The sequence below is a fragment of the Schistocerca serialis genome, chromosome 6, assembly GCF_023864345.2.
Source record: "Schistocerca serialis cubense isolate TAMUIC-IGC-003099 chromosome 6, iqSchSeri2.2, whole genome shotgun sequence".
Taxonomy (NCBI): Eukaryota; Metazoa; Arthropoda; class Insecta; order Orthoptera; family Acrididae; genus Schistocerca; species Schistocerca serialis.
Genome location: NC_064643.1, coordinates 424,088,804 through 424,232,982, shown reverse-complemented (window position 1 = coordinate 424,232,982; position 144,179 = coordinate 424,088,804).

Sequence of the window (144,179 nt, the reverse complement as noted above, 5' to 3'; positions counted from 1 at the left end):
CCCTGACTTGTAAATTCTCTCGCAGGGAGGAAAAGATGTCACATTGCCGACTGTTTTTTCCCATGACAACTGTAGGCAGCTTGGTTTAAGTTTTCAGTTAGGTATAAAGTGAACAGGATCATTATCTGGATGGGCTGATCGTTACAGCGTGTCTGACCGGGGACCTCGGCTAACTAACAGACCATTTCCGAACCACCATAGATGTTGCATTGAAGCCTACAATTCTTCCAGAGGCTTGAGGCTTCCCAAAAAACCGGAGGGATGAGGTATCACACCACCTGACGGCCCCCTCGATAGCGTTTGGTACAATATGAACATGGAAACGAGAGAATTTTTATGACCCCATCCCTTTATATGTTGTTCATTTACGATGCTGTCGAAATTTCTTTGCTAGGTAACCTATTTCTCTCCTGCGTCGCTGCCCCTGCCGTAGCCAGAAGTGCCTAACAGGTAGAGCGAGGTTGGCAGTTTTCCCACCTCTTTGGCAGAAAGCATTGTCTGCACTCTGGTGTGAGAATTTCTTGGGCCCAGCTTTCTGTCCCTAGTAAGTGCTTTGACGAGTTCATTTCGCTACTAGCTACATGCAGCTTCCAAGCCCCAAATGTCCACTGCAAGATTTAGTGTTAATTAGCCCAATTGCCTGCTTGCTCTCAACTCCAGTAAGTACTGTTAAGCATGTACATGCTCCCATCAGTGTCTCTCCATGTTGATAACTTAATGTTGTCTCACAAAAATGATGTCTATTGACTATGAAAATAAGTGAGAGAGTGACTCGACCTCTCTCACTGACCCCCACTTACAGTTGATTTCCGCACGCCTATCGTGTCAGTTCAAAATGCTATAGTGCAATGTCGAACAGAAGATATTATCAAACATAACTAACTCGCAGTGATAACATATGCGTTACGATAAACTTTGTCATTTGAGACTGCACGTGAAAATACCATCTTATGTTGACCTCATACAGCACAGTGGTCACTCAAAACTGCGTGCCTGCAAGAAGAACTACTGAACATTGCTTAGTGCAGTATGATTTGCTGTGGATCCTAGGGTTATTATTACATCACAGCCTCCAGACAAACAATTACCAGCTGGTAAAAAGGTCTTGCATCAGTATTTTTACTCACTCACACAATTTATAAGGTCAGAGATGACTACTGCCCCTAATCATATTACACTTTCATTGCCTTCGATCCGTTCTCTGCCTCAGTGATTTACCCCTGCTCAGTCATCCAACAGGTTTGAGTTATCCATAATATATAAACGCACGATCATTATACTTTAAGAAGCACACTTATTCTCAAAAACCAAAGAAACAAGGAAGAAGTGTCATATGTTGTGCTTATTTCCTGGGGGTGTGTAATATTGTTTCTAATGCCTGCAAGCGACTTTCATATCATAATTTTCAAATACAATTTATATAAATGCTTGACAAATTTATCTTCAGTTGAGTAGATGTATCAAAATTTTAATCAGTTTCACAAGAAAAATACGGAATTACATGAGAATAAGGGATCATGAAACATCCTATTGCTCCCTCCACAAGGGTCCCAGAGGGGACAATTTACATTTACAAAGTCACACAGCTAGAACATGGCAATAAACACACCCACAAATTGTCTCTGGACTGGCATTAGCATCAGCATGCAGCGAGGTAGCGCTAGAGTCAGGGTGGCCCTGCACTCAGCCCTTAATGCAGGAGTAGCAGCGGATGGCTTCTGATCCCCCATCATGTCCACGGCAGCATCACAAGGGCAGATGAGCTCTTCGTTTCATAGCGACTTGGCAGCAATTGACAGTCTGAAGCGCTGTTGGGTGTGATGGACCTTAAATCTAGTGAGAGGAAATGAGACACCGATGTTCATGGCTGGCACCCAACATCTCCAACTCAGGAAGTGATGTCTCTGTCTCTGTACCGTCTCTCGACTTGGTAGATGAAGGAGTACAGTCTTGTCTGATATTATGTGGAGTGGATTTGGTGCGCAACCCGTCTCCCAGTGACCATTTCTTGTCTTACAGGTTGCCAATCGGTAGGGGGTGTTGTCTCAACAGTCGCAATGCCTGTCTGCATCATGATGCATGACTTCAGAAGCAACTCATCTTGATTGAGTCTGTAGAGAGTTGTGTCCACCTGTGGGATTCCAGCAGGTCTTGTTGGGGTGCTGGCTGTCTGCAGGTCCTTTGAGGTCATGGCGTGATGTCAGAGGTAAGCCTCCTGTCCAGCGGGTCCCGTTCACAATCGTTCTGTGGATGGTTTCTGTCGGCGACAGCCATCTGCCAGGTTGTCAACAGAGTGACGTGATATTAATGGCGGGCCACCCTTGTCTGTCGGGCCGCCTCGATTTATAGTCAGCTGTGGTATGCGGGTTTATGTCAGACATGGTACGTGGCACATTTCCCCTCTAGCTACGTGGCTACCTGAACCCCCAGCTGTCCCAACAGTCATTCAGCGTTGCTGACCGTCCCTCCACTCAGCTGGTTTCTGGGCAGTCCAAGCTGTAGGTGTTCTCCTTCAAGCTGCCACGTGGTCCTCGTCACCAGCCAATTGGTGTTGCCTTGGACTTCCAATAGTTTGAATCGATAGTGGGTTTGATAGCTTTCACGGTCTGCTCAGTGATAGTAGTGTGCTTCAGTGCCAAGATTTTACATCGATTTTTAAAAATAGTTTCTTATGAACAGAACAAAAACACAGAAAAGAACTCTTCAAATAAATACAGTATGAACGCATGTATGATTATAGGAATAATCATAATAAAAATTAAAACTAGAAATAAGTAGTGTCACACTGACTAAGCATGACATACTCACAGTTAGAGATGTCTTGAGAATGTAGTGTGGAGTGCCTCTGTGTGTGAGAGCTGTGTTAGTACCATTTCCCACATGTATACCCCTATGACAGGCTGGCACTGCATCCACTCATCACTCAGAAGGATCGTTTCACACAATAAATAGTATTGGTTTGTTTTCTTTATCCAACACTTGTCGACTTTACTTCTAAGCGCTTACTACTCTTAAACTACGACTGTGCTACATATACTCCTCCAGTTCTTAGTACTTCCAGCGGCGTTGTCACCCAATGCCGAAATGGTCTGAAACGACTTTCCCGTTCGTCGTATGCATATGTGCTCTGTCTAATGAGAACTGCTCCTGCATTTGCACATCTGAAACTTAGAAATGTTATTAGCTCATGCTTATGTGTTGCTTTACATTTTACAAAAATGCCTCCTGTCTTTCTCTTGATGGATCGTCGCCGTAAAGAAAATACAAAAAGGTAAATTACTTCTCAGACGCAGGCCGATCCTCATTCTCACCAGTGATCTTACTACTGTCTTCATTTTTCTGAGCCTGATGTACGCCACACCACTGTGACTCGCACTGTAAGTGCACATGCCTCTTGACACATTTTGCTGATAGCGCCAGCAAGATACAAAGATTTCAAGAAAGACTTCATCGCACGACTGCCAATGGCCCGGAATCCTAGCAGAATTGGAGAATTGGCATCTGGACGCACCTGTTGTGTGTGCAGCTGCTACCACTTACAACACGCTCAAAAATCAAGACAAATGTATATAAAAGATACTACCACGAGAATTATGCAGCTGAATTAGATGTTCATAATGCGATCGTTCCTTGACTAACAATCTTCGTATCCTTGGAGAGTGATAATGGACAGCGACATTGCGGTCCCAAGACATAATGACCAATTGTCACGTAAGTAAAATGCTGATAGGATCCTGAGCTTAGTTCAGTCAACGTGCAGGGATTATAATGGCACAAAAAGGTTTCCGTATATACTAGGAGTTGCACTTATGACGAATATCTCTTCAATCCTGACTTTGAATTTCAAGCAGGCAGTGAACATGTCATAATGATGATGATGTAACCACCACGAAACTCATTCGTCCACGTTCTTGAAGTAATTTTCCCGTAAGCTAACAAATGCAATTTGTAAGTACGTCAATTACAGATATTCAATAAACGGATAATGTAGACTACGCTACTTAATATTACCTAGAATTTGCTCGTCCATTGAAGTTTTGTGTACAAGTTCGTTCTAACCTAAATGCAATACTATAAACATCTATTCTACATATGTTGTGTCTTTATATTCTAACATGTCGACATTGCTCATTCCAACAGCTCCTGCTGCCTTGTTTGGAGCTGTGTCCGCAGCAGTCGACCGTCAGTTACTATTTAGACTTCTGTGACGGGTTGGGAGGCCTAATCCAAATATTACGATCTTGTTGGTTTTCTTGCTGACATAAATTACTGTTCTCCCACTCTTCTTTTTTTTTATATATATTGTGGTTCTCCAGTATCCCACTGGAACTTGTTTTGATTTCGTTGTTCTCTCAAGTTTCCGTTTTGCCGTTCCCCCATTTCGTCTGTTGTTGTTCCTTTCTGACAAGCTTTGCCAACTCTGGTCATTGTTTCTGTTCCTATCTCTTACGTTTTGTAATTCGTTGATATAGTGTAACTCGCGCAGTGGGCTCTTGAGCGACTCAGGGGAATCCTCGCACTATCCGATAAGGAGTTGTTGGTAGCGAATAGGTAATTTGGCGAAACAGTGCCTCCTTGGGACTGTACGGGTGGTCCAAAAACAGAATCTTCTTAACTAGCGACTCAAACAACTTCACCGGACTACGAAATCTGACGCTTCTAGGTCTCTGCCCAGCATCGTCTCCTGCTTTTTTGCGTGTCCCCCGACCAATAAAGAAGGCATCCTCGAACTCTTTGTATGAGCGACAGCACTCAGCAACACTATGCACATGTCCCGCGCTGGACCCTTCTAAAAACTAGCAGATGAATTCCAGCTTGTATTTCACTGGCCACGGTTCCGGTAGCGCCTTATCGTACTGAGCTATCCTAGATTTTTGATGTAGTGTATTGTTAATCTTTTTGGACACTTGGAAATTTTGAATGGATAAGAAATGTTTGCGTCGAAGGATTTCACATTTCCTGAAAACGAATTTACTCTCGTTTCTGCAGCCCATGTCTCCGTAAACCGGTGTCGAAACTATCCTTGTGCGCTGATAAGGCCTCCTCTTGTGTCGCCAAACTCACAGACTAATGTTTCCGTCCGCAGAAGACCTATACAGTTTTGTTCAGTTTCTGTTTCTGACATACTTTGCGTCACCGAGAGCGCGCGCTCTGTCGTACGCCCTATAGCGGCTGGGGTGTTCTCCCTCCGCCTTTGTGTTGGTGATGTAGCCCCCTAATGCATAACGAAATGTCGTAATACATGCTCTTCTCTCCCTACATGATCACGAAGGAATGCTGCCCCACCATACCGTGACTCCAAGTGCGTAACCGCTGACGTGCTTGCTGAACGTCTTTGCTTGCTCGTTTTGTTGTGAGGTGATCCGAGTCTGCTCTTCTTTAATCTCTGATATTTCTGCATGTTTCTTCTGAATCTGCTCCATGTTCTTTCAGTTGTCGCTAATTTCTTCTTGCATTTCCAGGACGATCATTCTTCCCCGTTTTGGGAGTGTGGCAAGAACCTTTTTGGTTTTGTGCATTTCGGTTTCGGCATGTTTTACATGTTCCTTAATCAACAAAGCGTTCTTGCGTGAACCGTGGGCTACTAATACTGTCACCCTGGCATCGCGTTTGGCCTATTTCTCAACTTCTCGCGTCTATGTCAAAGTTTTCTCGGTTTTTTCCTCTTAACACCCGCGCCTTCCTTCTTAACCTGCTCTATACTTTCAACATGTTGTTCAGCTACCATCCGTATGTCCTTCGTCTCCTTTGTGACTAATTAGTTCATCTCCTTTGAAGTTAATTCCTTCATCTCCATCGTGGTCATCTTCTTTCTCTCTTGCCTCCTCTTCTCCACTACATGCATGAATTGCATGAGGGCCTAAAACTGATATCCTCCGCTAATACCTGCAGGACTGGGCGATGGGGATTCCACAAGTGTGGTGAAATTTTCTTCGTGCCTGCTCCACACTCTCGCTAATGGTACGTCTTGCCACGGTTGCATACTCAACATCGAGCTCTGCGGCGGCTTCACCTACGCGCTCGTTGTCTGACTGAATTTTCATAATCACAGAATTACGGTCTGACATATGTGCAAGGTCAGATACTACTTTCGACTGAGAATTCACCGCAATTTCCCCTTGATCAAAGCTAATGGTCTGACGGTGAACTATCTGTGAAGAGATTCGAATATTCCCACTACGTGTCTTCCTGTTAGTGGGCATTCATTCAGGTTCCTAGTCCCAAGAGGTTTCAATTGCTCCTCATCCAAATGTAAAGCAATTCTACCCTAAAATTTCCTCTAGTAAGCTACCAATTCTAAAATCCTGATGAAGCATATGAAATAAAAACAACTCTAATCTACAAGAACATACATGAGGCTCAAATAATCTACCATCCCGTGAGTTAACACAACGCTTTTATCTGTCAGAAATAATCAACAAGTGCCAGAAATCACAACACATGCATGAAAATACAAACAAACAAAAGACATCATTTTACAAATCATGTATCTATCTAGCCACAGAAATTCCTATGGTTACGCCAAACTAATTTACCTCAGTGCACCAAATGACTTTCAACATGGAAAAACAGAAACCTCGTAGCGTAAATCTCATCTGAGTGTCACAGGATCCCAGGCAGCGGTCGCCTAATTGCAAGACTACAGTTGTCCCACGGTTGGATTTGAATGGCTGCAGGCGACTGTAAGTTTCCTCCCTGACAGCTGTCACTATAACGTGTGAGCCTTCCACATATCTACCTGGTCATGCATCTGCTAAATTGATTCAGCCCTCTGACAATGGTTCCTATGGCTATTCTGCATTGGAAGTTATCACTTTTATCGATATCTTAAATAAAACTTGAATGCAGAAGTAATTTAATGAAGTGATGGCCCTGTTATTATTCTGTTCAATCATTGCAGTGTGATTAATATATCAACATGGGATTAATCTTCCGTCAAATATAATGGTGAAGGTTTATTGATCATAAAATAGGACAAACAACACAAGTTACTTGAGATGGCAAATAAACCATAAAATGTTTACAACATAAATAGACGCAACAAATTATTAGATTTCCACTGGATGGCTATTCGTTGGTAAACACTAGGATTATCGATTTAATTTATTTACCCTGACTCAGAACATGGATATTGCAATCTGACATTATCTAACGTTGAATGGACTTTGATGGATTCATTCTACACAGAAGTTTTACTACTTCGGTGCAGCTTGGAACAAGTGGTGAGACTGTGATTCTGCTTGCCCTAACAAGCCAGAGCAGCAATACTATACACCTATCTCGATTCGTGACGGTGTCTGAGGTGACGGTCATGGTGTAAGCGTCTGCAGAGTAGTGAAGTGCGGCGCACTCACAAAATACGCAAAGTCGCGGGCTGGCGATCTGTTAGACGGATCGCAAATACTCTGAAATCTCAGCAGATTCCAGCGAATTACATCCCCGTTCACCAGTCATACCATGGACCAATTTGACTCACTCATTCAGCAGTGTGCACAAAGAGATCAAACGTCAACAGTACATCTGTTTTGAATAATATTGTCCTCAGTACAGCGAGTTGTCTCAGATGACTGAGATGTAACCCGTCAGTACAGCTAAGACTTGACCAGAGGCTTCCCAGTGAAGAGCAACGCCAGTGCTAAGCTACACTCAAGACATGTGTCCCAAGATCAACCCACTCATAACATGAGTCAAAACCAGAAACTGGTCTCCAGATCGGAATCAGAATCGGAAGATCGCATTTTCCCACTCCCCCCTTCCATTAAACCTCGGTAAACTCGAAAAAACCGCTCACGCAACTGCCTCCGCTATTGCTTCTTACCAATGACAACACTTCACAAGTTCCATGTTTCCCCTCTAAGTCGTCTGCTCTACCCTGTGGCCAATCCTTACCAAAGTTAGTAACATTCTTCACCTCGCTGGAGAAGCAGCCAATCTCTGAATTGTAAATTACCGGCCAGGGAAGACGATACGCTCCAGACTTGTTTTCCCAAGGACGCCTTAGGCAGCACGTTTTGAGTTCTCTTTTAGGCCTAAAGTGAGCAGAAATCATCTGGAAGGGCCGAACGTTACAGCATGTCCGACCAGGGACATCGGCTAAACCAATAAAACTGCTTTTGTGTCCCAACATAGATAATTTCTGAGCCACCATAAATGCTACATTCCATCCTAAAAATCTTCCTAAGGTCTGACGCTTCCCAAAACTCTCAGCAGGCAAAGGGTTGACACCACATTACGGCTCTTACTATAGCTTATGGTTAAATGTTAAGATGGAAACTCACGAAATTTTATGGCTACCATCCACTTAAACAATGTATGTTTACAACACTGTCTTATCTTCTTTGCTGGATAACCTACTTCTCTCCTGCATCACTGCCCCTCCTGTTGTCAGAAGCGCCTAACAGATAATCCAGGTAAGCAGTTTCTCCGCCACTTCGGCGAAAAGCATTATCTGCACAATGGTGTGAGATTTTTTGGGACCAGCGTTCTGTTCATGGTAAGTGCTTCGATATGTTCCTCTCCCTTCCAAGCCCCAAATATACACTGCAAGATATACTGTTAAATATCCAAACAGCCTGCCTGTTCTCACGAAAAACCTATTCGAAAGAGAGCCACCATAGAGATTCCGTGGGCATTAACAATGTATAATCTCCCATCAGTGTCTACGTACGTTGATTACTTCCTGTCATCCCACAAATACTATTTCTAGACTGTACTAACAACGATAAAGAGTTGCCTCGAATATGAAAATTGTGAGAGAGTGACTCGTCTTCTCTCAGTCTACAGTAGTGACCCCAAGGCAGCAGAGACTTATAACTCTGGATTAACAGCGTAATGTACAACACTGAATATTTGCCCACAGCAGCAACGTTACATTACCAGCAAGAAGTAGTGTTTTTCAATCAGAACGAAGACACAAATGGCGAACTGTACACCATCATTACTCCGTCATCAAGCAAAGTGGAGGAGGCAAGAGGTTGCAACTACAGACAGCACGGATATTAGAGGTGGCTGCGGACCAAGCCGCAACATAACAGCCTACAGCAGTTCTTGTATGATGTGCCGCAGAACATCAGGTTTTGCTGAGGAGCAAAATCGCGCCTGATTCTACGTCGCTCTAATACAACCAAATGTTTCCGCTCGTCTCGCACTACACATCTCGACCACTGAAAAGCGTGATGGGCGCTTCGATTTTACTTCTACGCCAATAATAGGCGCACCTCCGCTTGAAATGTGCAGTGGGTGTACTACCGCGTCGCGAGTGACCTGGAACTTTCGCCGTTCGAATCTGTCCTTTCAGCAAGTGAATAGCGAGAAGCTAGTAAGATCAGAAAGCATTCCAAAATTATCAGCATTCAAGTTCAGCCAACCTTACACTTGGTTTCAAATAGTCGAATTAATTCTACGAATTTACGGAGCAACAGACGATACACAAAAATTAGTAGCAGCACTGAATAACTTAGCAGAACATTCAAATCTCATTATGATGTTGTTGACTCTGTACGTACATCAAAAAAGTATGATACGACAAAAGAGGCATTACTTTTGCGTTTGTCGAAGTCAACAGAACGAGAAACAGGCTACGTCTTGCACGAAGAAAAAATTGTAAACAAAATACCTTTTCAACTGTGGCGGCACCTTAGGAAAGCTGTAGAATTCGACAACTTTTCGGATGGCACTTTCTCGAGAATATGGACAAAAAAAAATTTAACTTTTGTACAAGCCACACTTATTTTAAGGGAACAGAAACCTATAGAAGTGAAACTGCACATAGCCGACCGAATCAATTAAGTATTTCAGTTACATAACGATCCAGATTCAAGCATCAAATATATTCGTCAAGCTACGTTGTCAGCCTTATTTGTATCCTGAGAAGGGTGCGGCCACGATGAAATACGAGCGCTTACCAACTCTCCCGAGGTCGGTTGTGCAGGACGCGAAGAATCATGGGAGTCACAGCGACGACGCGGAACGGTAGTTAACCGAGCTACCGCGAAATCAGCCGACCCCTCACGATTGAAGGACGTTGCCCCGAGAAGGGATCACATTAACACATTGCGAACTAGTGACTGACCTTACCTCTTCGACAAATGACTTCGTATCCCGAGAAGCTCGGCACTACGGCGCACATGTTTATTTCGCGTTGTAATTTCAAATACCAGCAACAGCAGCCCACTAAAGGAGCCCACGACGCTGTAAGGCAAGATATGAGCAGTTTACGAGGTGAAGATCGCCAAAACAAGCTTACGCTCTATCAGCCGATGGACCCCAGAGTTCAATGTGGTATCAGGTGCCAGGCTACCGGTTGCTGGCAGACTCAGGACCAGTAGTTTGCACCATACCGTGTGAGGCAGCAAATCAACGAGTCCTTTTCTAGGTGCTACTAATGATGCACTTATTCTTCATTGTGGAATAAGATACTTTAATGTGGATTTCGGACTTCGGTGAAACTTCAGTCGGGATTTTGTGGTAGCAGATGTGTCAGCACCAGTACTGGGAATGGATATTTTCCGCCAACTTTCCATAAACTTAGCTACAGGAGAGAACTAAGATCCTAATAAATAACATAAGGAACACGATATCGCAACAGTCTAACAACAAATTGCAGGAGGTGGTACAACATAAATTGTTATTAAGTCAAGAAAATGCTAAACTATAGAATATAAAAGGCCTCCTCAACAACAGTTGTACAATTTACGTAAAAGGATAGTCATCTAGCAGCAGGAGGGGCAGCAGCCTCAACCACAGGTGGCACCGAAAACAGATACACCAAGTCAAAACACGCTGAACACACAGGTTAAGGGACTAAAGGTCAATTGTAGTACACCAAGACACGCCGTCAGAACGCGATATACAGTTAAAAAAAGTCACATACAGCGTTCAGGAGAGTCCGACAAAGGATACGGCGGTACGTCCAGACGTCGCAAGGTCCCTCAGTCTGTGGAAAAGCAGGGAGATTTGCAAGTGATTATTGTCGAACACCTAAACGAATTGTAGACGAACATTTGCAGACAGGAGTAATACGGCCTTCAGCCAGCCAATGGGCATCGCCGATTCGCTTAGTGCTTAAGGACATGTAACTCCGTTACGTTATCGGAGAAATACACTTTTCACAACTTAAAAGATTTTTGACGTGCCTTGGAAGGCGCAAACATAATTGATGTGATAAATTGCGACAACGCTTACTACCGAATACAAAGGCCTCATAATAGATACCAAAATAGGCGGTCGGCAACAGATTAGGGCTTTTTGAATTTGTAAGCATACCTTACGGGCCAAGAAACGCTCCCTAGGAATGGCAGCATTTTATTGACTTAATATAAAAGTATTTTCGTCCTGTCTCTGCGAATTGGGTGATACATGGGTTTTATGAAAAACTGATTGACAACACGAAACACACTTAGTCATAATTTTTGATAATTTGCAGATAGATGGCGTAGTCGTCACCGAAGAGAAGTCCTAATTTAAGAAAAAATGAAATAACCTTCCCCGGTCATTCCGTAAGCAGTACTGGAACTAAACCCACATCTGAACAGTATGAAACAATCCATTGCATAATTAGACGTACAATCTTTCAGAAATCACTAGCGGCGCACTTACATTCACCTTCGCTGGCTGCACTGGATACTCATGCTTAAATGAACACACCAGGTGAAACAAGCATTTGAAATGATCAAATTCAGCTTGGTTGAGCTAAGCTATCTTTACTTTTCGCGTGTCTTATCTTCCGGGTTGGCAGGCGAAGCGAATTGGTTGTTAGCCTTCGACGGGTAACCCTCGAGATCTCGTGACATTCGCTGGGAGACGAGTGCCAACGGCTGCCGAACGAGCGTGTCACCGTTAGATGTTTTGGTATGAAGTTGGTCGGGCGTTTTGGTGACATGGGCAGCTTGGAGATACAAGTTCTGTGACTTCGATGGGAACAAATTTTGAAGTGAAGTGGTGAAGCTGTGGAACCTGCTCCTTCGTATTGTGTACGTGATATTAGTCAGTGGTCGTAATTTGTTGACCGACACACTCAGAGGCCCTTAAATTTTATTATTATGGTGAGCCTGCGGTAGCGTTCTCGCTTCCCGCGCCCGGGTTCCCGGGTTCGATTCCCAGCGTGGTCAGGGATTTTCTTTGCCTCGTGATGACTGGGTGTTGAGTGATGTCATTAGGTTTGTATGGTTTAAGTAGTTCTAAGTTCTAGGGAACTGATGACCATAGATGTTAAGTCCCATAGTGCTCAGAGCCATTTGAACCATTTTTTTTTTATGGTGAGCCTTTCATAGTCGAACATTAAGATGCTGTGAAAGAGTTCAATTGCCCTAGTTAAATGGTAGCCGTTATTTGAAAGCTTTCTCAGAAGTTTTACTGGTGCTCTGTGTTTCTTGTAATCAAATGAATTTGTGTTGGAGTTTCCAAAGCCTGCACTCTATTAGTACAGCTGTCCATTTAAAAATGCTTAAGGTCAAAGTTGCGAATTTGTCAGTGGTGTAACGTGTTCCTTTACATGCTTACCCATATATCGAGTCAACGGTTCTGCCGAGTATTTCTATGTTTCAGGGTTGTTATTGGAATGTCTTTGTGATTCGCGGAAAAACCTTTGATTGTGCCATCGACTTGGCGGGGAGTGAAATGTTATCCGAGGTCCAGAAGTGGCAGAGCTTCAAATCCTGGCCACTACCGGGAGTTGTTCATATATCGCCTCCCAAAGTTTAGTATTTATCTTCCTTCCGCCAAGGCGGGTTAAGCTGGTATATATATATATATATATATATATATATATATATATATATATATATATATATATATATATATAATACTAACCATACAAAAATGCACGGAAGTATGTTTTTTAACACAAACCTGCGTTTTTTTAAATGGAACCACGTTAGTTTTGTTAGCACATCCGAACATATAAACAAATACGTAATCAGTGCCGATTGTTGCATTGTAAAATGTTAATTACATCCGGAGATATTGTAACCTAAAGTTGACGCTTGAAACGTCCGACGTTCGGTTGCGTGTTGAAACAAACACGGGCCACGATCGGCGAGCAGCATCTGCTGGGACATGTTTACGATGACGACCGTGTTTACGTGTGAGGCTATAGTGCACTGTTGTGGTGTGGTCTAGTTGTCGTAGTGTCCGCATGTAGCGCTTGCTGCTATTGTTATTCTGTATTCGTCTCCGCACGCAGACCAACTGTAGTACACCGTGTTACCAGACGTCTGTGATAGTGTAGTGTTGTAGGAATTGTGACCATGGTGTATTCGAACTCTGAAAAGGCTGAGATGATACTCATCTATGGCGAGTGTCGACGAAATGCAGCTGAAGCCTGCAGGGTGTATGCAGAACGGTACCCGGACAGAGAGCATCCAACGTGCCGCACATTGCAAAACATCGACCGCCAACTGTATGCAACAGGTATGGTCGTAGCACGCAAACGGGTCCGTAACAGGCCCGTCACCGGAGAAGCGGGTGCAGTTGGTGTGTTAGCTGCTGTTGCCATGAACCCACACATGAGTACACGGGACATTGCGAGAGCCGGTGAACTGAGTCAAAGTAGTGTCATGCGCATACTGCATCGTCACCGCTTTCACCCGTTTCATGTGTCGCTACATCAGCAATTACATGGTGATAACTTTAATCATCGAGTGCAATTCTGTGAATGGGCATTAACAGAGACTGCGTTGCAGTTCTACCTGTTTACCGATGAAGCGGGTTTCACAAACCACGGGGCAGTGAACCTACGGAACATGCATTACTGGTCCGTGGACAACCCTCGCTGGCTCAGACAGTTAGAGCAACAGCGACCGTGGACTGTAAATGTATGGTGCGGAATCATTGGCGACCACCTCATTGGTCCTCACTTCATTGCAGGGGCCCAAACAGCTGCAACATACATCGCGTTTCTACAGAATGATCTGCCAACGTTGCTAGACAATTTCCCACTGGAAACGTGTCGACGTATGTGGTATCAGCATGATGGTGCAACTGCATATTCCGCAATTAACACTAGGCTGACCCTTGACAGGATGTTCGACGGGCGTTTCATAGGACGTGGAGGACGCATAAATTGGCCAGCCTGTTCTCCTGATCTTACACCTCTTTCGTTCTTTCTGTGGGGTACGTTAAAGGAGAATGTGTACCGTGATGTGCCTACAACCCCAAAAGATATGAAACAATGTATTTGGCAGCCTGCGGCGACATTACACCATATGTACCGCGGCGTGTACGACATTCGTTACGCCAGAGATTGCAATTGTGTGCAGCAAATGATGGCCACCACATTGAACTTCTATTGGCCTGACATGTCGGGACACACTCTATTCCACTCCGTAATTGAAAACGGAAACCACATGTGTACGTGTACCTTAACCCTCATGGTAATGTACATGTGCGTCAGTGAAAAAGACCAATAAAAAGGTGTTAGCATGTGGACGTAATGTGCTGTTCCAGTCTCTTTTGTACCTAAGGCCTGTCACCGTTCCCTTTGGATCCCTACGTAATTCGTTGCTCTCCGATACACACGATCGAACAGCGGAGGAGTGGTACTCAAGCGTCAACTTTAGGTTACAATATCTCCGGATGTAATTAACATTTTACAATGCAACAAACGGCACTTATTACGTATTTGTTTATATGTTCAGATGTGCTAACAAAACTAACGTGGTTCCATTTAAAAAACGTAGGTTTGTGTTAAAAATCATACTTACGTGCATTTTTTTATGGTTTGTATTAACCAATTACACAGCCCCTCTCCTCACGTTCGGTCTGTGGAATCGATTCGTCAGTATTTGATGTGGTTTACGAAATATATCTAGCGGTAATGTTAGGTGACTCATCCTGCATATATATATATATATATATATATATATATATATATATATATATATATATATATATATAGGGTGTTACAAAAAGGTTCGGCCAAACTTTCAGGAAACATTCCTCACACACAAATAAAGAAAAGATGTTATGTGAACATGTGTCCGGAAACGCTTAATTTCCATGTTAGAGCTCATTTTAGTTACGTCAGTATCTACTGTACTTCCTCGATTCACCGCCGGTTGGCCCAATTGAAGGAAGGTAATGTTGACTTCGGTGCTTGTGTTGACATGCGACTCATTGCTCTACAGTACTAGCATCAAGCACATCAGTACGTAGCATCAACACGTTAGTCTTCACCACGAACGTGGTTTTGCAGTGAGTGCAATGTTTACAAATGCGGAGTTGGGAGATGCCCATTTGATGCATGGATTCGCACGGGGCAATAGCCGTGGCGCGGTACGTTTGTATCGAGACAGATTTCCAGAACGAAGGTGTCCCGACAGGAAGACGTTCGAAGCAATTGATTGGCGTCTTAGGGAGCATGGAACATTCCAGCCTACGACTCACGACTGGGGAAGACCCAGAACGACGAGGACATCTGCAATGGACGAGGCAATTCTTCCTGCAGTTGACGATAACCCTAATGTCAGCGCCAGAGAAGTTGCTGCTGTACAAGGTAACGTTGACCACGTCACTGTATGGAGAGTGCTACGAGAGAACCAGTTGTTTCCGTACCATGAACAGCGTGTGCAGGAACTATCAGCAGCTGATTGGCCTCCACGGGTACACTTCTGCGAATGGTTCATCCAACAATGTGTCAATCCTCATTTCAGTGCAAATGTTCTCTTTACGGATGAGGCTTCATTTCAACGTGATCAAACTGTAAATTTTCACGATCAACATGTGTGGGCTGACGAGAATCCGCACGAAATTGTGGAATCACATCATCAACACAGATTTTCTGTGAACGTTTGGGCAGGCATTGTTGGTGATGTCTTGATTTGGTCCCATGTGCTTCCACCTACGCTCAATGGAGCACGTTATCATGATTTCATACGGGATACTCTACCTGTGCTGCTAGAACATGTACCTTTACAAGTACGACACAACATGTGGTTCATGCACGATGGAGCTCCTGCACATTTCAGTCGAAGTGTTCGTACGCTTCTCAACAACAGATTCGGTGACCGATGGATAGGTAGAGGCGGACCAGTTCCACGGCCTCCACGCTCTCCTGACCCCAACCCTCTTGACTTGCATTTATGGGGGCATTTGAAAGCTCTTGTCTACGAAACCCCGGTATCAAATGTAGAGACTCTTCGTGCTCGTACTGTGGACGGCTTTGATACAATACGCCATTCTCCAGGGCTGCATTAGCGCATCAGCGATTCCATGCGACGGAGGATGGATGCATGTATCCTCGCTAACGTTGGACACTTTGAACATTTCCTGTAACAAAGTGTTTGAAGCCACGCTGGTACGTTCTGTTGCTGTGTGTTTCCATTCCATGATTAATGTGATTTGAAGAGAAGTAATAAAATGAGCTCTAACATGTAAAATAAGCGTTTCCGGACGCATGTCCACATAACATATTTTCTTTCTTTGTGTGTGAGGAATGCTTCCTGAAAGTTTGGCCGTACCTTTTTGTAAGACCCTTAACCTGTTCTTATACGAATCTGTTTCCTTAAATATTAGCGATTGACAACTGGCTAAACTATAGATTGCAAAGCATCTGCTGAGTTTCTTTCGCAGCTCTTTCTAGTAGTCTTTCATTAACACGTCTGAGCACGTGGACATTCATTTTAAAGATCAGTGTTTCTTTTTTAGTTTTTTATGTAATTGGTTCTATCATGTTCTGTACTTAGATCTTAGCTTGACACTAAGTGTCATTAAGTAACCCTTTATTGGTAGCAGTTTTCATTATATGTATTTTGAGGGAAATCCTATATGGGAGTTTGAATTTCTGAAGTTTGTCAGTATTTATGCTTTCTTATTAAGGGAAAATAAAGCGAGGGGTATTAGTGCCCGGCAACGTCAAGTTTGTAATTGACCTTTTAACAAGTGCTTCTTTAACGGTTTGAAAAGTAAGTTTATAAGGCTATTTTAGTGAAGAATGTTTTTAGTGTGGCCATTTTAATGTAATAACTGGTTTTAAGGAATTTGATGATGTGGCTATGTGATGTAATTGATAACTGCTGTGCTTAAGGTTTCTATAAGTGCCCAGCACATTAAGTCTTTTATAACGTTCTCTTAAGGGACTGTTGATTTTAGTACTGAGTACGTTGGGTTTCTAACTGTATTTGCAATGCTTTATCTAGTGGCTCGTCCACAATTTGTAGTTGTCAAATTCCTCAAAAGGCGTAATGTCAATAAACTGTCTTAATTATAAATTGTTTCCATGCAGCTTTCTCTTTTATGGTATCTAAGATATGGTGGTTAAGTGTGGTACGAATAAGCGAACCCACGTACCACAAGGCGTGTGAGGAACGTAAAAGGAGGCAAATAGGATGGCACTTGAGCCCAACTATAGGTTCGTTTGACATTCCAGCTGCCCGCGTACAGCATGTAGACAGTATGTTAAGATGGGTGGCGGCCACCTCTGTTGCACTAAAATGCAGCATAATCAACAGCAAATGCATTTGTAGACATGTGGATTGCACACTTCGGTTGCCACACAGCTATCACAATGGCACAACGCCAACAGTTTGTTTGGTCATATTCTCAAACCTTTGTAAAATTTGCCGAGTGAAACATTTTAGAGCTATCACCTACCACTCTCAAAGCAACGGGTTGGTAGAGCGGTGCCATCACATATCAAAAGCCGCGTTAAAGTGTCATGGGGTGGCAGAGTAGTATGAATCTCTTTGTTGGGTCTTATTAGGCTTGAGATCCGCATACAAGGAGGACTTACAAGGCGCGTTATCGGATATTCTGTGAGCACTGAATCTGCATTCAGAATTTATTGAACGAGTGGCTATATTGTATTTCACCGATGTGCCAGAACTGGTACAACGTGTGAAACTGCAAATTGCCAATATTCACAGTCCTGCCCTGCAACCTCACAGTTCTCCAAGAGTGTTTGTACATAAAAACTAATACACTATAATTTTGTAGTATCGCGTGATGATAGAGTACAGCCATCCGTCAAACAGCCATATTCAGGTCCACACAAAATGCTACGCCAAGGAGATAACACATTCGAAATTATCCTACACGGAAGATCGTCAACAATTTCAGCATATAGCTGAAACCAGAATGGACACTGCAAGACGGAGACACAGCACAAGATTCAGCTACTATAGGTGACGCGACGCAGTCCAACTATAAACGCTGGTACAGACCACAAGCCCACCTGGAGGACTGTTTCGTCTAATAGGTCGAAGAACCAATGTTGCAAACAACAAATAAAAGAAAGCAGTCGCTTGCTATATTTCCAGTGCTTCAGTATTTGTCCCATCGAATCTTAAGAATTTCACCATGAGTTACTCGACTCCTCAAGTGTCACTGTTAAGCGCTGTCGCGCCCCTGAAATGCGAGATGTACCCCGGGTGTCAGAAAGTAAATTCCACTCGACTGCGAAGTGGAAACCACAGTGAAAATTCGATGAAGCTTTGCCCAGCTGTGTTTGCCAGTGTGCCTAGTATTCCAGGCGATCGCGTCGCGTCACACTTTGCGATCCTGAGAACTCAGTGAGCACGTAAATGCGCGTAGAAAATAATCTCTTCTGCTGGGTAAGGGTGCCTACCAAGAGTTGTCGCTTGATCGATTTCAGGTGACCACACATAACGTAACTGTGATGCATTTCCTTCTTCATGACAGTTCTTGGCCGCACGTTTCACGATCTATGAAGATGCTCCTGCACCGTTTTCTGTGGAAAGTGTTTGAGCACCCATCATATAGCATAGTCGTGGCTCCCTCGGGTTTTCGTCTCTGGTTGCATGAGCCGCTGGCTATAAAGAAAAAAATTTGGCACCGACAACAAGCTGCAAACCAGCGTAGAGAACTGGAGTTAATTAAAGGCGGCTTTCTTCTATGACGGGATATTTGAAAGCTGGTGCAGTGCTACGACAGATGTCGAAGGCAGAGCGGCGACTATAGAAAAAAATTCTGATTTTCTCCGTGCTTCCTATTTCGATGCCTATTAGAACTTACTTTCTCGACAACCCTCGTATGTAAGTGATATACAACTGGTGCACAAAAATAAGGAAACCCCAAAGAACACAACACATTGTGCTTAAAACGGTTTAGGAAACCATCGGCATTCAAACCAGCTTCAGTTGCTCTAACGAGCAAGTTCTGTGGCTTCGGTACCACGTTTCCCTGTTACCGACATTTGAATCGTTGATGTGTGAAGTTCCTGCTCACCACGCTATTCCCAGCTTATGGAGCTCCCATCTTGCTGTTTTGGTGCGTCACGATCACTCAACTCACACTTCCGTCCTGGTTGTGACTTAGTGTATGATGTTACTTCGGTTTTCCTTTATCCGTCAAAATCGTCGATATCATGCCTTTGAAACAGAAGCACTTACCATACGATCAGAATTGATCAACGTTCGAATTCACTTAGTTGCGACGTAATACACTCACAACCACGCAGAACACAGCAATGATCATGACTGATACAACGTAGTGAGGGCACTGCGTAGATGTATCCACCTATATTACGTCTACTGGTACGCTGGCAAAACAAACCATACTAAATAGAGCAAATAGAGCGAGGGAAAGCGAGTGTGCCACGCGGTCTTGAGCGCCTTGTCATGGATCGAGCGGCTCCCCCCGTCGGAGGTTTGAGTCCTCCCTCGGGAACGGATGTGTGTCGTGTCCTTAGTGTAACTTAGTTTAAGTTAGATTAAGTAGTTAGTAAGCTTAGGAACCACAGCGAGTGTCTTGATGCCTCCGTATGAGCACTAATTTATCATATCTTCGTGGTCCTTACACGTAATGTAAGCAGGCGGCAGTAGAATCGTTCGGCAGTCAGCTTCAATTGCCGGTTTTCTAAATTTTCTCATTAGTGTTTCTGGAAAAGGAAGTCCCCATCCCTCCAAGGATTCCCATTTCAGTTCCTGAAGCATTTCGGTAACACGTGTTGTTCAAATCTACTGAAATCAAACATAGCAGCACGTCTCTGAATTGCTTGGATGTCTTCCTTGAAACGCGTACGTTTCATATGTATTCATTACCAGCGATGGCGAGGCATGACAGAATCTCTGACCAGAGAGTTATTTAACGTTGCTAGTCTGCGCTTGACCGCGCGAGAGGGCTGTTCGAGAGTAGTAGCGCGCGCGACACGACAGTAGTAGCGTGTTGCGAGTCGGCAAGAGCAGTTGCGAGTTGCTCTCTGTCGGCAGTAGTTGTAGCGAGTGGACGGTTGTACTGAGCGGGCGTCGCCATGCGTCGGTGGCGTGCTCTCCCTCCATCTCTGGTCACGGTTCGGGACGAGGTATTTTGTTATAGAAGGTAATGAAGCAACATTGCGCTCAGCTAATAACATATGTTAATTGTAATTAATTTGTTCAAGAATTGCCCCAATAATAATTTTTTATAAAGTAAATCTTTTAAAGAAAAGTAATCATTTCAATTGAAAGAATTTTTGCACCCTTTTCCTATGCATTTCCTCCAAGAATCAGAATTAAATATACGCCAGCATTGCACGAAGCTGTGCCAAATATAAGAGTAGATAGACATACAGATTTTCTGAAGTAAGAATTTATCAGGTTTAATTATTTCACAGGGCCGTAGGTCTGCGCTGCTGCGCCTATAAAATTTATCAGGTTTAATTATTGCTGTTCAGATGTTACATTCAGTTCATGCTTCATTATCTAATTGATATTACTGTGTGGGTTTGTGATCAATCTTCATTTCTTAACGTTAATTTTGTGATGAGTTTACATAAGGGCCATTATTATTCTTTAATTTTGCAACGAGGTTACGCTCGGCACATTTTATTATTCAGTTAATATTGACCAACTTTATTGCGGGGAGGTTACACTTGGCAACATCCGCACCAGGATCGTATTTCTTTGTGAATCCTCTGATAAGTAGTCAGATATCTGCTCTTATTTACTTAAATATAATTAGGATTTGGCGCAACGCATTTACTAATTTTGTCACTTTCTTTCACAGATCATCGGCAATTCGTTGCTCTTTGTTGTATTTGTGTTTGTTGCTTTTTGCATTGTGCTGATTTCATTCGTGATTAATTTGCTTAGAGAAAAATGCCGCGAAAAACTGTTAATAGTACATCGCGAGCTATAATGAGTGAAATAACTGACTTAAATAACTTCACCGATAGTACTTGCGACACGCAATGTAATGATGACAATCCTCCATGTTCAGACAATCAGTGCCTATCGACCACTAATAATGTTTTTTATCTTAACGATGTACAAACGAATTCAATTGTGTCCTCTGTTAATTTGACGACAATTGATGACGCGGGACGTTCTGTTGCAATGGGCGCTGCCCAGCTCAACACAACCGGTTTGCAAAATTCGCCTGACGAACAGACAAATTTTTCTAATGAAAATGAACACTATGATCAGAGTACGACAGATTTGTTTAATTCCGAGGTAGTGACTAACAGTGCATATCCGACTGGGAAACATTTTCAAGAATCACAGAATAACCAAATGGTTACACAAAACGTGCCAATTGCAGGTACGTCATCAAACAGCACAGAGAATAGAGTAGGTAATACTGGCTCGGTTCAAATTATGGCACTATTGCTACAACGAGTTTACGAAATTAATGAAAATTCCAAACAACAGAATGAAAGACAAGACAATAATCTCAAACAACTTAGTGAAAACCTCAAACAACAACTTAATGAAAATAGTGAAAATCTCAAACAACAACCTAGTGAAGATTTCAAACAACAACTTAAAGAAAATAACGAAAATCTCAAACAACAGCTTAATGAAAAATTAGACAACAATTCCAGACAGCTTAGTGAACAGATTAGAGCCGTTGCCACGCAGTGTCATGATACTAAGGAACAATTACGTGTGGAAATTGAGACTTGTGCTAGGAAAAGTAGTGAGGAAATTAGATCAGTTACTCAAGAATTAAGGGATATGCAAACCGATGCAACAGAATCACTTAGAGACGAAATTAGTGCAGTCGGCAACCAACGCTCTGAAAAATCAATACAGTTACGCGACGAGTTTAAAGTAATGACAGCAGAACTTTCGCGCACACTGGATGCAAAAGTAGACGAGAAATTCGAACAACAGAACAGTCAAATTGACGAGCGTTTTAATCATTACCTACAGAACAGTGATACGCGTTTCCGTAAATTGATACAGGATCAGAATAAAGTAAAACGTCAAGTCATGGAAACAATCACCGCACAGAGACAGGAAGACAAACATAAATTGTTTGCGAAATCAAAAAACATACGTAGACAACAATATTGCTACAGTATCGGACAAAATTAATACCATCGAACAGTTGAACACCGAATTGCGTGATGAAATTTCCGATCTTAAATCAAAAACAGATACACACACAGTAGATTTTCAAACAGTGATCGACAGACTCGAACAATTAGAACTAACACAGGATTCCGATGTCATCAAAGCTGACGTTAAAAAATTGAGCGAAACCATGTGTAAAATGCAAAAACAAATTAATGCTTCTGACACTAAAAACGATGATCAGGTAAAAATACTGACTGAAAAATGAGATGAATTGGCCAGTCGTTTTGACGTTATTGAAAGTAATAATGACAGCAAATCAGACGATACCTCACCGATTTCGTTTAACCAAACACCTGAATTCCAAAACCTACAGCAGACAATCAGTGAGATAGATTCGTCTAATAATGCATTACGTAGAAAACTGTCAAGTTTACAGCAAGAGGTAAAAGAGATAAAAAATGTTTCAGTTAATAACACATCACAGCATACGGCGAATTCCGAACATTTCTCACACCCACACAGCCAGTATAATTTAGGTAATCTACAAAGAGTACGTGAGTTAGATACCGAACAGTCACAGTCAAACAGATTCTCATACAATCCGGAACCTGTTCCGTCATACAGAGACGATAATTTCGATTACAAACATTTTCTATCAGTAAGAAAATTTAAATTATTTAAAAATGACAGAACACAGATTCACCCACTGCATTGGATACAACAATTTAGCTTTGCTTTTCCACCGACTTGGCGTGTAACACACAAACTTGAATTTATTTGTAGTTTTTTGGAAGCCAAACCGGCGACTCGTATGAGACCGATCGCGAGGCAATGCTATTCGGTAGAAGAATTTCAGAATGCTTTTCTGTCAGGTATTGGTCGAAAACGACACAGCGCGGAATTAAAGATCAACTAATTAGTTTACCAAATTATGAGAACTCAAATTTTCCCAGTGTCACGCAATTTTTTGAGCATATGGTCCAACAAAACCAGTACCTAAGTGAGCCATATAGTGAAACTGCACTCATTCAATTATGTATTTCTAAATTGCCACGATCATTAAGAGTGTCACTTTTAACGGGCCAACAGAAGGAAAGTATTTCGGCATTCAGAGATCTGTTACAGCTTTTGGAAGTACAGCAATCGCATTATTCCTTTATAACCAAAAATTTTTCTTATAATAACCAAGGTCAACAAACGTACAGCATTTACGATCAGCCACGTAATTTCAATAGTAAAGGTAATAGACGCTTCTGGAACGACAACCAACAGAACTATAATAACAGGCAAAATTTTAATTATCAGTATCGTCAAAATTATCAACAACAGCGAACACAATTTGGTAACAATGCAGGTTCTTCACCGCAACAGCATGAAAGTCAGCCAGTTAGCATACCTAACCAACAATGCAGTCTACAAGGTCAACCAAGCTTTAATGTTTCTCCGCGTGCACGTATAGTCTCAGCTCCAACAAATAGTAACGCACGGCAGCAAGGAAATAACTACGTACAGAAAACACAGTATTTCAATTCCTATCGGAATGCACCGTATAGAAATGACTATCATGACAGACGTAAAAATAATGAGCACAATTTTCAACGTACATTTAATAACAGTCGATCTTACGAACAACAAAATCATCCGTAGGAGCATATTCTCATGAATCAACCAGACAGTAGATATCATCCAGAGCGTAATACGTCTGGAATAAATAACAGAACAGTTCAAATAATCGAAATGCCACAGAATCCTCCTGATAATAATAACTCGTCAGATAGAATTTGACTAGATACAGTACAGGTCGCATCTTCCAATAACACAAGCACTACTTTAGACACGCAGAATGTTGTTCACGAAAATGTAATTACTTTTGACGACATCAGAGACACTCTTTTGCTGGAAATATCAGTTGTTCAAAAAACCATTTCACACCCTGTCATTGAAATTAAAATTGGATCATCGAAATTTTCAGCAGTAATCGATTCTGGATCACCTATGTCAGTTATAAATGAAGAAACTTTCAACGAGTAAAGAGAATACCTGTCCTACGTTACCATTAGGCAAAACTAAAGTGAAGGGAGCAGTATCGAGTAAAGGAGTAGACGTTAAAAATCAGACACATTTATCATTTTGTATTGCCGGTCACACATTTCACTCAAATTTTTGGATTGTTCCTTTATTGACAACAGACGTTATTTTAGGTACTAATTTTCTGGTACAACACGACGCAGTTATTGATTTTCGAAATTCCTATTTAATGTTGAAGGATGAAAATGTGCAGTTGGCTTTAGAATTTCAGCACTCATTATCTGCAGAAGAACAAACAATTAATCGCACAGAGGACATTTCCGTATCACGTAACATAGACTGTAATTCCACATTGTTCACAGATACATACGTACATAACTATAATACTCCAGACGAAGCCGACTACGACGTAATACAGACGATTTCTAATAAAGTAAAGCAAAGCAGTGCAAATACAGACGACGAACGCACCAACTACACAAAATTCTTTTACAGCAAGCTCCAGTTTTCGACGACATTCCTAGTACTATGTCCGGTTTTATGTATGAATTTCAAGTTAAACAGCATGACACATTTAAAGCTAGACATTATCCCATTCCGTATATCCATAGAGAACAAGTTAAGAAGGAATTGCAAGATATGCTCGACCAAGGAATTATTGAACCAGCAGTTAGTCCGCATATAAACCCGCTACATATTGTTAAGAAAAAGGATGGCTCACTTCGCCTCGTGCTTGATTCACGTCACATCAATGACATAATTATTGATGAAACAGATCGACCACAGACACTAGAGGAACTACTACAGAAATTTCACGGTACTGCTATTTATTCTACATTAGATCTGAAATCGGGATTTTGGCAAATTCAGCTCCAACCGAACTGTAGAAAGTACACAGCATTTCTCTGTTTTGGTGACTGTTATCAATTTTGTAAATTACCGTTTGGCTTAACAATTTCCTCAGCAGCATTTATTCGCGGTTTGAACACAATACTTCCGACGGAACTTAAAGACAGAATCACAACGTACGTAGACGACATTCTCATTGCAGAAGCTAACTGGTCTGAACACAATCTGATTCTTGAACAACTGTTGCAAACTTTTCGTTCACAAGGACTCACAGTTAATCTCAGTAAATCGCATTTTGGCAAAACTTCTATAAAATTTCTTGGACACGTAATTTCAGCAGAAGGCATTGGGCCTGACCCGGAAAAACTTCAAGCTTTACGTGACATTACTGTTCCTACGACGAAGAAACAACTACGCAGCTTTTTGGGTCTAATTAACTTTTTCGTAAAGTTATTCATTACTCTGCTTTAGACACCCCCAGATTATGTCAATTGACAGGTAAAAACGCTATTTGGTCCTGGGATAGTCAAGGACATTCTGAATTTATGAACCTGAAACATGCTTTGTTGAATGCACCACTTTTATCACACCCAGATCTTACTAAAAAATTTTCCATTGCCACCGACAGTTCTAACACAGCTTTAGGCGTACATATTTTCCAGGAAATTGAAGAAGATGGCTCTACAGTAATTAAAAACATCGCATTTGAAAGTCGCATTCTGTCACCTGCTGAACGAAATTATTCCGTTACAGAACTGGAAACATTATGTGTTGTATGGGCTTTTACGAGATTTAGGCATTTTCTTTATGGAAGACATACCACCGTTTACACAGACCACAGAGCGATACAATTTTTACTTTCGGCTAAATTTACACACGACAGATTAAGCAGATGGAAACTTTATCTACAGGAATTTAATTTTACAATAGTTCACATTCCCGGTACACAAAATATTGTAGCAGACGCACTATCCCGTTCTCTCAGCAATAATCAGCAAGACATCGCAACCAACTTCTGCAAAGCAAATTTCAGCGTCATGTACATTCAACAAGTTGCATTTGAAAATTTCATTTCGTCGTCATTACAGGACATAGCACAAGAGCAAAGTAAAGACAACGTGTGGAAAGAAATTAAACAGCTTTGGCAAGATAGGAATAATGTTACGATTAGAAACCATTACACTGTACGCAATGACATTCTGTTTCGCCGCTCTCATCCTGACAGCAACAATTGGTTGTTATGCATTCCTGACGAACTGGTTAATAAATTAATCTGGTATACTCATTTAAGTTACACACATTACGGAGCTAGGAAATGTTTTCTTATACTGAAACAGAACTGTTATTTTACGAACATGGAGAAACGTATACGACGAGTTTTAGCGTAATGTAAAATTTACCAGAAAGCTAAGTCAGACACGACTTCACATATTCCTCCATTACATCCCATTGTACCTTTTAAATTAAGACATATGGCCGCTGTAGACATTTTTGGTCCGATTCCTAGAACTAATAGAGGTTTTTGTTACATCTTTGTCGCTGTTGAACTCACTTCGAAATTTGTAACCTTCACTCCGTTACGCAAACCTACTGCTAAAACTGTTTCGAAAGCGTTTGTAAAAAAATTTTTATTTCATGTAGGGCATGTGTTGAAAGTAATTTCCGACAATGGATCACAATTTCGATCTGCTATATGGACACGTATGTTACGAGCTAGAAACATTTCTCCGATATATATATCCAGGTACCATGCTTCTTCGAACCCGTGTGAATGATTGATGAAAGAAATTGGTAAACTGTGTAGAATATACGGCCATAAAAGACATATTGATTGGGACACACACATACTCTCATTCCAAGATGTAATTAAGTCCATACCAAACGAATCCACTATGCTATCTCCGTCTCTTATACTGAAAAATGTTGAACCACCTAACAAAATTAAAGAATTGGTAAACTTTCCTACATCTCGTCGACTACGACACCATGAAATAATTGACATTGCGCTGAACAACATCAAACGTGCCGCAGATCGCCGGAGAAGACAACAAAAACAGGTTTGTATACGCCGTGACTTTCACGTTGGACAGAAGATATTAGTACGTACACACTATTTATCCAACAAAATAAAGGGTAGGTGCAGTAAATTTGAACTTCTATACGTAGGTCCATATCGGATTCGCAGCATTCCTCACCCCAATGTTGTACACGTCGAAACTTGGAGAACCAAAAAATCCAAAGGAAACCACCACGTCTCCAACATCAAACCCATTATTGAATGAACATACTTTATGATTTATCACACTGTAATGCCATTTCCGAATTTTTTTTATGAACACTTACTGATGATTATCGTATTTTTTCTTGGCAAGTGCCCGGCAAGGTAAGGTTAGCAGGTCGCTCTTCTTGTCGTTACACATCAGACCGTGCATATTTTTCCAGACGAACTTACACATTTTTATGACCACTTATGCAATTATATTTACGTGACTACTTACTGATGATTATCGTATTTTTTCTTGGCAAGTGCCCGGCAAGGTAAGGTTAGCAGGCCTCTTTTCTTGTCATTACACATCAGACCGTGCACATTTTCCACTTTTTTAATGTTTGTACGATTGTTTCATGTTTTGTTTGTATGCATTATGAAATAGTTAAGATATAGCAAACATCAGTTGACTTTGCCATTTTTGCCCTATGATATCTCAACATCGTGACTGTTTTACATTTCTTTTTTTTTTTTTTTTTTTTTGCTGCTGCATTATAATATTCTGTGTACATTTTTGCCTCTGAATACTGTCTATGTTTTTGACATATTACGTTTTCTGTCATGCTATGCTGTATGCTCAATTATGTTACTATAAACCAGTTTTTATCAAATGGGTACATGAATTAAATGCAAGACATTAATCTTTGTTCATCATTTTCAGAAAGAAATAACGTGTAAAGGAAATAAATTAAACAGAAATGAGAATTTCACCTACGGAATAAACGAAAGAAGATGCAAAAACCTTATGAGGAAGAGTAAATGGATCATAATTAACAAGCATTAACAAGAATATACTATACACATCATAGAATAGCAGTATTAAATAATTTTTTCTTTCAGAATACGAGGCGATTGATGCAGGCTTTCAGACAGAAATACACATCTTAGTTTTAGTGATGAAATATGCTAGAAATAAGGAATAGTTATATAATGAGTAATGAAGTGACTTTTTTTTGCAGATGATGATGAATGGTGATGAATAATGATGAAGAATATGATAGTATGGATAATGAAGTTTTTCTTTGCAGATGAGGATATGGATAATGAAGTTTTTCTTTACAGGTGATGATAATGATGGAGTTATGATAATGAAGTGATGGATAATGAAGTATTTTCTTTACAGATGAGGGTAATGTTGAAGTTATGTATTTATGCTATGTAGTTATTTAAGTATTTGTTGCAGTTCGTTTTGACAGTATGTGTTATATTGCGTTGTAGGATGACTGAAAGTTTTGGAAAAGACAGCTAGGGAACACATTTTATACACATTTCACTACCTGTTAATTCGAAGTTCACTACTTTTCAGCATAATATGCGTTTCTTCTTTCAGTTTCACAATCCATTTTTGTATATTTTTGCAGGAGAGATTATTTATGAAATTAATGTGCTATAAGCAGTTGTCCATTAAGTCTATGTCATTTATGAATGTGATTACGTATACACTACTTATTTCATAATCTTGCTACAGCTAACTCATGACGAATCACGTTACAAATTTTCATTTACAGCAACAACCCAAAAGCAATTTTTTTTCTATCCCCTGGAATTACCCAACGCAATGCGTTGCTAGCACAAAAAGAAAAAAATGCTACCAATTTACAAGAGTTATGAGTAATACTGAATGATGTTTTGCCATCACAGACCTTGAGTAATACTTACAGTATAATAATAATGCTATGTAACTGGGAAATGAATGCTACTGATTACTATATTGAGATGACCAATGATTAACTATGAACATTATTCTGTAATACTATGTTATTGACTACCTCCTGTTTTATGCTTTGTAACTGGAAAATGAATGCTACTGATTACTGTATTGAGATGACCAATGTTAAATTATGAACATTATTCTGTACTACTATGTTATTGACTACCTCCTGTTTTATGCTTTGTAATTGGAAATGAATGCTACTGAATACTGTATTGAGTTGACCAATGATTAATTATGAACATCATTCTGTAATCTATGTTATTGACTACCGCCTGTTTTATGTAATGACTTCTGATGATTTGTAATTAGGGAATGAGTGCCAATGTTCTCTGTAAAACACCACATGAATATAATTATGTAATCACTTCTGATGATTTATAAGTAGGTAATGAGTGCCAATGTTCTCTGTAAAACACCACATGAATATAATTATGTAATGACTTCTGATGATTTATAATTAGGGAATGAGTGCCAATGTTCTCTATAATACGCCACATGAATATTATTATGTAATATAATTCGCAATGAGTGCCAATGTTCTCTGTAAAGCGCCAATCTATGAACATTATTCTGTAATACTACATACATGGTACAGAGACGTTCAATAACAGGGCAATGAATGTCGCAAACTACTAATGTAATTCTCAGTGAAGACTAGTATGTGACTTAATGTCGTTCACCTTCCGGCCTAAGTACCCTGAATTACTGCAATATCCGTTTGTCCTGTATATCCTCTTGATCATGGAGCACTATATTTGATTTTTGCACTAATTGTACGTTGATGTACCTTACAAGGACGTGGTGTTGACACGACATGCTGTCCACCACCTTGAGAGATGGAGATGTTATTATGGTCCCACTGTTTGGTGTACCTAATGTACTGCCAAAATGATAACGTGGAATATTACTACGGCATTTCAGTGTTTTGGCTAGACTGATTAATACTTCAAGGAAAAGAACTTCAGATTGTCTCACTTGGTGTTGTGCTTCTGTAGAAAGATATGGACTTTCAGTGCAGCTGCGTGCAACCTAAAGAGCTACAACCATGATACAATCCTTCCCTTTCCTATCCCAATTCTAAAGAAAAGTATATACAGTACATGTACATTTGTGTCATTTGTTAGTATGATTTGTATTCATTGCCTTTACATTTTGTGATTTCCTGATATGTTCTAAACTTCAGTGCATGTGCACTTGTGTCATTTTGTTAATATGATTTGTATCCATTGTTTATACATTTTTTGATTTACTGATATGTTCTGAACTACAGTACATGTGCAATTTTGTCATTTGTCAAGATGATTTGTACTCATTAGGTTTATCTGTTGTAAAAATATTAGAGAGTTTTACAGTGCGTGTGCACTTTATGCCATTTGTACTCATTACGTATACATTTTTTTTGTGATTCCCAAATACGTTCTGTATTACAGTGCGTGTGCACTTTCGTCATTTTGTTAACATGATTTGACTTCATTGTATATACATTTTGTGATTTGCCGATATATTCTGTACTATTGTGCGTGTGCACTTTTGCCATTTGTGAATGTTTTGTACTCATATTTTGTCTTTGTCTCATATGTTCTGTACTTGGCGCATGTGCACCATATTTACTTCATGTTCTATATCTGTATATATGCTGTAATTGTAAAGTTAATTAATTATGAAAAAATTTGTTGCTCATGGCAAGTCCAAATGACTCAACATCGCTGCCAAATTTTTGCCCCCCAGTGGAGGGTTATGAAACGCGTACGTATTCATTACCAGCGATGGCGAGGCATGACAGAATCTCTGACCAGAGAGTTATTTATCTTGCTAGTCTGCGCTTGACCGCGCGAGAGTTCAGTTCGAGAGTAGGAGTAGCGCTCGCGAGACGGTAGTAGTAGCATGTTGCGAGTCGGCAAGAGCTGTTGCGAGTTGCACTCTGTCGGTAGTAATCGTAGCGAATGGACATTTGTACTGAGCGGCTGTCGCCATGCGTCGGCGGCGTGCTCTCCATCCATCTCTGGTCAGGGTTCAGGTCGAGGTATATTGTTATCGAAGGTAACATATGTTGATTGTAATTAATTTGTTCAAGAATTGCCCCAATAATAATTTTTTATAAAGTAAATCTTTCAAAGAAAAGTAATCATTTCAATTGAAAGAATTTTTCCACCCTTTTGAAGAAAAAGATTTATTTCAATTCAAAGAATATTTCCTATGCATTTCCTCCAAGAATCAGAATTAAATATACGCCAGCATTTCACGAAGCTGTGCCAAAAATAAGAGCAGATAGACATACAATTTTATTGAGGTAAGAATTTATCTGGTTTGATTATTTCACAGGGCCGTAGGTCAGCGCTGCTGTGCCTATAAAATTTGTCAGGTTTAATTATTTGTGTTCAGATGTTACACATAGTTTACGCTTCACTATTTAATTAATTTTATTGTGGGTTTATGAGCAATCTTCGTTAGTTAATGTTTGTGGGGAGTTTACATTTGGGTCATTATTATTCTTTAATTTTGCAAGGAGGTTACGCTTGGGTCATTTTTAATATTCACTTTTGTGGGAAGACAACATTTGGCACTTTTTTTTTAGAATCATTGACTTTTTAATTTCATGTGGGGAAGTTACACTGGAGGGTTATGAAACGCGTACATTTCATATGTATTCATTACCAGCGATGGCGAGGCATGACAGAATCTCTGACCAGAGAGTTATTTATCGTTGCTAGTCTGCGCTTGACCGCGCGAGAGGGCAGTTCGAGAGTAGTAGCGCGCGCGACACGACAGTAGTAGCGTGTTGCGAGTCGGCAAGAGCAGTTGCGAGTTGCTCTCTGTCGGCAGTAGTTGTAGCGAGTGGACGGTTGTACTGAGTGGGCGTCGCCATGCGTCGGTGGCGTGCTCTCCCTCCATCTCTGGTCACGGTTCGGGACGAGGTATTTTGTTATAGAAGGTAATGAAGCAGCATTGCGCTCAGCTAATAACATATGTTAATTGTAATTAATTTGTTCAAAAATTGCCCCAATAATAATTTTTTTATAAAGTAAATCTTTTAAAGAAAAGTAATCATTTCAATTGAAAGAATTTTTCCACCCTTTTGAAGAAAAAGATTTATTTCAATTCAAAGAATATTTCCTATGCATTTCCTCCAAGAATCAGAATTAAATATACGCCAGCATTTCACGAAGCTGTGCCAAATATAAGAGTAGATAGACATACAGTTTTTCTGAAGTAAGAATTTATCAGGTTTAATTATTTCACAGGGCCGTAGGTCTGCGCTGCTGTGCCTATAAAATTTATCAGGTTTAATTATTGCTGTTCAGATGTTACATTCAGTTCATACTTCATTATCTAATTGATATTATTGTGAGGGTTTGTCACCAATCTTCATTCGTTAACGTTAATTTTGTGGGGAGTTAACATACTGGCTCATTTGTTATTCAGTTAATAATATTAAGAAATTTTCACAGGGAGGTTACATCCTTCATGGTAGGGATCCCAGACATTCGAGCAATACTCAAGAATAGGTTGCACTAGTGTCCTATATACGCTCCTTTACAGGTGAACCACAGATTCCTAAAAGTCTCCCAGTAAACCGAAGTCGACCATTCGCTTTCACTACCACAGTTCTCAAATGCTTGTCCCATCTCTTATCGATTTGCAGTGTTACGCCTAGATATTTCAACGACATTCTGTGTCAAGCAGGACACTAGCATTAACACATTTTTCCTCATTTATCAAGCCAACTGAAAATTTTGCCTAAGTCGTCTTGTGTCTTCCCACAGTCACTCACCTTACCGTACACCAAGGTATCATCAGCAAACAAAGATAAGTGGCTGCCCACTCCATCTGCAAATTCATTTATGTATACAGGGAATAACAGCAGTCCAATCACATTTCGCTGCTCCTGACGATAACCTTGTCGCTGATGAACACTCGCCATCGAGGACAACACACTGAGTTCTATCATTTAAGAAGTCTTACATCCGCTCACGTACCTGTGAATTTATTCCACATGCTCGTACCTTCGTTAAAATCCTGCAATGCGACACCGTGTCAAAAGCTTTCCTGAAATTTAGAAATAGGGAATCTGCCTGTTGCCCATCATACATAGTTCGCACCGAGTCATGTGAGACAAGGGCAAGCTGGGTTTAGCACTAGCGATGCTTTCTAGTCATGCTGATTCTTGGACATAAGCGTCTCAGGCTCAAGAAAGTTTATTATACTCAGACTGCGAATATTTTCAAGAATTCTGTAGCAAACAGAAGTTAGAGATATTGACCTGTAATTCCGCGAGTTCGTTATTTTACCCTTCTTATAAATTGGAGCCACCTGCGTCTTTTTACAGTCGCTTGGAAGTTTATGCTTTGCGAGAGATTTACGACAAATGCAAGCTAGGTAAGGAGTCGATTCCGCACCTTTGGAAAATCGAACTGGGTTTCCAGCAGAAAATGGTGATATATTTACTTTCAAATCTTTCAGGTTTCTCTACGCCAATGTCACCCATACGGGAGTCCATCTGATGGTCAAGTGACTGTATGTTTGTACGATTCTGCTGTGTGAACGATATCTTGAATTGTAATTTAAAACTTCGGCTTTCATTTAGCTTTAAAGATTCGTAATATTTCAGTTGCACAGCCTGGCATAAATTCATCATGAGGAAATAATGAAATGTAAACACAACATAATGCGGACAAAGACAATGATGGCCAAGGTTCCACACCGAAAAGACAGTTCAGGATCTGGAAAATACTATCTTAGCACCAAAGTAAACTGATTTATAATAGTAATTCAGGATGTTGAGTCCTGAACATCGTGAACTGCTTATCGTAATACAGAGCAACAATTGCAGATCTACGATCATGATTAAAAATTATTTGCTTTATAACAAAATTGTCCGTATAATTTATCAAAATACTTAAAAACTTTGAGTACGAAACAAATGTGGCATTCCTGTCGCAACTTGATTGTTCTATACTACTGATGAAAGAGACTCAGGGCGTGAATGTAGGCACTGCTGAAACAATACACAGATTAAAGTGCGCTGGCCTGGCAGTTGCTGAAGCTCTATTATTATACCACGCATATCGATTCGTAACAGATCGTCATCTTAAAAATTTCCTCATCTAAATTATCTGTATCATATATGGAAATATACATAGTTCACATATTCGCGCTGCTCATGTATCTTTCAGATTAGGCAGCACTTTTCGACAAGCTTATTTCAATGCTGCTTTCCTCTCGTGTGCTAACTTCGTCTCAGAGAATCACTGGCACCATATTTCCTCAATTATTGTTTTATGCTTTACCGCATCTGTCTTTCTCCACCGTTTGTACCTACTAGAGCTGCCCCTAGTGCCATGGAAGTTAGTTTTTGCTGTATTAAGTCTTCCCTATCACCCAATCCCTTCTTCTTCTTACCGATTCCCATATGTTTCTTTCTTCGCCGAATTTCTGGAGAGCCTTCCCATCCATTATTTCACCAATCTGCCAAATTTCCTACATTCCGCAAAAGTATCTGATCTCAGAAGCTTCTAGTCTCTTTTTCTCGAGTGCACCCACAGTCCACAGTACTGAAGATGCTCAGCGGATACAGTGCTGACCAAATAAATGTATTCATTCTACTTTAATTACACATTTCGTCAGTGACTCAGCGAGGCAAATATGCCTTTCTCCATGGACGCCGGCCGGTATCGCTTGTGAATGGCTGCGATGCTGACAAGAGGCCAGACAACGGCCGGCAATTCAAGTAGGCCACAGACGTGACGTCAGTCTAGCTGCGTGCTGTACAGCGATGACGCTTTTCTGTGAAAAGGCTCCGCCTTGAGAATAGGCTTTAAACGCGGTGGCACGCTGTGACTGCTATGTGTGTGGAACACGAGACACAGGCAGGACTCGGACGGCGACTGGCTCGGACTGTAATTTAGCGGTGTCGTGCACCAAATTACGCAAGGAACTCACTGCCGACAGCAGCTGGTCCAACCTTGAGTTTGACCCATGGCTGCAGTTGACAATTTGCAGTCGTCTCGTCGTACAACATGGCCCTGACATCGTAGTTGTGCTGCCAGACTCACAAGTGTCTAACTCAAAATTCAGACCTATTTATACAGCTCTGAGGTGCATTGTTGTACCAAAACTAGGCATCCAGTCGCATAGCTATAACTCGACTCTTCTTCTGGTGTCTTGACATCGAGGGACCCGCTAAAGCTATTACCGCTGGGGACCCACTAAAGCTATTACCGCTGCGCAGTGCAGTTTCCCGATGTGTGCACCTCACAATCTTTCTGTGTTCATGATAATCTGATTCACATGTTAACGACTGTGGCTAGCAGCACTTGTCTGCTATTGCCAGTTCTTTTTCATTTTACTGAAAGCTAGGTAGTGACACTGCAATACAATGCTGCGCTCCAGATACAATTTTCAGAAATTTCCCTCAGAATTATTGCCAATATTGGGTTCTAGTAGAGTTATTTTGGCCCGGAATGCCGCCTGTGCTTGTGCTAGCCTGCTTTTTAGTTCCTTCTTCCCTTGTGAGTTATCTACTATTTTGCTTCGAAAGTGGCAGAATTCCTTAACTTCGTCTACTTCGTGATCATCAACTTCCATGTTACGTTTATGGCTATTTTCGTTTCCGCTACTTCTTGTTACTTTCGTATTTCTGTCGTTCACTTTCAGTCCTTACTTTACACTCGTTAGTCTTTCAACCCCTCTTCATACTGACTAAGGATAGCAATGTCATCAGATAATCTTATCGATATCCCTTCACCCTTAACATTAACGCTCCTCCCCTGTTAACCTTTCCTTTATTTTCTACATTTCCTCTTAGATGTATAGACCGAATAGCACAGTTGGAAAACTCAAAACACTTGTTACTTCCTATCCTATCAACCTCTCTTGCAGTATTACGTCCTAAGTAACATGTCTTCTTTTTTTCGGAGTCACTCGACGAAATATCTTCTCACTCATCGTCATCTGCATCATTCTCTTCGGTCTCTGACGCCTTCTCTTCCCTCACTAATCCTGGGATTGTATCCGTCCTCGAAACATCCAACGAGCTAATTTCATGCTCTCCTCATCTTCTTGTTTTATCTCCTCCTCACGTGTGTCCGTTAACGTCTTTCCGGAGTTCATTTTTCCTTCACCACAGAGAGCAGTTCATAACATGTTAACATTACCATCAGAAAACCTGTCTCAGTTGTTTCTGGACATCATTTTAATTTCAGTTCCAGTTAGATGCACCAACACAAATCCTTGTTTCTGGTGCAAGAATTCAAGATCCCATAGAAGACTATAAGTTTCTGGCGCAGTTGCTACATCGGATACTGCTGCTACATTGGCAGTTATCAAGATTTAAGTGAGTTTGAACGTGGTGTTATAGTCGGCGCAAGATCGATGGAGACACAGCATCTCCGAGGTAGCGATGAACTAATGATTTTCTCGTATGACCATTTCACGAGTTTACTGTGAATATCAGGAATCCGGTAAAACATCAAACTCCGAAATCGCTGTGGCCGCAAAAAAGATCCTGCAAGAACGAAACCAACGAGGGCGGAAGCGAATCATTCAACGTGACAGAAGCGCAACCCCCCCGCAAATTGTGCAGATTTCAGTGCTGTTCCATCAACAAGTCACATCATGCAAAACATTCAACGAAACGTCGTTGATATGGGCTTTCGGAGCCGAAGACCCGCTCGTGTACCCTTGATTACTGCATGACGCAAAGCTTTATGCCTCGCCTGGACCCTCCAACATCGACATTGGACAGTCGATGACTGGAAATATTTTGCCTGGTCGGATGAGTCTCGTTTCAGATTGCTTCGAGGGGATGGATGTGTAACAGTATGGAGGCAACCTTTAGAACCCATGGCAGGGGACTGTTCAGGCCGGTGGAGGCTCTATAATGGGATGGTGCGTGTTTAGTTGGACCGATGTGCGACCCCTGATATGTCTAGACACGACTCTGACAGGTGACACGTACGTAACCATCCTGTCTGATCACATGCATCTATTCATGTCCATTGTGCATTCGGAAAGATTTGCGAATTCCAGTAGGACAATGCGACACCCCAAAGATCGATAATTGCTACAGAGTGGTTCCATGGACACTAAGCACTTCAGACGCCCGTGACACTCCCCAGAAATGAACATTATTGAACCTGTGTGGGATACCTTGCATCGTGCTTTTCAGAAGAGGTCTCCGTCCGCTCGTACTCTTTCGGATTTATGGACATCCCTGAAGTATTCATTGTGTCAGTTCCCTCCAGCACTACTTCAGACATCAGTCTTATCCATGCCACGTTGTGCTTCGGCACTTCTGCGTGCTCGGGGAAGGGGGGGGGGGATCCCACACGATATTAGGCAGGTGTACCAGTTTCTTTCAAATGTTCAAATATGTGTGAAATCTTACGGTACTTAACTGCTGAGGTCATCAGTCCCTAAGCTTACATACTAATTAACCTAAATTATTCTAAGGACAAACACACACACCTATGCCTGAAATCGCTCGGCTAATCCCGCGCGTCCCTGTTTCTTTGGCTCCTCCGGTAGAATAGCCTTTACTCTCAGTTTGTATATGATCAAGAAGTTTGAACTGAGTATCTACATTTCATATTCTAATTCGGCTATGATTTGTTCTTTGAGTTCAGCACTCTTCCCATGTACTGCGCCATACACTGTCATTCCGCTCATTTTGAATGTAAGCCATTGCTTATTTATGTCACCCATCTCGTACATATCCTTATCTATGACCGAAACTTGAAAGCCTGAGTATAGAATTCACTATCACTTGGCCAAACTTTATGTCAATAACAGGGTGAGCAGTTCCTCCATCCGATCGTCATATACCACGATCCCTCCGCATAAATGTCGTTTTAACTCGTCGCAATAAGTTAGTAAGGTGCCGGATAATTGGATACCATGTTAGGGTGAAATCAGAGTAGAGCTGCTAGTCAATCACATTGTTTATTTCTATCCCCACCATTGTTTCGTTGATTTCTTCGTGGATCATGATTTTGGACTTCAGCAATTTGGATGCCATTCCTAACCTGATCATTTAGTTCTCTGCTATCGCGCCTTTCTTGTGGTCCCCATGAGACACAATGATTATTGTTATTCCACGTATACCCTCTCTTACGGGGTGGGTGCCTCACTTGTCGATAAGGGTTATGCAGTTGGTATTGTCCCTTCTCAAAGCGAGTTTCCACAGAGCGTAGAGGCAGTCTTCTCTGGCTCTGCTATCTTACGCAAGTCCTTGTAAAAAGCACAAAAACATATAATATTTTTCATTCAGTGGTCTACGGCAGGGGTCGCTAAACTACGGCCCGAGGGCCAAAACCGGCCCTAGTTAGCTGGCGGCATATCCCCGGTATCCGGCCGGCCAAATATTTGAGTTGGTACCTATACTGCCAACAATTGAGTTACGAGGCCTATCGCGACCGATACACCGTGACATTGTCGGAGCTCTATCTTTACAAAGCGGAAGCTCATGGTTAAACTTGTGGCTATCCACAATAAACAGACAGACCATTCTCCGTGCGATAGTGACAAAGAACGGTTAACAGACTAGTTTGGCGAAAACATTTTAAGTAAAAAAATTCTTTGCATTTTATTCTACTCACAAGTCTGGTGCAAGTCTTCCAAATGGACGCCACTTCGGCGACTAGCCTTAGTAATCAATCATTACGGAAGATGCATCTTTCTTTTGATTACGTTGCAACAATACACATAGCAAGTAAATCGTATAAAATATTTTTATTTAAAGACAATTTAGAGAAAATACAATACCTGGTGTACATAATGATATTGGATATTTTAGTTGTAACGGATGTATAAAAGTAATTGTAATTAATTTATATCTTGAAAACACAGTGTTGGAGTAATCACGTATATAAGTTTAACATCTTAGTGATAATTAGTGACTTTTATCCAGCTTTAACTTTCCTTTCATAATTACCTCAGTTGTGGATCAAGTTTACTGGTAGAAATAATCATCAACGACTTCAAATGCTAATCACTTAATTTTGATATGTAAATACTCTTTGCATGTTTCATTATGGAGAAAGTTTTTTCACACAAATAAGTAGTGCTGAAAGCGGAAAAAAAGCCACGGGCAAATTTATGTAAATCTGGAAACTGTGTGGACGGAAGACACTTATAAAATCCAGTAATGTTGGCTTTGAATGTTTTTCTTTAAAAAAATCGCTACATTGCAAATCAATAATTTCAAACTGAAGTTCTGCGAGTAACGCTTCTCCATCGACGTCAATCTTGATATCGTTTGAGTTTGTATCGATATCTGAGAAATGGGATTCAATATTAATTTTTAAAGCGCTCAAAGCTTCAATTGAGAAAGTTACAGGAAACGGATTCTGAATTTGCTGATTGAATGTTTGGCATATATTAAAATGCGTAAGCATACTTTGTTCAACTGAGATTGAAACAAAGCAATCTTTTGTCGAAAGGACTTAACATGAGTCTATAAATCAGGCAGAAGCTGGTTTTCACCTCGCAATTTTAAATTAAGGTCATTCATATGTTTAGTTAAATCTGTATAAAATGCTTCCATAGCCACTCACCGTTCCGTAACTCAGCCAGCGGGCGTTTCCTTTCGTTCAGAAAAATTTCTGTTACTGTTCGGAGTTCAAAAAAACGGGTCAGAACTTTACCGCAGCTAAGCCAGCACACTGCAGTATAATATGGCTAGTTGCTTTCCTCAATATCTTCAAGAAACTCGCGGAACTGGAGATGACTGAGTGCATAGGATCTGATCTAACTAACAACTGAAATAACTGGCTTCAAAACTTCTGACATATCTAAACGTTTTCCACACAAAGGCTGTTGGTGAAAAATACAATGCACTACTAATGGTTTTGAGCCACCGTAGAGAGGAGAGCCTTCATTTTTCCCACACATGTTTTTGTCACCATCAGTTGTAATACATTTTAATTTCTTCCACTGAAGATTGTTTTTCTGAATTGCCCTTTCCACTCCTTTACAGATATCTTCGCCAGTGGTGGTCGTCCCGTGAATACTGTAAAAATCTAGGAGCGCTTCACGCACTTCATAATTTTTGTCAGTCCCTCGAATAAAAAGTAGTACTTGAGCAGTGTCTGACACATCTGTTGACTCATCCAAGGCCAAAGAGAACCAGTCTAAGTCTTGATTTTTGTCACGCTGTTGTGCCGATACATTTTGTGCAGTGTCATCTATTCTTCGAGCCACAGTGTTTGCCAACAAACCTATGTTTTAAATTAATTAACATTTCTTCTGCTGTTGCAATAATACAGTTCTTAATTAATTCATCGTCGGTAAATGAATTACACTGTTTCGCTACTAAATGAGCCACACGAAAACTAGCACGAGTTGCTGCATGTTGTTCACCATTTACTTTCTTAAACAGCGACTGCTGGGTTTTTAGCTGCGTTTCAGAGACTCATACCTTTCTAATAGTTCGCACCCTGTAAACTTTGAGTAATTCTGAGAGTGCTTAGTCTCATAATAACGATTTATTTTGTATTCTTCGAAGACTGATATTGCTTCATTGCAAATAATACAAATTGGTTTGTTGCTTGACTCAACCACGAAATATTGACATCCCCACTGCTCTTAAAAAATTTTACATTCTGTGTCAACCTTCGGTTTTTTTTCCATTTTTGTACATAATTTCGCAAAAGATTGTAACCTGAAGATAAAATTGTGCTTTTTAATACTAATAAAACTAGGGAGCAGTCTGCCTAAACACAATGCAATTAATTTATTTTAAGGTACTTTAATTACTAAATTAAATACTCACAATTACATTGTAGTTCCACTAAAAACTACAGTGAGAAAATACTCATGTCATGCTATATGTAGTTCGATTTTCAGATTTTCCTTGTCTTTTCGAATTCAAACTTTGAATTGTTCCACACTTCGTCGTCTCACCTACTAGTACAGCGCATAAAACACTAAAAAACTCGTGAGACACTCGCGAACATAGACACAATCACGCAACAGAACTATCAAATGTATGCTCTCGCTCTGCTACTCGCTACAAGACTACATAACTAAACTTAATGTTGCGCTGCTTGAAATAACAATGCCTTGATATACACTACCTCTGTTACGTCTTGCAGTAATAGTGTTGCTAACAATGATTTTGAGATTTCGTTAAATTTGCAGGACACTTTCGTGAAGAATGTGCTATGACATACTTTTTTGTCGGTGAAATTCGCCAGAATAAAATACGCCAGAATTTCGGTCAGGTACGCCCACGAATCAAGATTACCTAATTAAATAAAAATCGTAGTTCGTTTAAGTGCTAGCTATTCGCACAACCTAAGATTTTTGCGTTTTCATCTTTCCTTTAGCCTTACATTACGGTGATCATGGAGTGCTAGGGTGCTTTAATCTCACTAGGTTGATCTTGGCCCTTACGACTTCGTGGAGGAGACAATGTGACCCGCAGACTAAAAAGTTTGCAGACCCCTGACGGTCATGCTGTGTCTCTAAATCGGATACGGTAATTTGGTTCACCAAATTTTAATTACTTTTTTCTCCTCGTAATGCACGTCCAGGAGCTGCCTATATTTCACCATCTCTTTCAAATGCCATATCGGATCTTGGTATTGGTATTCAGCGTATAGTTCCTTTGTTAAGAAAAGCTCTTGCTATATGTTGCTTGTATGCATTTCAAAATGTTCGCTTAAATTTCTCATACGTTTTGTACACAACTACAAATACTCACACTTTTGCTGACGGTTCTTCAATGAGGCGATCACACAAATGTAGTTTATTTTATGTACTGCAGATAATGACATTTGCAGTCCGTCTTGAAATTGTTCACTCAAAATTTTCGGATGAAGACTATTCAAACGATCAGGAAATAATGTGTGTGTTTGTACAGAGGCAAAGTTCTTTCGTATCTCGCCTTCCTCAGTTTACTGATACCTCGTGCCTATTGGTACTGCAAGTTGTACACGAGTAGACGAGTTATTTGGCACCTCACATAATAATTCGGCAATGAGTGTCAGTGAACTGATGCGACTCTTTCTCTTCCTTACTCTTGGCCGGCAGTTGTGGCCGAGCGGTTCTAGGCGCTACAGTCTGGAACCGCGCGACCCCTACGGTCGCAGGTTCGAATCCTGCCTCGGGCAGGGATGTGTGTGATGTTCTTAGGTTAGTTAGGTTTAAGTAGTTCTAAGATCTAGGGGACTGATGACCTCAGAAGTTAAGTCCCATAGTGCTCATAGCCATTTGAACCTTACTCTTGTTCCGGTTCGCTAATGGTTTGGTCGCTATCCATTCTGTTATTCCCTGAGCTGGTGTAACGCACCTTCTCATTAGACAGTTCGACCAATGCTTCACAACTTCTGCAATTTACATCTGCCTGAATCCCTTTAAACTGGAATAGAACTTTGGCTCCTTTCAGATCTTTTAAATTAACTGGCATGTTCCTGTCTGATACTGCATCACTTCGCAACGACAGCTTTTCGACTGGTCTTTGGCTTTATTTACTTCGACTGTGACTTCGTCTTTTCATTCTTTGAATACGTCATCTTCTTTACTTAGTTCATCCATTGTGTCTTTCATTCATTGTAACAGTGGACCTATTTAACTGTCGCAACCATGCACCTGCTCATCGATTATTAGAGTTAACCTATCTTCAGAGTGTTTTGTCTCCTCCTCGTATTTTTGTCTAGTTTAATAAACAACTCATCACTCCTCTTCGACTGTCCTAACTTCGTGAAATTTTCTTGACGTTTTGTACTGCTGTTTATTTTCCAACGCTCTTGTAGCTAAATTTTCTTTCATCTGCTTGAATTACTGTTTACTTTATAACATTATTACTGCGACATTGGCTTTCTTTTTGTAACGCTCACACTCTTTCTTGCATTGTTTATCGTGTTCTAAGGCCAGCTCAATCAGAAATTTACTGATAATGTGGCGTCGTTACTGGAGCATGTAGCACACGGTCCATAAAACTCTGGGTTGCTTCCTTATGGCCAGCTGCTTCGGTATATTCTCTCGCCTGTGGCATTGTGACATTTTCCTCACTTACAGATTCATTCTCTAACTGTATTTCCCTTAGCTCGATTCCTACTCAACGGTTCTCAGCAAATTATTATTCCAAATTTCCCTACCCTTGCTGTGGTGCGTGCTAACTTGCTGCATATCCGTGGTTAAGACACTAACTCTAGTTTCTGAATGACTGGATTCTTCTTTCTCAAATTTGTTCACAAAAGTTAAACTGCATGCTTTGGTTAAATTCGACACTCCCTGATCCTGACACAAACAAAATACTTCTCGCTGTCCACGAAAGTATCTGCATCCATGGTATAAGAAAATGTAACAAAATCTTTCCAAAGCCACATACATACACAAGAAAATGAAACTATCAAAATTTCATCGTTGAGACTCAGTACAACGACTGACTTCCGTTAACTCCTTCTTCTTGCTGAAAGAAGAATTAGTACAGCGCCTGAAACTTACAACTATTTAAGCGTGTGAAGTTTAATGCTATTATGACGATCTTATGTCCTTTTCTGTTCTTGGATTGTAAAAGCAAAACTGTTAAAAAATTTGAAATGCGAACGACTGGGGAGTAAAAGATCGCAGTGAACAAAAAATTCTAAAAATGTAGTTGTTAAATGCTCAATTTGGCTTCCTGCCAATCTTCTGCATATCGCGAGAGACGACCAGTGTTCAAAAAATCCTGGCCATAAGTTACTAAAACTTTGTGTGAGACTACAGCTGAGTTTTAAACACAGTCCTGCTTTGCTGTCAAGGTCAAACTGTCGATCTAAACAGTGCAGAGTGGATATATTAAAAATTAGGACCAAGTCGCAGAGTGGATGTTATTGAGCATCTGACACCCAACCGAGGTGGCTCAATTAAACATCAAATATGGGTATCATACCTCGCTTGGAAATAAAATATTGAATGATACTGTAGGCCAGAAGAAAGTCTTGTTTGCTGTTAAATGCATGGACATGGACATGACTTCAAACCTGATGAAGTGCGCAATGGTTAAAATGGATAACTGAACATACACGATAATAACTCGGAATGGGGGTGGAGCTGTAAAGAAAATACTAATTATGCATAACTTTAAAATATAGATAGGTCTTGATCGCACAATTCATTATTAAGTTTTACGTGTTTGAAAATTTCATCATTACATTAAAGCTTTACAATAAAATACAAGAAAAAGAGCGACAGTAAATATGTACGTAACAACGCAGTCAGCATTCCATTAACAGAAATTTCAGTTACTATCATACCTATAATTGAATCAAACTTTAGCAAAACCTTACGAGAGTGAGCTCATTGACTGAAAATAATATAGATCTCATGTCATATAGTGCTGTCGTGTGTTTGAAAAGAATCAGTGCCGAACTGACTATGGCGATTACGCTGTCAAAGTAGTAAACGACGAATGGTAGGTGTCAATAGCATTAACCATAGAAATGAAGTAAAAAATTAACCTCACAAAAAACTATAAAGCGCAATTGACTGCTTGTCAGAACATTGTGAACTACTTGACAAAGATACATTTAAGCTACTTTTAAGGAAAAGAAACGCATATATTGACAGCGTAGGTAACATCGTGAAAACGTTTGAGAGATAGTCGTTAGTTAATAATCAGAACAGAAGACATATTTACAGCCTGTAACTGGAGTGGTACAATATAAACATAAAACTGATGTACATCGGAAATAGAATATAAGTTGTGAAATAATACGTTTAAAACCATCTCTAAATGAAATGTTACATATCACCAAATGCAGTCATATTACAATAGTCGAACATACCACACATAACAGAACCATTTATGTGAAGCTAGATTAGTGGCAACAACTTGAAATAAAAAGGGAGCTGTATTAGCAAAAAAGTGATTTTTGTAATTTTTTTTTAAAAAAGAATTATAGGTACAGTGTTAGATCGTATAACATTCCCGCTATTATCAGTTTACAACCATCACAAAATGGAATGCTGCAAGAGTATGACCAGCTATACTCATATTACAGTAGTCGAACAGATGACAAGCAGTACAACCCTTTAGGTAAGCCTCAATGAGTGGCAACAATTTGAAATAAAATACAAGTTAATATAATTTCTTTTCCCTCTTGCTTTTTTCGTTTTCTTTCTCTTTCTCTTTATTTTATATTAAAAAACGTATAGGTATAATAAAGGCTGTACAACAAGATACATTGAAGCAGATGCGTGAGGACACCGTAAAAACATCACACCATATTTTGGTTGAGGATGAATATTTAATACCATTAGTTGGCAAGAACTGATGCGTAGGCAATCGTAGTGCTAAAATAGTGGGCACACTATTTCGGAATTTGTGGATTGCCTTGGACATGTAGTTATACCAAATGTAAAGCTACGTGTATAACAATATGGAAATGTAGAACTTCTCGTCTTCAGTCTAGTTACATTACATGTACATTACATTGTGGCTAACCTTACTATAATTGAATGTTGGCGTTTCGCTAACATTTGAAAGAATTATTATGTCAGAAGTGGTTCTGGGCATAAAAATTACATGTGTCTTCCACCAACACACAGAAATAAGATGAAGACGTACTAATCATATTCAGAAACATTAATACTTGTATCAGTTACTAGAATACTTTTACGCTTTGCGTGTAATTTGAATTGGTTTTGTGGTCTAATCTTAGTAATGGTTTATTAATCAGGTGACGGAGTTGTTTTGTAGTAACTGTCCAGTGACAGTCCACTTATCTCTTTTTGTATCGGAGGCAAAACCGAAAAGAAAGTTTCACAACAACAAAATATTGTATAGAATTTGCTATGACGCAGTGGATCAAACGTTTTCAATCTTACATGTAAATTTTTATTTACATTAAAAATAAAATTTTACGTAAGGAATTTCCAGGTAATGCTATAGAATTTATTTTACTGTAACACCGATCTAAATTGGCTTAAGGACAAAATATAGGCATCAGCCTCTAAACTTTTCTTTCTCTGTGTAATTCGTTTCAAAACCACTAATCGTCTCCATTCTTCTTTCTATAAACTAATTTCGAGTAATTCGTAAGGTTACGTGATTTATGTGTGCACAAAGGACTGAATGATTACGGTGAGGTTCTTGAGGGGTTCATATGGATTGCTACCATTTAACTAACCAGAAAACAGAGGCTTGTTTACGTTTCACGGCACTGGCCAATGCTACACCGTCAGTATGAACGGTACATGTATCTTGTTCTGACCAGTGCCATATAACAGGTGCTTACTCGGTTCGGCTTATGAGTAACAGGTTCGCATAGTTACGTGATCCTTCCTGCGGAACATATCAACGTGAGACGGAGTTAACCATCTCTGTAAACTATTTGCTGCTAGTAATGTCCAAATCGTGAGCCAATAATAAGCAGCCGTGTGGTATAAGCGGTCGTGGCATGGTATCTGACGTTGATATAGTCTAATAAGAATTGCTAAATGCAAATCTTGCTAGGTTGGTATACAAAATACTTATTATGTATGCCAGTATTTGATGGGATGTGTTTCTGCTGAAGGAAAGCACATATCAGAGAGTATCTGCACTACACTATATAACTCATCCGACAGTTAATCGGCTAAGATTTACATAGGTATAAGATATATATGCTGTTGGAATTTAGAAACAAAAAGTGTGAAGTCAGCGTCACATTGGAAGAGGTCAGGAGTCAGGAATTACCTACTACTGGCATTACAGTACCTCTCTTGTGTCTCCTTTTACAGTTACACAATTCCTAAAAATCCTTTGTCCTACTTTTTTTTAATACACTGGTTTCCTGACAGCAAGGTGAAATTTTAAACATACCAGTAATTCAATGAAACACCAAGTAATTGCACATTCAGTGGCATCTGGTGATATCTCAAGTTGGTTGTTGCACAGAAGTTACAGTGCTACATCTTTTCTTACAGGGCGCCTGGTTTTTTCGACATTCGTTATGACGTAAGCCCCACTATAATTTGTGTTGTTTGAAGGTTACAAAATTAAGTTATTTAAACCCGGTTTACTATCCCACCTTAAGTTACATGTATATCTATCACAGGAAAATTTCTGTAGCAGAGAGCGTGTTGTGATTTATCAACTATATAGAAAAACTCTCATCATTACGTAATGGGCTACATTCCTAGAGAACTGAAATAAATTCGTCATTTACAATACTTGGAATAAGAGACGAAACATACATTACAAGCACACTTATTTTTATCTCACTTTCATTGAAAATTTGCGCTCCTTTTTCGGTACTGATGCAAACCTGTCAGTCACATGCTGAGTGAAGTCTGCGATCTTCATCAAGAAATTTCTTTTAATGGAATGTACTGCCAAGGCTGACAGTCATTCCTGGATCATACAGATTCATAACAACGATTTTATTCTTTCAAAAGTAGAAATGTACCTTCCTGCTTCAGCCGATTTCATGGGAATTTTGGAAATTAATTTCAATAGTTTACAGCACTTAGTGAACGTTTTCCCTATGTTGTTGGATGTTATAAACTCTGCTACACTAACAGCACCAAACAATAATCCAGATTGTTCTGCTAGACACAGAAGATAGTTCGTGTCATAATTTCAGGTTACCCAAAAACCTACACACTGAACACATTTCCTTTAAGATGCCTTCGGGGAAGACAGAACAGCACAACGGGAACTTCTCTGAAAACAAAATACAATTATGACGCTACAAGACGATCTAACAAACTAAAACGATTTTTAAACTCATAAATTATCACATAGAAGATCTCCTTTGCTTCTCTTTTTCACTCACTCTTGACCAATTCCTTTTCTTCATTGAGCAACCAGTAGATTCGTTAGCGCTGGTGATGTCAATTTCTCCTTGGATCTGATAATATTTATTTCAAATGCTAAAATGACCTTATGAGAAGAGCATGCATTAGTGTCTCCAAGCTGTAGCTGACCGAAGAGAACTTCGCTTAATGGCGCGACTTTACCGAAGAATACCAGTCGATAATTAAAGCTACGGATGGAAACAACTTTCTGACCGAGAGTCTGAGAAACTGAGGCTACAGTCAGTATAGAGTCAACTTCCAGTATGTGATTGTTACACTCCATAACGTCTTTTTTGCACTCATGAGATGTGTTTATCGATCGAGGTTCAAAATTCCATAATCGACGCCAGCGCTTTCTCACCACCTCGTAATGGATAGCGGTACGCTCTGCGCTGTTTGAGAAGAATGCACACATTTCCTGTAAACCCAAGAAGAAAAACCCATTTTTGTTGACTCAAGCCGCCTTGCTCGCTGCAAGATTAACTAGATGGGACTACTAATGTACATATTCTGTGTTACGACAGAACTTTTTCACAGTTGGTTTTCCCCCACCATAGCGGAAGCCCCATCACAGATCAGTGTGGTTAACTTTTGGGGAGTCTGAACTACTTTTTCCGTGTCTAATTATTCAAGTTACGTCGCAGCTAACACCTGTGTGTCATGTTTGGAAGGAAACAGGAAACTCCATAAGATTTCTAATGGTTTTCCTTTTAATTCATAACGGCGTAGAACAGCCATCTGAAATACATTTGGTTTATCACTAGTTTCATCTGTTACAGCACCTAGAAATCATAAGTCCCTTATTTGCTTTGAAAGTGCTTTTAGTCATACTTCTAAAAAAAATTTCAATAGTTCACTTTTGGTTATTAAGAACGTTACTTTGAAAGTAGTTGCCTTTTCCAAATGATCTTCTAGTGCTGCATCCAGTTCAGCGCTAAAATTAATCGGTGGTCCAGAAACATCAAGATTTGATAACTATTCCGTTTCATCATTACTCCTTAGGTAAATGCAAAGGAACCACAGAAACGAACACAGTGTATGAACGTTTTCCTTCTGTATGCACTATCCAGTTCTTCAGTTACTTTGATCGTTCCAATAATTGTCAATCCTATACAAATTGTCAGTCCTGTGAACAGCTGAAAATTCAAGCTTATTCACTTTGGTACTCAGATGATTTATCTTCGTAACCCCCACTTTCGTCCTCGAGGGTTCCCCACCAAACAACAGGCATGTGAGGTAGAAAAATACATTTTTTTCTTCACAGCCACCAGTGACTGTTTTTATAAATATTCATTTTAAATGCTATCCTAAACTATTTCCAGTACAGTATTAAAAACTGGTAGCGGTCGCCCTAGGATCTTTACAGCAGGTTTCTCATCATCTGGAAAGTGCGAAAAGTCTGTATCCTGTAAACTATTTACGTTATTCATTATCACTCGCTCTCCACATCCTAGTATCTATGTGATGAGGTAGTTCTCACTGTCTATAATGTATCAGATACAGCAATGCTTAGAAAACAGCAGTGTCAAGAATCAAAACCTCGGTCATCCTGTATCACCACTAATACCATGCACGTGGTATCTAGAAATAACATTCATGTACCCGACAAACCAGAATATTACGGCTGCAGTAACACCAACAATCGCAATATTCTAGGCACTTTCCTAATGTCAGAATGTTAACAATAAATGTGAGCTCTAGTTAAGATTGACAAAAGTATGAAATACAGTTATACTGATGAAGAAACATGTACTCCGAATATTTACCGTGAAAACACTTTTGCTAATGAAACTAAATAAGTATGATTGCTATTGAAATATCAAAACTGATAACACTGGGAATGGTGGAATGGGGTATCCTGGCGGTGGTGCTGCCTAAGGATGCATTTAGAGCCGTTTCTAGTCAGGGAGTTTGCACTTCGACTACAACATCCTGTGACGTCACCGACGAACCTGCTACCTAGTGTTGCCAACAGACCTCGATCTTGCCTGCTCGAAGTACAGTGGGCCACCAGTCCGCCAAAGAGCTGCCGTAGGACTGCAAACCCCTGAGTTTGCCTCGAGTCCGGGAGCATTTTCAGATCCGTTAGGGCCCGCATCTCGTGGTCGTGCGGTAGCGTTCTCGCTTCCCACGCCCGGGTTCCCGGGTTCGATTCCCGGCGGGGTCAGGGATTTTCTCTGCCTCGTGATGGCTGGGTGTTGTGTGCTGTCCTTAGGTTAGTTAGGTTTAAGTAGTTCTAAGTTCTAGGGGACTGATGACCATAGATGTTAAGTCCCATAGTGTTCAGAGCCATTTTTAGATCCGTTAGGAGGAGGCAACACGACGATGGTAGATCGAAGGTAGTTGATCGTAACATATTTCATTGTATATATATTTGTCTTCCTAAAACAAAACATATAAGAGGACAAATGATGTGTAAAATTATTGGGAGTTGTGCACCAATGCAACAATACTACACGGCTTCACTGATTATTATCACATCAGTATGGAACAAAACTGCGACAGCAAACCAGTGACGTCGACTTTGGCTTACCTCATCTGACCATAACAATAACCAACAGATTTGAAACACACCAATGACAACTGATACAGATCTATCATCAGCAGGATTAATGATCTTCCTTTCTTCTATGACAGACCTTAACTTCCTCTTGTGATGCTTTGCCTTCTGGTTCTCTGTCTTTCGTCAAAGTGTAACCCGGTTTGTCCCAAATAGCAATTTTTAAAACAAGATGGCATTTTAAAGGTAACAGCTATATTTATGTTCATCATATAAACATGAAAAACATAATTCATCGATTTAGTACTTCCGTATTTCTTGACAGGTAACGTTCCTCTTCAAAACACTGCCACAAGAAGCGCCAACAAGGAAGCAAATTTCGGCAAGTCCAGATGGAAAAGGAATAGACATCTGCTAATGACTATTATCGGCAACACTCCGAAATGGATACTGCTATTAGTCCGAGCACTATCGGTATGATAGTGCTCGGACTAATAGCAGTATCCATTTCGGAGTGTTGCCGATAATAGTCATTAGCAGATGTCAGTAGTAGTCACAGAGATCTGGAGATACACGTTTTCACGTGTATACTCGGTTTTACCCAATTTTCCCATTTCTGTTACATTTGTCCCTAGTATTTAGTGCCTAAGCAAATAAGCGACGTAACAGATTTCTTGGCGAAGGCACAGTTTGCATATGTTCAAGAGAAAATTACAAACTAGGGCAAGGCATTGGAGCTAAAGAAAGTGTGTCGCTATTTTCTTGAGAAATTATGGTTGTGGATAATCGGAAAAAAGACATTCATGCCTTTTTCCGTCCATATAGTGTGGAGGAAATCTGGAGATTTTTACTTCCGTGTGGGTCAAGGAATCTTCTAGAACAGTTATGATGAGAAAAAAGACATGCATGCCTTTTTCCGTCCATATAGTGTGGAGGAAATCTGGAGATTTTTACTTCCGTGTGGGTCAAGGAATCTTCTAGAACAGTTATGATGATGTATTCAACCCTAAACACAACTGTCCTTCACCCAGTTCTACAGTACTCTTAGAGCGAACTTAACGATCAGGTACGATATCTGAACGTGATGAAGGACTCTGCAGAAATGATTCGCTCATGGAAAGTGTGCTATTTCCCGTGGTACAGACACAGAGAAAAAGACCTTTCGTTTTCTACAATGACAGCAAGAATCCAGCAAGTATAGAGTACTAGGAACACATAAATCTGTGGTTTCAAATTTACAGAAATTTTATTAGAACAGCAAGCTGGATACAAGAAATTGCCATACTTTTTATATAAGTGCGCTATCCGGGGAAAACAAAAACGTTGAAATGTTTTACCCAAAAGGATACATCTTGTTCTTGAAACCAAATCTGTCTTACACGAACTGCTTCTAGAGAGCAAAAAGATATTGCTTGCAACACAACCTGGGGACTGGGTTTTCTGAACCTATTTTCGAGGTTCTTCTACAAGGTGAATCCTGATTCAAGTGCCTTTCCTTATGACTCAGTATTTCAGTAAGGTGCTCGTGAGCATGTTGTGCAAGTCGTTTGGCCAATTGAGCACTGAATTTTTTGTTTCTTTAAAAAAATTAAAGGTTTGATTGTCATTATCGTTTTAATTGTGTTTAAGGGGCCTTCGCAGTTTATTTCAGTATTTAACGTGATTTATGTGGAACAGGCTTGTGGCCAATCAGTGAAGTTCAACTGCTGCTATGGTCTTACATGTGGGTAGCCTTTGCGCAGCTTGTCCGTATTGTATCTATATTAGAGCAGAATAGCCAGTGGAGATGAATGCATTCCAATTTCTTTTATTTAATGTTGTTGAACTTATATTAAAGCTCTGTTGTGGGATTAGCTCACAGTTGTACTCTAGCTTGTGGGACAGAATGCCGCCGCAGGTTGTTTTTTATTAATTAACTGCTTGTAGTCGGGGAACTGTTGTGTTCCACAGCTGACGTTTTAGAGTCATTTTTGTAATTTTATGTATACTGCAAGTGTCCTTATACATTGTGTATTTAATTTAAACGTCTTAATTACTTTTATGTATTTGGAAACTGTCAGTTGGGTCATGACATAACTGTTATTCAATAAAAATATTTGTTTGGGAATGATAATGACTCATCAAGTTGGGCCACCCTTCCATGTGTTTTGCTTAAACTGATCCTGATCCTTGTTCTTGACCTCAACATTTTGAAGAATACCCAGACGTTGATCCTGCCTCGGGCATGGATGTGTGTGATGTCTTTAGGTTAGTTAGGTTTAAGTAGTTCTTAGTTCTAGGGGACTGATGACCTCAGATGTTAAGTCCCATAGTACTCAGAGCCATTTGAACCCAGACGTTGAACTGTAACACTTCCTGCAGTCGCATATTAACTGCTTCTCTGACAATCATGGACATTATAGTAATGAGCAAAGAGAACGCGTCCATGGGGACGTTCAGAATGAGTGGACTTACAAAGGAAGATGGAATGAGAGTACGATGGCTAACCATTAGTGGAGGTTATTTCAGCATCAGTAAAGGTGAACGTTCTGGGAGGAAAAAAAAAAGAACCTGAAAATTAAATGTTTCCAAGAAAACTGCTGTAGTATTCTTAGTACATGGTTAAAAATTAAACCAATAATTGTAAAAATAATAAGCTTCATTAAATTTTGTAATACTTGTGCATTAATTAATTAAATCTTTAATCTATGTGATCCAATTTTGAGAAAAATCATGGCATGACAGAACAAAATAGAACTATTTTCAGAGTCAGCATTAAAATTGATTCTAGGACACATATTGTAGAAAACTTTCTCAGAATTTTTTTGGTGTAATCTCGTAATGACATTTATCAGACATACGAAAAAGTAACACCAGCGTATACGACATTGTATTTCCGGGGGCTATTGTAATAGAAGGAGACCAAACAGCTGTTAATGGTGTTTCTAGAGAAACAATGACTGCTTAATTATAAAGAAATGACAGTCTCCATAATCGTGTGAATCTTTACACAGGACCAATAGTTGATCATTAAATCAACAGGTCACAGAGACATACCTGAGGTCGTTTACTTAACAACAAAATAGAGGTCATAGAGTCGCCTGCGCAGTCTCACAATAGAATCTCACAGAATCTGTGCAAGATGCTGTTGGAATGCATGTAACTTCTCGATGTACGTCTTAAGACAATTATGGCATCAGGGAGATTTCCTGAAAAACAAAATGTAAGAAAAATTCATAGTCCCACACAAATAGATTTAGAGATAGTCCGTATTTGAAATTCACAAAGTAGATCTCATTTCGGTACGGCAGACGTGTGGCTAATCCCACGATAATAATGCAGAAAGACTCATTGCTGCTATTGACAGTTATGCATTTGATTTATTTTTCATGATTTAAGGATTTAATTCTAAAGTGATATGGGTTCTTGTCTCTGGTTAAGTTGAAGAGCTTTAAACAATTAATATTGCATTATTCTACTTTATAAATTCTATAACTGTAACTTACATGAAAGATATTTTGCTCAGTCTTCCTCCATTTCTTGCTACTTTTGTTGTCCATACAGTCCTTATGTTGCAGCCACAGTTTTGCAGTCTGCCAAAGACAAAGGAATATCATTCATATTTTAAAAAATCATGTCATTACTGAGATGCCGACACTACATTCGTAAACCGGTTGAAAAAACCATAAGCATAAAAATAATTCCCTGTGATAGATCACTTCTACTCACAATATCATGATGACCGCGAACTGTGCCTAAGAGAGACGGTTCGTGAACCACCACCTACCTGTGATTCTGGAAGTTTTCCCGGCGTACTGAAGGTCGATGAAGTTTCGGTATTGTAGCCGGATCATGTTAGTTTCTTGCCACAGTATTTCGGATGCAAGATGGCTGGACGATTGCCAGCCGTAATACTGTGACAAGAAGTCAACATGATCCGGCTGCACACCGGAAACCTCATCGAAAACCACTTACCTAACGCTAAGGACAAATATAATTTCAGTGGATGTACAAGAAGTGCTGCCACTTTAAATACTGGAGATAATTCTAGCAATGTGGGGCATAATCACAATATCAGTAACTTCGCGGCCGGAAAAAGATCCTGAAAGAAAGGGACTAACGACGTCTGAAGAGAATCGTTCAACTTTACCTTTCCGCCAATTGCTGCAGATTTCAATGTTGACAGCGTGCGAACCATTCAACGAAAAAATTATCGATATAGGGTCTCGGAGCCGAAGGCCGATTCGTGTACCCGTGATGACTGCACGACACGAAGTTATGCGTCTCGCCTGGGCCCGTCGACGCCGACATTACACTGTTGATGACTGGATACATGTTGCATAGTCGTACGAGACGTGTTTCAAATTGTATCGAGGGGGTGGACGCGTACGTGCATGGCGACAGTCTCATCAATCCATGGAGGGGCCCCTGTTATGTCGAGATATGACTCTGAGAGTTGACACATACGTAGGTATTCTGTCCATTGTACATTTCGACGGACTTGGGCGATTCCAGCAGGACAATGCGACACCCCACACTTCCAGAATTGCTACAGGGTGACGCCCAGGAACCCACTTCCACTGGGCACCAGACTCCTCAGGCATGAACATTACTGATCATATCTGGGATGGCTAGCAACGTGCTATTCAGAAGAGATCTTCACCCCCTCGTACTCTTACAGATTTATGGACAGCCCCGCAGGATGCATGTTGTCAGTTCCTTCCAGCACTACTTTAGCCACAAGTCGAGTCCATGCAACGTCGTGTTGCGACACTTCTGCGTTCTCGCGGAGGCCCTACACGAAAATGGCCCGGTCCACAAGTTTCTTTGGCTCTTCAGAGTACATCTACATCTACATTTATACTCCGCAAGCCACCCAACGGTGTGTGGCGGAGGGCTCTTTACGTGCCACTGTCATTAGCTTCCTTTCCTGTTCCAGTCGCGTATGGTTCGCGGGAAGCCTCCGTGCGCGCTCGAGGCTCTCTGATTTTACATTCGTGATCTCCTCGCGAGGTATAAGTAGGGGGAAGCAATATATTCGATACCTCATCCACAAACGCACCCTCTCGAAACCAGGACAGCAAGCTACACCGCGATGCAGAGCGCCTCTCTTGCAGAATCTGCCACTTGAGTTTGCTAAACATCTCCGTAACGCTATTACGCTTACCAAATAACCCTGTGATGAAACGCGCCGCTCTTCTTTGGATCTTCTCTATCTCCTCTGTCAACCTGACCTGGCACGGATCCCACACTGATGAGTAATACTCAAGTATAGGTCGAACGAGTGTTTTGTAATCCACCTCCTTTATTGATGGAATACATTTTCTAACGACTCTCACAATGTATCTCAACCTGACACACGTCTTACCAACAATTAATTTTATATGATCATTCCACTTCAAATCGTTCCGCATGCATACTCCCACATATTTTACAGAAGTAACTGCTACCAGTGTTTGTTCTGCTATCATATTATCATACAATAAAGGATCCTTCTTTCTATGTATTCGCAATATATTACATTTGTCTATGTTAAGGGTCAGTTGCCACTCCCTGCACCAAGTGCCTATCCGCTGCAGATCTTCCTGCATTTCGCTGCAATTTTCTAATGCTGCAATTTCTCTGTATACTACAGCGTCATCCGCGAAAAGCCGCATGGAACTTCCGACACTATCTACTAGGTCATTTATATATATTGTGAAAAGCAATGTTTCTATAACACTGTCCTGTGGCACGACAGAGGTTACTTTAACGTCTGTAGATGTCTCTCCATTGAGAACAACCTGCTGTGTTCTGTTTTCTAAAAACTCTCCAATCCAGCCACACAGCTGGTCTGAAATTCCGTAGGCTCTTACTTTGTTTACCAGGCGACATTTCGGAACTGTATCGAACGCCTTCCGGAAGTCAAGGAAAATGGCATCTACCTGGGAGCCTGTATCCAATATTTTCTGGGCCTCATGAACAAATAAAGCGAGTAGGGTCTCACACGAATGCTGTTCCCGGAATCCTTGTTGATTCCTACAGAGTAAAATGGTTCAAACGGCTCTGAGCACTATGGGACTTAACTTCTAAGGTCATCAGTCCGCTAGAACTTAGAACTACTTAAACCTAAGTAACCTAAGGACATCACACACATCCATGCCCGAGGCAGGATTCGAACCTGCGACCGTAGCAGTGCGCGGATCCAGACTGTAGCGCCTTTACCTACAGAGTAGATTCTGGGTTTCCTGATATGACATGATACGCGAGCAAAAAACATATTCTAAAATTCTACAACAGATCGATGTCAGAGATATAGGTCTATAGTTTTGCGCATCTGCTCGATGACCCTTTTCCCAGACACTTACTGATTTAACGAAAGACAGAACTTTCTAGGATTCACTGAACGCTTCACGCATGTGTGTTCCTTACGCTAACTTTGACATCGTTTAGCTTCTGTTTGTCTGAGAGGTTTCGGCTGCGTTTAAACTTGCAGCGAAACTCTCTTTGCTTTCGCAGTAGTTTCCTACGTTTGTTGTTAGTGGCTTAACAGAAGGACTTTACCAATTTAACGCGCGCTTCACGATTACAACTACCACAGATTGCGTTACAGTTGCTTTATAACTGGTTTTCACCATGAACCGACGTAATTAAATTTACGGTGTACTTATATGGAGTAAGCTTTTCGAGGCTCGTTAAAGTGAAATGTGGCAGACATGAAGGAAAATAAAAGGAAAAAAACCGGTTTCATGGAACCCATTTAGTGAGGTATAAGATGTGTATTTTAGATGGAAAACTTAGGAACTACCGGTAGCCGGTGCAGACGATTAAAGTATATCATTCCTTAAAAATCTATTCAAATAAACACTAAAGAAGAGCAGAGTACAGTGTTCCCTCAACAATTAGAACACTAAATTTTTAACTCAGCCTCGGACAAAAGGGCCGAATCCTTTAAATATGAGTTATCTAGCTACCACCTTACTCGATTTTGGGAACACAGGAAAGTCTGTAACTTAAATATGAGGTGGAAACTTGAAACCTGCTGCAGCCAAACGCGCGTTCTTTGAATGAACTACCGTATCAACGTGCTCAGTGGTGATCCTCAACCCAAAAGAAGAAGGCTAACATTACTGTAATTATCCCTTGCCGCAGTTCTGCATTCCACAGTGGTCTCGCGAATACATACCGATTGTAATGTCTGAGGCGAATCTGCTTGTGTGAATTTTTGCAACCAGAGACTAGCTGGGTACCTGGTATTGTCTGGGTTTATTACTTTTTTCGGTTAGTCGATCTACTCCTTTCCCCTCTCTCTGTCCATTCCTCCTTCCCCTCTCTCTGTCTACCTCTTCCAACCCTGATGTCCACCTACTCCTACCCCTTTCTTTCTCTGTATCTGTTTCGCCAGGCTGGCTGTCCATCTGTTCCTCCCTCTCTGCCCATTTGATCCTTTCCCATCTGTCTGCCTCCTCCTCCTCCTCCTCCACCAAATAATCTCATCTCCTTCTCACCCTCTCTTTGTTCATACTCCCCCTCCCTATGCCCATCTCCGCCTCACCCTCTGTCGGTCCCTCTCCATATCCAACCTTCCCCCTGCCCATCAGCACCTCCACTTTGTCACTGTTCATCTTCTCCTGCCTTCTCCCTCTGTGCAGTTCCTCCACTTCCCTTTCTCTCTTCCCTTCTCTTTCAGTTCATCTGATTCCCTTCTCTGTCCATTTCCTCCTTTCCCTCTCTATGTTCATCTCCTCCTCCCTCTTCACCAGCTCATCTATTCTTATCCCTCTCTCCCTCCAACTCGTCCTCTTTCCTTTCTGTGCCTCTCTCATCCTCTGTCATCTCTCTGCCCATTTCCCTTGAACTTTTCTCTCTCTATGTCCTAGTCCCCACTATCGGTGTCTATCTCCTCCTTCCACTCTCTGCCTGTCGATCACCTCCTACCACCTTATCTGTCCACGTTATCACCCTCATGTCAATAGGAGGCTAGTGGTTGCTATGCACAAAGTTTTCATTTCCTGATCGTAAATAATATGTATACTAAATCCGGTAGAAATCGATCCTGGGATTTGGGAAGGACTTCTTATCTGTGGCTGAGCCCACATACGCACATGTCAAATATATCTTTTACGTATAGGGGAACGGCGGGTAGTATGGGCCAGCTGGCGGTATGGGACAGTTCATATTTCAACTAATCTCTACTAGGTAGCAGCACAGTACACAGCGTGATCTTTGGCTTGTGTGCCATTTCGCCATATGCAAAGAGTTTGTTTGATTCACAGTGTCATATCGTCTGTGAGTGATTATTGTTTGTTTGTGCTTCTGTCAGTTGTTGCCTCGAATACTTTATAACATCACCCTGAAGCATTACAGGTAAGAATATAATTTAGAGCTGTTATTTAATTTACTCTATTAATATAAGACACTGACAATTGCATTTCGCTGGCTCTAACAATGTTTCGCTTACTACCATGTTTTCATATCAGTGTGAGTCGGATAGTATGGGCCATGCGACATACGGGTGGTATGGGCCACGGAACTCATTTCCAATTTTTTAAGATACTATGCCAATATTTAAGAAAAAACCAGAAGGTGAAGGTCGGGGAGAATGGTCAGAGAATGATATGAAAAATGCTGTTGAATGTGTACTGGAAAGAGCCGCGTCTGACAGATACCATGTACCTAGAAGCACTCTACAAAGAAAGTTAAAAGCTATAGCAAATAATGGGGCAACTGATATGATATGGGGTCTTTTAGGGCAACCATTGATGAAAGATGTGAAAAACTGTTAGTAGCTCATTTGATGGATTTCGATTCGAGACTAATGCCTCTGTCCAAAACAGAGTTTTTGAAACCGGCCTATGATCTGGCGGAAAAATTAGAGTCACAGATTTAACAAAAGTACAATGGAAAAGATTTTTATGCCAGTCTTATGAAGAAGCACCCAAATTTGACCTACAGAAAACCACAATCACCTGGTGTGAAGCAGTGTGTAGGGTTAAATAAACCACAGGTCGAAAGGTTCTTCAGCCTATTTGAAATTCTCTTGAAAAAGCATTCCTTTCGTCCATCCGGAATTTTTTATGCGGAGGAGATTGACGTATCATGTGTGCATGAAAATGACAGGGTCATTACAGTGAAAGGCAAACGTCAAGTGGGAAAAATTACTTCTGGAGAGAGGGGATGTAATGTTCCACTTCCATTTTGCTTGAGTACAACCAGTCAATTTAGTCACCCGCTTTTTAGTTTCCCAAGGAAATGAATGAATGACCACCTCATGACTGGTGCTCCAACCGAAAGCATTACTCTTCCAACTTCTAGCGATTGGATGAGACCTGAGGCTTTCCTTCGACCCTTTGTTTCCTTCAAAAAGCCCACAGCAGGAGAACTTGCCTTGCTGATTGTAGACGGGCAGGCCAATCACAAGGACTTAGATGTCATTATGATTGCTCGGGAAAGCCATGTCCATATGTTAAGTTTTCCCCCATACACTTATCATAATTAGCAGCCTGTGGATAGGAGGTTCATGAAACCATTCGAAAGCTGCTACAACACTGCTTGCAATCTGTGGATGTTCGTTAATCAAGGGTCAAGAAATAATGACTTTGATGTTGCAAAATTGGTAGCTGATGCCTACAAGCAAGTGTGTCGACTAGATTTTGCTAAAAATGGATGCACTGGCATTTACCCGACAAACCCAAGAGACATATACTGATTTGGACTTTATGGGCAATGATGTTACCAACATTGCACAGGAACCTCTTCCAGAGATGACGCCTGATGGAGCTGTTGTTGCTACATCTAGGACACCAACATCGATCTCGCCATCAGCTCTGATAGCCCCCCCCCCCCTTCTTAAGCTTGCTTCCCAGGCAGAATCTACAATCACTTCTGGAGAGACCACCACTTCCTCCAATGCACTACACTCAAGTGAAGAGTCTGATTTTGCATTTGTTTTAAAAAGTGTGTGACCTTTACCCTCCTTCAGAGAGGTTGACATGGCGGAAAAGAAAGGCAGAGAGAAGCGAAATATTCACATCAACTTCAATAAAAAATATACTGACAGACAAAAAATATTCAGAGGAGCAAACGGAAAAATTACAACAGAAAAAGAGACAAATGAAATTTTCAAAACAAGAACAAACGATTATCAATAAGAAGAAGAGAAATGAACCAATCAAAATTTTTCATAATGACAGTCATAAGCGAAGCACTTCTCAAGACGTTGTAGATGTAAAATGTATTGTGTGTGGAGAAAGCTATGACGAAAACTGGATTCAGTGCAACAAGTGTGAAGGCTAGGCACTTACCTCTGTGCGTACATTGACGACTTACTTTTGTACATTTGTGATGTCAGTAAGCTAAATAAATCATAGGAAAAATCAGCTATAATATGTTATACATTGCGTATGGTATTAACAATAAAACTTTTATTCAAAACATTTTTTAAAAATTTATAATCACATTGGTGTGGCTCATATTACCTGCCAATTTTTAAAATGTCCAAAATGCAAGGTTAATTCTAATTACATTCTGTGTCATGTTCCCTTCATATGTTGCTAAATATATTATTATTAGTTAGAGGAAAGAAGTTGAAAATATGATTTTTTTGCTGATAACTGAGTTCAACTACAAATATATTTTCTAACTTACATTTTCCCTTAACTGGCTCATAATACGCGCCGTTCCCCCATACATATTTCACACTTATTTGTACACATATTTAGCCCTCCAGTTTCATTTTCACGCACCTCAATATTTATGACGTCGTATCTCCTGAACCATGAGCCTTATACTATTATAATTATGCATCTCCATCCAGCGGTATATGTGGTTAATATCTGTTAAATGAGCTGTGAATAGAATTAGTAGCAAAAATCTAGTAAGTTGAAACTTTGTGCTTGGTGCGGCAGGTTTTCACGCTTGTTAGTATTTGACCTCATAACTATAGGTCGTACAATGAAATTTGTAAGTTCGTCGAATAGTGTAAGTACATACTATCAGCTAAATATGTTGTGAATAGTGATTGTAGCAAGGAAGTAATAACTTTAAACACCATGTAAGCTGAGGCAGATTTTCACGCGTCGCAGTGTTTATGACGCCATGTCTTCTGCAATATGTCTCTTAAAATTCTATTACTCTTCTATATTAAGTGATACATTTTATACTGTTTGCAAAATGTATACTAAATACAGTGAGTAGTAAAGAAGTAATAAATAGAAATTTTACTGCGTGATCAGCGAAAGTCTATGAAGCGATAAATTATTTCCCTTTCATCGTTTTGTATGGGTTATCAGAAAAAAAATCGGTAAGGCTTGAGGTTATGCGTAAAGTTTGTTGCGTGTGACTAAGTGTTGTATTTCTCCAATACTAAGTGACTAAAGTAAGGGAATTCGCACCTAGTGGAAACACTGCTTTTCCACACTAGTCCTCACCCCTTTGAGAGGTATGTGGTTATTACCCCTAGCGATTCTTTCCAGACAGTTAGCGGTACGTGAACCAAGTTTGGTTCAAATCAGTCTAGTTGTTTAGCAGTAGATGTATAAGATGCGTACATAGATATATTTTTATAATATGTATTGATAATTATTTAACCCTTCCTTGTTCATCCATTCCTTATTTGCTTGATATCTGTGGTTTTATCCTTTCATCAGAGAAATTATTTCATTTTACTTAACAAACCTCTCGTTTCCATCCGGTCTGCAGGGGCATACAATGCCAATTACCTATGGAAAAATGGGCTAAATGCTCCATGAAGTCACTAAGAAATTTAATACGCACCCTTCTAATGGGACTTACACGACTTCTCACCGATCAGTATGATTAATTTAAGGTGTTACGACTGTATGCTTACAAACTGATTCTCATATATTTACGTTACAGAACTGATTTAATCTGCACTCCCTTCAATTTTGGCCTTTAGCAAATTTGTTAAGTGGTAATCACTGTTTCTGTGACAATAAATATAAACTGGTAATTATCTGCACTGACAAGTTTCAACTATCCGTATTGTACATGTTTATGTATTACGAAATGCCCCAGCCGCGCCCTTCATTCTTTTTATTAGGTGTAACAGTAAATCATACTCGCGCCTGCCTAACTTATACTTTGTCGTCATTAGCGAGTCGTGATTACCAACCGTGGATGTCAAGATGTAATAACCAGCAGATGCCAGCTCGAGCCGGTTCTGAAATTGGGCTTTCCTGACGGGCAATTGCTACTGTGGTAAGTCCTGTAGCAGGTGCCAAGTCCGTCATCCTCACTTCTTAATAGACAAGCAATTATCTTCTTTCAGTAAAAGCTTTGTTAATTTAATTACATATGTTGCCAACGCAGCGATTATGAAATTTTCCTGCGCTGATGTTTATCTCCTAAGCTCAATTATGTTTCGCGTGTGAACGTACGTTTGTTTGAAGACTGTTTTGAAGGGTATTACGGGGCCAATTCTGAATGACTTGATACTAGAACATAACTAGATACAACACGGGAAAACGGTTTCTCTTATCTGAATTGAATGATTTCTTGGAGAAGCCAATATTGATTTTATTGCATCACAGAATATTATACACCAATATATTCACAAGTTCTCACAGCGTCCTCTTAATAATCATGTGAGTTTTAACTTTTACTACTGCTCGCTTCTCTTGCGTCATTACATTTTTCGCTCTACCATCGAGGTGGCGTATTTGGCAGATGTGTAGTGTAAATCACTTTCCGACTATTCAGGTTTAGATGTTCTGTGATTTTACCAAAAATCGTCAGGAATGTATACCGTCGCGTCCTTACAAGGCACACGGCTACAGCCAAGTTTAACTACAGTTCTTTGTCCCTTCTTCATGAGATTATGCCTTATTAGCGACGTTGAAATTTTGTCCAACAGCAACTGATCTCATTAACACGTCTTCAGTTCTGCGGTTGAGGAGATGGACCAGTGTCCGATCGGTCATAGGATTTAGGTCCTCCATGGTTTCCTTACATTGCTTAAGGTAATAACCGGAGTGGTATCTGCGAAAAGGACACTGCGATCTCTTTTCCCATCCTTGTGCTGTCTGAGATTACGTTCCGTCTCAGACAACCCCGTCGTTGACGAAACATTACACTTTTAACTTCATCCCTTGTTTCATTTTGATGTTCCTTCATGGGAATACATTTCAATAACTATCAGTCACCTCTTCTCTGACATCTTACGTCTCACATTTACGGCAGACAAGCTGCATCAGTAGCTGATAGTCCGTAATTGTACATCAATGTTTGACAGCAACAGATTTATTACATTTAGATATCATTCTCGTTGGTAGCAATTTGCTCTTTATCTTATGTTTGCTTTACCTAATAGAACAATGTGAAAAAAATTCAGTCACTATTTCTGATTTTCTATCTCTCGAATTATAGCTTACTAGTTACTTTTGTTTCTGGTATTAGTACCGCAGTTCGAAAGGTTATGTAATTACCGTCGATTAGACGTGTGTTTCTTTGTGAAACTTGTCTTTTTAGGAGCATTCCATTCATATCTCTCATTGCGTATTTAATATCCAGATTAGCAGTAGTAGTTTTAATGAGGACCAAATTTACTTAATTTTTCCCTTTATTAATTGCTAAATAATTTTTAATAAATTTTATATATTCAATGTTCCCATATGAACTGCCAACCAAACTATTTTACAGCAATTATCAAAGGCCTTCGGTTTGTGAACAAACAATGAACTCGCATTTTCTACTTACCCACAGCTTCCAGGCGCCTATTGAGGTTCCAGATTCACAAGTGTTGCTTCTCTACACTTGCCAACACCGTTTTACACTAATTCATAATTGATCTTTCTGTTCTACAGTTAATTATTCTAGCAACACTTTAGAAAAGAATAAAGGAAAATCTGTGTTTGCTGTCCTGTCGACGTCGAGTTCATTAAATGTGAAAGACACGTTAGCGGTGGACAGTGAGCGAGAACAACACCGGTCACTCGTCCGCAGAGGAAATGTCCAGGCAGTCACTTTAAGTAATTAAGGGAACTCACAGAATATTTTAATTGGTTGGGTGGAGGGAGACTTGAATGTTCCTGCTGTGTACGAGAGCTGTGACTTATCAATTTTAATACCTTACCCGATACCATAGCTGTAAAACGTAGGAAGTAGTATAGATATTTCAGTGTCTTACATTTTTCTAATTTTGATATTTTCCACAAAAACGTTCATACTTTTTACTGGCCATACTGAATAAGTGTCTAATTGTGAAATATTTCGGTGAATACGGTACCAGAGTTGGTAAGACATTAACGTTTTCTGTCTATGTATATGTTAGTCCACTGACAAACCTGTTTATCTTCTTACTGAAAAAAGTTTACCTATTTTTAGTTTCCCCAGCCTCATACAGCTTTTGAGTAGGTTAGCCTGCCACATATTTCTTTTCGTTGACGAGATTAGCTGTCCATCTGTGTCACCGAGCCACACAAAGACCGCAATTTCAGCAAAATGAGAACTCTGAATAAATATTCAAACCTAATAGTAGTTAGTATATCTGGCAGTAAAGATCAAGTGAACCACACATCTTTTAGTTATATATTAATTTGTAAGATTAAGTGTTCCACGGATACAGTGCTTTTGTTGTCGTGTGTACCTTAGGGAGCGGAGCTCTCCAGAGAAATTCATCGTGGGTCACGATACAAGATTCTAATACCTAATGTGCCCTACAGTTACAGTCAACCTGATTAAAAATATCTGGACACCCCTACGTAATGAAAAGAAATCACTGTTGAGTCCAACTAGCACAATGCTGTGCGTGTGGACTTAAAAAGGGTGGAGTGCAATGGTGGAGAAACTCTACACGACCCACATGTAGTACTGTGTACTGCGTAAAGTAGAGGAGAAGACGGTTTTTTGTATCAGGATGACAATGCACCCTGCCATTAAGTAGCATCTCTGAACAAAACCATCCCGGAAATTGACTTCCCTGCCCCGGGTCCCGACGTGAAACCAGTGGATTAATCTTGGGATGAGCTACAATGGGGACTGCCCTCCAGATCCCATTGCCCAAATGCACTACCTTTTTTGGTCTTGGCTATGGGCTGCCATTTCTTTATCAACATTCAGATGCCTCATTCAAAGTATCCCCAACATGGTTCGAGCCGTCGTAAAGAAGATGGTTGGACACAGCCCATATTAATGTCCACTAACAGTTGTCTGGATAATTTTGATCACGTAAAGTAGTTACACGCTTTTACCTCTTGAAGAGCCTGATAGTGACAGAAAAATCGATAAAAATTAACATAATATGTGCTGCAACATGCCCAACATGCAAAATCCAAAGACGTGAAGTAAGGAAGAAAACAACGCTGGTCTCGCATCTCTGAGGGTGATTTGCGATACCAAAGTTCCATGAGGCTTCGATAAAAGTAACCCTGCTATTCTGTTACCTGAGGAAATCTATAAGAAGACATATGGTATGCTCAGTTCCGGTCTGTACTAAAAGATTAACAAATGTCCTACCAACAAGGTGACAATGAGGACTACTGAAAGCTTCATTGCAACCAAATAAACTTATAAGAGATGCAGTACAATCGCGATTTTATAGGCATCCTAATGTTCACAAAATATGTAACGATGAGCATCTAGAGGATTTGTCTATGCGGCCAATAATGAGTGCTGTTGGTTCACCAACCTTTCTTTCTGCAATATATTTAGCTTCATTATTAAAGCCATTGGCAGAAAAATGTAGTCACCACATACGTAATTCTACGCATTGTATTCAGAGACTTAGCAACCTCTTGCTAAATAGTACGAATGTGCAGCTTAATTTTGACGTGGATCATTATATGCCAAAGTACCTTTGTGTCTTACCTGCCAGCATTTTGGCAAAAACATCACAACCTTATTTAAGCAGGTATTCCTGTCATCTTATTTTCAGTTCCATTTTACGAGCAGGTTAGTGGAGTTGCTATAGCAACCCCACTCTCCCCTCTAGTATCTAATTTATTCGTGGAAGACTTTGAGGACAAGGCACTGGACTCACTAAGTCTTCAAGCAGCGGTCATGGGTAGTGCGTGAACGAAACTTTTGTAGCATGGCCTCACGTGCAGGATGAAATACATCGATTTCTTGAACAACTGAATTTCATTCATGCTAGTATTAGATTATTATGGAAATAGAAAAAGATGTCTCCCTCAATTTTTTTCATGTTTTCGTTCATTGTAAATTTTATTGTACATTAGGACTTCCTGTAAATCGTAAACCAAAGACACGGATCTACACTTAAAAGCCAAAGAAACTGTTACACCTACCTAATATAGTGTACGGCCCGTGCAGGCACGGGGAATTGCAGCAACACGACGTGGCGTGGACTCGAAGAATGTATGGAGTAGTGCTGGAGGGAAATGACAGCATGAATCCTGCAGGGCTGTCCTTAAATCCGTAAGAGTGCGATGGGGTGGAGATCTCTTCTGAACAGCACGTTGCAGGGCGTCCGAGATATGTTCAATAATCTTTGTGTCTGGGGAGTTTTAAAGTTTTTAAACTCAAAAGAGTATTCATGGAGCCGCTCTGTAGCAGTTCTGGACATGTAGGGTGTCGCATTGTCCTGCTACAGTTGCCCAAGTCTGTCAGAATGCACAGTGGACATGAATGGATGCAGGTGATCAGACAGGATGCTTACGTACGTGTCACCTGTCAGAGTAGTATCTTGACGTGTTTTGGGTCCCATATCAATCCAACTGTACACGCCCCACACCATTACAGAGCCTCCACCAGCTTGAAGAGTCCCATGCTGACATGCAAGGTCCATGGAGCCATGAGGTTGTCTCCATAGCTGTACACGTACATCCACTCGTTACAATATGAAACGAGACTCGCCCGACAAAACAACATGTTCCCAGCCATCAGCCATACACTGTCGGCGTTGACTGACCCAGGCAATGCGTAAAGCTTTGTACAGTGCAGTCATCGAGGGTACACGAGTGGTCCTTTCTCTCCGAAAGCCCATATCAATAATATTTCGTTGAATGGTTCGCACGCTGACACTTTTTGCTGGCCCAGCGTTGAAACCTGCAGCAATTTGCCGAAGGGTTGCACATCTGTGTCTTTAGTCGTCGTTGGACCCGTTCCTGTAGGATATTTTCTGGCCTCAGCGATGTCGGAGATTTGATGTTTCTCCGGATTCCTGATATTCACAGTAAAACTCGTTAAATGGTCGTACGGGAAATGCGGAGATTCTGTGTCCCGTCGCTCGTGCGCCGACGCGTTCAAACTCACTTAAATCTTGATAACCTGCCATCATAGCCGCAGTAACCGATCTAGCAACTGCGCCAGACAGTTGTTGTCTTATAGAGTCGTTGCTTACAACAGTGCCGTTTTCTGCTTGTTTACATACCTCTGTATTTGAATAAGCGTGCCTATAGCAGTTTCTTTGACTCTTACAGGGTGCGGCGCTTTAATCCGGATAAATGAAACATTTTTAACGGCACATTTATTGCAACAAGACTAACATAAAAATGAAAATCCTTTTACATATGTATAGTGGTGTCGTTGAAGTGTAATATTACCCGACGTAACCATCTTCAGCCTCAATGATCGCCTCCAGTCTTGTACTGAATCGATCGCAAACACTCTTTAAAACAACGCTGTCCATATTCGCTAATTCTACTTCGATAGTGGCCGAAGAGATGTTACATTAGGGTGCCTCGTCTTATTCATAACTCTTTAGACTACTCTCCTAACATACACTATGTGATCAAAGTATCCGGACAGCCCCAAAAACATACGTTTTTCTTCTTAGGTGCATTGTGATGCCACCTACAGCCAGGTACTCCATATCACCGAACTCTGTAATCATTAGACATCGTGAGAGAGCAGAATAGAGCGCTCCGCGAAACTCGTGGACTTTGAACGTAGTCAGGTGATTGGATGTCACTTGTGTCATACGTCTATACTCGAGATTTCCACCTACAGCCAGGTACTCCATATCACCGAACTCTGTAATCATTAGACATCGTGAGAGAGCAGAATAGAGCGCTCCGCGAAACTCGTGGACTTTGAACGTAGTCAGGTGATTGGATGTCACTTGTGTCATACGTCTATACTCGAGATTTCCACGATCCTAAACATCCCTACGTCCACTATTTCCGATGTGATAGTGAAGAGGAAACGTGAAGGGATACGTACAGCACACAGCGTACAGACTGTCTTCGTCTGTTGACTGACCGAGTCCGTCGAGAGTTGAAGAGGGTCGTAATGTGTAATAGGCAGACATCTACCCAGGCCATTGTAAAGGAAGTCCAAACTTCATCAGGACCTTCTGCAAGTACTATGACAGTCAGGCGGGAGGTGAGATATCTTAGATTTCATGGTCGAGCGGCTGCTCATAAGCCACACATCACGACGGCAAATGCCAAACGACGCCTGGCTTGGTGTAAGGAGAGTAAACATTATACGATTGAACACTGGAAAAACGTTGTGTGGAGTGACGAATCACGGTGCACAGTGTGGCGATCCCATGGCAGGGTGTTGGTATGGCGAATGACCCGTGAACGTCATCAGCTAACGTGTGTAGAGCCAACAGTAAAATTAGGAGGAGGTGGGGCAATGGTGTGATCGTGTTTTTCATGGAAGGGGCTTACACCCCTTGTTGTTTTGCATGGTGCTATCACAGCACAGGCCCTCATTGACGTTTTAAGCACCTACTTCCTTCCCACTGTTGAAGAGCAATTCGGGGATGCCGAATGGATCTTTCAACACTATCGAACTCCTGTTCATAATGCACGGCCTGTGGCGGTGTGGATACACGATAATATCATCCCTGTAATTGACTGATCTGGAGACGGTCCTGGCCTGAATCCTATAGAAAACCTTTGGGATGATTTGGAAGCCGTCATCGTACCAGGTCTCACCGACCGACATCGATACCTCTCCTCAGTACAGCACTCCGTGAAGAATGGGCTGCCATTCCCCAAGGAACCTTCCAGCACACGATTTAACGTATGCCTGCGAGAGTGGAGGCTGTCGTCAAGGCTAAGGGTGGGCCAACACCATATTGAATTCCTGCATTACCGATGGAGGGCACCACGAACTTGTAAGTCATTTTCAGTCAGGTGTCAGGATACTTTTGATCATATAATGTAGTAGTCGAGGGGGTTCAAATCGGAGCTCGGGAACCTGAACTCTTTTGACTAGAACATGTCAACGTTAAGCGAGAGCCAGTTTTGGGGCTAAATAGATCGTGTGAGTCTTTCTCTGCCGTCCGACGCATTGTTCGCCCTGAGACACTCAATCCTGACGCCAGTTTCCACTGCTATTGTCCCGGTTCCTCGAAAATGAGCACCTAAGCCTTTTCGATGACTGCCGTAGTTCGTGACACGGTTTCCCCCCAATGAGTTCTCTTCGCGTGTTAGCGGAACCTTTCCCAGACTTCTCCAAAACATTATACTTGCCACAATTTCGTAAACAGTTGATCTCGTGCACTCAAATAATCGAATTATTTCAGGTGGGCGAACGCCCAGCGCTAAGACTTACTGATAATCGCGGTTCTTCGGTTGTACTCCACACTTGTCCGTAACATCTCGGCCATTTTGAGGTTCTGAGTGTTTACTACATATGCCTATCGCTTTCAAGTACGACAATGGCGACCTCCGGCAGAACTGCGATATGGCAGGAAATTAAAATTGAAATTTGTCCGGATTGAAGCACTGCGAACTGTACATGCGAGAAGGTGCTATAGCCCTTCGTAAAACGTATGTGTCCTTAAGACCTTAGTGCACAGGGCACACTGTATATCTGACAATGGTAATTCACAAGAGGAGTTCACACGCCTCAAGAACGCTTTTAAAGCGAATCGATATCACCAGCAACAAATTCGCATAGCATTCAATCCTAGAATGCATGTACATGATCTGGAAGAAGAAATTAATACCTTGAGATCATGTGCATTTTTGCCTTATGTGAGTGCTGTCCTAGAAGATAAGCCATATTCTCGAGAAAATCGTTTGAAGATGCACTTCCGGCCTCGTACGAAGAAGCAGTCTTGCTCGGTTCTGTGAAGGATGATTTATTGCTTCGAAAGCCAGATGTGTGTCAGATACCTTACGGGAATTGTGATAAGCCGTATCTAGGTCCGAAAACACGAACCGTTAACGAGATGTCAGTGGAAAACCTACCTACAGTCAGTCAAGACAGCTGCGGCAGAACATTTCATAGAGACGGGTCATTCGATAAATTACAGTGACGTAAAGATTTTAACATCCACAACTTCCTTTAGCATTCCATTTTCAGGGCGGCCACAGAAATTTTACCACCCGTGGTCTAGGGGTAGCGTCTTTGATTCATAATCAAAACGTCTTCGGTCCCGGGTTCGATCCCCGCCACTTCCTAAATTTTGGTAAATAATCAGCATTGGCGGCCGAAGACTTCCGGCATGAGAAGTCAGCCTCATTCTGCCAACGGCCTTGTCAAAGATGGCGGAGGAGCGGATAGAGGTTAGGGGCACACTCTTGTCCTAGGGGTGGGAAATTGCCCCTAAAGGCAGAAGAATCGGCAATGATCAACGACATGAGGATGCAGAAGGCAATGGAAACCACTGCATTAAAGACACGTAACGTGTATCCACAGGACATGTGGCCTGTAATTGAAGAAGTGTCATGATGATCTCTCCATTGGCAAAGGATTCCGGAATAGTCCCCCATTCGGATCTCCGGGAGGGGACTGCCAAGGGGGAGGTTACCATGAGAAAAAGATTAAATAATCAACGAAAGAATAACGTTCTACGAGTCGGGGCGTGTAATGTCAAAAGCTTCAAAGTGATAGGGAAACTAGCAAATCTGAAAAGGAGAATGCAAAGGCTCAATCTACATATAGTAGGGGTCAGTGAAGTGAAGTGGAAGGAACACAAAGATTTCTGGTCAGATGAGTATCGGGTAATATCAACAGAAGCAGAAAAAGTTATAACAGGTGTAGCATTCGTTATGAATAGGAAGGTAGGGCAGAGGGTGTGTTACTGTGAACAGTTCAGTGACCGGGTTGTTCTAATCAGAATCGACTGCAGACCAACACCGACAACAATAGTTCAGGTATACATGCCGACGTCGCAAGCTGAAGATGAGCAGAAAGAGATGGTGTATGAGGACATTGAAAGGGTAATGCAGTATGTAAAGGGGGACGAAAATCTAATAGTCATGGGCGACTGTAATGCAGTTGAAGGGGAAGGAGTAGAAGAAAAAGTTACAGGAGAATATGGGCTTGGGACTAGGAATGAAAGAGGAGAATGACTAATTGAGTTCTGTAACCAGTTTCAGCTAGTAATAGCGAATAGCCTGTTCAAGAATCACAAGAGGAGGAGGTATACTTGGAAAAGTCCGGGAGACACGGGAAGATTTCAATTAGATTACATCATGGTCAGACAGAAATTCCGAAATCAGATACTGGATTGTAAGGCGTACCCAGGAGCAGATATAGACTCAGATCACAATATAGTAGTGATGAAGAGTAGGCTGAAGTTCAAGACATTAGTCAGGAAGAATCAATACGCAAAGAAGTGGGATACGGAAGTACTAAGGAATGACGAGATACGTTTGAAGTTCTCTAATGCTGTAGATACAGAAATAAGGAATAGCGCAGTAGGCAGTGCAGTTGAAGAGAAATAGACATCTCTAAAAAGGGCCATCACACCAGTTGAGAAGGAAAACTTACGTACAAAGAAGGTAGCTGCGAAGAAACCATGGGTAACAGAAGAAATACTTCAGTTGTTTATGAAGGGAGGAAGTACAAACATGTTCCGGGAAAATCAGGAATACAGAAATACAAGTCGCTGAGGAATGAAATAAATAGGAAGTGCAGGGAAGCTAAGACGAAATGGCTGCAGGAAAAATGTGAAGACATCGAAAAAGATATGATTGTCGGAAGGACAGACTCATCATACAGGAAAGTCAAAACAACCTTCGGTGACATTAAAAGCAACGGTGGTTTGAGAGTAAATCGGAGAAAGACGAAGGTAATGAGAAGTAGTAGAAAAGAGAACAGCGAGAAACTTAACATCAGGATTGATGGTCACGAAGTCAATAAAGTTAAGGAATTCTGCTACCTAGGCAGTAGAATAACCAATGACGGACGGAGCAAGGAGGACATCAAAAGGAGACTCGCTATGGCAAAAAAGGCATTTCTGGCCAAGAGAAGTCTACTAATATCAAATACCGGCCTTAATTTGAGGAAGAAATTTCTGAGGATGTACGTCTGGAGTACAGCATTGTATGGTAGTGAAACATGGACTGTGGGAAAATCGGAACAGAAGAGAATCGAAGCATTTGAGATGTGGTGCTATAGACGAATGTTGAAAATTAGGTGGACTGATAAGGTAAGGAATGAGGAGGTTTTACGCAGAATCGGAGAGGGAAGGAATATGTGGACAACACTGATAAGGAGAAGGGACAGGACGATAGAACATATGCTAAGACATGAGGGAATGACTTCCATGGTACTAGAGGGGTTGTAGAGGGCAAAAACTGTAGAGGAAGACAGAGATTGGAATACGTCAAGCAAATAATTGAGGACGTAGGTTGCAAGTGCTACTCTGAGGTGAAGAGGTTAGCACAGGAAAGGAATTCGTGGCGGGCCGCATCAAACCAGTCAGTAGACTGATGACCAAAAAAACGCCACTTGACACAAGGCCGTCCTTGGTACCTTGTCGTCGGGTGTCTATTTTCGCCCGACAGCACTTCACTCTGTTGAGTGACACATAGACGCATGTATTGAACGTTTTAAACTCTTTACGCCCAAGGTTACGGGATGTTTTCCTTGGCTGTAAGACGTATGCTGCACCTGGTTAGCCCTTCCCTTTTATTGTCTACTGAGATCAGACCCATCTCGGTTGTGTTTAGCCAATTACCAGACTAACTCAGTGGGAGATATGGACATTTATCCCACTATGCTAGTCTGATAATTGGGTGATCATTACCGAGACACTTAATGGGCCTGATGTTGAACAGCCCAGTCCACTCTTAGGAGTGGAAATAACAGAAATAAAATAGATTAAAAAAATTTTAAAAAACTTGTGGAGTAACACTGAGGATAGTTAGACTATACGCACTCGAAATACCGGTTGAAGAAGTAATATTTGCGCGACTGCATGTCCAAAATGTAGTGGATCATTCATTACGCAGCAAAAGTTAAAAATGCATAATAATGCTGATATTTCACAGGATTATGACGGTAGCGGCGTGGATACTCACTGGCAAGAACAGCAGTAGAGTCTACGCTTGCAAACGTGACTTCTTATGTCAGTTATGGGGATGAGAAAGACGAAAGTAAGGGAAAATAACGACACATGGAAGACACTCAACATCGACATCTTAACCGACAGAATATAACAATACAGCCTAAATTGGAAATTTAATGTAGTTGGAGCGAATGAGCTACGAACGCTTGCCAAAATTGATCTACATGTATAACCTAGAGGGTTACGTAGAGCTGGCAGAGCAAAGACTGCAGTAGGTCGAAAGCATGAAGAGGAATGTTTCCAGATGAAAGAAAAAGGAGAAAACGAGAGAAAAAAAAATAGAGCCAAGTTTACCATGAAAAATTGTAAAATTTTGTACCGTAAGTCATGATAAATTTCTCGGCCGAACTAAGCATTCTAATCTCACTGCGACAATATCTCATCTGTGACGTATGCAGTCATTGAAAACAATGTCTACTTACTAAATGCGCGCCAGATGATGATATCTTGTAGCCAAATGCATCGCGCTTAAGTAAATATGCTGATGCAGCAAATTGTGCGTAATAACATTAGTAAGACAGTCTCAAAGTTATACCAATATATACATTATGGGTAAACATAGAACATTTACGGAGCTTAATCGAGAGGTCACTTCCTGCACAGACAGCGTTATCGCAATTGTGGACTGCTATAGAAGAAACACCGCTCAGTACTTCTGTAGCGGACTTCTAGGTACTTGTTCAGTCCATTCCACATTGAGTTGTTGCCCTACACTGGGAAAAAGGAAGTCCGACGCTATATTAAGAGGTATCCGATGACTTTTGCCACCTCACTGTAGCAATAGTCTCAGTTTTCAGAATGCATGGCGAAATGCAATGTCCCAGTTTCCGCAAAATATAGTCCCAGCGGTCAGACTACCATTACCTGAACCTCCTCGTGAGGGAGGCATAATTCAGCAATATTTCAGTTTTCTTACTATCAAAGACAACTGCTCCCCATTCAGTATAATTCCCTTTCGAGATACCTAAGCAAGTTTCCTTTTTCAGTAGTGTGGTGGTTATAATCTCCCTTTCTACTAAACACAATTAAATTCGATATGTACTTTTTGTTTGCCTATTGATCCCTTCACTCATGCTTAAGAAATGAATAGAATGCTAAGCGTGTCATACATTCTGAGCTCGTATTTTAAAAGTCAAAGAGCTCTCCCTCACAAGTGCAGCAATCTATATCAAGGCTTTACGCTACTATTCATTACTATGCTACAGCGTAACATCTCAAAAACACTAAAATGCGCTAAATGATGCATACTTATGTTACTGAACTATAATTAATAGCTATTATTTCGGAGTTCCTTCCATATGAGTTTTGCTAGTTACTCAACCTCGCCAAAATGAACACAAATTCATCCAGTATCTCTATACCTGTTGTTGTTGTGATCTTCAGTCCAGAGACTGGTTTGATGCAGCTCTCCATGCTACTCTATCCTGTGCAAGCTTCTTCATCTCCCAATACCCACTGCAATCTACATCCTTCTGAATCTACTAAGTGTATTCATCTCTTCGTCTCCCTCTACGACTTTTACCCTCCACGCTGCCCTCCAATTCTAAATTAGTGATCCCTTAATGCCTCAGTACATGTCCTACCAACCGATCCATTCTTCTACTCAAGTTGTGCCACAAATTTCTCTTCTCCCCAATCCTGTTCAATACCTCCTCATTAGTTATGTGACCTACCCATCTAATCTTCAACATTCTTCTGTAGCACCACATTTCAGAAGCTTCTATTTTCTTCTGGTCCAAACTACTTATCGCGTATGTTTCACATTCGTACATTGCTACACCCCATACAAATATTTTCAGAAACGACTTCCTGACACTTAAATCTATACTTGATATTAACAAACTTCTCTTCTTCAGAAACGCATTCCTTAGCATTGCCAGTCTACATTTTATATCCTATCTACTTCGACCATCATCAGTTCTTTTACTCCCGAAATGGCAAAAGTCATCTACTACCTTAAGTGTCTCATTTCCTAATCTAGCTCCCTCAGAATCACCCGACTTAATTCCAATACACTCCATTATCCTCGTTTTGCTTTTGTTGATGTTCATCTTATAACCTCCTATCAAGACACTGTCCATTCCGTTCAACTGCACTTCCATGTCCATTGCTGCCTGCGACAGAATCAAAATATCATCAGCGAACCTCAAAGTTTTTATTTCTTCTCTATGTATTTTAATTCTTACTGTGAATTTTTCTTTTATTTCCGTCACTGCCTTCTCAATATACAGATTGAACATCGGAGATAGGCTAGAACCCTGTCTCACTCCCTTCCAAACCACTTCTTCCCTTTCATGTCCGTCGACTCTTATAACTGCCATCTGGTTTCTGTACAAATCGTAAATAGCCTTTCCTCCCTGTCTTTTACCCCTACCACCTTCAGAATTTGAAAGAGAGTATTCCAGTCAACATTGTCAAAAGCTTTCTCTAAGTCTAAAAATGCTAGCTTTCATTAATCTATCTTATAAGATAAGTCGTAGGGTCAGTATTGCTTCAAGTGTTTCAACATTTTTACGGAACCCAAACTAATCTTCCCCGAGGTCGATTTTCCATTCGTCTGTGAGGAATTCGCGTTAGTATATTGCAGCCATGATTTATTAAACTGATAGTTCGGTAACTGTCACATATGTCTTCAGCTGCTTTCTTTGGGATTGGAATTATTATATTCTTCTTGAAGTCTGAGGGTATTTCGCCCGTCTCATACATCTTGTCGCCAGATGGTAGAGTTTTGTTAGGGCTGGCTCTCCCAAGGCTGCCAGTATCTCTAATGGAATGTTGTCTATTCCTCGGGCCTTTTTTGACTTTGGTCTTTCAGTGCTCTGTCAGATTCTTCATGCAGTATCATATCTCCCATCTCATCTTCACCTATATCCTCTTCCATTTTCATAATATTGTCCTCAAGTGCATCATCATTGTATAGACCCTCTATACACTCCTTCTACCTTTCTGCTTTCCCTTCTTTGCTTAGAACTGGGTTTCCATCTGAGCTCTTGATATTCATACAAGTGGTTTTCTTTTCTCCAAAGGTCTCTTTAATTTTCCTGTAGGCAGTATCTATCTTACCGCTAATGAGGTATGCCTCTACATCCTTGGATTTGTCCGCCAGCCATCCCGGCTTATCCATTTTGCACTTTCTGTCGATCTCATTTTTGAGACGTTTGTATTCCCTTTTACGTGCTTCATTTACTGCATTTTTATATTTTCTCCTTTCATCAGTTAAATTCAATATATCTTCCGTTTCTACTGGCCCTCGTCTTTTTATCTACTTGATACTCTGCTGCCTTCAGTATTTCATCTCTTAGAGCTACCCATTCTTATTCTACCGTATTTCTTTCCCCCGCTCCTGTCAATCATTTCCAATGCTCTCCCTGAAACTCTCTACAACGTGTGGTCCTGACAGTTTATCCAGACCCTGTCTCCTGGAATTCCCACCTTTTTGCAGTTGCTTCAGTTTTAATCTGCAGTTCATAACCCAATAGATTGCGGTCAGAGTCCACATCTGCCTCTGGACATGTCTTACAATTTAGAACCTGTTTCCTAAATCTCTGTCTTACCATTATAGAATCTACGTGAAACCTTCCAGTATCTCCAGGCCCCTTCCATGTATACAACGTTCTTTCATGTTTCATGAACCAAGTGTTAGCTATGATTAAGTTATTCTCTGTGCAAAATTCTACCAGGCGGCTACCTGTTTCATTTCTTATCCCCTTTCCATATTCACCTACTACGTTTTCTTCTCCTCCTTTTCCTACTCGAATTCCTGTCACGCGTGACAGTTAAATTTTCGTCTCCACTATCTGAATAATTTATTTTATCTCATCATACATTTCATCAATCTCTTCGTCGTCTGCAGAGGTAATTGGCATATACACCTGTACTACTATGGTAGGCGTGGGCTCGTGTCTATCTTGGCCACAATAATGCGTTCACAATGCTGTTTGTAGTAACTTACCGCATTCCTATTATTTTATTCATTATTAAACCTACTCCTGCAATACCACTATTTAATTTTGTATTTATAACCCTGTATTCACCTAACCAGAAGTCATGTTCCTCCTGCCACCAAACGTAACTAATTCCCACTATATCTAACTTTAACCTATCCATTTCGCTTTTTAAATTTTCTAAGCTGCCTGCCCGATTAAGGGATCTGACGTTCCACGGTCCGATCCGTAGAACGCCAGTTTTCTTTCTCCTGATAACGACGTCCTCCTGAGTCGTCCCCGCCAGGAGATCCGAATGGGGGACTATTTTACCTCCGGAATATTTTATCCAAGAGGACGCCATCATCATTTAACTATACAGGATACCTGAATGCCCCCGGGAAAAATTACGCCTGTAGTTTCCCCTTGGTTTCAGCCGCTCACAGTACCAGCGCAGCAAGACCATTTTGGTTAGTGTTACAAGGCCAAATCATTCAATCATCCAGATTGTTGTTCCTGCAAATATTGGTTCAAATGGTTCAAATGGCTCTGAGCACTATGGGACTTAACATCTATGGTCATCAGTCCCCTAGAACTTAGAACTACTTAAACCTAACTAACCTAAAGACAGCACACAACACCCAGTCATCACGAGGCAGAGAAAATCCCTGACCCCGCCGGGAATCGAACTGCAAATATTGAAAAGGCTGCTGCCCCTCTTCAGGAACCACACGTTTGTCTGGCCTCTCAACAGATACCCCTCCGTTGTGGTTGCATCTACTGTACGGCTATCTGTATCGCTGAGACACGCAATTTCAAATTAACACCTCCCTCGAGGCATGGCATGGCAGTGAAATTGAGTGTGTCTTTCACAGGTTTTCCTAAACCCAACGATATTCGTCACAGTGTGGTCATATGTTAACTGAAATGTCGTGTGGCTAGGGCCTCCCGTCTAGTAGACCGTTCACCTGCTGCAGGTCTTTCGAGTTGACGCCACTTCGGCGACCTGCGCGTCGATGGGGATGAAATGATGATGATTAGTACAACACAACACCCAGTCCCTGAGCGAAGAAAATCTCCGACCCAGCCGGAACAGATCAGATGGAGAAGTCTGATGATTTGGAGAAAAAAAAAAAAAAAAACGTAACCACGAGGTATATGCGCTATAGGAGAACAACACAACAATGCACTCCAGCGGAAAATTAAAAGTGATTTTATTCACAATTGCGTCGAAAGTGAGTCTGAAACGTATTTGTTACTAGACTGGCCTTCTAGAAAGTCACTAAGGTAATCCCTTTTACGTTGTGGTCGTTATCACATGTAGCCAACACACATACTATTCAGAAACAATACACATAAATTGTGTTATCCAGCTGCAGTCCGTTTATTCATTGGTTCGCTGGAACAAGGAAACACAGTCGACGTACATTAACATAACCGGTTATTCTGCCAGCCTTCCGACCTCCGGAACATGTTTGTGGCGTAGGAATGCATAAACAAGCTATTTAGCACAGCAACCCCACATCTTCATTAACAGCATTATAGACGTATTATTCTTCGGTTTGTTGTTTTTGCTTCTGTGACGGTATATGTGACTGAGCCTTGACTTGTTATTATTTCCTGTTTTGCGAAGTATTTACATTTTCCGGTAACACAAGGATATGCATCAGATTTAATTCCCATTATTTTTTTTCGTATCTGTCCGTATATTATCTTCAATATAACTTTTTTCTAATTAATAGCAGAATTCCTTCTACCCTTCTTTCCTGGTAACACCCATGTCATGATTCGTCGTTGCAATCTCTTGTCTAACATCCTTCCAGTACACTCAAGCTATATGTGTGGTTTTTCTTCCACAATATCAATAATCGAATTTGTGACACCCATTTTCTAACGCTCTGCCACCAGAATATCTCTGCAGATCGTCTCCAAACGTCCATCTCAGATATCAAACTTTTAATTACATCTGTTTTAACTATCCATAATCCTGATCCGTATGTAATAATGCTTCTAATAAATGTTTTGAAGATTTTTTTTTACTTTCTTATCTAATAGGATGATACGATAAAATATTATTTATACTAGCAATACTGCGTTTTCCAGTATCAGTTATTGAATTAATTTTCCTTTCTCGTCTCCCATGTAGTGTGGCCTTTACTCCTACATATCTACACTCTTCGTTCTTCCCATTCCTTTTGCTAGTGTCATTATTTTTTCCTCCTATTAGCATGTATCTTGTTGCGCTTATGGTGATGTGGAGGCAACGTGTTTATATTCAGGTGTTAATTCCCTGTCGATGTATTCAACATCTTCTTCACCTTGTGTGAAAGTAAGCTGATCATCAGAAAACTGTGCTGGATATATAATATGAGCATTTATTGGAATTCCATTATTCTTACACTTTTTGCTTCCGATTTTCCAAACCTTTCTCTGTATATAAAGTACCGGTGGTTGGCTGCATCCCTCAATAACTTTAAATCCAGCTGCCAGAATGTTTTACATTTTTATTCTTGCTCTAGAATTTTCGTATACGTTTCAACCACAACCTTAAATCGCTATAACTTTAGCAGTTTAGTTCAGCTTCAGTTCTAATTATAATCATATTACCATTTAAATAATATATGAACCACTACCGTCAAGATATCTGAATGAAGGTGATCATCAAAACGAAAATTGTTCCTAAGTGGATCCAAACTCGTTGTAAGAGCATGGACCGAGCAGAAGGGCGCTCCTGCAGATCGGTTTAGTACGATGTAGTGGTTACACCTCTTCCTCAACACTGACGTGTTACAAGCACCTTAGACTGAAATACGAGGATTTCTGCAGTTTCACCGCAAAGATGCCTGATAACTTTCCTTTCCGGAAATTGTGAAGATAAAGAAGGATGTGCAGAAGTTGCTTGCTGAAGAGATAAGACAGGTATTGTCTTGCAGCTACTGCCTATTCGTTGTACTCATATTCGTGGGCTGTCTTCCTGCATTTGGTGATTATTGTGGAACAGAGTAAGGAGCAGAATAAGGAGCAGAGCAAGAAGTCAGCTGCTCCCGTAAGTGGTACGGTGCACCTTGTGTGTGGTGTGAGAGGTTACACTATAATTCTGTGCAATAATTCTACTGGAAAGAGTATTTCAACATTTGTCAGTTACTTATTGCAGATTTTCTTTTGTTCCTCCAGTCAGTGGATAATGATTACGGGAATTAAACCTGTATTTGTAGCTGACTGCTTAGTCTAGTCTTCAAGAAGTTTCCATACGACGATTTTAAGTGTACGTCAATAATAAGAGCCACCAGAGTCTTAAGAATAGCCAAAATCCACATCATGTTTCGGGGAGTACTGCAGTATGAGCGTGACATGTATCATCAATCTCTGTGTGAACTGGATCGTTTGCTATACAGTCCAATGGAAAACTGATGTAAATTATCTTAAAAACTATTTAATTTTGTGGTAATAGCATTACGGTGCAAGGTCGTCATAAGTAGCGCACAGAGCAAGAATACGACAGTTGATATATGAGGACACTGAGATCATCATTGTCATGTTAATAAATGAAAGCACGTTTGATTTTGTTCTACAATATTACTTTTATTGTGTTAGCCGGCTTTCAGCTTACAAGGCTGTCTTCAGACATTTACTGAGTATTGTTACCAAAGAAGTTACAATATTGGAAAAAACATTGGATATGTAGATTTTGTCCTACGTATGTGGACTGGTACTACAAGACAATTCAACACATTTTTGAAAAAACTAAACAGTCAACATAAAAATATTCAGTTTACAATGGAGATTGGTAAAAAATCCATAACACATCTTAGATCTCACTATTGGTATCAGTACGCACACACACACACACACAGTATTTCAAAATTTTTAGAAAAACGACAGCTGCAGACACTGTAATACCTTCTTCCTCACAACACCCCACAGCTCACAAACATGCAACTTTCCACTCAATGGTACATTGTCTCATATCTATCCCCATGTCCAGAGATGATTTTAAAGCAGAGGTAGATACAATAAAATTTATTGCCACAGCCAATGGCTACAGTCCAGTTCTTATTGACCACATGTTGCACAGGAAACAAACGGAAAATTATACCCCTCCTCTATGCCCCACCTGCTTCCCCATCCACTGTCTGCAAGAAATGGTGTATCCTACCATTTCTAGTTGTTGTATCACAGATTGTAGCCAAAGCACTGAAAGCCTGCAAGTATTGGCTTTTCCACTATGTTAAGAACATGACAGTCCAAAGTGTTTTTAATAGCAAAGATAAGATTCAGTTATTAGCCAACAGTGGGGTATACAAAATCACCTATTCTGACTGTGACAAATTTTACATCGGTCAGTCAGGGAGAGATATAGCAAGTAGGCTGGCTGATCATGAACGCAGCTGGAGGTTTCAGAATTCTGACTCCGCATTTGCTGAGCATGTGTCCTGTGTACTTCACTTAGCAAACAAAGGCCATAAACTTAACCTGCTGGATGACCTGGAATTTGACAAACATCTTGCTCACAGTCCATATCTAATCCTAAATGACCAGACACATCTCAACACTTCCCCTCTAGTAAATCTCATATGATCATCTCTGTCGTTCATTGTTTCCCACACTGTCTGTTCCTACATATTCCCATTTTCCTGTGTCCTTTAAGTTCTTTTGTTTTATCGAATTTGTCTTTGTATTTCATATAGATTGCATTTTCAATAGTTAAGGCTTTCATTTAAGTGGTACTTGTATTACTGTCCATGTTTAACACCTCTTGTAGTTGTCTCATCAAATATCGTTCATATTTTACTTGGTTCATTTATTTAATGCAATCTGTTACGTAGCCACTGTTTTGAATATAATGTTAATGTTAAAATGCAGTACCACCACACTCTTAAATATTTGCGTTTACTGTATGTTCCCTCAAATTCCTCCATTTTCATGCATTTACTTATTTCTGTTTATCTTATTGATATTGCTTAAGTTCCTTATACTCTGAAGCTACACTGATAATTGTTTCTTCTTTCAACTGATTTGTGTATCACTCTCCATGTCTCATACCTCCTGATGTTAGCCTTGTCTAGTACTAATTTTATTTTATTTTATTATTTTTGTATATTTTCCTGTCTACTCCATTGTTATTTATTTACTGTTCAATTTTTTACTTTTTCATTACATTACACCAAACTATCAAAGATGTTACTTACTGTATGTTTCTGCTTCAGTTTAGACTTGCAAACATTGTTACTTCTTTCGTGACAGTACTCAGTAAATGTGTGAAGATGGCCTTGTAAGCCAAAAACTGGTTAACACAATAAAGTAATATTGTAAAACAAAAGCAAACTGGTACTTATCATTTACTATAATGTTGTTCTACCAAGAACCGACGGAAGATTCCGTTAACATTGTCATTTTACGTTATTGTAAAGCACCATCAGAAGCAGTGGCTGTTACAGACGCTGTAGAAAGAGATGCCTATTCCACACTAGCAACTAACATTATATAATCTCCATGTGAACGTAAACATTATGAGGCACTCATTATATAAGCCTCGCTAGACTAGGAACTGGCCACGTCCTGCAAGCAACAGACTAACCGATGTTATGCATTTGTCAGATGACGCTAATAATTAATTAATTTTCCTTTTAGCAGACCTAACGAACCGTTAAGGCCAACATGGGTAATTAATTATACAAAGCTAAAGAATAGAATATACTTAATATTGGCTGAGTGTCATAACTAAGGCGGCATAAAAATGTTGAAAATTCACACATATTACATGTGTGTCCTAAACGAAGCATAATTAGTACATTTCAGCTGAACTTAATACAAAAAAAAGAACAAAGAAGAATACAGATTGAAATCCATATTGGCAGTGTGAATAGAATCTAAGCTGACAGATATATTACACATGGAGTACTTTGCTAGATGAAATAAAATGTCGGGAAAGATACATGTTACAAATCTGTGTTAGTCTCGAAAAGAAAATCTATAAACAATGTGAAGGTTTTGAAATCATAAATGATACCTCTTTTTCACATTGTGTGGTTGTAAGTACCTATGGGACTAAACTGCTGAGGTCATCGATCCCTCGGCTTACACATTACTTAAAGTAACTTGAGATAAGGACAACACACACATCCATGCCTGAGGGAGGACTCGAACCGCCGACGGGGGAAGCAGCGCGAACTGTGGTGAGGTGCCAACAATCGCACAGCTACCCCGCAACGCTCACATGAAGTATCAGTTTCATGAAAGAGTAGTAAATCCTAGTGATATTAACTTTACCGAGGATAAGCATTCATGACTGCATAAAGGGGGTGCAATAAATATTCAGTCATAGGTAAAACCCACAACATTTAAGGAAATTATAATTGAAAGCAAAACAGTGGCAGAATGAGCAAAACTGAATACATCCTACATCGCAAACGTTACCATAACTACTTAAAAATAATGATAAAACAATTTAAACCCTCCTTTCCCCTGAGGGTGAAAGTAATATATTTCAGGTACTAAATAAGAATTAAACTTTGTTAAAGCCATCATTAGTAAGGCAGATGGAGGTGATTCTGCAGTTATCATATGTGACGAGGCATATGTAAATAAGGCTAAAATATTCCTTTGAAAAATAATATAATCATGGGTAACAGACTCTACAAAAACTTCCATACTGATTTAAACTTTAAGATAGACAATACTTGTTTCCTTCTTACAGCTAGAAAGAAAAGGGTGACTACAAAATTGTACTGTGGTATACCATGCCCTAGATGGTAAAATAAAGTTCACAAACGAGATAAGGCAATATGTCCCATAGCCAATAGCATAAATACGAACAAAATAACATTTTAAACAGAAAATTGAAGGAAACGTTTGCCTTTGGCAACACATCAAATGTTAAAAGAATTTTGGATGGGCATAGTGCCTTCAACGTAATGCCATTCTAGACTATGCAATATTAGCATCGCTTGACGTAATGAATTTATAAACTGAAATAACTACTGGAGAATATTATTAGTCAAAGAAATATTAATAAAATCTAAAAATATAATTGCATGTGAAATTATTGAATTAATCAACCAACTTGAACGGTCTTTGTCACATAATTACTTTGAAATCAGTGGTAAAATCTATCACCAAAATGACGATCTTCGAATGGGCAATGGCCCTTTGTCTATTTCAGCTTATGTATTTGTTAATTATCCCGAAAACATGGGCCGGCCGCGGTGGTCTAGCGGTTCTAGGCGCTCAGTCCGGAACCGCGCGACTGCTACGGTCGCAGGTTCGAATCCTGCCTCGGGCATGGATGTGTGTGATGTCCTTAGGTTAGTTAGGTTTAAGTAGTTCTAAGTTCTAGGGGACTGATGACCACAGATGTTAAGTCCCATAGTGCTCAGAGCCATTTGAACCAAAAACATGATCCACTACAATAAAAGACAGTTCATTATAAAAGATATGTTGATATACTACTAATATTATTTCAAGGTAGTGAGGAAAAGAATAACAACATTTTACTGATATACTCACCAAAATGTATCCTAGAATTTAATTTATGATGAACCTCAAGTAAAGTGGTACCATCAACTTCTTGGATATATCAATAACTAGAAAGTATGGCAGGCATTTATTCAATATGTATCGTAAGTCGACCTGCACTGATAACATGAAATATAAAACAGTTACTTGTGTTCAATGGTTCATCATTTACTCAGACTCCCATTAGAACAGGAAGCTTTGCACATAATCAATCCCCTAATATGAATAGTTCTGACTGATATTATCATATCTGCAAGAGCAACAAAAAGTATACTGCAGTGCCACACAGAAAAACCGTCTCTGACAAAACAGAACATCTGATTAAGAATGTTAGTAATACATTAAGTTACAGAGTAAAATAAATTGAAATTACAACTCTCATACTGCCTAGGTGACAGAAGAGGTAGAACAAGTATGTTTAATAATTCTGGAACCTATACACTCAGGCACAATGACTGCCAACAAGTGTGTATTGACCAGAGAGGCTTCACATTAAAATTAGCTTTCAGGAACACACATATCTGCACAATGGAGTTGTTTGGACGAGGAGACCAGACAGCGAGGTCATCGGTCTCATCGAATTAGGGAAGGATGGGGAAGGAAGTCGGCCGTGCCCTTTCAAAGGAGCAATGCCAGCATTTTCCTGGAGTGATTTAGGGTAATCACGGAAAACCTAAATCAGAATGGCCGGACGCAGGATTGAACCGTCGTCCTCCCGAATACGAGTCGAGTGTGCTAGCAACTGCGCCACCTCGCTCGGTATGTGCACAATAAGACTGCTTTTGTCTTGACTATGAGATTGCCATATCATAACATACGAGTGTGCTAGCAACTGCGCCACCTCGCTCGGTATGTGCACAATAAGACTGCTTTTGTCTTGACTATGAGATTGCCATATCATAACAGTTAAAGGTTACATGAAGGTTTTACATAATGCATCTACAGGTAGGAGATTGGACTTATTACAAATATACAGTCATAACAAACAAGTACCCAACCAGAGGTTGACCGAGTTATTTTACTAGCTTGTTTGATAATTCATTACGGCCTGCTTCAGTCTACCATACTATGTCTTAGTTCACAATCTTTCAGTGATTGTTGAATGTCTACTTTCTCTCTGTTTATTCAATAATTATTACATCCTGGTCTTTGGTAAAATATTTATATTTATATTATATCGGTTGATATTGTAATACATAGATGTTGGAATCTGTATGACAATAACACATTTTATTCTATGGCTAAAATTAGGATTATATTACACCTTCCATAAACTTTTATGTGTGAAGATTATTCCCTCATTGATCTCCTTCCTTTGGTAACGAGACAATCTTTATGAACAGGTATTCAATAAACCTATTTATTGCTTTATACTCTTATTAGCTGACCATTGGTTAATACTGTTGCATTATTTGTTGCTCAGAAATTAAATCTAGATCTATTCTTCAAGTTACCAAATTTTCTTGGAATTAGAACGAAGCCGCATACTGCTTGCCACAATAAATTAATCCTGCGGAACGTAAGCAGTGTGGGACTTTTAATTTCTTAGGTTATTAGAACGGTGCACATTTATGGAGTACAGAAACACATGATCACGTGAAATTAATTTGACCACGACCTGTGTTCGACGTCACTCACACATTCACAGACTGCAGGTGGCAGTACTAAAAGTACAGGATAAATGATGTGAGTAAGGAATAAGCGGAAAAAATGCAGTCATACTATTAATGCGATAACAAAGAGATTTATCTGACGTCTAAATCGGCGTGATCACTGGCTTGCAAGCCAAGTGTGGAAAGATTATCGAAAGTTTTTGACCTGTTCACTTGGCACCATGATTAAAGTGCATTGTGCATGACAATCTGACGCAATCTAAAGCCATTTCTGAGGCTGCTGTGGTGAACCAGGAGTCATAGATGACAACCGCAGACATGTGTATGGGCAAAAAGACGTGCAACTGTTTAACTGTCGGCCCAGATGCACCAAGGGGACCGTTCAGCTTACGTTGCTGCGTATGGGACTCTGCAGCAGTCACATTCATGCAACCATGCTGACTGCTGAAGGCTGTAATTTACATAGCAGTACCACATCTCCATATCTACTGAGTGGTGACAGTTGGCCTTTTCAGTTGAATCTTTTTTCGGGTCTGCTCGCACTGCGCGCTGGGTCGCTACGTACCGGACCGGGCTGGGTTGTGCCTGGGTATGAACCCCATTGTTTTGCATTACGGTGTTCAAACTGGTGGCCGTGCCGCACCAGCGCGGTGAGTGTCCGACGCGCGACGCGGGTAATATCAAGATTGTCTAATAGTGGCGAGCCAAAAGGTAGTTTGCAATTTTTGAATGATATATAAATTTAACAACCTCAAGTTTGATCCCCGTAGTGCATCAGTAGCCCATTCCGTTACTACATCGCCAGCGAAGTGCATAGTTAAAATGGCTACTTCCACTAGTGAGGAATGTGCTCGCTGTGTGTTTTGGTTTCATGAAACGAACACCAACTGTTCGGTGTAAATTTCGCACTGTGTACGCTAGAGAACCTCCAAGCTGGTCTACAATTTCCTCTTGCACAAGGAACTTTGTTCAGACTGGCTGTTAACTGCGACATGATAAATCACCAGGCGTGTTGATTATGTCGCACTAGTTAGGGAGAGTTTCGCCCACAGTCCACAAAAATTAACGCTACTAGCGTCTCGCGAGACTGGCGTTCCACAAAAGGCTGCTTGGTAAGTGCTGCGTCGACATGTACATTTGAAATCGCACAAATTCACACTGGCACAGCACGTTAGCGACGTAGGTAAAGTTCCTCGTGAGGAATTCTGTGCTATAATGATGCTCCTGAATGCAATGATCTTTAGCGATGAGTCAGCATTTTAAGTCAGTGGCATCGTAAAAACCCACAACTGCAAAATACATGGAAGCGAAAATCCACGTGCAACCTATAAAACTTTCATGACAGTCCCAAAGATAATGTATTTTTTGCCCTTAGCCTTTTCTTCTTGATGGAGAAAACTGTTACTGATGTCGTGTGTATGGACATGCCACAATTTTTTTTAATTCCGCATGTCGGTGAAGACGACCGAGATGGGTTGGTTTATTACCAGCAAGGTGGTGCACCACCTCATTTCCTCACTAAGGTTCGAGGCTTCGCTGACAATCGCTTCCCAGGGCCAATCTCATTGTCACCTCGCTCTTCACACTTGACGCCACTGGCCTTCTTTTTATGGGGTTCCTTTAAAGACAGTCTGTCTGTTACTCCCCTATCAAACAATTTAGCCGACCTGAAAAATTGAATCCACGTTGCCGTTACGTAGGTTATGCCAGAACTGCTGCAACGAGTATGGGAAGAAATTTGTTACTGGTGTGATGTTTGCCACATCAACCACTGGGAGTCACATCGAACCAAAGTGCCACTTGCCACTTCTATGTGAAACGTGAGGTTATTTGCTACAAAATGATACATCTACGAATTCTATAAATTATCTCGATAAATCCCTATGTTATTCGAAAGTTGTAAAGTCTTTATTGATTCATCCTGTACTTCTAGTGCGAACCGGTTGCCGAGAGAGCTGCTGCAGCTACACATCAGGTTATGCCATAAACGTTTCAGATTTCTCCCTGATATGCGTCAGTTTAAATTAAATAATAAAAAGGACCGATGAAGGAGGAGCACACGTGGCTGTGGAGTGTTTACTGAAAGTAAACATACAAGGCTTTCAGCATTCATAGTCACACACACATTCCTTTGCAGTCCAAACGTTGTTTCCATCAGAATGCAAGCATTCAGATTCCCACTAATGAGTAAGCTGTGATATAAAGTCACATAATAACGTTAGTCCGTCATTTTCGCCCAGAATAACAACAACGATCACAACCAGAGAGTTCCACGCTAAATTTAACTGACTGCTAATTTGAAATACACTTCATTTATCAGAACTGACTCTAACAGTAATATCGTCTATATGCCCAGATGGGGTTAATAGAAAAACTAGAAAATCTCATTTAAAGGAGTAAGCAATAAAACACAGAAGCAAAAGTGTTAGGTAACTCCAGTACTAAAAAGCCAATTTCATTTCCAAAATGACTGACATCTTGTGCCCACAGTGGTGTTAATACTAACGACAGTTAATTATCAGTCAAACTGTGAATTTAGATGATTGAGAGTTTGAAATTAACTTCAGATACAAATTGATGAAGACGAGAAAATCTCGTTTAAGATAGCAAATAATAAAATTTAAACGACTGAAAATTTTAAAGCAACTTCAGTTAAATACATTGGCTGAGACAAGTGAATCGCATTCAAAGCAGTAATTAATAAAGCACTAAAATATTGGTGTTAAATAACTTCAGTATTCTTCAGACTGATATGTTGTGGTGCATTCTGTATTATAGTCGCGACTGGTTACCTAACTTGCATTTTCACAGTTAATCTGACGTATCCAGGACTTCCTTGTCTATCTTGAGCTATGCTTCTTTTTTTGATGATTTTGTTGTCGATGGAACGATGAACCCTAACCATTGCGCTTGCTCCTGGCCGCGATACTAGATTCACTATCCTCAGAACCCTGCTATACTTTTGCAAAGAGGCCAGAACAGTGATACGCAACGTCTCCTGAAAAGTCATATCCTTTGTATGTCTCGACCACTCTTACGACACAATAATAGCTCCGATTCCAATGGAAACATAGGTAATTATGATAGAATGGCCACTGAATAAATGTTTGTCTCTTAACACAGAAACTTGCCGAATAGGTGTAGTTGTAGAAAGTTTCACAATAAAAACAAGTCTAAATCAGTAAATCTTTGCATTCCGTTAGCAGACATGCTTCGTCGTTATTTACTAGTCTCACTATTAAATGATACACGACACAGTACAGATATTCTTGAAGATATAGCTCCTTCCGTGGCATTCGCGTCCTCTCAGTGTCACCAATCGAAAATTTGTGTGTAGCTCTTTACTTGAGACCTCTGATGACAGAGACCACGAATTATGAACTTCCTAGGGTCATTATGAAATTCTATCGATAAAAACTAGTTTTTATGCGGAAAATATCAATATTACTCCACGGGAGATGTAGTGAACAAATGTAATTTCAATTGTACGTTATTGGCATCATTTGTTAATTTGTGTTTTTTATTGCGGCATTTTGCGAAGAAGCGGACCAAATATGTCTCCTATATATGTGAGAGGTTGCGTTGCTTTAGAGAGCAATAAAGCAAATAGAGAATTATGCTACTGGTATTGCACACATTATCCACAGAAAGACGTGGTGTGCTGCTGTAAGCCTCCAACAGGAAATAGTTCTCCAGAGATACCCTAAATCCTCTAGATTTCTTATATTAATTTACTTGTCCACATCAGCAGCTGTCGAAGTGAAATAAGTAAACTAGACTAATAACTCAACAAAATAACTGACAGGTAACGGTATGGGAGTTTGTAATCCGTCACTGTCGATTAGTGACAAAATTATTTGGGAATATTCACGGCGAACACGATTGAGACAAAAATTTTTTTTTGTGTCAAAGAGAGAAAATGGCTCACTAGACAGGGAGTACTGTCTAACGAAATACTGCACTGTCAAACCAGAGCTTGGTAAGATTTCAAGGTTGTATCCTGCACCTACAATATCAACGAGCTGCCGCTGGTGTCCGTTGTCATATAGAAATAAGTGATCGTAATGCTTTGTTGTGACATTAAATGGAAGGACCACAAAGGTAGGTAAAATGCATAGTAGTTTACTTATAGATTACTGGCGAACTGCAATAGTCTACACAGAACATTACTCACAAAATTACTCGTGCAAACATCCTAGAATATTCCAGAACGAAATTTTCACTCTGCAGCGGAGTGTGAGCTAATATGAAACTTCCAGGCAGATTATAACTGTGTGCTGGACCGAGTCTCGAAATTGGGACCTTTGCATTTCGCGGGCGAGTGCTCTACCAACTGAACTAACCAAGCACGACTCACGACCCGTTCCCACAGCTTCACTTCTGCCAGTACCTCGTCTCCTACCTTCCAGACTTCACAGAAGATCTCCTGGGAGGCTGGGAGGGCCAGCCGTAAGTTGTTTTGGAGTAGCCCAGCTGCTAAAGCATTTTCCCGCAAAAGGCAAAGTTCCCAAGTTCGAGTCTCGGTCCGGCACACGGTTTTAATCTGGCAGAAAGTTTCATATCAGCGCACACTCCGCTGCAGGGTGAAAATCTCATTCTGGAAACGTCCTGCAGGCTGCGGCAAAGCCATGTCTCCGCAAATTCCTGTCTTCGACGAGTGCTGGTTCTGAAAGGTTCGCTGGAGGTCTTCGGTGAAGTCTGGATGCTAGGAGACGACCTACTGGCGGATGTAAAGCTGTGAGGACGGGCCGTGTATCATGCTTGGATTGCTCAGTTGGTAGGGCACTTGCCCTTGAAATGCAGAGTTTTCGAGTTCGTGTCTCGGTCCAGCACACAGTTTTAATCTGCCAAGAAGTTTCATCCTAGAATTTTGCAAAGTGTGCGGGACTTGCAGCAAATAGGAGGAACAGATAATTTTGAACGTATAAAGAGAAACAGCACGAAAGGTAACAGCTTTTTTCACTAGTGATAAAGTGCCACAGAGGTCGTGAAGAAACTAAACTGGTAGACACATTAAGAGAGACGCAAACTATACCGTGCAAGCCTATTTAAAAAGTTTCAAGGAGAGGCTTCAAATGGTGAGTCTAGGAAAATACTACACGACCTACATATCGCATCCGTAGGTATCGCTACGACAGGGTTAAATCAATTACGGCTTGTGAAGAAACATTATTCAGTCACTGGTCACGAGTTTCATATATGAAAGGAACGGGAAATCCCTAAAAACTGGCCGGCCGTGCGGTTCTAGGCGTTTCATTCGGGAACCGCGCTACCGCTGCGGTCGCAGGTTCGAATCCTGCCTCGGGCATGGATGTGTGTAATGCCCCTAGGTTAGTTAGGTTTGAGTAGTTCTAAGTTGTAGGGGACTGATGACCTTAGAAGTTAAGTCCCATAGTGCTCAGAGCAATTTGAACCATTTTGAACCTAAAAAGTGTACGATGGGACGCACCGTCTGTACTTTATTTCATTGTTGAAGTTTGCAGAACCAGAATATGAATGTAGAGGCAGACTGTAGTAACAGAAGGCTTTAGGAACACCTTACCTGTAAGTGCACGTGTAGCAGTAAACATGGCTAGAAACGCAAATTATTCCAAACAATGGCTCAGAGAAGTAGCTAAGCATTTATTCAAGGCAATCTCAAAGAAACGACCTAACTTACGCAGAAAATTCGTCCTCCTTTCACAGTCCACAACAACGAAATAAAAATAAGAGAACAACAACTCACAAATACACAAGGATACAGTGAAACCATCTAACAAATGTGTGACGTCAGGTGTGCTGCACTGCTGTTGAATTGCTTGTAATATTTTATAAAGTTTTAGTTTTCAGTTACTTATTTTAAAGTTTATTTGTGTTAATATGTGATGTAAAAGTAACTTATTAGTAGATTTTCGTTAATCTCAGTATTTCTTCCTGTGTTATTCACTCGAGTGGTCTATTGTTCGTGAGTGTGCCTTCGTCGTTTGTCTATGGCTCACGCCTCAGTAGTGTGGTTTCATTTTTCGGAGCACACTGCAGCTGTAGCGCTTATAAATCGAAGTACTGACAAACTTATTTGTGCACTGTCATACAGTTATTAAGTTTAATAGTTTTCATCTGTTTTTCGTGGCGTTTGTGGCAAAATAACGATTTCATAAACTTTTGGAAACGAACGCTCGCTGTGTTTTTTAGAGTTTTCTGTGCATTGACGTCGTTTAATAAATGTCGAGCTTTAGTTTTCAACTGACTTTTCTTATTGTTCCTAGTGAAACATTTCAGTAAAATTTTCATTCAATGTTTTAACTTCGTTTAGTGTTCCAGTGGCCGTTGAAATTTTTTGGTTTTAGCTAATAATTTTATGAAGTTTTGTTGATATTGGTATTAGCTGTGGTGTAGTAGTATTAATAATACAAGTAGTTGCTTTCTTAGTAGACAGAGAATTTACAGACCGCTATTGTTAGTTCTATATATAGTTCTACTGGTGTAACTGAACTTTGGTAACGTAGACGTACAGTATTTTGCAGCAACTCTAAAATTTTAGCATGAGAAAGAAGTGTGGGCCTTGTCCTACGTATGTGAGTAGTGCGTTACAGTGTGTGGGATTTGTTCAAAGTATCTTCATCAGGGGGAATGCAGTGGGGAAGCCATTGGGCATTCTAGTGAGATCCTCTCCTGGGAATGCACAATCTATGGTAGATATAAGTTGATAGAGGAGCAGGAGCGTAAGATCTGGCCCTTCAGGGCTGTTACAACGCGCAAAGGAGGAACTAGATAGGTTGGAAAGGGTGAAGGGTGGTGGGGAATGGGAAATGGCAGTTGACAAGAAGGTAGCTAGGAAGAGGAGGTATTAAGACAGTTTTACTTCGCACATATGCAATAGATTTGACCAACAGTCGGAGCTGAGTGGAGAGGAGCCTCGTGTAGCTGTAGATGTAGGGTACATGCAGCAGTCCTCAGCCGTTAGGAGGCCTAGGTTAGTTGCAAAGTATAACAGAAAGAAGGTTCTGCTGCTAGGTAGTTCTCACGGTAGTGTGAGCCAGTAGCTGCAGGAATTGTTGGGGAGTGAGTACTAGGTCACTAGCACTGTGAAGCCTAGTGAAGGGTTGGCTCAAGTGACTGACAGTATAGGGGAGTTATGTAGGAATTTTACAAAAGAGGATCAGGTAGTTATTGTGGGTGGACAAGGGAACAATTTTGATAGGGACGGGGAATATGATGTAGGTGGTGACCTGGTAAAGATAGGTACTCAAAATGGTAGCACTAATGTGCATTTCAAGCAACTGTTTCAGCGTCATGATCGGCCTCAGCTTAATGCGGCTGTTAGGTGCGTTAACATTGGGCTGGGGAGGGTTCTGATGGCAGAGGGCGTGGGTCACATGTCAGCGGTGACAGTTGGGTCTGTCAGTAGATCAGGTTTCACTAGGCATCGCCTGCTCCTCAATAGGTGGCCAAGCTTATAGATGACGGTGTAGTGGGTGGTGTTGGTGGTCGTGGTGGTGGTGGGGTCACTCTTGGAAAAATTCGTGTAGTAGTTGGTGTGAGAGCTGCACCTTTTTTAGATTGAAGTCAGCTGATGAGTATACCTGTTTAAAGGAAGTCTCTCTAACTAAGGGCTAACCTTCCGAGGATGTAATGTTTCCAAGTAGACAAGGAATTAGCATATTTCATCAAAATATGAGAGGTATTGGAGATAAAGTTAGTGAACACCTTATAGATGTTGACTCTGAACTTGTTGGTATTTCAGAGCACCACTTAAATAATTTGACAATTCAGGGGCTTCCTTTACCAGGATACAGATTAGGTGGCTGTTTCCCAAGTAGTTCCTTGCAGTGTGGGGGAGTTGCTATGTCCTTAGAAAACAGTATTCCATTTGAGTCCAAATACGTATCACGACACTGCACTGCACATATATTTGAATGTTGTGCAGAGGCAGTTAAATTTAGTAAAACTAAACTTCTAATTGTTGTTATTTATAGTTACCCTAACTCCGACTTCAGAGCATCTCTGGTCGAGATAGATAGGGTTCTTGATTCACTTTGTAGGAAGTACCAGAAATCAGTTATATGTGATAACCTCAATATTAAATTCGTATATGATGGTCCAAGGAAAAGGATGTTGGTAGATCTCATAATTTCATATGACCTCAGGCGCACTGTTCTTCCCAAGTAGGGTGCTGGGGAACAGTAGCACAGCCATAGACAATATTTTTATTCATTCTTCATGACTCATTATTAGATGGGCATTCTGTTAGTAAAAGCCTGAATGGCTTTTCGGACCATGATGCACAAATTTTAACACTAAAAGTCTTCTGTGCTCAAACAAATGTCATATTTAATTATAAACTATGTAGGAAATTTAATCCAACAGCAACAGAGAGTTTTTTAAACCTTGGCAAGGACCATGACTGGCAGGATGTTTATAGTGCCGATAACATAGATGATAAATACAATGGTTTTCTTAACACATTTCTCATACCCTTTGAGAGTTTCTTTCCATTAGAACGTTCTAAACGGGGTATTAGCAGTAATAGGCAGTCAGGGTGGCTGACTAGTGTGATAAGGATATCAAGTAGAACAAAGCAGGAATTACGTCAAAACGTTAAAAGTAGTCAGAAACAAGCTACAGTCGGCCATTACAAATATTATTATAAGGTGCTTCAAAATGTTATTAGGAAGGCAAAGAGTATGTGGTATGCAAATAGAATAGCTGATTCACAGGATAAAATTAAAACCATATAATCAGTTGTGAGGGAAGTGTCTGGTCAGCAGTATAAGGTCGATGATATAAAGTCGGTTCGTAATAAAAATATTTCTGTTACTGATAAATCAGATATATGTACAGTATTTAACAATCATTTTCTGAGCATTTCTGGCGAATTAGATAAAAATTTAGTTTCTACCAGAAATCACATAACTTCCTTGGCAAATGCCTTTCCGAAATTGATGTCTGAAATGCTCCTCTGTGATACAGACAAGAAGGAGGTTGAGTCAATAATTAAATCACTGAAAACTAAGGACTCTTATGGTTATGATGGAGCGTGTAGCAAAATATTAAAGTACTGCGCTGCCCATGGTGGCCCTATATTTACCCATTTTTGTAATGTTTCCTTTAGGAATGGTTAGTTTCCTGAGCGATTAAAGTACTCAGTAGCAAAGGCGCTTTATAAAAAGGGAGAAAGGGATAATGTAGATAATTTTAGACCTATTTCTGTGCCATCGGTGTTTAGAAAAGTTATTGAAAAGGCTGTGTATGTAAGGGTATTTGATCATTTTATGTCACACGACTTGCTATCAAATGAACAGTTCGCCTTTAGAAGTTGTTTAACAACTGAAAATGCTATATTCTCTTTTCCCTGTGAGGTACTGGATGGTTTAAACAAAAGGTTTCGAACGCTTGGCATATTTTTTGATTTAACTAAGCAATTGATTGTGTTGATCACAAACTATTGCTCCTGAAGTTGGACCATTACGGAATACGGGGAATAGGTCACAATTGGTTCACCTCTTACTTTAGCAACAGGCAGCGAAAGATCATTATTCACAATGTTGATAGCAGCTGTGATGTGGAGTCTGAGTGGGGTACTGACAAGTAGGGGGTGACCCAGGGATCACTGTTCTGGCCACTCCTGTTCCTTAGTTATACCAATGATATGCCCTCTACTATTATGGGTAACTCTAAAATATTTCTGTTTGCTGAAGACACTAGCTTGGTAGTGAAGGATGTTCGGTGCAACATTGGCTCGGTTTCAAATAGTGCAGTACATGACCCTAAGTTCAGGGCTTGTAGAAAATAAACTAACGCTAAATCACAGTAAGTCTGAGTTTTTACAGTTTCTAACACACAATCCAATAAAACCTAACTTTTTAATTTCACAGAACAGGCATATGATCAGTGAAACTGAACAGTACAAATTTCTGAGTGTTCAGATAGGTTGTAAACTGCCGTGGAAAGCCCACGTTCAGGATATTGTTCAAAGACTTAACACTGCCATTTTTACTATTCGAACAGTATCAGAGGTGAGTGATCGTTCAACACGAAAATTAGTCTACTTTCATTATTTTCATTCGCTTATGTTGTATGGATTTATATTTCGTGTTAACTCTTCCCATTCTAACAGGATATTTTTGGCTCAGAAACAGGCAGCTCGGTCAATAAGTGTTGTAAGTTCATGAACCTCTTGTCGAACCCTGTTCACGAGTGTGGGTATTTTGACATTAGCCTCTCAATATATATATATATATATATATATATATATATATATATATTTCTTGTTAACAATATTAGCTTATTCCCAAGAATAAGCAGCTGTCATCGGTTTATACTCGGCAGAATTCAAACCTGTATATGGATCGGACTTCCTTAACTCTTCTGCAGAAAAGTGTGCAGTATACTGCTGCATACATTTTCAACAAGCTCCCACTCTAATTCATAAATCTTAGCAGTAAGCGACGCGCTTTCAAATCGAAACTGAAGAGTTTCCTCATGGGTCACTCCTTCTATTCTGTTGAGGAGTTCCTTGAAAAATTAAACCGATTCTTATTGTATTGTTGATTGAGTTTACTTAAACGTATGGACTGACTAGTCTCTAGTCTCTGGTTCATAAACATTTATTGTTATCTGTTATTACTTTTATGTTGTAATTTCGTGTACTGACACGTTCCATGACCTTGGAGATTTGCTCCTCAATTTGGTCCTACGGAACATGACGTGTAAATAAAAAATTAAAGAAAACGAATACAAGGCTTATGAGAGTTCGATGACCTCCCAAGGACTTTGACCTATAAATAGATGAACAGAGAAATCTCTTATATCTCCTCATCCAAAAGGAGGATTGACGATAGGCTGAATTTTTTTTAATCACCGGATAAAATTTTAAAATCAAATCTGAACGACTTCGAAAACCGTTGCTGAGAAATTATGCTGTTGGCAACGTCGAGGCCATTGTGCCTGTGCTTACAAGAGACCCATGTCTAACACCGTCCGGCAGGCTTGTGCTAGGCCGTTGCAGCTTTCTCAGGAAGGATTATGTGTGTGGCGACGGGAGTCAAAACTAATGCAGAAGCCGCAGTGACATCGCAAAACCCGTGCTACACAACTCACCATGTCTCCCACTCAACGCTAACAATGAAGTAATAGCTACAGACACTTAAACGGTATTTAATGCTAAATTTTTGCATTACTTAAGTGGCAAATACAGCGAAATTATCCGCACTGTGTTGCGTTTTTTTAATATTTTGAGGAAAGACATGGAAAGCAAAGACGAAAAGGATGAGAAATTGCAGGGTACTCTCACTTCTGATTCGGTGTCATGCCACTTAATGATCTTAGGAAAGATGATCTTTATTACGATCTGACCTCATACATCATGATGAAATGGTGGGCAGTAGTTTACACACTTGCTTTTGTTCTCTAGTGAAGGAATTGCAGTAACCTTTACCTGATTTCAGAGGAACAGGGTACCGATTTAAAGACTGCAGTAAAAGTATACGGCGACTGAGGGCCTAGGGGAGCGCGTTTTTTCTGGGGAACCTGGGTCAAAACATTTCCAGACGGCCGAGTTCCTTGGTCTCATAGTGCAGACACATTGGATGGCGCCGGTCAGTTGCAGGCCGCGTTGAGGTAGACTGACTAGCGCCAAGGAGACGCCCCTGCAACGGGCAAAGCATTGAAGATCGGCAATAAAGCAGAGGATGCGCCCTTGTTAGGCAGGAAGCCGACGAGACAACTGTGAGCTCTCTGCGAATTCTGTGGGACAGGTCATTGGTGTTACAAAACATATTTGTGGAGGCATGAGGATTTTATCGATTTTATCGCCATTCTTTGGAAAGTTCGAAAATGGACGGCACAAAGGAGATAACAATCTTTTTTATGGAGAACTGTGGTTCCATCCTGGTCATTTTTCTAGCAAAAGACATGGCGTAAACTCGTGGGAAAGAGGCTGCGAGGCTGAATCTTTTTTTTTTCTTTTCTCCCAAATAATTTTAAAGTCTCTGACTGGTCAAATCGGTGTATACAGAGCAAGCAGCAGTCTCCCAGCTTCGAATGCGGCAGTCCAGTTCGTGACTGGCTTGTGCTAAGGTGGGAGTAGTGTGAGAGGTAAATGTGCTTTGGTACCGAGCTGGCGTGGAAAGCCGAGGGAAAGAGAAGAAGTCACTCTTGTACTGGCGCTTCGCTAGTAAAGAACTGCAGGTCTCTATCTAAATGGCGAGACTTGCGTCCCTTGCCAGTGTGCCACTTACAGCCTATGCCAGTCACTTTCTGAACCATCAGAGGTACTGTTTCTAGCATCAAGCACACAACGAGTGATTCATGGGTGTACTTATTTGTGTAGAGTCGGCTGTCGTCTAAACATTTGACATATTCCGGTCCGCATAGTCGTGGGACGGAGTCAAATTGGTTTTGCAGGCCAGCAAACCGATCCTCCTGCACACTGGAATGCACTGGGGTTTCAGAAGCTCACAGGGGTACCTGCGTTCTGAATTAGCCGAATGCGAGACCACGTACTTGCATTTTTCGGGTGCACGCCATTAATAACGGATTGCTGCCGTTCATGGCTTCAGTCGCTGAACGCACGGTGGTGTGCCGCCCTGACCAGCATAAGGGTAAAGTATTCACTGTTATGTCGTAGGGCTCCAATATATATTACTCAGCACCCTGTTCTTTCGAACCATATTTTTCATTTTGGAATAATAGAGTATAGATGCTTCATGGTACCATAGTTTTTGTGCCATACCCCGGATTCACGTGTACGAAGTTAGACAAAGCAGTTAGTGTTCTGTGTAGTGTAGTGTCGATCCCCAGCTGATTACCTTGTTCACCATAGATCCCATATTAGTGAAAGCGTTTGCCAAACAAAAATGTGTGTGACGTTCCTTTAGCCACTTTTTTTGACTTGTGTTGTTAAGTATGAATAAATCTGTTGTTATTCAGATCGCAACTTCTTCCTGTGTTCTGATTAACTGTACCTTGCCATTTTTATGCAGGTCCAGATTATAAAAGAAAGTAAGAAGTTTGCAAGGAAAGGCAAAGGAAAATTTACAATGGCAAATAAGTTTCCACGAAGCGATTGTTAGGGTTGAAGAGAACTTAGTATATAAAATTAAATACATTTGTTACTTTACAGCTGATGATTTACATGTTCTGTGTGCTACTAATCGTAAAAAACAGGGTAGGCAGTAATTTTCTCAGCATACTGCACCGGGAAACCATTGTTCGTGTGCGGCTGCTGAGGGCTACTCGAAGGTCAAAATGAAACGAATGGAATACGAAGTACAGTACGCATTAATTAGAATCCTTTCATTGGCAGTTTCTTTTTTTCAATGCCCTCATGAACACTGTGCCCATTATTTCACGCCTTTGATGAAGATTTTAAGAAATATAATTTATTCCGTATTATTTCGATTTATTGGCAGTAATGTAAAATCTGAAGGTAGAAAAATTTATCCCCGTAGGGCCCTGTGCCAACGACCGTATAATTATTGTTCGTTACGTCTTCCGCTACCCCAATTGCTGCCAGGAACCTACGATTGTAATAATGGCTCATATCGCTTGATTCGCGACAAAAATTCTGTTTTTGCTAAACGTTTGACTGTCTGCAGCTCCCACTTCTCTGTCTTCCACTTCTGGACGACAACTGCATATGCCACAAATCTGGACGAAACGGTGTCGATGAGTAGGCACGGTCCCATTGTTAGTTCACTTTACGGAGCCAATACTGTGGGGAGCGAGGTGGCTAGATCATCTCTATTCGATGATCATTTCTCCAGTCCAGTTATCATGCTTGATACTGGACAGAAGTTTGTTGACTAGTAATCAAAACGCCTGGACACAGGCACTGATTAAAGATTGAAAAAAAAAGTCATTGGTAATGGCGGCCGAAGACATCTTGGGTAGTCTCATAAGTGCCGTGTCAAAGAGAGCAGAGGAGTGGACAGAGTTTCAGCGTATCTTTCTGCTCTTGGAGCGGGTACCCTAAAACCTAAAAGACGGAAGTAATGATCAGCCGCACTGGGACGCAGAAGGGAATAGAAACCATTCCATTAAAGAAGCCACAGTGTTTATCCACATTATTTGTGCCTGTGACGGAAACATATGATGATTAAAGAGGAAGAAAAGTATTTCTGGTTAGACTACTATAGGGCAATATGAAAAGCCGCAGAAAAAGGTATAACGGAAGTAGTATTCGTTACTTCGAAAGTGTGGAAGATTCAGTTACTGTGAACTATACAATGACAAGTTTGCACTCATAACTGACAGAATACCAAGGCCAACAACGATAGTTCAGGTAAATATGCCGACATCATAAGCAGACGTGAAGAAACAAAGTAACTATGTGAGGATCTTGAAAAGGTAATTCAGCATTAAAAAGAGGTGATAGTGTATTAATCCTTGGGTGTTGGAACACGACAATTGGGTAAAGAATAGAAGAAAGAGTTCGGGGAGAATATGGGATTGGTGGTAGGAGTGAGAGTACAAACAGAGTAATTGAATTCTGCAACAATAGTTCATTTGAAAAGGAGTGGACATCTCTAACAAGACAAGTCGTCGATGTTGGGAGACAAACATAGGTACAACGAAGGAAGCTGCGATGAAACATTGGCGAATATGAGAAGTACTTCAATTGATGGACGAAAGCAGGAAGCACATAAATATTCAGGGAAAGACAGGAATCGAGATAAATGAAACAGACATGAAACGAACAGAACGTGCAGGGGAACCAAGGCAAGCTGCCTTCAGGTGAAGACTGAACAGAACGTAAAAGAAATTATCGTCTGAAGGACTGATTCAGCACAGGGAATAGTCAAAACACCTTCGATGAAATTAGAAGCATGGGCGGCAACATTAAGAGTGCAATGTGAATTTCATTGTTAAACGCAGCATAGAGAGGGGGTAGTTGGGAGGCGTACTCTGAAGGCACCAGTGTAGGGGACATGATATGGAAAAGATAGGGGACCCAGTGTTAGAGTCTGAATTTAAATGAGCTATGGAAGATTTCAGATCAAGTATGGCAGAAGGAACAAATAACATTCCATTGGAATTTCTAAAGCCACTTGGGAAAGTGACATCCAAACGACGATTCAGGTTGGTATTAAGACTCTGTGAGATAAGCGACATGCCATCGTACTTTCGGAAAAACATCATGCACACAAGTGCTCACAAGTGCGAGAATTATCGCACAATCAGCTCGTGCATCCAAGTAGTTAACGAGAATAATATACAGAAGAATGGAAGAAAAGATTGAAGATCTGTTAGACGACAATCTGTTTGACCTTAGGAAAGGCAAAGACGCCGGAGATACTGTCTTTACTTTTGCATTTGATGAGAAAGCAAGATTGAAGAAAAATCAAAACACGTTCATAGAAACTGTCGATAAAGAAGAACTGCTGAACTATGAAAAACGGTGCAGGATGTTCTGAGGAAAACAGGAGTAACCCATAAGAAACATTGTGTAATATAGAATACATACAAGAATTAAGAGGAAACACCTAATACTAGACGACCAAGAACGAAGTGCTCGGATTGAAACGTGTGTAAGACATGGATGCAGCCTTTCGCCACTACTGTTCACTATACACATGGAAGAAAAAAGAACGGAATTAATGGATAGATGAATGAATAAGATTAAAATTCATTGTGGAAGAACGTCGATGACAAGATTAGCTGATGACGTTGCTATCCCCAGTAAAGACGAAGTATTAGAAAATCTATAGAATGGAGTGAACAGCCTAATGAGAATAGATTATGGATTGAGAGTATACCGACGAAAAACGAAAATAATGATGCGCAGCAGAAATGAGACTAGCGATGAGTTTGACATAAAAATTGGACACGATGAAATAGAACAAGTTAAAGAAATGTGCTAGTTTGGAAGCAAAATAACACAAGACTGACGAAGGAAGGAGGGCATAAGCAGACTGTGAAAGGGAATGAGGGCGTTTCAGACGAAAAGAAGCGTATTACTATGAAAAATTAAGCTTGCCTCTTGACTAACTGAAGAACTGAAACAGGTCATGAATTTCAGAGATGCTTCACATACAAACTACGTCCTACGCCTCAAAATCATGTTGTTTACAAGCAGACATGGAACAGAATGAGTAACGCTTAACTCACGCATGCACACAAATCAACCGACAACAGAAGTAGACCAGTTGTCCTATGGAAAAATTTGCGTAGTCTTGGTATAAGCCAAGTAAAAGTCGATCTCACTGGCCCAGACGAACAACTGATCCGGTACTTCACGTTACGTACAATCACAACCGAAGCGAAAACGAAGCAGAGATTCGTTAATTACCTTCTGGGGGTAAACGACTGTAACCAGAAAGAATTCTGTATACAGCATATTATTTGCAGTTCCCGAAGAAAAACAATAACGCGCATCAGATCAGCGTCCACTGGACACGATGGCATCACAGTCCAATTTATGAAGCATCTTATTGACCCTCTACTGCCCAGAGATCCTCAACCAGTCTGTAACTATAAGTGTTTCTCCTGTATGCGGAAAACTTCGACTAGGTAAGCCACTGCCAGAATACCAAATTAGGATACTGCCACAGCGCCTTTCGATCATCGACTTATTGCATTCTTCCTACGGTGTCCAAGGCCTAAGAATATACACTCCACGACCAGGTAACAGTCTACTTAGCCACAGAGAATTTACTGGAGGAATCGCAATAAGGTTTCCGTAAAAATCGAAGCGCAACCTGTCGTAACAAAGGTTGCAAGTGCAATTGCAAAGGATGACAAAGGACGACTGATATTCACTTCACAGATTTAATCAAAGCCTGTGTGCACTGTAGATTTAGATATTTTACACTCCATGCTTTGCAGCCTAAATTTCTCTCCAGCTGTAGTGCAATGTTTCCGCTCATAATTGACGCCTCGACAGGAATGCGTGATTTTCGGTACCAAAAAGCCACAAAAAACACCGGTAGTATCAGGTGCCACCCATGGTTCGGTATTAGGTCTTATATCAATTTTTTTCTTTTGTTTCATTGCTGTGTCACCTTTTTTTGTCCTACTTCGGGTACCACACGTACGTTGAGGGCCTCCAGTTGTACCTGTGTGCAGAACCAACGAATCTGAAGGTGTCGAGAATCTCAATACCGACCTCCAAGTTATTTAAATCTAAAATAGGACAAACATCAATTTACCTCCCTAAGCAGAAGTCTGGTAGTAATAAGAGATGAAACTGTAAACTGATTTAAACACGTAACTCCAAAGTGCAAGAAGGCATCAGCTTCTCTACATACCCCGGAAAAAATGTAAATAGGTCTTCCATCTTGACCTTAATGATTGGAGGTACAAGTATGTCCACAAGTTTCTTTTGGATTACAGCGGCGTTATCCTGCAAGGCAATTCTTAGGAAAGCTCACGGCGCAAGGAACTGGTTATGAACGCCCGTGCTTATTATATCAGTGGTGGTAGATTCTTTGATCCGATTGCACCATTATACGCACAGCTGACCTGGCTGCCAGCAGACGAGAGCAGAGATTTCCATGCCCTCTGTTCTCTCTACGGCCTTATCCACATATATTGTCCCTCGTATGTTTCCTTCAGATTAACCCTCTTGTTCGAACAACATGGCAGAAGCGCCTGTGCCCATCAGAGCAAGAGCGTCTCTGTCCCACGCCGTCGTTCAACCGCTTTCTCGAATCCTTCTCACCAGCAGGAACTTGACTATCCAATAACCTCCCGCACTATATTCGAGATCTGAATAACGTCTCCAGCTTCCGAAGGCAGTTAATGACATATCTACCGAAGAACGTATAATGATTACAATTGTCCCTGTACGCACTCGTTACCCTTGTACACCCTTCTTTCCACCTAACCTTCTTCATTTCCCGGTATCCTGAGCTGAAGCAGTCTCCTTAATTTTCCTTTCCCCAGAAATCTCTAACAGAAAACATCTACAATGTATACCTACAAATTCTTTTTGCATCTTGCACCATCATTATGAGGGAATGACTTTCATGGTACTAGATGGAGCTGTAGATGGCAAAAACTGTAGAGGAAGGCAGAGATTGGAATACGTCAAGCAAATAATTGAGGATGTACGTTGCAAGTGCTACTCTGAGACGAAGAGGTTAGCACAAGAAAGGAAATCGTGGCGGGCCGCATCAAACCAGTCAGTAGACTGATGACCAAAAAAAAAAAATTCTGCAGCTTCACACGCAATTCTCATTTCCATCTTTCGTCTGTCATGAACTACTGTGTTAACTACCGCGCACTACCTAACGGTGCAGCAGTGTTCATCGGTAGCACTTACTCATCACTTCCTTCCTTCAGCCCATCTTGTGTAAATTAATTTCCCAATTTGCTTATTATATCTCCGTCTTCTCCTGCCAGTTTTGACAATAATCATATTTGGTTTCTTCTTGTGTTCCTTCCACTTCACTTCACTGTCCCCTACTATATCTAGATTGAGCCTTTCCATTTCCCTTTTCAGATTTTCTAGTTTCCCTACCACGTTCAAGCTTCTGACATTCCACGTCCCGACTCGTAGAACGTTACCCTTTCGTAGATTATTCAATCTTTTTCTCATGGTAACCTCCCCCTTGGCAGTCCCCTCCCGGAGATCGGAATGGGGGACTGTTCCGGAATTTTTTGCCAATGGAGAGATCGTCATGACACTTCTTCAGTTACAGGCCGCATGTCCTGTGGATACACATTACGTGTCTTTAATGCAGTGGTTTCCATTACCTTCTGCATCCTCATGTCGTTGATCATTGCTGATTCTTCCGCCTTTAGAGGCAATTTCCCACCCCTAGAACAAGAGAGTGCCCTGAACCTCTATCCGCTCCTCCGCCCTCTTTGACAAGGCGGTTGGCAGAATGAGGCTGACTTCTTATGCCGGAAGTCTTCGGCCGCCAATGCTGATTTTTTATTTTAATTTAGGTATTGGCGGGGATCGAACCCGGGACCGAAGACGTTTTAATAATGAATCAAAGACGCTACCCCCTTTCTTTTTTTTAATCTCACTTTGTTCCTAGCATCTGCGCGGGGCGGACGTCGTAAGACATCCGTTTAAGTTCGTTGTTGATCGATTAACTCAGTTTTTTTATTACAGAGGGCAGCTAACCCTCTGACCGAACACGCTGAGCTACTGTGCCGGCTAGCCCTAGACCACGGGTGCAGCCGCAGAATTATGTTGAAAATACTGTGGACGGGTGACGTGAAGACTTTTACTATATATGAGTAATAATTCTACGAGGCCATTGATATGGTATGCAATGGGTAACGTGGGTAACGTGGAAACTGAAGCACTAGGAAAGAAAACTGGAGTATCAACAATGGCTTTTGACGTCATTACTCATTGTAGAACAGAAATAAAAAACGCATTATTTACATTTCATAAAGTAATAATTCTTAATTACGTATTACCGTAGTGGGATTAACGTTAGGCACACGGTCTGCTCTAGGTTGTCGAGGACTGAGGGAGTATCCGGTGACAACTAGTCGGTCAAGATTTATTACTGTGGAAGACAGCTTTACTATTAAAATGAACTAGTCAGTTTTCAGCCTCCGAAGAACGTTGACGTTATCATTACAAGAACAACAAAAGAACAAGTGTGAAGTGCGTACATACATTAGACGTAATCATTCATTTAACCTCGAACAATTGGAGTACAGGATCCAATTAATGTGTCTTTTTTTCGTACCTGTTTCGACGAAACTTGCTGTAGTCACCAATCTCCGAATAACTTATTTTGACGCCATCTTTAAAAGAACTACAAAAGAAAAAGTAGGAAATGCGTACATACATCACATATAATAATTCATTTAACCTTGAACAACTGGAGAACAGGATGCAATTAATGTCTTTTTTTTTCGTACCTGTTTCGATGAAACTTGCTGTAGGCAGGATATACCTGTTTCCCTGTGCTTTTTGTTACGCCGTACTCGCCTGCCTTGAAAAGAGGTCGCACACCTGCACATTGCCCACGAGTAACGCTTGCATCAACATTTTCATCGGCGTAGCCGGTGACATTACAGCGAAATCTGCACATCTGGTACTGTTCATATCCGTGAGATATATGTACGTATCTCCGTCAGAATTTTACATACACTGGTGTCTTCTTCTTATTTCTTCTTCTTATTCTGTTACAATTGAGTAAATGATACTAAGTTATAACTTTATTATGCAGACTGAGACCTTTCTGATGTAATAAATGCTGCCGAAGCTTGTAACGGTACCATCGGAATTTACTAAATTCTTGCTCTTTCTAACAACAAATAATAGCTGTAGGCACAAGTGACACCATCTGCTGCGTTATAGGTAAATTTTTATAAGTACACGTACTAGGCGTACTTTACTTTTATGTGACCAATTTTGAAATTTAAATTAGACAAAAAGTAATTTTATTCATACGATAACTGGAAGGTTGACTTAGGGACTTTTAGAGATTTAGTATTCTACAGCACTGTATTTACATAACAACAATTTGACGGAACAATAGGAAAGCATTCACAGACACATTCAAAGGAATGACATTATTAATCACGCACGGAAATAACACTGGAACTATAGCAGTATTAAATATATCGTACAGGCAGTAAGATTCTGTGAAGGGAGCTCTAAATAAATTGAACTTTAATATCATTACTGCACAACTTTAACTTTCCATTTCAGTGGAAAACCTGCAGTTTCCTTACTTTCCTTATATTTGTGATAAATATTGTTTTGTTATTACGGGTTTAAAGATGATTAGAGGAAAGCTACATAGATGAAATTTATTTTAATTGATGAAAGAAAAGAAAAGAAATATTGAGAGCTACACTGTATAATTTTGTAAGTTGACATACCTATGTGAACGGATTGTTGATGTTTGTGACTTTAGTGGCAGATTCGTATCTTTTTTTCTCTTGGTCGCTCTGCTTATCTGTGGAGATTTTACGCTTAATAACGCAGGGAGGTAAATATAATCTTCTATTATTTCAATACATCGCCACTACACTTATTCAAAGCAAAAAGTTTTCCTCCTGTCAGCATAAGCGTGTTTCTGCTACAGTGTCGCTCTTGTGAGTCCTACTTAGGAAACACAGGTAGGAATTTTATCACCCGTAATAAATAACGTGTTAAACCTAACAATAAAACGGCGTTAGGTCAAAATCTTCAAAAGGATCGCCATTCTGTGATAATATAAACAGTATTTCAGAAGTATGGCATTATGAAACGAAATGGCTGCAGATGAAGATCCTGGAAGGATTGAATATTTTCAAAAAGAAAATAAAAGAACCTGATGAAATCCTAAATGAATAAGTAGATTCCGGGCTTAACAAATTCTGTGTTCTCTTCGGGAATCTGTTGTAATCCATATTTCATAGAGTTTATTTAGATGTCTGTATCCACCCCGTTTTCCCTTCACCTTCTAAAACTTTTTGTTCCTTCCTATTCACCACCGCCCCTCTCCTCCTCCATCTACTGCAACCCCAACTTTCTCCATCCATTCGATTTTCATTTGCTCTTTTCCCCTGTTTTCCTTATCCACTTCCCCACCTCCCTCACCACGATCCCCTCCCACCCTCCTTTCGTCCACCCTTTTTAATTCCCCCCCCCCCCCTCTTCCTCCATCCTCTGAGCTGCTTCTTAAATTTTTATGCACTAATTAATTTCAGCACCTAATAGTTATCTGTGGGTGTTGCTTGATGAACCTATTTTCGGTAAGATGTCATCTTCCGTAAAATTAAATTGAGTTTAACTACACTTATGAGATCGTCACAAACCGTTGCCCCAAGTGTCTTCATATTTCATTGTCGTTGAGAGTGGTTCATGTTCGTTACAGTTGTATATCAGCAGCAATTCGTGCAGTGTTACATATATTCCAGATTATACACAGATTATATATTGAAGAAATGTATATTTCATGTATTTATCGTAAGTCAGATTTTGTAATTTATGCTCATTTATATACTCTGCATTTTAAATATTTATTGTACTCTAACGGTGTTCAGAAAGGATAGGCTAAACCCTTTTGGCTTTGGCGTGTTTGTTGTTGTTACAAACAGTTTATCTTTTAGCGAAACAAGTCGATAGTTCCTGTGAGTTACTACGGGGAGAGATCATTTTTGGCAACCGGAATAAAATACTAATTGTATTCTCTTACCGACCTCCCATCTCAAATGAAACATTTGCTGAGAGTTTAGTTAATCACTAAAATGTTTTTACGATAGTTCGTGGATAACGTCTGTGAGTAATTCAGACTTTTAAGCAGGAATTGATTCTTTCTTTCGGAGGTTATAAATTCTCATTGTCATTTATTTCAATAGTAAATGCGAACTTGAAGAGTTCTCTAAGTACTACTTAGTAACTGAGCCAGCATAAAAACCCATTAAAGACCACGTATTCTCACAAACTGCTTCTTAGCTGAAAAAAATGTGACTTTGCAGGTAGGTTATTTAAGCAAATTTGTGTGCATAAAGGGACAATATTGAAAACATGGTTTGGTAGGTAGAGGCAGACCTGATGACATGAACTTTAGCAGTATAATACAGTTAAAAACTCTGTGTACCCTGTTGACATTCATAGTACAGCTGTTCTTTTACAGATTTTCTCAGCTGAGGAACATTATATGTCGTCTCAAGTTAGGGGCTGTAATTTGAAGAACTCAGTAAGTTTCTATGTTAACAGGAGAGCAGAAGAGATTTCGCTCCGCCTTGCTACCAAAAACTCATATATATAACCTTTAATTTGGTCACCTTTTGGTCAACCGACTTTTCTGAGGGTTACCACATCCAAACATTAGAGACAATGTATCTTTAAGCAATGTAGGTGTATCATGCCTTTAAAGTTTCCACATGACCAAGATGCTTATTTTTTTATAATAAAGGTTTTTGTTTATACACTCCTGGAAATTGAAATAAGATCACCGTGAATTCATTGTCCCAGGAAGGGGAAACTTTATTGACACATTCCTGGGGTCAGATACATCACATGATCACACTGACAGAACCACAGGCACATAGACACAGGCAACAGAGCATGCACAATGTCGGCACTAGTACAGTGTATATCCACCTTTCGCAGCAATGCAGGCTGCTATTTCCCATGGAGACGATCGTAGAGATGCTGGATGTAGTCCTGTGGAACGGCTTGCCATGCCATTTCCACCTGGCGCCTCAGTTGGACCAGCGTTCGTGCTGGACGTGCAGACCGCGTGAGACGACGCTTCATCCAGTCCCAAACATGCTCAATGGGGGACAGATCCGGAGATCTTGCTGGCCAGGGTAGTTGACTTACACCTTCTAGAGGACGTTGGGTGGCACGGAATACATGTGGACGTGCATTGTCCTGTTGGAACAGCAAGTTCCCTTGCCGGTCTAGGAATGGTAGAACGATGGGTTCGATGACGGTTTGGATGTACCGTGCACTATTCAGTGTCCCCTCGACGATCACCAGTGGTGTACGGCCAGTGTAGGAGATCGCTCCCCACACCATGATGCCGGGTGTTGGCCCTGTGTGCCTCGGTCGTATGCAGTCCTGATTGTGGCGCTCACCTGCACGGCGCCAAACACGCATACGACCATCATTGGCACCAAGGCAGAAGCGACTCTCATCGCTGAAGACGACACGTCTCCATTCGTCCCTCCATTCACGCCTGTCGCGACACCACTGGAGGCGGGCTGCACGATGTTGGGGCGTGAGCGGAAGACGGCCTAACGGTGTGCGGGACCGTAGCCCAGCTTCATGGAGACGGTTGCGAATGGTCCTCGCCGATACCCCAGGAGCAACAGTGTCCCTAATTTGCTGGGAAGTGGCGGTGCGGTCCCCTACGGCACTGCGTAGGATCCTATGGTCTTGGCGTGCATCCGTGCGTCGCTGCGGTCCGGTCCCAGGTCGACGGGCACGTGCACCTTCCGCCGACCACTGGCGACAACATCGATGTACTGTGGAGACCTCACGCCCCACGTGTTGAGCAATTCGGCGGTACGTCCATCCGGCCTCCCGCATGCCCACTATACGCCCTCGCTCAAAGTCCGTCAACTGCACATACGGTTCACGTCCACGCTGTCGCGGCATGCTACCAGTGTTAAAGACTGCGATGGAGCTCCGTATGCACCGGCAAACTGGCTGACACTGACGGCGGCGGTGCACAAATGCTGCGCAGCTAGCGCCATTCGACGGCCAACACCGCGGTTCCTGGTGTGTCCGCTGTGCCGTGCGTGTGATCATTGCTTGTACAGCCCTCTCGCAGTGTCCGGAGCAAGTATGGTGGGTCTGACACACCGGTCTCAATGTGTTCTTTTTTCCATTTCCAGGAGTGTATAATGAATAGCCTCTTGTTCTGAACACTCTGCCAAAGTTGGTTGTGTGGAACCATTTAAATCTAGTGACAAATGTTTCGAGTGTTAACAACGAGGCTATACTTTTTAGAGTTTGATGCGAACGTGATGACAAGTGTAACCGCTCTCCATAAAAAACGGTAAAGAATGGATGCTATAGCTGACATATGTGCTGTTACTTGGTATATCACCTCTGTAGCACTGACGCAATCGGGACTGAAGGTTAATTCTTAGCAAGCACGCTTTTCAGGCGTGTAACAAGTTCTGCAAAAGCACTGGCCAACCTCCACAGAGCACGGACGTTAAGCAAGTGACCGCCCCCCCCCCCCCCCCCCAGAAAACGGCAGTAACAAACTTGTTCGTAATGCAGCTCGTGCCGACCATGAAACTCACAATCCACAATATACAGTCGCTAGTAAATTGCGAGACCCGAGTCACCATACGAGCCGGGCATGAGTCATACGTTTCATCACCGTGCAACCACAGCTGGTGAGAGAGATTGGTCGGTTTCTCTCCACTACCAAATGATAAAATATCACCAATTGGGTATTCTGTGGTTTATCGAACTCATTTCATTGTGTCACAACATTGTCTCAGAGAAGTTTGTGTTTTCAGCAATACTCAAGTTTAACTTTTATTTAAGAAACATAATGCAGAAAGATACTCAAGCCTGTTTGCGTGATACAAAGAGCGACACCACATGCTCTGCAATGAGAGCAATTATAATGGGATTCCAATAGAGTTCGATCACTGGTCCACTAATATTCTTTATTTTTTTAATGATCTGCCATTTCATTTGGCAGGCAGAATTAGTCCCATATTCAGGTGCGGTTGAAGCGGATCAGAGGAGTACCAAAAAGAAAACAGAAAATGTTATTTTTGTGAAGGTTACTGTCTGGTTGTACACAAATGGGATAGCTTTAAACTTTGAATACACAGATTATCCTGTTTTATTCTGCCAAAATAGCCTACCTCCTGTGAACCTAGTACACCAACAAGAAATAGTGAACAAGGTTAGAAAGTTCTCTGTTCTTAGGAGTCCACAATGATGAAAGCTGAACCTGGAAAAACGCTGTAGTAAACCTGTCGATACACTGTGATACATCTAAATTTGCAGTAAGAATAATTGCAATCCTTGACAAATATATGTCAGTACGTTATTGCATGTATATTTTCATTAACATATGTCTGATAATATTCTGGGGTATATCCCCGCTTAGGCATGAACTATTCATTGCACCAAGGAATGTAATTAGAATTATTGGGGTTCACATGCTCACTTCTTGCAGTCATCTCATTAAGGACCTTGCAATATTAAACAATGTCTCACCGAATATTTATTCACTTATGAAATTTGTCAAGAATCCATCTGAGTTGGAGAGTTACAGAGATACTCACGAGCACAACACTAGCATGGAAAATGATATGCATTACCCAATAAAGAATCAATTTTTTTCAGTGTCAAGTATGAAATATGGAGCTATGAAACTCTGACTGTCAATTTATTGAAATTAAATGTCTTTTTGAAGTGCAAATTAATGGTGCTTCTCCGTAACAACCTCTTCTATACAATAGAGGAATTATTTATATACAAATATTGGCGGGAAATGCTACACTATCAACGACTGTGTCCATTGACACCAGAGTATAATATGTGCATACTGAAGGGTGGCAGTGCCAGTGTTTAATGTATCGTGGTCACTGGCGATCCGATGGCGCTCGGGAGATCTGTCCGTATGCCCTCTAATTGGACTCTTCATTCAATAACTGTGCTAACTCTAGAGATGCGCAGTGTTTGCAACATTTATTCTTGCGTAAAATCATGCCCCATCAAGGAGTATGTACTTTGCTGAACAGTGTCACCCATGTGAACGGGACAGCTTTGTGGGCCTGCGGCAAGCTGGATTGTCCCTTCGGCTGAATGCTGCACATTTTGGGCACAATGTATCGGTTGTGTGTTACTGCTTTTAACAGTGGTCTGTGGAAGATTACCAGACCTGTAGACGAGCTTCTCGTCGTCCGAGTAATAAAGATGTACATCCAGATCGATGCAATGTGTGAAAGGCGGTGACCGACCGAACATAATATAGGGACGTAATCGGAAAACATGTTACACCTGGTGTACAAACAGATACCATTTCGAACGGCCGGCTTGCAATAGAATGAAGATCATGTGTGCCCCAGGCCAGGCTACCACTTACAGTGCGTAAACGCCTAGTGTGACTACTCTGATATCTCGAAACAACTGATCGGAGTGTGGATTGGCGCTCTTTTATCTTCAGCAGGTTGTGTATGTGAGCGAAGGAAGTGCATGTGATCCCGGGTGATCTGTTGAGTTGCCTATACCATAGTGCAATCGCTCGAGACACACAGATCGTATTTCAGGTTTCGTTGTGCATGGGATGGGGTGCTCAGTTGCCGCTCCCAGACACACTTGGTTTTCCTGCAGGATAAAGTAAACAGTGCCCACAAAGTTGCATAGGCGGTTATCGAGAGTATGACAACTGACCTGGCCTGCAAATTCACCAGACCGACACCAGTTGACCTTATAACATGGGTTGATGAGACAGCTTGACCACCTGTACTTTAGGGTGCATTGATGCAACATAAGACAATTGACTTTACCTGCAAATTCACTAGACACCCTCTAGTTGAACTCATAGCATGGACTGATGAGACAGCTTGACCACGTGTACTGTAGGGCACATCGATGCTACATAAGACAATTGATCTGACCAGCAAATTCACCAGATCCCGACCAGTTGAACTCATAAAATGCATTGATGTGACAGCTTGACCACCTGTACTGTAGCGTGCATCGATGCGACACCCTTATCGAGAATAAGACAACTGATCTGGCTGGCAGATTCACCAGACCCCCACCAGTTGAACAAATAACGTGCATTGATACGACTGTTTGTCCACCCCTAATGTGGCGTGCATCGATAGAACAGTCTTGCATTGATACGCCAGTTTGGCCACCCTCACTGTGGTGTGCATCGATGCAACAGGTTGGCCACCCTTGCTGTGACGTGCTCTAGCACACACTATCGCAGTCTGACGTGCCTATTTCATTTGGTATGAATTTGGTATCATCACACCGAACTATTTTGTACTACCTGTCATCTCACTTGTCAATAAAATAGCCTTGTCCTTGAAGGTGTAGCACACTGTATAATTATATTTGTGTGTGTGTGTTCACACTTTCTACTTCATAAAGTTTATCGAATATATGGCCTATAGTGTAAGCAACTCACTAATTACATCAGGCGCGCTCCCTTTCACACTTTTTCCGTTGTGGTTATTTTTAGTGCTCGATAGCTTGTAATCAAAAAGTAGTCGGTTGTTCAGCGTGCTTACATGTATCATCTTGCAATGATACATCGTACATCTTTCTGGCACTACATGGTGTTGTCCAGATATATATACACTCCGGGATATGGAAAAAGAACACATTGACACCGGTGTGTCAGACCCACCATACTTGCTCCGGACACTGCGAGAGGGCTGTACAAGCAATGATCACACGCACGGCACAGCGGACACACCAGGAACCGCGGTGTTGGCCGTCGAATGGCGCTAGTTGCGCAGCATTTGTGCACCGCCGCCGTCAGTGTCACCCAGTTTGCCGTGGCATACGGAGCTCCATCGCAGTCTTTAACACTGGTAGCATGCCGTGACAGCGTGGACGTGAACCGTATGTGCAGTTGATGGACTTTGAGCGAGGACGTACAGTGGGCATGCGGGAGGCCGGGTGGACGTACCGCCGAATTGCTCAACACGTGGGGCGTGAGGTCTCCACAGTACATCGATGTTGTCGCCAGTGGTCGGCGGAAGGTGCACGTGCCCGTCGACCTGGGACCGGACCGCAGCGACGCACGGATGCACGCCAAGACCGTAGGATCCTACGCAGTGCCGTAGGGGACCGCACCGCCACTTCCCAGCAAATTAGGGACACAGTTGCTCCTGGGGTATCGGCGAGGACCATTCGCAACCGTCTCCATGAAGCTGGGCTACGGTCCCGCACACCGTTAGGCCGTCTTCCGCTCACGCCCCAACATCGTGCTGCCCGCCTCCAGTGGTGTCGCGACAGGCGTGAATGGAGGGACGAATGGAGACGTGTCGTCTTCAGCGATGAGAGTCGCTTCTGCCTTGGTGCCAATGATGGTCGTATGCGTGTTTGGCGCCGTGCAGGTGAGCGCCACAATCAGGACTGCATACGACCGAGGCACACAGGGCCAACACCCGGCATCATGGTGTGGGGAGCGATCTCCTACACTGGCCGTACACCACTGGTGATCGTCGAGGGGACACTGAACAGTGCAAGGTACATCCAAACCGTCATCGAACCCATCGTTCTACCATTCCTAGACCGGCAAGGGAACTTGCTGTTCCAACAGGACAATGCACGTCCGCATGCATCCCGTGCCACCCAAAGTGCTCTAGAAGGTGTAAGTCAACTACCCTGGCCAGCAAAATCTCCGGATCTGTCCCCCATTGAGCATGTTTGGGACTGGATGAAGCGTCGTCTCACGCGGTCTGCACGTCCAGCACGAACGCTGGTCCAACTGAGGCGCCAGGTGGAAATGGCATGGCAAGCCGTTCCACAGGACTACATCCAGCATCTCTACGATCGTCTCCATGGGAGAATAGCAGCCTGCATTGCTGCGAAAGGTGGATATACACTGTACTAGTGCCGACATTGTGCATGCTCTGTGCCTGTGTCTATGTGCCTGTGGTTCTGTCAGTGTGATCATGTGATGTATCTGACCCCATGGATTTTGTGTCAATAAAGTTTCCCCTTCCTGGGACAATGAATTCATGGTGTTCTTATTTCAATTTCCAGGAGTGTATATCAATATGGAGGACATTCAACTGTTAGCCTGTTCAGGACATTCGCCAGATCTCTCGTACCAAGCTTCCTTCCTGTTGTTGAAATCGTTATACCAGCGGTCTTTGTATCGTGCTTCGTTGTAACTTGTACATTCATATCTTAGTTAATTCCCTCGTTTATGAAATACAACGTTAGTTTTACTGCTTATGTTACTTAACATCAACGTTGTACATAAGCATACAACCTTCATTTGATGCATTTTATAAAGTTTTCTATGACCTTTATTTGATGTACTGTAGAAAGTTTTAACTTTTGTCCAGCATACCTTGCTGTGTCATAATGTTAAATGGAGCTTTTACAACCAGTTACTCAAGCATTTTGTACGAAGGACAGATTTTGTTGAGGGAGGAACGATTTTCGGCCTGTCTGCCTGTGATGTGACAGGCGACAGCGTCCTGTTCCTGAGGTCACAAAGAAAGAATATTACCTTTTCACTTTGAAAGTTGACTGTTAATTGCCTCTTCCAATTGCCTCTTTCGCTTCTTCACAGTATATTTTACATTTTTCGAATGATTTTATTATAATTTTTGAAGACTGTTTCTAACCAGTATACATGTTGTGTCAGTAGAAATGGATAATATTCAGAGATACGACGGAAATGATCATACGAATTACAAAGGTCTAAGTTTCCAGAAAGCTTGTGACACCGTACCTCAAAAGAGAATTCTGAACAAACTACATGCCTACGGAGTATCGCTTCTGTTGTACTAAAGAACTCGTGATTTAGTTGTGCTACAGAAACCGTGATTTCAAAAGAAAGGTCACAGTACGCAACAGTCGACGGAAAATCATCGTTTATACCAGAACTGATACCCTGCGTTCGCCGAGGAAGTGTTGTAGGCCGTCAGATTTTCCTAATCTACATGAACGATTTAGGAGGCAATCTGATCGGCCATCTGAGATTGTGTAAGATGATGGTGTCATTTGCTGTCTAGCAAAGCCATCAGAAGATAAAAGCAGTTGGAAAATCATTTGGACAAAATATTTGTATGCCTCGAAAAATGATCACTACCTGTAATGATTGAAAAGTGTGAGGTTATCCTCATGAGTACGAAACAAAAATTCTTTAGTGTTCGGTTACACGATAAATCACACAAATTTAAAGGCTGTCAGTTTAACTAAATACCTAGGAATTAAAACTGCAAACAACTTAAATTGGAACGGTCACATAGATAATGTTGTGGAGAGTACGAAACAAAGACTCCATTTTGTTGGCAGAACACTTCGGAGCTTCACCGAGACTGGTTACATGATATTCAAGGAGGACATCGTAAAAGTTCAAAAAAGAACAACTCGTGTGGTACTGCCGTGGAGTGGTGTCACCAATATAGTACACTAGTTGGGGCAGTAGTAATTAAAACAAACATGTTCGTTGAGGCGAGATATTCCACGAAATTTCAATCTTCAACTTCCTCCCTGAATGTGAAACTATTTTGCTGGCGCTTACTTACATAGGGAGTAATTATCACCGTAATAAAATCAGAGAATTCGGAGCTCGCACAGAAAGATTTAAGTCTTCATTTTTCCTGCACACTGTTCCAGATAGCAATGGTACAGCAATTGTGTGAATGTGGTTCGACGAAGTGTGAATTTCAGACTAGTCTTGTAGATGGAGGTGTAAGAAACCCGCTTTGAGACCTGTTCCTTCTTTTGCCTTCCACTCAGCGATCTGCGAATCCTCCACTGTGCTCCAATCACACTTGATGGACCAGTCAGATATTGAGTATCGGAAGACACAGCAACACCAGGTCACCACGGCACCAAAGGTTTTGTACGTGTCGACACTGCCTCCGCGATGTCGCCGTAGAATTGATCTATAACCAGAGGGCTGTCGGCCGTGGCCAAAACATTTTTCAGCTGTTAACAGACAGCAGTCAATTGTACTTCGATCCGTTCGCAACAAGCACAGTCTCCATCCATAGAGTACTGTGTAAAAATGTGAGTAAGGTCTCAAAAAATACAAACAAATCAGTCAGGAGTTAGTGAGAATGTACAAACAGACCGCTACAAAAGAGAAAATTACCGACTGTGACGCCATTGAGGTTCAACTGTACGCAATATGTAAACGAGGAGAATGAAGCGTTACTATAACCTGGTCTGTAGAGTTATCACTATAGCCTGAGGTAAATACTGGCTCACTGCCGACAGATGTTCAGCATACAGGCAGACAAAAGAACTGTGGCCTCCAACTGGCTTCTCTACGCTATGTTACTAAACTGTGTCGCTGCAAGCAGCCTAGATGTACACTACTGAAAGTACAACACACGCAAGTATTTACACAAGAAAACCCAAACTACCTCTGGTGTATTTTAGGCGGCTATAAAGGTGAGACTAGTAATCACTATTACAAAAGGGAAAGTGCAAGCTGTTATGTTCGAGGGTTGCCTAGAAAGTAATGCACCGTATTTTTTCTTCAACAATTCTTTATTGAACACAATGAGAACTATGCTCACGAAAGAACGGTGTTCTATCCACACACCCTATTTTTCCACGTAATCTCCATCCAGTTCTATGGCTTCTCCAGCGGGAATCAAGGACGTGTACGCCCTGTCGGCACCAATCCTTGTTCTGGTGGCGGAGCCAGTGCTTCACTGTGTCAATCACATCCTCATCGCCCTCAAAATGTCTTCCATGAATGGCGTCTTCTAATGGGGCAAAGAACTGGAAGTCCGAGGGTGCTAGATCAGGTGTGTCAGGTTGATAGCCGTGGATGGTCTCCCCGACCGCAGCAAGTAGTGGAACTTCGCCGTACCGCCATCTGATGACCTCACCCTCCGCGCCCAGCAACTAAATGTACTTCTGTCAACAGTTGAAGCTCTATAGACTTTGCAGAAGTGTTTGTGAATATTCACCACAGTTTCTTCCTCTGCAGCGAGGAATTCAAAGACGGCACGTGGCTTGTAACATATGATACAACACCTACAGACGCCAGTTTGAAACTGTCCAGCAGTTACGCTATCTGTCGGAAGTGACGGAAACTTGGTGCGCTCACACAGGAGACTTCAAATAATACATACGTAACTTTTAGCAGCCGTGGCATTGTTTTCGGCTGAGAAAAAAAATGCGGTGCATTACTTTCTGGGCAAATCTCGTAATTCCTAGCTCACTGAACACTAGTAGTCAACGCATAGGCAGACAACGAACTGAGGCTGACAACTTGCTGCTCTAAAATCTTTCAGCAACTAACATCTAGTTCTGTTGTACAAGAACAACGTTATCTTCATCCGTACTATGTGTGAATAATTGTTATCGTGGTATCACGTATTGAGAACACTGAACTGGCGCTCTACAGTTCGTAATGTAATGGCAAGTTTCCATTAGACGCCGACAGTGGTCGCCCGTGATCTGGCAGTCCCAACGGTGCACGCCCTATACCAGAACAGATTTTCTGTCTGTAGTGTCACAGGGGACAGGAACTGGTTCCTCAGAACACAAAGAAAGTATATTGCTTTTCACTTTGAAAGTCGACTGTTACTTGCTTCCTCCATTTCCTCACAGTACATTTTACCTTTTGGTGATTCCCGTTATTTGCCTTGCTATAATCCACAAGGTAGCGTTACAGCTCCTCTGCTGTTGCTAATCTATGTGAACGATTTGGAAGACAATCTAAGTACCCACCTTAATGTGCAGATGACGCTGTCATTTACCATGTAGTAATCAGAAGATCAAAGCCAATTGCAAAATGGTTTAGACTAAATATCTGTATGATGACAGATAAGGAAAAGTGTGAGGTCAATCACACGGCTATGTAAAAAAATCTATTAAATGTCGGTTGCATGGCGAAACACACAAATTTAAATGCTGTCAATTGAAGTAAATACCTAGGAACGATCACATAGATAATTTTGTGGCTCTTGCGAACCAAAGACTCTGTTTTATTGACGGAACACTTAAAAGGTGTAATAAACCCACTAATGAGACTGCTGCCAGCTAGAGTGCCGCAGTACAGTGTGGGATCGTTATCAGATGGGGCTCACGAAGGCCATCGAGAAAGTTCAAATGAGGGCAACTCGTTTGGTACCATCGCGAAATAGGGAAGGCAGTGTCACTAATATACGACACCAGTTGCGACGATATAATTTCGCGAAATTTCAATCTCCAACTTCCTCCCCCGGTTTCCAAGATGTCTTGTTGACGTCCACTTACATAGGGAGAAATCATCATCTTAATAAGACAAAAGAACATTTCGCTCGAAGAGAAAGATTTAAGTGACTTTTTTTATGTGCCCTTTTCGGGAGAGTAATGATAGAGAAGTAGTGTGAAATTAGTTTGATGAACACACAGTCAGGCGCTTAAGTGTCAGTTGGATTGTCTTCATGTAGATATAGATGCAGATGTAGCTGTAGATGTATGGAGCCAATCATGTATATTGTTCCTTCTTTCGCCTTTCACTGAGTGACACGTGATTCCTCCTTGTTCTACCAATCGTTCTCGGCGGACTGATCACATATTGAGTATCGGAAGATGCAGCAATAGCCAGGTAACCAGGCGATATTAACGGCATTAAAAATGAGAAATACAACGAATTATAAACATTTATTAAGACGTAAAGGACCTACAGAAATATATACAAACATGCATGACTGAAGAAAAGGTATTCTGAATGCCATTCATTGTCAAGTTCCGGAAAACTTTGCAGTAAAGAGAAGCACCGGTAAGAACATCAAGAGCACAGTTAGAAATACAGTACTAAGCAGAGACATAAAGGTTAAATTGGAGTCAGTATGTGGAAGTGCTGCGTTACTGAAAGGAATTTTAAGAGAGTACTATGAAAACGAAAGAAGAAGTGGATAGAGACAAAACAGATTACGTGTTACCAGGAGAAGAGTGTGACAGAACTCTGGAAAACCTCGGTCGAAACTCGAGCAAATGATATTTCCTCAGAAACCATACATTTTGTAAGAATGGTTGTGCGTATCTACATCTACATGCCTACTCTGCAAATCACACGTAGGCGCCTGGCCGACGGTTCATCGAACCACCTTCCCAATAATTCTGTGTTATTTCACCCTCGAACAGCGTGCTGAAAATACGAACACCTATATTTTGCCGTGAAAGGTCCGATTGTCCTTATTTTATTATGATGATCGTTTCTCCCTGTGTAGGTAGGCGTCAACAAAATATTTTCGTTTTCGGAGGAGAAAGCTAGTGATTGAAATTTCGTGAGGAAGTCCAGCCCCAACGGGAAACGCCTTTCTTTTAATGATGTTCACCTCAAATCCTGTATCACGAGTGTGACATTCTCTCCCCTACTTCTCGGTAGTAAAAAACGTACTGCCCTTCTATGAACTTTCTCGATGTAATCCTTTTAATGCAATCTGGTAAGGATCCTGCATCGCGCAGCAGTGCTCCAAAAGAGGATAGACAAGCGTGGTATACGTAGGCTCTTTAGTAGATCTGGGGCATCTTCTAAGTGTTCTGCCAATAACACACAGTCTTTGGTTTGCTCTCCCCACTACATTTTCTGTGTGGTCTTTTCAACTCAGTTTGTTCGTAATTGTAATTCCTAGGTATTTAGTTGAATTTACGGCCTTTAGATTTGATTGATTTGTCTTGTAACAGAAGTTTAATGGATTCCTTTTAGCACTCATGTGGATGACTTCACATCTACGTATATATGTATTTGTGTATATTACACACCTCCCCGTAAACCAATGAACGAACTTCAACCAAACGCTGTAGAGATTTCACTTATTGTCTGGAGTAAATCGCTGTGCGGATAAGAATAAACTGCCTATCAAAGCGGTGGGGCTGGGGATGAAAGAAGAGCGTAGCCATCGACGCGCGGAAACCCGTAGTTCAGTCACCCAGAATTTGAGAATGAGAGCACTTATAAACTCGTAACGAAGCTTACACACAATTTCAAACTTTCCCGAAACTTTCTTCTCCGTGACAGCCTGCGTAAATTATCAATGGAAGAAAGTTTATAGTTTACTGATTTTTCGCTATTTATGCACTAAAACTGCCGCATGAAGCATGACGTTTTAATTCATTACTTCATTACTACTGTATTTGCGATAAATTTTTCAGATAATTTTCTCGTAAATCTACTGAATCTAACAGCAGAACTATGTCATATCACGCATGACGTTTTCGTTTATTACATCTTCACTACTAGTTCTATTCGAGACATATTACGCAGAGAGCCTCCGCAAATATCTCTGAATATAGTTACTAAAGTATATCGTTGCGCAACTCATAGTTCAGGAGCTATGATGTCTTAAACACTGAGATGCGTGAAAAACTTCAGCATCATACTTGACGCTTTAATTAATTCCTTCTTTACGACTAACACAGTCTGCAACATTTCACAGACAGTAACCACATATGCCTCTGGATGTACCTGCAAAATTATTTTATTGTGCAGCACATAGTTCAGAGAACACGATGTCATAAGGATTTAGCTGCGTGAAAACGAAAATGTATGGTGAAATTCACCAGAGGTACAGTAGAAATATATGTACAGTTTAATGAGAAGTATGTTAAATACATTTGAAACATGTGTGACATGTGCGTACGCTAGCAATGCCATGGGTCAGATCTCCTAATAAATCTCTGGAACGGTTTGAATGATATTTGGTACATATATTTGTTACAATCTAGAAAGAAATACTGTGGGCGTCTCCTATTTGGGAGAGCAAGATAATGTGAAAGAGGAGGGGAGGAGGAAATGGAAAAAAGCAAGAGGAAAGAAAGAGATGGGCACAGGTGCGGGCACGAGGAGACACACAGATAGAGGAAGGGTGAAAAGCACAGAGATAGGGAAGAGGAGGAGATGGACAGAGAAAGCAGAGACAGGAGGACTAAGAAATAAGCAGAGAGTCGGGGAGAAGGTGGTGAACAGACAGTATGAGGAGAAAGTGGACAAAGAAGGGGAAAAGGGGGATGGAATAAGAGAGGGGGGGGGGGGGGGGCGCGGGAGCGGAGGAAGGAGAATATGGACTAATTGAACACTGGAATAAAAATATACCCCGACAATGCCCAGTACTCGGCTAGTTGTTAATATTATAGGGGGAACCTATCATGAAAAACTTTTCGACGTGGTCCTCAGAATACACCAGTCAGGGTAAACACCTTCAGACCGCAAGAGTAATACAATAATACCAAAACAATAAATCTTATGAATCGAGTCAGTCCTGCGACTCAAGACTCCTATAACAATTAAACTTCCTCTCGAATTACTCATTAGATGATTGTCCTCTTATTCCTGTAAATCGATAAACAAAGCAGGCAAAGACATTAAATGAATAATAAACGAAGAGGTATTTTGTATTTATTGCATGTCACTATTAATGACTACATTAGGCTTTTGCATGTTCACATTGGTAAAATATATTAATCTTATGGCAGGCTATGTATTAGCGCTTGTATTGTACTGGGAGGCAAGAAATACATTTAACAGTTATCAGCATCATGATCAGATCCGTGAACTGGGACATTTTTTCATGTCAGTCATTTACAGTTAACTTCGCACATATAATCAGAGGACTGAGGCAGGCAATTTAAAATGAAGGAAAGGGTATAGGGAAGTGATTCCTAACACTGAAATTTATATACATCGATCAATTTTATGACATCTGCTTATTTATATATTCGTTATTCAACAGCTCTCGTCAAAATACACTTACAGCTGCGTGTAAGACCAGTAAAACGAATATTTATATGTAAGAACTATTATTTATCACATATGCTGCAATAACAGTAGAACCGAAACTAATCTTTCCTAGTAAATCGCAAAAATTGTTACTTTTTGAGTACAAAAATGGTTTCCTTTATTTCTGTGAGGTCTATAAATTTTCTGGTTGCAATCATCAATCGCTTCTAACTTTACCTTACACTGATATTTTCAAAAGTTACTGGAATGAAAAATTTTACATAAGTATGTAGAAGAAAAATGACTCATTTCACATCGCAGTCCAACTGTATAGCTATGGCCTAAAAGTTTTGTTAACCATTGAGGTTTTAGTAGCTCTCTCTCAAAGCGGTTAAGTACACAGGTCTCATTAATACATCAGCGGTAAATTTTTTCTCCTCTTCGGATATGTAAAACCTAAAGAAATATTTTAAATCGGTTAATAAATGTATTGAATTAGAGAAAAAACGTATAACAAAGTTTTCTCACTGTGAGAATACAAATATAGTAAATATGAAGTGAAATGTACGGGTGCTCTTTTGTTGATATGAGATTTCATACTTGGAAAGCTTGTACACATTCCTTATAATGCACTTCCGAATAATTTCGTTGTTTGACATTGCTACCCATTCTGCCATTCTGTAATTCTGAAGGTTTTCACTATTTTAAATTATTTTTCTTACATATTTATTAATAGCTGCAGCTTCTATCCACGCCTCTGAAATTCTCATCGAGTGTTTAAGCCGTACAACGGTAATGGCAGCGCTAATACTTATGTGCTAAGTTTCTAACAGTTCTAGTAGATGGGAGAACAGTAGTGAACCACCAAAGCGTCATTTGTGCAAGACTCATATTAAACTCAATGTGCTTTAATTGAATCCTTGGTTGGAATGAAGATCCATGAACGTTTGTGTACACTGTACTGCAAAAATGAGGTTAATAGGAGTTCTGTTGGGTAATGGGTAAAGATAATTACGGCCATAGGAAGTGCATACATTGAGCAATATGTTCGGTTACGTTCGGACCACATTTTCACAGCACTTGTTCCCGATATGTTGAATCGCACGTATGCCATTATTCTTGCTGATCGGAGTACTGCAATTCAATATTTGGCTTTACTTTTATCGTTAGGCAACAGAAGAGTATGAACAATCATTGAGACTCTTAGATAATCAGATCGGCGCTCAAGATTGATTGCATAAATGCTCCAAGTAAATAACAAGACTGAATGAAAAGACATTTCATGTGAAGTGTTGGAGCAGTCAGGGCATTACGAAGGCCTGCCTCTCTCACGTCGTTACGCATTATGAAACCTCAGTGCGATTTGCAGTGGAACCAATAGCAATCACCAGAAAAGAATAAACTCAAGGCAGCTACCTCTAATGGAAAACGCATCATGACTCAGTGATGGCGTTATTTGTGATGATGTGCTACGATAAACATATATCATTGTGTCGAGGGCATTCGTGAGGTTTCTGAACGTATTCAAAAAGTGATTCCAACGTTTTCAGTCAGACAACAATCTAAAAGTAATCTTCGTTCTGTATGGCAATGCACACCCACAGACAAATCTTAGAAACCAGAACACTTTGGACAAGTGTGTTGGACATACTGCCTCATACTTCATATAATCCAGACCTGGTGTCCTCACACTTTAATCTGTTTAGGCCATTTAAATATTCTCTATGTGGGACACACTTTGAAAATCATGGGAGCTCAATAGAAGCAGTGAAAACATGTTTACTAACACAAGACAAGAGCTTTTACCAATAGCGAACTCATTCTCATGTACACCACTGGCGTAAACCAATGTAAAAGAAATGTTGACCGATAGCATCCCCAAATTTCGACTGTTATACGTTCTGAGAAAGAAGGTCTTGGGCCTTATGTACTGAATGACCCTAATTTTTTTAACAAGCAGAATTCTTGTCCTGTGCTAGCTTCTTCATCAAAGAGTAGCACTTGCAACCTAGGCCCTCAATTATTTGCTGGCTGTATTCAGTCTCCGTCTTCCTTTACAGTTTTTGCCCTTTGCAGCTCCCTCTACTACCATGGAAGTTATTTCCTGATGTCTTAACATATATCCTATCATCCGATCGCTTCTCCTTGTCGGCGTCATCCACATATTCCTTTCCTCTCCGATTGTGAGCAGAATCTCCTCATCACTCACCTTATCTGTCCACCTACATTTTAACATTCTTTGGTAGCACAACATCCCAAATGCTTCGATTGTCTTTATATTTTACTACCACACAATGCTATGCTTCACACATACATTCTCAGAAATTTCTTCTTCCAATTAAAGCCTATGTGTGATATTAATAGATTTCTCTTGGCCAGGAACGCCCTTTTTGCCAGTTCTCCGTCATTGGTCATTTTACTGCCTAGGTAGCAGAACTCCTTAACTTCATCTACTTCATGAGCATCAATCCTGATGTTAAGTGTTTACCGGTTTCCATTTTTGCAATTTCTCATTACTTTCGTCTTTATTGAATTTACTCTCAATCCATGTTCTGTAATCTTACTTTCAGAAAAATATCATCTACGCATATCAAAGACTTCAAGAGCTGACAAGTGCGAGAATTATCGCACAGTCAGCTTAACAGCTCATGCACCCACGTTGCTGACAAGAATAAAAAACGCAGATAAATGGAAAAGAAAACTGAGGATGTGTTCGATGACGATCAGTTTGGCATTAAGAAAGGTAAACGCCCAGAGTAAAAATTCTAACGTTGAGGTTGATAGTGGAAGCAAGACTAAAGAAAAATCAAGACACGTTCATAGGAGCTGTCGAGCTGGAGAAAGCGTTAGACATTATAAAATGGTGAGTTATGTTCGAAATTCTGAGAGAGATAGCGGTAAGTTGTCGGAAGTGAAGGGTAATACACAGCATGTACGAATTCCAAGAGGGAATAATGAGAGTGGACGACCATTAACGATGTGCTCGGACTAAAATTGTGTAATAGAGGGAAATAGTCTTTCATTCCTACTTTTCAGTATGTACATCGAAGAAGCAACGTTAGAAATGAAAGAAAGGTTCAGGAATGAAATTAAAATACATTCCGTAGCGAAATTAATATTCCAGGTGAAAAGATATCAATCATACGATTCGCCTATTACATTGCTCTCCTCAGTGAATGTGAAGAAGGATTACATAATCTTTTGAATAGAATGAACAAGCGGATGAGTACAAAATATGTATTGAGAATAAATCGAAAAAAGACGAAAGTAATTTGAAGTAGCAGAAATGAGAACAACGAGAAACTTAAGATCGGGATTGGTGATCACGAAGTCGATGAAGGTAAGGAATTCTGCTGCCTAGGCAGCAAAATGACCAGTGACGGAGTGAGCAAGGAGGACATCAAAAGAACACTATCATTGTCCAGAAGGGCGTTCCTAGCCAAGAGAAATCTACTACTGTCAAACATAGCCCTTAATTTAAGAAAGAAATTTCTGAGAATCACGGTTGGAAAACAGCATTTTATGGCAGTGAAACTTGGACTGTGGGAAAACCGGAACACAAGAGAACCAAGGGATTTGATATGTGTTGCTACAGGCGAATGTTGACAATTATGTGGACAGTTAAGGTAAACAAGGAGGAGGTTCTATGCAGTATTCGAGAGGAAAGGAGTATGTAGAAAACACTGACAAGGAGAAGGGAAAGAAAGTTGGGACATCTATTAAGACATCAGGAAATAACTTCCATGGTACTAGAGGGAGCTGCAGAGGGCATAAACTGTAGAGAATGACAGAGATTGGAATACATCCAGTAAATAATAATTGAGTATATAAGCTGCAAGTATTAATCTGAGATGAAGAGTTTGGGACGGGAGAGTAGAGTAATTCGTAGCGAACTGCATCAAACCAGCCAGTAGACTGATGCTTTAAAAAGAATTGTTATTTGCAGTTTTTGAGAAACTTAACGAAACTGAACAAACCGTAATGGGCCAGAAGCTAATGATTTCGTCAGAAAACACAATTATCAAGAGACACAAAGACACTAAATCAACAACTATTAATAACACTGAATAGCGCCATTCCATCTCTTGTCAAGTATATTACAACAGCACCAGCAGATACCTCTGAATACTCACAGAAAAACAATTTGTAAAGTTACCTCTATGAGCAGCCTCTCTACACATCGTATCTCCCAAAAATGGCACGGTATCTTGACCTTACAATTTCCAGTTTCTACTTACAGATGTTAAACAAGAAATAGAATTGATAAAAAGTGCTGCAATAAATATTGTATTTCATCCTTCACTCATTAACACAGCGTTACGATACATAAGAAACAAACTGAACAAGCAACAACAAACTATACTCATAAAGGGAGAGTACCTCAACAGCGACATATGTAAAAATGTCATGTCTTGGTGTAATGTATGGTACATTAGCTAGGTTATTCAGAAACACAAAAATAAAAAAAATTAGCTTCACCATCACCATTAACCCAAATAGGAGACACATTCACAATATCAGACAGAAATCTACATGTTTTGACGCATCCGGCATTTACAAAATTACCTGCAGCCAACGCAAGAGAAACGTATCATACGCCAGACAGGCAAAAATTTCAGAAGTCAGCTTAAATTACATATACACTGATACAGACGACAGAATTTAGCAAATGTGCAATAGCAACATAAATTAATAGCACAGGCCCCCTTTGAAGATGGAGATAACCTTGGGAAAGGTAAAAGAATGGATGTCATGGGAGAAATGGTAGTGTGTGAATGGATGATCGTATGACACTGCTGGCCAGAAATGCCCACTTGGGGAAGTTCGGATGCCTAGTTGGAAGTCTTTTCAGTTGGTGTCCCACTGAGCGACTTGCGTGTCGATGATTATGAAATGACGATGAGGACAGCCCACCCAATCACTTAGCGGAGAAAATAGCTGGCCCAGCAGGCGATTGGACCCTGGCCCACTGCACGGGAGTCAGACGCGCTGACTACTCAGCTAAGGAGGCGGACACAAAAAACGTTGATAACATTCATGCGTAGCTAACTGAATTCAAAAACTAAAATTCTTATGCTGCATGAAACAATTACTAACGTAAAAGATTTAAGATGTGACGGTATGAAACAAATGACTACTTGACAGTCAGGTCACGAATATTGCTGGAGTGAAATGATGTTCGATACGCAAACCATATGTTGTAAGACCGCCATATTGTATTTTAAATGTACTGTTTTTGCAGCGAAAGCATGTCGAAAGCAACAGCGTTAGATTAGATTAGATTAGAATTCCAATTGATCTGTAGTAAGGAGGTCCTCCAGGATTTAGAACATGTCAGACAAGCAATAATACATGACAAATATTTGCAACTGAAACAAATAAGCTAATGTACCTTCCGTAGGTCCCAAGTGGAATGATCATCATTTTTTTAAAATGAACACTACGTGAAACAATCGTTTTACAGATACTCATTTACTAAGATCGCATTAAAAAAGTTTTTTATTTATAAGGTAATAGACGTATAATAGAACTACTGCAATACTTATTTATTTAGTAATTGTTCCGTGGGACCAAATTAGGAATAAGTCTCCATGGTCATGGAACGAGTCAATACATGGAATTATAACACGACAGTAGAAACAGATAAAATGAAATATAAAAAACATATTCAGGCGATAAGTCTTAAGTTTAAATAAAGAAAATCAACAATGTAACACTAGACTTTGCTTAATTTTTTAGCTCTTCCAGGAGCTCCTCGACAGAATAGAAGGAGTGAGCCATGAGATAACTCTTCAATTTGGACTTAAAAGAGTTTTGGCTACTGCCAAGATTTTTGAGTTCTTGTGGTAGATTATTGAAAATGGATGCAGCTTAATACTGCACTCCTTTCTGCACAAGAGTCAAGGAAGTGTATTTCACATGCAGATTTGATTTCTGCCTAGTATTAACTGAGTGAAAGCTGCTAACACTTGGGAATAGGCTAATATTGCTAACAACAAACGACATTAAAGAAAATATATACAGTGAGGGCAATGTCAGAATTCCCAGACTATTGAATAGGGGCCGACAAGAGGTTCTCGAACTTGCACCACATATAGCTCGAACAGTCCGTTTTTGAGCAAAAAATACCCTTTTTGAATCAGAAGAATGACCCTAAAAAATTATACCAAACGACATAAGTGTATGAAAATATGCGAAGTAGTCTACTTTTCGTGTTGAAGTGTCACTTATTTCAGATACTGTTCTAATGGTAAATAAAGCAGCATTTAGTTTCTGAACAAGATCCTGGACGAGGGCTTTCCACAGCAGCTTACTATCTATCTGAACGCCTAGGAACTTGAACTGTTCCGTCTCGCTTATAATATGCCCATTCTGTCTGATCAAATTATCGGTTCTTGTTGAATTGTGAATTAGAAACTGTAAAAACTGGGTCTTACTGTGATTTAGCATCAAATTATTTTCCACAAGCCACAAACTTATTTCATGAACTACATTATTTGATACTGTTTCAATATTACACACAAGATCCTTCACTACCAAGCTGGTGTCATCTGCAAACAGAAATATTTTTGAATCACCTGTAATACTAGAAGGCATATCATTTATACAAATAAGAAACAACAGTGGCCCCAGCACCGACCCTTGGGGAAAGCCCCACTTAACATTTGCGCATTGGGACTGAACATCACTACCACTCTCTATATTGCGGAGAATTACCTTCTGCTTTCTGTTCTTAAAGTAAGAGGCGAACCAATTGTAAGCTACTCCCCTTACTCCATAATGGTCGAACTTCTGCAGTAATATTAACCTTTTATTTAATCTGTCCAAAACCTCACAGAGAAAAGAGAATATAGCATTTTCAGTTGTTAAACCATTTCTAAAACCAAACTGTATATTTGACAGCAAATTATGTGAATTTAAATGCTCCAGTAACCTTGTATATACAACCTTCTCGATAACTTTAGCAAACACCGATGGCATAGAAATAGGTCTAAAGTTGTCAACATTATCCCTGTCTCCATTTTTATAAATTGGCTTCACTACCAAGTACTTTAATCGGTCAGGAAACCGACCATTCCTAAAGGAAAAGTTACAGATATGGCTAAATACTGGGCTAACATACATAGAACAATACTTCAGTATTATGCTAGATACCCCTTCATATACATGATAGTTCTTGGTCTTTAGTGATTTAATTATTAACTCAATCTCCCTCTTGTCAGTAACATGGAGGAGCATTTCAGGTAACAGTCTCGGAACACTTTTTTCTCAAAGCGCTATGTGATTCCCTGTTGGGACCAGGTTTGTATTTAGTTCACCTGTTATATTCAGAAAGTGATTATTAAATATTGTACATATATGCGACTTATCAGTAACACGGACAATCCCACTACGCACTGATTCTATATCCTCAACCTGTCTCTGCAGACAAACCACTTCCTTTACAACTGACCATATGGTTTTAATTTTATCCTGAGACTTAGCTGTTCTATCTGCATACCACATACTTTTTGCCTTCGTAATAACATTTTTAAGAATCATACAATACTGTTTGTAATGGGCTGCTGCATTTAGATTTTGCATGTTTTTAACGTTTTCATATGATTGCCACTTGTCCTACAAGATATTCTTGTCCCTCTAGTCAGCCACCCAGGCTGCCTGTTTGTGCTAGTACCCTGATTTGAACGTTCTAACGGAAAGCAACTTTCAAAGAGCACGAGAAAAGTCTTGAGAAAAGAATTATATTTATCACCTACTGTATCAGCGCTATAATCATCTTGCCACTCTTGTTCTTTGATAAGGTTTACAAAGGTCTCTACAGCAACTGGATCAGCTTTCCTAAACAGTTGATAACTATATTTAACATGTGTTGCAGCACAAAAATCTTTTAGAGTTAAAATTTGTGCATCATGATCTGAAAGACCAGTCACCTTTTTGCAAACAGAATGCCCTTCTAGTAATGAGGAATGAACAAAAATGTTGTTTATGGTTGTTCTACTGTTCCCTTGCACTCTCGTTGGAAAGAATACGGTTCGCATAATATTATATAAATTAAGGAGGTCTACCAGCATCCTTTTCCATGCACAATCACTCATACAATTAATGCTGAAGTCACCACATATAATTAAATTTTGTATTTACTATGAAGTGAACCAAGAACCTCCTCTAGCTTTAGCAAAAATGTTGTGAAGTTGGAGTCTGGGGATCTATAAATAACAATAGTTAGAGGCTTAGCTCCATTAAATTTAACCACACCTGCACAACATTCAAACACCTTTTCAGTACAGTACTTTGAAACATTAATTGACTCAGATGGGATGCCGTTTTTCACATACATGGCTACTCCGCCACACCGCAAAGAGCTCCTAGAAAAGGTGAGAGACAACCTGTATCCTGGTAAAGGAAGCCTCTGAATTATCTCCTTATTTAACAAGTGTTCAGATATACCAAAAATTTCAGAGTCAACATCTGTAAGCAGTTCACTAACTTTATCTCTAATACCTTGTATATTTTGATGAAATATACTAATTCCCTCATTACTCGGATACCTAAACTTTGTCAAAAGTGGTTCCTTTGCTGGAGAGACTTCCCTTAAGCAGGAATACCTATCAGCTGACTTCAATCTAAATATGGTGCGGCTCTAACACCCACTACTGCAGGAATTTTCCCATGAGTGATCCCACCACCCCCATCTATGCTGTCACCTATAAGCTTTGCCAACCTCCCCTTCCCATACTTGTTGAGGTGCAGGCCATGTCTAGTGAAACCCGTCCTGCTGATAGACTCCACCGACACCACTGAAATGTGACTCATGCTCTCTGTCAACAGCGGACCCCCAAGTCGCACGTTATTACGCCTGACGGCTGTATTAAGATGAGGCCGATCGTGACGCTGAAACAGTTCCACGAAATGCACATTCGTGTTGCCAGTCTGAGTGGCTATCTTTTCCAGGTCACCATCTATGTCATACTTCCCATCCCTATCAACACTATTAGCAGCCCCACCCACAATCACCTGATACTCCTTAGTAAAATCCCTACATAACCCCCCTATGTTAACAGTCACCTGAGCCAATCCTGCATTAGGCTTCACAATGCTGATGACCTGGTACTCACTCCCCAACACTTCCTACAACTGCTGGCCTACACCTCTGCCATGAGAACTACCTAACAGCAGAACCTTCTTCTTCCTCTTCGACTTTGCAACTGTCCTAGCCACTGTAACTGCTGAGGTGTGCTGCATACTTCCTACATCTACAGCTACTAGAGATTCCTCTTCACTAGACTCTGACAGTTGGTCATATCTATTGCAAACATCAATAGTAAAACTATCTGAAAATCATCTTTCGCTAGCAGATCTCTTGCCAACAGCCAGCTCCCAGTCCCCAATCCCCTTCTCCCTCCTCATCCTATCTAGCTCCTCCTGTGCGTTGTTCAACTGCACCTGAAGGGCACAGATCTTACGCTCCTGCTTCTCTATCAATTTACTCTTGCTACATAACCTGCAGTTCCAGGAGAGTATCTCACCAGAATGCCCACTGGCTTCCCCACTGCATTCCCCCCAGTGAAAATACTTCGAACAAGTCTCACACCGCAATCCACTACTCAAGAACCTACGGCAAAGCCCACACTTCTCACTCATGGTAAAATTTTACACTTATTGAAACAAGAAAACTACTTATCTAAGTTCCGCTACTACAATAAGACGATGTTAAAAACCTGGCTACAATAATCACAGGCTTACTATACAAGGGAAGTAACTACTATTATTAACAGTGTTAATCAACAACAAATGAGAATATTACAAAAGACCAATACAGAAAGAGAATCAAACGTCTAATGACACAGTAACGAAACTGAAAACAGTTCCCAAAAGGTTCTTCTGAAATTATTTCACCAGAAAACACCAAGTACACCGGTTGAAGACTACTAAAGTTCCTAAATAAAACCGCTATACACACAAAATTAATTAGTACTTAGCTTTCGATGCGCCGCTACAGCTGCAACTGGTCAGCGCGGAATGTATACACAGGTAAGAGGCTAAGTTGCTCGATACGAAACACTCACAAGTATCAGGTCACAACACAAGAAAGGCAGAGGTGAATGAAGAAACCACTAATAAGTCACTTATATAGTAAATAATATCACAAAAACAAAATGTGTATCTGAAACCTAAAAATATATAAAAACTTAGAGAGCAATGTCACACGCAGTCACTCGCTTATGATGTCACACCAAATCTAGAAAACGTGCAGCTCTAACACCCACTACAATGAACACATTACTGCATATAAATCAGTTGGTTCTATTGAGAAATTCATTAATGGAGTAGAAGGAATTGGCCATCCATAAATCCTTTAGGCTTATCTTAAACTGAATTTCATTAGCTGTTAATCGTCTTATGGCTGCTGGCAAGTTACTGAAAACGTGTGTTCCTGAATAACGCACAGATACTTTTACAAGAGTAAGTGACTTTAAATCCTTGTGACGATGATTCTCATTTCTAGTATTGATTACATGATTTGAGCTGATGGTCTGAAAAGTGATATATTTTTAATGACAAATTCCATTAAGGAATAAATGTATTGGGAAGCAGTAGTTGGTATTCCTAGTTCCCTAAACAGACTACTGCAGGATGTTATCGAGTTCACACCACATATAAGTCTTACTGCACGATGTGCGTAATACTTAACAACAATTTCACCAGTGTCAATGTCGCAGATGAAGGTTTGGGACGTCAAAATTGCAAGTGAACAGCCAGTATACATATAACGTATTTCTCGCGATTAACACACCATAGAAACTGACAGAAAACTACATGTTTTGGTGTCAACCACTGCATCGAAGAACATCTCCACAGTGGCAGAAGACACCTGTCGACATCGATTTCTGCCACCCATTGCCAGTCTGCCCCCCAAATGCAAATGCTATTGCAGCAGAAAAGTGGAGAAAAGTGTTCTGGGTTAATTTAGAGTGAGAGATTTTATTTTCGAGTCTCATCTGTTGTCATAAACACATAATGATGAGTATAAAACTTATGAAACACGGTGCACTGTGGAAAATTAAAAGTAAAAAAACAAATATGACTGGTAGCAGAAAAATGTAAACAATTCACAATATTTATTACATCGACATTTATATGAATGAATAGGTTTCTCAGACCATAAAAACTGCGTTGACTGGTGATCAGTAATTTTTAATGGTATCTCATAGGGATTAAGGAATTAAGTGAATCCAATTAGTAGATAAATTGTCTATTATTTTACAGCAAATAATGTTATAAAAATGAATTATTTCCGAATCTTGATAGTAAGATTAAAAATCTATTTATTAAGGTAAAACACAGGAAAACGTGTACTGAAAGGCATATCAAGGAATTTTGTTTCTTTCGGAGAAACTAAACACGCAAGAAAACACATTTTGGATTTCTAAATTAAGCTGTATAAAATTATAATATTACTGCAATGGAGGTACATGTAGGATTCATACTGACGTTGAAATATTAAACACCATTACAAGAAGCATTTACCAATTGTATCTCAGAAATATATAACGTCTATAGATAAGCATTTTACCTTCCTTAGCGACATCAAAAATTGAAATTTAATAAGCAGATGCTGTGTATACCTCTCAGATATCAGACCTGGAATTCGGAACAGATTCCAACACAATTACGTTTAAGTTGTAGCAATACACATCTCCGTTAGGGAATTCGACAATTTGTTGAGTATTTGGCGTAGTGAAGGCTTCCATCAACTAAGAGTAACGTTATGTTACCAGTGAGTGTGCCAGGTCTTCAAGTTGAGCTGCACGAAGGAGCTAAAGAAGATCAATTAATATACATGCTACTAACAGTAATTCAAGCCATTTCTAATATCGCAAGCTGTGATACCTTGTACAGGCTCTTGTAATAACAACAGTTAATACAGTAAGAATATCGGTTTATTATCTAAAGTAACATTTTATACAGAAGAATTACTTATAACACAAAATTTATGTGTTCATGAATAATAAATTCCTGGCATGTTAGTATATTTTTTGTGTAATTCAATGTAGGCCATTAAGTGAGTATGCAGCTTTTTCATGGAAAGACAACTTTATGAAACTGTTTCAGTTTCAGACTACTACCATTAGTTTATATACTGGACGATATTGTTTTCACCTGGTGTGGTGTCTGTGTGAATGGGGGAATTAGTGCTGCATGTATGTGAAGCATAAGTAAGTGTAACTTGTGATGTAATGAAATAAAAAGTATTTGTCACTCTTTTCCTTTGCTATCAGTGTAATGTAATAGAATGAATATGAGCCGTGACTTATATAAAAAAGAAATACACATTTATGCAATGGCTCAGCATAAAAGAGAAATAACTAAAATAGGAATATTATTAAGAGTGTAATATGTTGTTTAATTTAACCCGACGAGTATAAGCACTCAGTAACCTAGCTCAGTTCTCATGGTAGTTACGTAATCGTTGATGATTAACTGTCCTCTTCTTGTTTACCCAACGCTACAGATATTATTCCAAGCTCGTGAGAAATCGTGTGCTTATTGCACCAGAGAATATTGGCCAAGGATGTTCGATGTACACTACTGCAAGACGTAACTTAACATTGTGATTTCGTCTCGATTCCCCAATGTAAGATAACAAGAGTAGCATCTACAGGTGAAATCTCATAATGGTACTGGAATCCTGTGACCAGACCTTTTGTGCCTGGGATGTAATATCGCTATATAAATAAAATCTATAAGTAAAATTGTTAAATTATTAGTAGCTGCCACCGGTCTCGTGTGATCTGAAATAAGGTTAATTGTCCTAACCGACGACACGTCTCGTAGATGAGCTAAAAGAAAAATGTTAATGATTTTTCTAAGATGGTGCCTAACAATGAAAATTCTTTGTTAAGGCTCATATTTACCTAAGACAATCCAGGTATCAGACTACCAATTGATTGACCACATACACAAATTCTTTTGACAAAATAATCATTATATTTTTCGGGTTTTATGTAGATCTTACACTATCAGCTGGTACAGCAAGATGAGCTTTAGACAAGAACGTCCTCTTAGGTCCGAATCCAAGCAGATAAGGTAAGTGAAAGACAAAGGAAAGATAGTTCATGCATGTAACAGCAAGAGTCCATGGAATAACGTGTCCATTATAGTTCTATCTCTTCTTCTTTGGCATACTTATTGATTATTTATAAAATTAATGGTAATATTTTGTTTGCTTTTTTTAAACCCAAGCCCACGCATGAGAAACAGTACAAACTACATGTGTGTAAGTTTAGGAATTAGATTGTGAAATCTTAATGGGAATCACATACGTGAGTAAATCGATAAATCTATAGCAGAACGTTTTCGATTCATTATACACGTAAAATTCACTCAGTTCTTCAGACTATCAAAAATTACTTGATTTAATTTTCTTTTTGGGAATACATTTTCGTGTAAATTGAGAGCAGTACTGACATTGGACCAGAGAGGAATAGTAACGGGTTATGTAAATCGGAATATGAAGCTAACTGGCTATTGTGTTATTCAGCTAAACAGAAAAGAGATCTGGTGGACAGAAATTTCGCATGTGAGTGTTAAATACGACTGCAGCCAGTTTTTGTGACGAAAGGTCACATTCGTTGGTTGGTTTAAAAGGGGGAAAGGGACCAAACTGCTTGGTCATCGGTCCCTGAAAGGTCACGTATTCCAGAGCTCTAGGCATTTTTGTTAAGACTGAAAGATATTCATTTTTTTAAGGATTTGGGTAATCAGTAAAACTATTTTTTGATTTTTCGTACGTGACGTGCACGAAAATTCCAGTCCTTTTTGCAAGAACTGAGACTTTCTTCTGGAAAGTATAGATTCTGCTTGGTGCGCAGTCATAAGTGTGAACTTAAAAGTGTATGGTATTGGAGCAATCATTCGAAACTATTGAACACCACGTATTTTTACAAACCTCTTATCAGCTGATGAAACGTGAGAGTCAGAACGAACATGGAAGGAAAAATGTCTACATAAAGTGTACAGAAGAGATATTTTCCTCTATTTAGTAGTTGCAGCCAAACATGAAATTAAGTAACCTCAGTAGTGTAGTTAACTCTCATAGTGTATAAGTTTGTAACTGTCATACGACTGTACTCCAGGAATACAATGAACCTCAATTATTCGATGGAGAAATTGCCTGGATGCACAATATTTTATAACGAAAGTGAACTCTCATATATACCAAACGCATTTTATTTCGGCTCTGTCAGTATTAGTATTAATACATGCAGAATTCGAGACTAAGAAAAATTGCCATTGAAGCTTTCAATGATGAATCTTGAAAGTGATCTAAAGACTTTATTCGTATTTAGATTCGATAAAGATGCTATTAATTAAAAAGCGCACATATTACAGAAATATTTAGAGGTGTTCTTATTTATTCATAAATAGATTAATCTATTATTTCCGCATTTTGTAATATAGACTACAGTGTTATGGTCAACTGATACGTCTTTTTTATTAGGTACAGCATTCTTAATGTAGACAACAGTATTTTCTTCATCCCTGAAACTCGGCAGACTGCCGAATTTCGCCATTGTCCGCAACTACTGCAGGAGCATCAGCTTAAGAATCACTTTAATCTCGAAAATCGTATACGTCACCTTTATGATTGAGTTTTCGAATAAAGCTTCCCGTATAACAACTTTAGTTCGTAAAATGTCATATTCTAGTGCCATTTTTCACGTAAACGTACATCAGAATCGGTGACAGAATAATTACACGATGTGCTTTCCAGATTGGAAAATATATATCTTTAAGTTGCATTACAGGTGTGTTACTTATTTAACTTATCAATATTACTAGCAAAGTTAATTTTTTTATAGTGACGAATTTGTACTTTTTTCTATAGCGACGTGTCTCTTGTTCTGAGCACTTTGCGAAAGTAGGTTGGGTACAGATATGTAGGTCTGTAGTTCAAAATTAATTGAGTACTAAGTAAGTAAGTATGGCAGTTAACGGAGAAGACTTATTTATGTTAACTTATTTGTTTCTAAATTCTAGAGAGGAAACATTTTGATGCTATGAGTGCTACTTTGCAGAGCGCGCTGTGATATTGCTGACGAAGAGGTGCAGAAAGACTGTGGATAACGAGCTGACGTACGAGTGTAGCGTCATTCATGTCATCATTCAACTGATTATTAAAAACTATTAATCAATAAGATTGATGACATCAGAAGTAAAAGACGAATTCGCAAGAACTATTATACTTTCATTGCATGAACGAGGGATTTTTAACATCGTCTGTATTAACTAACACACCCTGCGTACATGGTACGCAGTTTATAGATAGCTAGCGATAGTTTTATTTGTATCCATTGCTTGTAATAAGGCGTCTAAATTTTTTCTTATAAAATTTTTCTGTTTGCACATTTGAATAAAGATAGTTGTGTCATGGATATGTTAGCACGTCCACAGTTGAATTATTGCAAGAAACAGAATTAACACTACGCTACTCATCAAAGATAATGGTTTATGTTGAGAAACCTGAGCTAGTTTTATCCAGCAAAGTATCTCGTTATGTATTTAGTGTCAAACAGGACTTATTATCAAACCGTATTATATTTTTTTTACTTTCTTTATTAACATATTTTCTAAAGTAAACCACTGTCTGCTAGTTAATTGTGACAAATTTTGTAAGACGTGCTGATCTAGGACGTAGTCAATCTAGCGAAATGTAGTCTTCATCAGCAGTTAAGTCCCAACAATTTGCATTGTAGTTAAGGTTTATAAATTGCAAAACGTACTTACTTACTAAAACAGTCATGTCTTAAGGATGTTGTCAGACGTTTCTGATGGTAACAAATAGATTATAGATTTACGTTAAGCAGAGTTCGATCCGAACGTGTTGACAAGTGCAGAATGTGCTTGTAAAGATAGGTAAAGTACCGATGCTATAGGAGACAAACGTACTGTTAGTTGGTATTGACCCTGGTAGCATTGACTCAGTCGGAACTGAAGGACAATTCTGCGCGAGCGCACTGTATGGCGTGTAACAAGTCCTTCAAGAGCACTGACCTACCTCAACAGAGCATGGACGTTAAGCAAGTGGCTGCTGTCTAGAAAACTACCTTGACCAACTTGTTCATAATGCTACTCGTGCCTGTCCCTACGGGTTATTGACATCAATCCCAGGTTCGTCAGTACGTATCTGAATTTCTGACTCCACTATCAAATGATAAATATCACCACTTTGGATATGCTGTGGCCTACCGAAGGCGTTTCGTTGTGTCATAATATTCTATTAGAGAAGTTACGTTTTTGTGGAGTATGTTGTTCACATTTCTTGTTTAGTTTTTATTTGAAAACCGCGTTGCAGGAAGGTACCTTATGCTGTTCGAATAACACAAAGAGCACACCACATATTCTGTATTGGGAGAAATTACAGTTGGAGTCCAATACGGTTCGATCAATGGCTCACAAATTTTCGTGACCTTTGTTTACAATTTGTCATTTCATTTCAGTTGGCAGGCAGAGTTAGTCCTATTTTCAAATGTTACGAGCAATGTTCTGAAGACGAGCAAAGAAGACCAAAGGGAAAACAGCTAATGATTTTTTGTAAAGTTACTGCATTGTTTTTGCCAAATGGAACTTTGAAAACACCATTCATATTTCTGTTCTTTCATTTGTATAATAGGACTGGTCCAAGACTTGAAGAAAATTAATTATTTTACTGGACTGCCAGTTTCAGTGCTTCATTGGCATCACCTTCAGGTCCCTGTGAAAATCGACAAAAACAAGCTTAATCTAGAACAGGGGTCCCCAAAAAAATTTTCTCCAGGACCCCGTCATCAATCATGATTGGTACCTTGTCATATCACAGTACCAAGTACCTAAAACAGCCAAATTAAGAGTCTTTTTATACGTTTTCTATTTTTGGTACTTAGAAAAAAATTGACGTATATATTATTGAAAAAATATTGAGCTTAAAACTTTTTCAATTTAGCCATCATTGCTATTCCTAATTTTTTAACTTTTGCTCAAAATCTTTGTCTTCAAATCTGAGTGTTTAGTATAACAGACTCCTTAAAAAAATGACATTTGAGTATCATACGAAATATATTTTTTATTCTAATAGCATCTTGCGGACCCCTCTGGAGTAGCTCGCGGACCCCTGGGGGTCCGCGGACCACCTGTTGGGAACCACTGATCTAGACAATAAATCAGATTGTCAACACAGTTGTCATTATTTAAAATAAGTTAACCATATACATTAGTAAAAAACACAAGAAGAGAGATCAATGTGATCAAAATGTTAAACTGAAATGCATGACATACAAACATTGGTCATAGAATTGTCGTGTACCCGTCACCTGTGTTAACAGAAACAACATGTAATACAATGATAATGGTGGTGGTTTGTACCTACGGGACCAAACTGGTCAGATCATCAGTCCCTAGGCTTACACTCTACTTAATCTAACTTAAACTAACTTACGCTAATGACAATATATACACGCGTGCCCGAGGAAGGACTCGAAACCCGAGGGGGGGAGTAGCGCGAACCGTGGCAAGGCGTCTAATATAACGCGGCTACCCCGCATAGTATACAATACAACGATACTGTAATATTATGAAATGTAGTAAAAGTTCTCATACGGCAGAAATTTGGAAAGCCTTCACTGAAAAAATGTGCTGAGTCACTTTGTACAAAAAATTGTGTCACATACATTGGTCGTATTTTAACTAACGTTCTGAAGACAAAGAATCTGTCTCTGTATATATATGTTGAAGAAAAGGGAACCGAAATAATGAATGCGTAAATATGATAAAGAACAAAAGCAAATTAATCCTGGCAGTATCTACCTAGGTCGAAGCTGAGTGTGACAGTGAAGTTACCTGATCGCGTAAAACGGGTCTAGGTGGCACCACGTTTATTTAGGATTTTTTTACTGGCCATCTGATTCTGCTGTGAGAGTTCCAGAGTCATTCAAAAAATGTCTACGGTCAGTGCGTAAATACCCAGATTATGCATTTCTAATTGGGGGATACTTTAAACTACTCAGTTCGACTTACGGATTCACTGCAGGGGGCACAAACAGACAGTCTAGCTTTTTTGAGGATGTTTTCCGAAAACTGTCTTGAGAGGCTAGTTTAGTAGCCCAATCACAGTAAAAGTATCATAGACTTTGCAGCTACAAATAGGCCCGACCTCATCGATATTGTCAGAATAGAAAAGGGGATTAGCGACCATGCTGTTATAGGAAAGATTGTTAAGAAATCAGTTAAGAAAGCTTGGAGAGTGTTTCAGCTAGAAAAAGCAGATAATCAGTTGTTTGACATCAAGTAGTTCCAGCTAGATGGACGCAGAGGAATTATGGGTAAAGTTTAAGCAAACTGTAAATCATGGTCTGGAGAATTATGTGCCTAATAAGTGGGTTAAGGACGGAGAAGACCCACAATAGTTTAGTAATGAGATTCGGAAAATTCTGAGGAAGCAGAGGCTGTAGCACTCTTGGGCCAAAGGAGAACATGCAAATGACGACAAGAAAAAATATTTATGCCCGAAGTATACAGCAACAACCATCGTCATACCGTAGCAAAAGGTCTGACACAGAACCGGAGAAAATTCTAGTCTCATGTAAAATCGCTAAATCGGTCTTAGGCTTCATCCAGTCACCTGTTGACCCGTCTGGTGTGGTAGTCGAAGATATGAAAGCTAAAGCCGAAGTTTTAAATGTCACGTTTAAGAAATCGTTCAGGCAGGAGAATCGTACGAACATACCATTGTTTGACCAGCGAATAGACTCCCGTATGAACTACTTAGTAAAAAGCATCACTGACGTAAACAACTGAAGGAGTTGAAAATAAATAAGTCACTAGCTCGGGATGGAATAACAGTCCGGTTTTTCGAAGAGTATTCTAGAGCACTGGCCCCTTACCTAGTCTGCATTTATCGCCAATCTCTCCCACAGCGCAAAGCTCCACGCGACTGGAAAAAAGCGAGGGTGACGCCTGTATATAAGAACGGCGAAAGAACGGACCCGCAGAATTACATACCAATATCGGTAATACCCGTATCTAGGAGAAACCTTGAACACATTCGCAAGAATATAATTATTTTCTTCAGACAGAGAATCTTACGTCCACGAATCAATATGGTTTTAGAAAGGATAAAGTGCAACAGGCAGATTCCATATTTCTAGATTTGCGGAAAGTATCTCACACGGTGCCCCATTGCAGGCTGTTAAAGAGGGAACGAGCTTATGGAATTGGTTGACTCTACCGAGAAGACTTCTTAAGTAAAAGAAACAACTGTCGTTCTCCATGGCTAGTGCTCACCCGTAGTGCCTTAGGGAAGTGTGATAGGAGTGCAATTTTTCATTATATACATAAATGTTTCGGCGAAAAGGGTGGGCAACAATCTGCGGTTGCTTGCTGATGGCGTTGTGATGTACGGTAAGTTGTCGAAGTTGAGTGACTTACGAGGATACAAGATGACATAGACAAAATTTCTAGTTGGTTTGGTGAATGGCAGCTTGCTCTTAATGTGGAAAAATATAAGTTAACGAGTATGAGTAAAAAAAACAAACTCATAAAGTTCGGATACGGCATTAGTAGCGTCCTGCTTGACACCGTCACGCCGTTTAAATATTTTGGCATGTGAGGATTGTGGTAGGGAAGGCAAATGGTTGAGTTCGGTTTATTGGGAGGAATGTAGGAAAGTAAATCATCTGCTGTAGAAGCGTAGATGAAGTCAACTCTGAAACTCAGTATACCCTTACAGTAGCTACCTTTATGTAACTTAATACGAAAATTATCTTGTCCGCCGTTATAAGCTGTAATGGTATAGAATAAAATAGTTTATGAAGAAAGCTGATATATTAAGCATGACTGCCCTGGTGTCAAGAAACAATTCACTGGAGTGTGGACTGTGCCTCTTTTGTCTCCAGTGATGAGAGTAGGTTGTGACTGTAGGCCCGTGAAACACGTACACCTGTCAGGCGAAGACCTGGCGAGCTGCCTAATACAGAGTGGATTCGTTCGCGACACAAGGATCCCATCCCAGATTTCGTTGTGTGTGGGTCCATCAGTTACAGCTCGCGGTCATATTTCGTCTTCCTGCCGGATAAAGTAACCAGTGACACGTTAATTGTACCATTGCTTTTCACGCGCTACTGCCGCTCTTTCGACAAAAGATGGTGTGCCTTATCAGGAGGACAACGCACTCCTTCAGCGACGAACCGTTGTCCTGGTGGTGTACAACTGTCCTAACCTGCAAGATCAACAGACATCTTATCGGTTGAAACGTATGGGACATGACGAAGTGGTAATTTATTCGTTCCCCAGGGCCTGCAAGAACCACTGCCGAATAGCAACAAAAAGTGCGAAATGCTTCGGAAAATGTATCGCAGGATGATATTCGGCATCTTTATGATCGCTTCCATTCGAGAAGACATGTGAGTCCTGCAACGAAGGGGAAAGGGGGGGGGGCGGTAGTGGTATACTGCGCGTTGATTTTAGCTGTATGCGAATGAAGGGTGTATGCGTGTGTAGTGTGGACCTGGTGAGCTGCCTATTTTGGAGTGCATTTCTCAGACAGACAGACAGATCCCGTGCGGGAAAAGGGGGAAAATGGGGGGGGGGGGGGCTGCGAGAGGGTTACACTGGGCACTGATCACTGATGCGACTGTTTGGCCACCTTTATTTTCACATGTGTATTTCTTTTGGCTGTGAGGTGTCAAGTGGTACCAAATTCTGTGCATGTGCGTGTGTGTGTGTGTGTGTGTGTGTGTGTGTGCGTTGACACGGTTTGCACGATAACATTGATCGAAAATGTGCTCTATATT